General features: G+C 41.5%; 2 protein-coding genes and 1 long non-coding RNA gene across 8 annotated transcripts in view; 2 read left to right on the top strand and 1 right to left on the bottom strand.

Annotated features, from left to right (window-relative positions):
• The first annotated feature begins 30,436 nt into the window (after nucleotides 1-30,436).
• On the top strand, nucleotides 30,437-63,203 carry LOC133364288 (uncharacterized). 2 transcript variants are annotated; one of them, XR_009757906.1, is made up of 4 exons: nucleotides 30,437-30,526; nucleotides 55,683-55,776; nucleotides 57,056-57,137; nucleotides 62,911-63,203. It is a non-coding gene; the product is annotated as an uncharacterized LOC133364288 (long non-coding RNA). The 2 variants fall into 2 exon arrangements; XR_009757905.1 differs by lacking the exon at nucleotides 55,683-55,776 and having other exon boundaries at nucleotides 30,438-30,526.
• Nucleotides 63,204-73,719: 10,516 nt separating this feature from the next.
• On the bottom strand, nucleotides 73,720-113,679 carry GASK1B (golgi associated kinase 1B). The gene is made up of 5 exons (XM_061584404.1): nucleotides 113,348-113,679; nucleotides 111,274-112,585; nucleotides 93,505-93,719; nucleotides 80,154-80,380; nucleotides 73,720-79,490 (listed from the first exon to the last, which is right to left on the bottom strand). The coding sequence occupies exons 2-5, from the start codon at nucleotides 112,241-112,243 to the stop codon at nucleotides 79,283-79,285; spliced, it is 1,620 nt and encodes a 539-aa protein (XP_061440388.1). The 5' UTR covers nucleotides 112,244-112,585; nucleotides 113,348-113,679; the 3' UTR covers nucleotides 73,720-79,282.
• Nucleotides 113,680-125,740: 12,061 nt separating this feature from the next.
• TMEM144 (transmembrane protein 144) overlaps nucleotides 125,741-144,179 on the top strand; it is a 23,238-nt gene continuing 4,799 nt past the window's right edge. The window contains exons 1-10 of one of the 5 annotated variants that reach the window (XM_061584400.1): nucleotides 125,742-126,018; nucleotides 127,347-127,531; nucleotides 127,891-128,091; nucleotides 133,694-133,816; nucleotides 134,720-134,819; nucleotides 135,904-135,984; nucleotides 136,378-136,459; nucleotides 137,631-137,716; nucleotides 138,346-138,464; nucleotides 142,030-142,149. In XM_061584400.1, the coding sequence (XP_061440384.1) occupies nucleotides 127,953-128,091; nucleotides 133,694-133,816; nucleotides 134,720-134,819; nucleotides 135,904-135,984; nucleotides 136,378-136,459; nucleotides 137,631-137,716; nucleotides 138,346-138,464; nucleotides 142,030-142,149 (850 nt within the window). In that variant the 5' untranslated portion in view covers nucleotides 125,742-126,018; nucleotides 127,347-127,531; nucleotides 127,891-127,952. The other 4 variants (XM_061584402.1, XM_061584397.1, XM_061584401.1 and 1 more) reach the window with 4 other exon arrangements.

The following is a 144,179-nucleotide window of genomic DNA, read 5'->3' as shown; positions in this document are numbered from 1 at the left end:
AAACACAATTTGGGTTGGTCTTTCACAGGCCAATCCACTTCCTGTGTAGCTTGGAAGAATTTGGTAACATGTGCCTCTGAGCATATGGTGAGTGGTGGCAACACCTGCTATCTCCAAAGATGGAGAATTACATTTTTGTATGTTTGCTGGTGTTCTTACTTTGTTTCTTTCATGTGTTACCGTTTCTACAGAGAATCTAATCTAGATATTTCTCTCATTATTCATCACAGAAATCTGTGTCAAATTTATTTTTATTAATTTCAAAGGCTTTTTACTGGCCAATGTCATATGATGAGACAGCCTGTTGTGTTTCAAACTGGAGGTTATGCTCTATTTCTATTTCGGGCGCATAACAGTGCAGTTTGATGAAACTGCAGTTTGATATAAAATCAGACTGATTACAATATCTTGCTGCTTAAGCAATGACTCTAGCTGTTGGGAAAGAAGACTTGGCCTGCCCAAGATGCATGTTTTCAGCCTGCTATGCTTAAACTATGCCATTTAAGGAAAGGTGGGCATGGTGAATTAAAAACATAGAGCACACCTAGAATATGGCTAGAATATATTTCCCCCCCCCACTGTTTTATCTTGTGCAAACTGAGACACTTCTCATGTCCATTGGAAACTATTCTGCAGAACAGTCAGTGCCATTATTCCACAATTGTTTTTGGAGCTTTTTTTTAGTGTTGCAAAGTGTTCCTGTACTTCACATATTGACAGTAACAGAAGCAAAAGAAAATGATTTACTATAGGAAACGTCACTAAAATTGCAAAGTAAATCAAACATATTTAAAGTGACTATCTGAACTACATCAACTGTTTTAATATTGTTGCTTCCTCCCTGCTAAAACAAGACCAGCACAGCACGTCTTGTTTCTGTTATTTGGGCTGATTGCCTCAAGATTAGTATGTATATATGTTGTGAATTAATTAAATGTAAGATAAACATATTTTTCTACTTTTTCTCTGCATAAAATGCAGCTATTTCTTACCAGACCATCTTTGGTATAATACTGTACACTCTTATTTGTAATTTTCCTGAGACTTTTATAAGTTCATTGTGCAGTCACACTGGTAGGATGCTGTGCAAAAAAATAAGGGGGGGAGCCAAGTTATAATTAGCTACTTCCTGTGCCTCATGTCCTTTTTGGAAGTAATGCCAATAGCAACTCTCTCTTGAGGTGTGGAACAAAAAGAGCAGAAATTACTTTTCTTTAGACAAATAATTCTGCATTAAAATCACCAATTCAAGGGCATATCTGTTCAGAATTTTGGGGTGGATTAGCTTTTTGATATATTATTGGATGTTTTTTGATGTTAGATTAATTGATAATTATGTTTTGATTGTCTATTGTAATTTCATATGTTGTTGTAAGTTGCCTAGAGTGTCCGATAACTCGGACAGATAGGCAACTAACAAATAAAATTTTATTATTATTATTATTACATGTCTGAAAGCCAGATTTCCATCTTTATTGTCAACATTTTTGATCCTCTTGCTAGATAAGTTTTTTTTTAAAAAAATTCATTACTTTTTAAAAACTGCTGTCTTCAGAATGGCATATAAGTTGCACTTATTTTGGATGGATGTGTTCAACCCATTCCCAATATGCTTAAATGGCATAACACTGGCCAGACCTTTTGATTGTTCTAGCTAAATATGGAGTTTTGCTGACCTTATTGCATGATGCATGTGAGTAATTTCACAGGAGCAAAGCAAGGCTTTGATCAACCTAAATAGTTTTTGCCTCTGTGAAATTACCCACACACATCATACAATAAGATCAGCACAATTCCATATTTAGCAAGAGGGATCAGTGTAAAAGTGTATTTTGCATATGTGCACCCCCATAAACGTGAGTAGCAACCAAATGAAAAATAACAAATGGACTAATAGATTATTCCAAGTGAGCAATTTCTCTGCAAAACTCAAATGATTAACAATCTGACATATTCATTGTGTACACCACCTCTTTCTGTATGTCATGGGGCCCTCCTCAACTCAGCACTAAGCTTTCATTTGGCACAAGAACACATGGGGATCCATGCATCTAACCATGCTTGTGCTGTCAACTCCCGAGGCCTGCCTAGCTCCTCTAAGTATTCCTTCCTTCAACTTGGTGAACTACCACTCATGATCTACTTCACTCACGCTCTTGCTCACAGTAGGACGGACCTGTCATTGCTTATCTTCTAGCAGAAGAAGCTACAGATTGTTTCCATGGACCCACCACTGAAACTTCTACCCTCCAAAGAGCCCCATAAAACAGTTTTTGAGAATCTAATGCAGGAGTGCTGAATTACAGCTCCCATCAGCCCTAGCAAGCATGACCAATAGCCAGAGATGAGTCTTGTAGTTCAGTAACATGTGGAGGGCCAGTTAGACTTTGTTGAATGCATACAGTGAATATGTACGGCAGAAATCTGCCACAGGTAGCCCTGTGCTGTATTTATCCAGAGCAAATTTTGAAGGGGTACGGAGTAGAATGCCAATATTTTTTTAGCTGAAAGAGATGCATGGCTTCCACTTAGCTGGATTATATTAATTAAAAACTGGCTAAATAATGTTATACCAAAATAAAGAAGTAAATAAAACCTGATACAAGCAAACAGATACCAGCTGTGTGTATGTGTGTGTATATATATATATATATATATATATATATATATTCCCATCCTTTCAAAGTTTCCTGTCAATTGCTTTCAAATTACAAAATGCCCAGAAAGGCATCTCTTAGTATTTTTATTCAGAAAACAGCACAGAGCAGGTTTGCATGAGATATAAACACCCTTTTATTCTTGTGATGTGGTACTGTAAGCACCATATCTCAAGCTATCCTATTTCTCTGAAGGAAAAGTAGCCTACTTACATCTGATTATTTCTCCAAACTAGAACACAAAAACAATTTTCAAAAACCTAGGAGCAAAGACTTTCAAGACTGGATAGCACTTTTTTCTGTGAGAGAAGGGTACAGTCCTCCTGATGATCCCATGGGCAAACAAGTGGGAGCACAATTAGTTGTGGGTAGGAGCCAGGAGTGATTTATTAGTGTTTCTGGAAACAATCTGGCCTTGCAATTATTGCATGCTAGGCTTCAGCCCACATGTAACAAAGGAACCTCACACTTCAAAAATAATCTGAAACTAGCAAATTATTTCTAAATGTCTGATATGGAGAGGTGGAAAGGATGCTGGTGGCACATGAGATGGAGGGGATGCAGATTGACTGTCAAGCCAGGCAGCGTTCAGACTGAGCAGCCCAAGGGAGACTACAGATGTGAAGGGTTGGTACCTGGCAGTGCATGCCTTTGGGTGGATGGATAACATTTTCATACAGCTGATCCTGGCCTATTTGATTTAACTCTAGGCCATATCACTGTGGATGCCATGCCATCCACCCAAACACAAATCAGCATGCATGAAATACTTACCACTATATACTTTTAGGCGCCAGGTAAAAATGTTTCTTTTTACCCAGGCTTTTGGTCCTAATTTTGAGGGTTTTAGATGCTTGTGGCCTCTCTTCACTGGATGGGATGTGTTATACCTGCCTTTTATATGTATGAATATGTTTTTAGATTTTTTTTTTTTTGATTTTATACTGTTTTACATTTTTGTACTACTTTTTCAAAGCTTCTGATATCAGCAAGGCCGGCACCCTTGCCAGTGAATGCACAGAGTCGAGGCCTCTTGCTTTCTCCCTTCCTCTATGTCTGCATAGAGTCCTTGTATGTTGAATGTTAGTTCCCCTAAGCTCACAGGTTATCAACAGTAGTCATCTAGTGTAGGTGGAGAATAAAAGAGACCCCACTCAAGAATTATTGAGTCTTGGGAGGTACCAGAAATTTTCTATTTGGGAGTCAGACTTCAGATAGCAGAGCACTCTTTATATGCTATTTATTCATATCTTGCACATTACAGCTTATAAAATGCATTCTAGGTGGCCTCAGTCATCATTGCAGAAACAGAAACATAGAAATACATATCAGCATGAAAGAAGTTGCTGGATATCCATTTAACATCAAAGTAAAAGATCCTAAAGGCACATCTTAGTTAAAACAAGTTACAATAGATGAAGGACTGAGTTAAACTCTTAAGTCATATTATAGAGCCAAAGTTACAAAGTACATGGAAATACATGTCATAATACATCACCCATTGGATGTCATGGATGGAATAGATGGATGGTTTTCCTGCTTTCTTCAACCCTCCCCCCCACTCCAGCAACTTGTTTTAAAGGGGCCTTGCCTTGCCGATATCACTGCTTTGGGTGACTTTCTATTGCTTTGGTTACTGCATTGTCTGTTGAACCTTAATTACTGTACTCAGGCTCCACACAGGTGCTGAGAACTCAACCAGTTTCCTCACAGGGTTCAGTATAACTCCTAAGGCTAGGCTCTGAGCAGAGACCTGCAGCAAGGTCTCTACTGGGCCAAGGAGAAGAGGGAAAGAGGGATTCTGCATTGTAATTAAGGGAACAGTGCACGGTTAATTCACTGTGACTGATTACAAGCTACATTGGTTGTTGTAAGATAACAGACAGAAGGTCATGAAAAGAACTGTGAAGTCTGGGAAGCCACCATAATTTTAGTGAAGGAATTGTCACTAGCATGCCTCATCTTGTAGCAACATTACAAGAGGTGAAGTGCCTTGTCTCTGCTAAGCAAAACCCAAACTGAAGATAAGAAATTGTTGTTGTTATGTGCCTTCAAGTCGACTACGACTTATGGAGACCCTATGAATCAGCGATCTCTGGGAAATGGGAAGCCCAAAACATGGAGAAGGAAATGGACCACCACCCATTCCCGTTTCTTTGTATCCAATAAAAGGAAAGGCTTGGGAGTGGAGAACGCATAACTTGTTTAGTTACCGTGGGAAACACTGTTATACAATGAACTTCTAATCTAATTTCTCACAGCTTTTATAAAAATAGAAAAGGAACAAAGGAATTTCAGTTTAATCTGTCATGAAATAATGTTCTTTTTTAAACTCCTTGACTATATTTTTATGCTGTAACCTCTGTTCAATAATCTTTAATAGATTATTGAAATTGGCTGCCTATATCCAACGATATTATTTTGCCAGCTATATTATTTAATATAAGAAGCTGCCTTACACTGTTAGAACCATTGTCCATCTGGACGATGTCCATGGGAAAACATCCCTCCAGAAGTTTTAAACCACAACTCCCATCATCCATGACTATTAGCCATGCTGTTTGGGGCTGATGGGAGTTGCAGTTCAACACATCTGGAGGGTACCACGTTGGCTACTTCTGATATAGCCCATTAATGGCAATAGCAATAGCAATGGCTTTGCTTTAAATCCTGTTCCTGCATTTATTTAAATAGTTGTTTGACTCTGGGTCCTCTCTCAGGCAAAGCAAGCAATCTAACACTGAGCCATTACCACACTCAGCTTCTCTGTATAATCACTTAAGGACTTGTTTACTTATCCCAAGGCACTAATCCATCACTTTGAAGAATATGCCCTCATAGTCAAAGCTTTAATTCAACAGTACATTAAGGTGAGTGAAATGTGAGAGAAGGGTTTCTGAAAGGTAGTTGGAGTTGGGTAGGTATCACAATTCACACCCAAAGCACTCAGTGGTCTGGAGGTAACTTGGAACTGAGTGGGCAAAGAGCACAACTCAAGTCCTCTTCAGGTATTATAAATACAGAGAAGTTACCCATGAGGTTTTTTATGGGCAGTAAGGATAAGTGTGCTATCTCTGTCCCTTTGTCCTTGTTTTCATTGCCTTTCAGTTCATGGAAGGCAACTGTCTGCAGCAGGGAGCTCCATGGAGGCTCCCTATGTATTTACTAACCCTGCTTTTCCACAGTTACACAACATAAGTTAGAACATGATGAAAAGGAGGGGGGAATAAAGCTTGCACACTCATCCCATTGCTCCCCTGTTTTTATAACACCCAAAGAGGGCCTAAGTAAGATCGACTATATATATATTTTGGAAAGTTGTTTCTCTCTTTGTTCATTATGCATTTGGACACCTCTTAAGATATTGGAACCAAATTTTGCAGGATGACTCCTGAGATCAAGGAGACAGTTTGCATCCGTGTTTGGATACAGTTGGATGCCCGTTTGAATCAAGATGGCAGACTGAACCTTTAAAAATTGCACTGATTTTAACCACTGATTTCAAACTATACTGATTGTTTTTGGTTTCTTAGAATTCCCAAGCAATGTTGGACACTTTCTGCTAGTATCCTATTTAATAACAACAATAATAAATACATTATTATTATTTTGAACTAATTCTCCTTATTTAGGCAAACAGCCCCACCCAAACACAAGAAGGGGGTATCAGCAAATTAATTAAAGGTTTTCAAAGTACAAAAAATGTTAGAAAAAAATAGGAGGGGGGACACCAAAAGAGCCTGGTGAGGACTGAGTAGGGTTGCCAGGTTTATGGCCTGAGACTGATCCTGTATCTTTAGGAGAAGAGAAAGTCAGCCAAGTGCAGGTGTTCTTGCCACAAGATGGAATTTTCCCTTCCCCCTGCACGACTTTTAAAGATACAGAAGACCTCTTGGTTTCAAGGCCCGGCCTCCAAGAAGTCTTCTGTATCTTTAAAAGTTGTGCAGGGGAAAGGGAGAATTCCACCTTATGGTTTTTCTCATTACAGTGTAGCAAGAACACCTGCACTTGACTGACTTTCTCTTCTCCTAAAGATACAGGATCAGTCTCAGGCCATGAACCTGGCAATCCTAAGACTGAGGCTGTTCAGTGGCCACAGAAGCTGGGGAGGGGGACCGGCTCAATGAAATGGAATGTCCTGGAAGACCACATGGTTGGGTGGGTGGAATCCTGAACTGGAGCACTCCACACTGCAACATTTTAATTACAGCTCCCCCCATGTCACCTTGCCTACATTAGAAAAATTAAAAGGTAGTAAATCAGAATACCTTCTGAAACAAAGCTCATGAGCTACTTCTTAAACTGTCTCTTGAACCAGGCAAAATAATTATATAGCAAGATATGGAGTGCATTATTTAGCAGTGACAGGGATGCCACCCCATTTGCCATAACTGCAGTACCTAAAACCCACCTCTGTCAGTACTTAAAAGATGAGAAGTCTTTGATCAAGAAGGTCCTGGAAATTTTGTGACAGGATGCCTTACCATAAACAGAAATAGGCCTAGACCATAAGAGAAGACTTGAAGAATAGGAGAGTTGGAATATCGAACCAAAGGGTAACACCAAACCTTTCCACAATCCATCAGAGACATTCTGACTACCCAGGCAGTATGCCAATGGCAGGAATGGGGAGCCTGTGGCCGTTCAGATTTACTAGACTACTGCTTCCATCATTCCTGACCATTAGCCATACTGGCTGAGGCTGATGGGGGCTGGAGTCCAACAATATCTGGAAGGTCACAGGTCTCCTACACTGGTCTAGAGAGTCAAAGGGAGTTAGGGACTTCTTGTGATTAAAGAGAGGCACTGACCTAGATTGAGGTATGGTTGATTAGGAAGCAGTATTTTTTATCAATCTGAACTATAGTCTTTCCCCCTGATAGACCTATCTAGACTAGGGATGGAGAAGAATATCCACTAAATCGGACTTATTACCGGATTTTAATTGACAGTTTGTTGTCTTTTTGGACCAGCACTGATTTCTTGCGGCAGGCTGTGCCTGTAATCGGCAAGGCTTTTTTCGTGAATTCCTCCCCCTGATTTTATGTAATTATCTTCATAATTACAGTCACTATTATCCATTAACTTCCTTGGATTTAAATAAGCATTTATGTTAAAAATGATGTAATTTTTTTCACCACTAAAAAAAGAAAACAAAAGATCGAATCAGCAAGTGCAAAAGCAATCAGAATACAAGCGGATTGGAACTAGACAGCAAACCCCATCCCTAGTTTGGACCCATCTCTCTAAGAAGACAAAGGTGTTACATTTAATATTCCATTTTAAAGAATCACAAAATGATGGCAATTATATTTGTCTTCTGTTTGAGGCTGGATGTGCCTCTGAATCAGTTGAAACTCCTGTTGCAATTTGAAATTATCAGCCTAAATTATATCAGAAATGTAACTAACTTTATCCTCAGGACTCAACTTATGTAGCATTCATCTAGCGCTATAGCAGAATCTCTAGACTTCAGATAGAAACTAGTTTGAGAACAATTGCTGGCTGCATTTAGCTACTCATAAAGCTACCACCTACGAGTGATGAGTCATTGAGTGGCTTCTAAGCTGCTTTTGTAACAGCTAAAAAAAAAAAGTGAATGTACCGAGGGCTTGTATTTTATTCTGTTTGCCTGAACAAAAACTGGTCAGGATGATGCTGTTCTCTTTGCACCTAGAGACATTTACTGGCATGCATCAATGGATTGATGCTGGATAGCATGCTGATCATGCAATTGAGGCCACATCTGCACCCTACATTTAAAGCACTATTATACCACTTTAAACAGTCATGCTTCCCCCAAACAATCCTCGGAACTATAGTTTGTAAATGGTGCTGAGAATTGTTAGGAAACCCGTATTCCCCTCACAGAGCTACAGGTCCCCCAAATGACTTAACAATCAGTCCCTCCTCCCAGGAGATTCTGGGAACTGGAGCTCTGTGAGGGGAGTAAGGGTCTCCTAACAACTCTCAGCATCCTTCACAAACTACAGTTCTCAGAATTATTTGGGAGAAGCCATTAAAGTGATATAATAGTGCTTTAAATGTAGGGTGCAGATGGGGCCTACGTTTGGAGGCCAGAAGTACTGGCCTTTGCTGACATGTTTCAGGTCTCACATCATCTTCCATCACATTTTGTCAACAGATCATGATTTTGGTTTATTTTCTACCCGCCAGTAGCTGTACAGACACTCATCACAAGATGTGGCTTCTCCACATGCAGCATGTACCCAACTCCTCATGTTCTTCAGCAAGTGACCTCAAGCAACAATAAACCTCCAGGGTCACTCCTAGACTCTCTGAGCACCTTGCTATAACATCTGGCTTAACATCTTTTTAACGCTGCTCTGTACTCAGCAGCTCTACTTCACTTTGCTTCTGTTCATCTGCCTACATAATCTAAGCTAAAACTGCATGTTCCTTTCAATTTTTTTAAACAGACTTACTAAACTAACACCCACACTTCCTTTTCTCTCAGTTCTCCTTAGCCAACAGCATTCCTTGCCATCATAACTGCTGGTCAAGGACAGTTCGTTGGCACTAGGGTTGCCAGGCTCAGGGCCTGAGAATAATTCTGTATCTTTAAGAGAAGAGAAAATCCAGCCAAGTGCAGGTTTTCTTGCAACAGTGTAGTGGGGAAAACCACAAGGTGGAATTCTGCCTTCCCCCTGCACAACTTTTAAAGATACAGAAGGCCTCTTGGTTGCCAGGGCCAGTCTCCAAGAGGTCTTCTGTATCTTTAAAAGTTGTGCAGCGGGAAGGGAGAATTTCACCTTGTGGTTTTTCCCATTACAGTGTTGCAAAAACACCTGCACTTGGCTGAATTTTCTCTTCTCTTAAAGATACAGGATCATTCTCAGGCCTTGAGCCTGGCAAGCCTAGTTGGCACACTTCCTTGTATTATCTCACCCACTCTTCTTATTCTAGGCCTTACTGTAGAAAAGAGTTCACTCTAAACTAACAAGCTTTTATCTGCTGATGATTCACTAGAAAAGACAATAATGCTAGAAAAAACAGAAGGGAGTAGAGAAAGAGGAAGGCCAAACAAGAGATGGATTGATTCCATAAAGGAAGCCACAGACCTGAATTTACAAGATCTGACCAGGGTGGCTTATAACAGACGCTATTGGAAGTCGCTGATTCATAGGGTCACCATAAGTCATAATTGACTTGAAGGCACATAACAACAACAAAAACTTCCTTCCATTTTGCTTTCCGCCCTTGAAGCTTCTCAGATTTCCCTGCTCTGGAAACTTCTGTCTGTAAATAAGGTTAGTAGCCTAGCAACACCAAGTGAATAATACATCTTCCCTGCCGAGTAACACAGATGCATAATCAAATCATCCCTTTCTATTATTTGAAGCAGTAACATTCTCTTTCAGGTACACTGTGCACATTTACCCACACCTTCCTGACAGGAAGGAATGGCATAGGTGATGCCTTTCATTTTGTGTGCTCAATTGCAGTTTTCTGAAAAGTTTCAGACAAGTTTTGAACCAGCACAGCACAAGGGTAGCCAGACAGATCCTCAAAGTATTTAAGTTCCAGGGCTTTCAGGCGGCCTCCTGGATTCCCTTTTGCTTCATAACTGTAATGGCCTGTGCCCTTCTTGTCTATTTTATTTTATTTATTTATTATCATTATTTTTACCCCACCCTTTTTCCAAAACTGGAACTCACGGCGGCTTCCAGATAAAAGCACATATATAATTAAAAACATACAAAAGTCTAGATTAAAATCAAATTAAACAATTTACAGTATTAAAACCATTCATACATGCAGTTAAAATAATTCAAACTCAGTTTCAAATAATACAATTAGACAATAGCAATGCAGCACCCTTCAAGTCCTGTCTTTAACAGCTTTCAGTTCCAAAGGCTTGTTGAAATAAAAAAGTCTTTGCTTGCTGATGGAAGGACTGCAAGGAGGGGGCCATTCTTGCTTCCCTAGGAAGGGAGTTCCAAAGCCTCGTGGCAGCCACCGAAAAGGCCCTATCTCGCGTCCCCACTAGTCGTGCTTGTGAGGACGTAGGTATTGAGAGAAGGGCCTCTCCTGAGGATCTCAGGGCCCAGGCAGGCTCATATAGGGAGATATGGTCTGACAGATAGCCTGGACCTAAGCCATATAGGGGTTTATAGGTCATCACCAGCACTTTGAATTGTGTCCGGAAACAGACTGGCAACCAGTGGAGCTTTTGTAACAGAGGAGTCGTATGGTCCCTGTAAGCAGCCCCAGTTAACATTCTGGCTGCAGCACATTGCACCAACTGAAGTTTCCGAACAGTCTTCAGAGGCAGCCCCATGTAGAGCGCATTACAGTAATCTAAATGGGATGTAACTAAGGCATGTGTCACTGTGGCCAGATCAGACGGCTCAAGGAACGGGCGCAGTTGGCGCACTAATCTTAATTGTGCAAAAGCACTCCTGGCCACCGCAGAAACCTGGGCCTCCAAATTTAAAGCTGAGTCCAAGAGCACACCCAAACCGCGAACCTGCGTCTTCAGGGGGAGTGTAACCCCATCCAGCACAGGCTGAATCCCTATTCCCTGATTTGCCTTTCGACTGACCAAGAGCACCTCTGTCTTGTCTGGATTAAGCTTCAATTTGTTCGCCCTCATCCAGTCCACCACTGATGACAGTCACCGGTTTAAAACCAAGACAGCTTCCTTGGAGTTAGGTGGAAAGGAGAAGTAGAGTTGGGTGTCATCAGCATACTGATGGCACCGAACCCCAAACCCCCGGACAACCTCTCCCAGTGGTTTCATGTAGATGTTAAATAGTATGGGGGACAAAACTGAGCCCTGAGGACCTCACAGGCCAACGGCCAATTCGAACAGGAATCCCCCAGCACCACTTTCTGGGTTCATCCCTCCAGGAAGGAACGGAGCCACTGTAAAACAGTGCCCCCAAGTCCCATCCCAGCAAGGCGGCCCAGAAGGATACCATGGTCGATGGTATCGACAGCCGCTGAGAGGTCCAGCAGAACCAACAGGGACACACTCCCCCTGTCCAGTTCTCTGCGTAGGTCGTCCACCAAGGCGACCAAAGCCGTCTCCATCCTATAACCAGGCCTGAAACCAGACTGAAATGGATCTAGATACTCCATTTCATCCAGGAATCCCTGGAGCTGGGAGGCCACCACACGCTCTGTTACTTTGCCCAAAAATGGGATATTGAACACTGGCCGATAATTATCCATTATGGAGGGATCCAGGGAGGGCTTTTTCAACAAAGGCCTTACAACTGCCTCCTTTAGGCACACTGGAACTCTGCCTTGCTGTAAGGAGGCATTGATCACTCCCTTCACCCACTCAGCCAGTCTCTCTCTGGCACTTTTAATGAGTCAGGAAGGGCAGGGGTATAGAAGACATGTGGTGGCTCTCACCTCTCCAAGGATCCTGTCCACATCCTCGGGCTGTACAAATTGAGAAGAATCCATTATTATTGGACAGGCAGGAGCCATAGTTACATCCACTGAGACTGTATCTATAGCATCCAAGTCGGAACAAATCTGAGTGATTTTATCTGTAAAGTGTCGTGCAAATTCTTGGCAGTGGTCTGTTGAACGGTCTATATTATCGCTACGGGGGCCAAGATGTAAAAGACCTCTGACCACTCGAAACAGCTCCACTGGACAGCTCCCCGCAGACACAATAGTGGCAGAAAAGAATGCTTTCTTTGCTGCCCGTACTGCCACGGAGTAGGCCTTCAAATAGGCTCTAGCCCGTGTTTGATCAGACTCGCTCCGACTCTTCCGCTAACGTCGCTCTAGTCTCCGTCTCACACTAGCACAGCATGTATTCCCAAGACAACAACTGCTGCATCCAAACAATTGGGAAAACAGAGATCAAGGCACTGGAAAGATATCAATCAAACCTCTTGCTGGTGGCCACATCTCTACATGTAAGATGGTTACCTATGTGCAACTCATATGCAATCTCTAAATGGTGATAGAGGGTGCTTCCAGACTGTCACTGTTTTGCAGGAGGGATTCAAATACGTACCATAAAAGTAGGCTTGCACAATTAAAGTGGGTTAAAGCACTCTATCACCCTAGCTCAACAAATCCAGTTTTAAAAAGAAGCTGACTTTGCTGTTTGGAAAGTAACAGGGAAATTCATTGAAAAATGTAGAATGAAGAAATGACTAACGGGAAGACATACAAACACATCATAAGCAAATCAGGATAAATGTTCATTGTCATATAGCCTCCCCATTAACAAATCAAACAAATGCTCAATAAAGGCTGGATATAATCTAACCTCTGCATATGTTTTCTGCAAGCAAATCAGGATGACTGCTCAATAAATAAGTTGTCTGAAGGAGTCCATACTTCAAGGAGTCCATACTTCAAATCTTTATTGAGATTTTTAGGGAAGCACATCTCATGATCTTAGGGCAGGTAACAAAAAAACCCCACATACTGACAATCCAGGTTTGCAATTAGCCACTTAACTGCTCACCTATAGCAAGCTAAAACTACATCCAGGTGAACAGGTGAGTGGGGATAGGACCACATGCCCAACATCTACTTTTGGCTGCACTAAAAAGGCTGCATGTATGCTCTCCCATATGCTGTTGGTTCTGTAAGGTTAGAAGGTAGGCAAAGACAGCCCCGTGGAGAGCTTCCACAGTGCAGACATGTGTAAATGCAAGGCAGCAACAAGGTATCCACATGCCAGCCCTTTATTTTTTTAATCCTGTCCAGACCACTCCTCAGAGTTATATGATCGGGAAGAGGAGGAGGCCAAAGTAAGCAGAACAGGGCAATCGCACCTTGAATAATCACTTGCAAGGCTGACTTGATCCAGGTCAACAAATGCCAGCTATCAAAACCTTTGAGGAAGGTACAGCACTGTAGTTCAGTGCTGGAGCAACTGCTTTGATTGCAGAAGGTTCCAGGTTCAAGGCCCGGCATCTCCAGGTAGGGCTGGGAGAGATCTCTATTTGAAACCCTGGAGAGCCACTGCCAGTCAGTGTAGACAGCACTGAGGTAGATGTGTTACAGGTGTACCTGTGAATCCCCTAATGTGTAATACCCTCTGGAGGTCCAAAACTGCACCCCGAGAACATAGCAGGATCTTTTGCTGGAAATAAAACCCTCATGCTGCTCTTACGTGTGTATGAATTCACCCACAATCCCAAGAAAACACACAGAAAGGGAAAACAAAGATTGGCTTATTGACAGAGGAAAGAGGAGAAAATATACAATAAAAATGTGAGCAGCTTCTCACTTAACACAGCCATTCATTCCTTAAATTTAAAGAGCCTAAGAGAAACCCCTGTCCCAAATTACTTCCAAGTTTGCATACATTCACACCAGAGAAAGAAACAGGGCGCATGGTCAGGGTAAAGAATTATAGGCTTGGTGAATCTCTCTCTCTCTCTCTCCTCCAACTTATCGCCATGTGACCACGCACATCATTCTTATCCCTTTCCTTGCCCAGGGTCCCAAGCTGCATGTTGAGATGATCTTAGGGAGCGAGGTGAAGAATGTGGAAGTTGTTGGAGCCCCGAGTGGTGCTAGTGACTCCCCAAAATCTTAACCTTAAATATACTTTGAGCTTACATTGAACTGAATGTAAATTGGGAGGGGGTATGCGGATGAGCGACTGAGCACCTGAAACAATTTCCTACATCCTATTTGTCAATCTGTATAAAGTTAAAGCTTTACCTGTGTTGAGCCCCAGCTCTCCCTCGAAGGGCAGGGAGGGGGAAGGCATGAGTTGCAGGCGCCTCAACTGCCCGAAGGTGCGGAAGAACCAGCTGTTGTTGTGTCCACTCCAGACCTTGAGGCAGAGCGTGATTTAGTCACCCTGCCAATTCCCACGGATGACCCAGCCCCCCTTGGGGACAACGCTCAGCCTTCAAGCACCCCCACAGAGTTGTTAGGGGAGGATTCCGAGAGAGCAGTAACTCCTCCTTCACCAAGCCGTGAATTAGCAGTAACTTTCCCGTCGACTCGCAGTAACTTAGAGACGCCTGACACTTCCCAGCCCTCTACTTCCTTGTCTGTTGATAAGGACCCTGTTTCGTCAGATGAGCCCATGGAGGCTCACCGCCCCTCACCACGCTCCCGACGGCGGGAAAAGTGTACTGGGTAGAGGGTGGAGGTGCGAAGGAGTGAAAGATTGCACTCCAAGACTTTCCCTATATAAGTCTGCGGCGTTTGGGGGGGGCATTGAGTCAACTTTCCTTTTACGTCGCAGAGCATGACTAGAGAATAATTAGGGATTTCTAGTGAGTTATTGTAGGGTTTTCTATGAAGCGCACTTCTTTTGATGTTTCTGTTACTTTAATAAAACAAGATTTAATTGCACCCATGTCTCAGTTTCATGGTTCCAACTCTGGATGGGACAACCTGTAGTCTCCGGAATAATTTTATAAGTATAAATTAAAGCAACTTCCTATCTTGTGTAAGTTTTGTTGATCTAAGCTCTACCTCAGACATGGACTATTGTTTAGTTGAAAGGATTATTCCTGGGCAAACCTGGAATTTGGAACCTTCCTTATTACTTGTTAACATGGTTAATACCTGCCTTCCTGAAGTCAGCAAGCGAGCCAGTTCTGACCATCCTGTAACGTGAGGTCAATTTGAGGGCTGTATCCCAGAAGTCTGTACTCTTCAGGTTCTCATGCCTTGATCCATTAATATAAACCATAAAATAAAAACACCATTTTATGCATGCTTCCTTACAGATGTACCAATGGCAACTCAGTATAAGGCAATTTTCTGTTTTAGTCTGGCAAACCTCCAGAAAAATGAAATCCGTTACTTATGGTTTTTGCCCTTCTATATTAAAATTCTCAGCATGGCTTACTATAATACCAAAAAATTACAGCTTGAATCCTCACTGAAGCTTTCCCCACACAGGGCTTTCATTCCCCAGTCTGTCCTACACAGCTTCATTCCTGTTTGGATTTTCTGTGGTCTGAGAACATTGTTATGATGACAGATGCTTTTCACACACTCTACAAAATTATACTGTTTCTCTCTTGTGTGTACTCTTTTATGTTCTGTAAGCAGGGAACTACTACTGGAACTTTTTCCATATGCCGGATGTTTATGTCTTCTCTCCTGTGGAAGTTCTCTGGTGCATTATCAAATGTGTCTTCTTGCTGAAACTTTTGCCATAATTGGAGTGTTTACATGGTTCTTCTCATTTACTGATTTTTTTCTTATTTTGCATAGTATGGCTCCTACTGTCTAACTGTAAGAATAAATTATTCCATCGTCACATTAAAAATATAGTGAAGAGCATAACTAAGCCTCCCAAATCTTTTGTATGCGGAAGTATTCTAGAAGTGTGCTGATACTATGCAGAAGTATCATTAGAAGCAAAACATTTAATCATATTTATTATGGTAAACATATGTATGTAATTCAGTCATGTAAACCCTTCTAAGTTTGACTGACAGCAGTGTTTAAAAGTGTTTAACTTGGTTGGATTGCACCCTAAGGTGGTCTCTTACACATCACTGCAGCACTGAAAGAGCGATCAAAATATGGAAAAAAAGCATAGAATTTGCATATGCTAATTTATATGTATAGTTGCTAATTTAAACATAGGGGAATACTTTGGAACAGATTAAATAATTTAAGTACCTAGGCTTAATTTTCAAGACAATCTCTCGTGGAACTTTCAATGCAAATATGCACTTCAATCTGCAAATTGTAGTGTTCAGCAGTTCTTGATTTTTATTATCCTTAAAGTGGCTGTAGTATTCCTCTAGCTCTCAGGGTTTTGAAATGCAAGTCACTGGCTCAGTTATTACATGGTATTCCTATATTCCCTGAGCTGACCAACTCTGCTCTGGAAAAAGCTTTGGCAATTTCCTGTGTTGTATTCTGGGGGTACCTAATTGTGCAGGATATGCAGTCATGTGTTTGGAAACCTGTATAGGATTCGTAGGAACCAGAGTGTGGGTCCAGACACTACAAATTTGATTATATCTTCATTTTTGTGCATCAGTATCTAGGTTTGTATCCCTTACATTAACCAATTCATATTCTAACAATTGGTTCCATATAATTTTACATAAAATTAGCTCAATGGGTGTTTCATTTAAATCTAATGCCTGAGCAACATCAAGCTTTCAAAGTTTTGACCCAATGATTATACAACATTGAAAGACAAAATCTATTATCTCTGGCTAATAGAACTTGCTCCCACCTGACCTGTGGGATTCTGGCCAGTGTACTTTACCGTCCTGTCAATTTCTGTTAAGAATATACAAGCTTATGGACAGATTTTTGAAAATTCCATTTCCATATATATATATATATATATATATATATATATTCAGTACACATAAAATTTTAAAAGGCCCCCAAACAAATTCTGAATTTTTTTGAGGCCCCTGCAGATTGTGAGGCCCTAAACTGTAGCCTGTTTAGCTTATGCCTAAATCTGGCACTGCCTTCCTCTAAGGCTGAGAGGCAGTGACTGGCCCAAGGTCACCCAGTGAGCTTCATGGCTGTGTGGAGATTTGAACCCTGGTCTCCCAGGTCATAGTCCAGCACTCTAACCATGACACCACACTGGCTCTCATAGGTATGACTATAGACTATAGATTTTTCACATATGGGCTGGGATAATACAATTTGAGTACTGTAAGATGGTGCACAGTAACCACTGAAGCATGTATGGGGGTCTGTTAGAGGAAGCAGTGGTGGTGGCAGTAGAGACATCATGTGGTTTCAACAACCCTGCCTGGGAGGGGGCAGTGTTAGGGGTCCATAATTGGCATTGTGCCAAGCCTTCCCCCCAAAAGTCTAGCACATGATCTGTTTCTGGTTTAGCATCTAGAAGCTAGAACACATTTTGCTATTGCTGTGTCTAATTTACTGTCTCAAACTAGACAGTAAATATAATAGATTGGGAGATTAAATGTTGGGTATTGGCTAAAATAACTTAGTGAATTAAGGACTGAGGAAAAAAGGAAGGACAGTTAGAGGCAATACGATAGGTAGGTAAGTAGGTAGGTTGAGGAACTCAGTTTTAAGGAATATGAAATTGGATTAGGAAATGATTTATTATAATCTATTAAAGGCTGTACAAGACTGTTGCATATTGATTCTTGTATGGATGTTGCTTTGTTATAATTCTTTTTTATTATTTAAGTGTGATTCTGCGAAAGCCCATTAAATGTGGTGCTGGGGTCCTGCTTCTGGGCATCCCATAGGCATCTGGTTGACCACTGGAAGAACAGGATGTTGGACTAGGTGAATCCATTGGCCTGATCAAGCAGGGCTTTTATGTCTTTTCTGACAGGCAGGATACATTGCAGGGCTTGGGCAGGGTTTGCTCCCTTCCCTCTCTGAGCTTCCCCTTTCTTTTCTTTCTTTATTCCATCTGTGCCTTCCTCCTTCTGCTGTTGACTCTCTTCCTCTTTCCTGGAAGAGGGGACATATTTCATGCCCAACTGCTTTGGCAGCTCTCTCTGCAGCCCTTCATACTCCTCCTCCCAGTGGGCTCCAGCAACACAGCTTCAGTGGATGAGGTAACTCCTTCTCAGCAAAATGGATGGCTGGCAGGTGTCAACTCTAGGGTCATGCTACCCTGGTATATGTTGGGTGGTCCTGCAGCTAAGCATGAGGTGGGGATAGCAGCCATCTGGCCACAAAATGAATTGATTGTCTTAAGTCTAGCCAGTGAACTTTGCTTTATTTATTTTATTTATTATTTGATTTATATCCCGCACTTCCTCCCAGCAGGAGCCCAGAGCGGCAAACAGAAGCGCTTAAAACACTTTAAAACATCGTAAAAACAGACCTTAAAATACATTAAAACAAAACAACGTTAAAAACATTTTTTTAAAAAAAGCTTTAAAAACATTTTAAAAATTAACAAGGAATTCTAACACAGATGCAGACTGGGATAGGTCTCAACTTAAAAGGCTTGTTGAAAGAGGGAAGCTTTGTAGAATGAACTCCAACACCAAGCACAGGGAGAATAAAATACATAGCTAACAAGATGCCAAACTGTGTGAGGTACCTGCAGAAACAACACAGTGTCTTTTAAGTAATAGTAGCAGTAGTGTTGTTTTTTCTGTTTGCTGTCCTGGGCTCCTTTGGGAGGAAGGGTAGGAGAGAAATTTAGGGTTGTATCCAATGAAGTTGTCTCATTCATGCAAGGACTTGCACAATCCTACCTCCCCTTCCTCTCCCCCTCCCTCATGTCCCCCCACATCTGCTCTGGAGGGTCAGCGGGCAACCCAGAAGCGATTTGAGGGTACATAGGAGGGGGTAGAGACGGGGAAATTCCACTGTGTACGTGGATGTCCTTAACATAAAAATATAAAAAGAGTCTGCTGGATTAAGCCAGTGGTCCATCTAGTCCAGCATCCTATTCTCACAGTGGCCAGCCAGGTGTCTATGGGAAGCCCACAAGCAGCTCCTGAGCGCAAGAGCACCCTCCCCTCCCACAGTTTCTAGCAACTGGTATTCGGAAGAAGGCTGCCTCCGTCCATGAAGACAGAGCATGGTTCGCCTTAGCCTCTCTTTATTTGTCTAATCCTCTTTTGAAGCTATCCAAGTCCTTGTGCAAACAGGATGACTTCATTGGACCCAATCCTGAACAAACAAGCTTGTTTCTGATGTTCGTATTTTTGACACACACACCCAAAGCCATGCTTGTATCTGACTCTCTTGCAAACATTATGCTTCATTTCGTTGAGTTATTTAACAAGTCCGAGTGCATTCAGTGCACATTGGTTCAATCCGTTTTGTTTCTTCTCTTCGCTTAATGCCAGGCTAGTGCATATTAGTATCTTCCTTCTAATTTCAGGCCAGAGAAGTAGAACATAGATCTTTGCCATAAGTAACTGCATTATATTTTGTCATCCTTTATTAAACAAAGCTTTCTACTACACATAAGACAGCATGCCAAATATAATTGCCAAAGAGTCAAGGAGATAAGGGAAACTTCGGCATTGCTTCACAGGAGCATCTTACCTACTTTTCCATTGATTGAAGTGTACCTAAAACTGTTTGGGGCACAGTTTCTTCTTTTACCATCATTGCTTTGAAATGAATCATGCATGCCTTCTCAGCCTATGATCCGTCTCTCAGCAATACAGATTTATGTATGAGATCATGGTAGGCAGAACACAAACACTATGCAAGTTGCCATGATTCACATTACCAGCAGGAGTATATTTGAGGGCACAGATTGCCAGAGGATCCCATATAGTTTGTGTAGATTGTTCTAATCTGGAGGTTACATTCCAGTGCCCTTGCTGCACTGCCTCTTGAAAAAAGTAGATGGCTCCTTTTTCACTGAAATAGCCCACTCAGTCCCCCCAGTTTCCTTCATGCAGGGACAAAGCAACATTGCCTTTTAGCCATCTCTTAAGAGCAAATCCACTCATGGAAACACACATCATGGATAATGGCTTAGATGAGAGGGACACTAATGAGAACCGAGAACTATGGCAGGAAAGCCACAGCAGTGGCAGCTCCTTGCCCAGTGACAAGAGCATCTTCAGGCTTTCAAATCTCCAAGACTGAGGAGGAAACGAGATGGCTCTGAGAAGGCGAGGAATGATGAAGAGAACAATTCTGGAGAGAACAGATTCAACACAAACTCTAGATTATGGCTTGAAGTATAAGGAGGACTCTCGTGATGCTCTGAAGCACAGGATGAGACACTTGAGATATAAAACTCAGATAGCAGAACAAAACTAAATACAAGGTGAAGCGGGATCTGGCACTCTAGGTGACAGAGTATGGTATAGATTTTCTGATAAAGGAAAAAAATTGGAGAGAAGGTTTGGGAAGGCTGACATTTATTTATTAAAAATATTTCTATCCCACCCTTCTACCCTATAATAGGGCACTCAGGGCAGCTTACAAAAATAAAATCAGACATGTACATAATAAAATTGTAAGCAGTAAAATCACAATAGAATATACAATACGAATAGAAATACAGTAGAATCTGATTGTGCTATCAAAAAAAACCCACCAAAAAATTCCACAAGTAAAGATAGATATTAATTGGGTCCCTCCTCATGGACACAGAGACTGAGTAACATGCTGTGATTATAAATCAGAGCTGCAGTCTCCGATTCTCAATTCTCAGTGCTAAGGTGGGTGGAATTTAGCAGGTGTTTAGTTCAATAACATCCTCCCCCAACATACTTTTTTTTTGCACAGAATGAAAAGCGTTCAAGAAAAATGAAAACATTTGACAAAAAGAAATTGTATGAATTCCAATTTGTAAACAAGCCAGTATGTTTGCAAAGTTACTTACTACACCTACTCAGGCTACGTAAAAGCTTTGAAATGGAAGCAAAAAACTAGGCTTAAAATGAATGATGATGAAGTGCCCTTGTCTATTAATGGGGTGCATCCCCCACTATCTTTATTATCACAGATATTTGCTATTTTCTGGAATGTTTTCTCAGCACTGTTGTTCTTCAGTACTGCAGCACCCTCTAGTGCTAGCAACTCAGTGCTGTGGCTTCCATTATCTAAGAACATCGAAAGAAAAGGCACCATTTTGCACTGCAAAAGAAAGCCAGAAGGGAAAGGCAGAGAACTTTGTGACAATTTTCTTTGCTTTCCATTAAATCTTTTCTTCTGGACTGCAGAGTGCCAAATCTTCTGGTTTCCTTGCAAGAAATAAAGGTCAAAAAACAGGGGGGAAATGTGTTACAGATGTTAAACTTTTAAGACTGTGAGAAGATGTTTACCATTTACTTTCCTAAACAAAAAACCAGGGAGTACTGACAAAACACTGCAGAGGTGCATGAAAAGATAGGTCTTCACTCCAGAGCAGCAGAACCTGCCACTCACCGGAGGTGCAGCAACAGCAGCCACTGAACTCATGCACCAGCCTGTCTAGTCTGGAAAGGCAAAGTGCTTTTGAGCCTTTAAGGCCTCCTGTGCCTTTAATTAGAACATTCTTCCTTTGCATTTCATTGCTTCCTGATAAACACAGATGGGGGGAAACAGCAGTGAATGTCCCTTACATATCCTCTCTTAATTCCCATAATAGTTCCATTCCTAGAGAGAGGGGGGAAGAGAGGCTTCAATTAGTCATTTCCTCTCATTTTTTTCTTAGCAAAGTAGCATTACTTCACAATTAGTAATGGATGAAAAATTAGGGAGGGGGAAAGCAGTAATTAAAGCCACACTCTATAGGAACTGGCATCAGGGCAATTAATAGGCTGTTCATGACTAAGGCTATATACCTAACCTTACTTACCTGGGAGAAGGCCCCATTCAGTTCAGTAGGGCTTACTTCTGAGTAGACATGGCTATGATTGTGCCCTACCAATGAAAAGGCTGAACCTACAAAAAGGGGAAAAATTAATTAATATTGCTGCAAATCTTGATGAATGGGACTTGGAATTAACTGTGCTATGGTCCACGGACTATTGCATTAAATATTATTCTATTCAAGCTAAACATTATTGGTGCATTTTGATCATTATGGTGTATTAAATGGTTATGTAGATCCTCCATTTTAATTCTACTTCCAGCTAATTGTAGAAATGCAATGCCTCAACAGGATTTAAGGGACTCTAGTGTAGAAACAGCCTCCGACAATAGGACCATGTGGAGTTAGCAAACTAGGCCAGCTTGAAATTTGGGACATAAAAAAATGAACAATATTGGCTTTTAAAAAGCTGTATATGGATGGCTGCAGATGGGGGCTTAGTACTGCAAACAGGACATTCAGATATTGCAAATGGATCTTGGCAGCTTATTGGATTTTCCATGGAAAGGGCAAATCTGTATTAAATTGAAGAGGAGGGCATACAGGCTGATGTGTTGAACACTGCAACAAACGCTTCCATTAGCAGCACTGATCCCACAATGAACATCCCTCTGGAAGCCCCCCAAGTCTAGAAGGTCCACACTGACTTCACCACTGCTGTGAGAGGGAATAATAGTTTCAACAGCGGCTTGTTTTCTTTTCTAATCCAGATGCTCACAGATATTAAGGTTCAAACGACCCATGTCATGCATTACTAAATGCACATGGGAAGAGCAGGATTTCATGGACATGCCACACCACTAAATATCAATGCACCCACCAGCCACACCCCTGCCAATTACACTTTTAGCAAAAGTGTGAAGAGTTCCTACCGACATACAGATGCATTTGAACAAGTCTTTCCCCCATGCAAGCAGGAATTCTAATTGCTCCCATACAGCAGCCCTCCACCTGTATATCCATATACATGTAGAACCCTATCATACTTCTGCTAAACACACAGCTAGCGGATGGGGTGCCCATGAGGTATATACATAGCCATGCAGGGGTGCATGTCAGCATGCAGGAGGTTTGGCTATGTCAGAAGGCAGAGCTGGGGTCCCAATCCCGGGGAGCTGGATCCCGGAGAGTTGGGAGAAGAGTATTCGGATGGATGGCAGAGGGAAGGGGGAGGAACTTCCCCCCTTTGGAGCGAAGACGAAACAGAGGAACTGCCAGTGATAAGGTCGCTTAGCAACGGGGAGCCTGAGCCCTCCCTGGACATTCTCACGCCTCCCCCTCTTTCAGGCTCAGAGCAAGAGGGGGAAGAGGGAGGGCTGCTCACAGCAGAAAAGCGGGGAGGCAGTTTACCATCAGCCCCTCCCCTATCCCCCATCCTGGAATCAGAAACTTCAGAAGAGGAGGGGGTGATGCTTCCCCCCTCACCGCACACACGCAGACAGCTGAAAAGACAGGAGAGAAGGGGGGAAGGCGGGCAGTACCTGAGGGGCAGTTAAGGAGGAACGAAAGATTGCGCGCCCGTTTGGCCCCTTCTTAAAGAACAGGCGGGAAGAAGTCCCTTGCTCTGTCAACTTTCTCCCAATGCCGCAGGACCTGTATCCCTGTATTGATTCATGAGAAAACGCAGTCTTTGTTTGGACATTACCCTAATAAAACACGAATTAACTACAATCGTTGGTCTGGTTCCTGAGTCACATCCTGGGCCTGACAGGCTAGTAGGAGTGATTCAACTCCTCCTTCACATGTTCATTGAATGCCTGACAGGACATGCCCATCACGATGCAGGAACAGAAAGGGAAGATCCACACCATACATTTCTGGGTGGGAACTGTAGTTTGTTAAAGGTGCTGAGAACTGTATATCTGTGAGGGGGGAAATGTGTGTTGAATGCTCTTTAGAAGTATGGTGCGGATCTGCCCTAAGGAAAAAGACATCTTAATCAGATGCAGAACAGGAAATGGGGTACTTCAGCAGCTTGACCCAATATAATTCATGCTAGAAATGTGATGAGAACATCACAGGCAATTATGATTTTACCATTCTGTATTCAGTTCTCCACGTTATTCTCTGGATCCTGTCACAGCTCTTCCTGTGCTGAAATGTCTTCCACTGAGATCAATGGGAACTTCAGAAGAAGAAAAATACTTGCCTTTGGCAGCATTGCATCTGAAGTGTTGGCAGTATTATGTCTGATTTTCTGTTTTTTAAAAAAAGCATATTTTTCTTCCTCATGACTGTTTTCATCCAGGGAAGTAAAACGTTATTCAATACCTGCAAATAGCATAGTATTAGTCATTACGTTTACAAATCTATTCAATTTTTAAATGGAGGAAGAAGACAACATACAGAGCAATCCTAATGCATGGATCTGCTTGCTAGAAGGGGCAAGGATGGGCAGAAGTGTCCCTCCACCAGCCAAGAGGCATTGCACCAGTGGGAAGGCTCCTCTGCCCCTACCTGTAACCTGCAGAAAGTTCTGCAGGCATAAATCTACTGCTGGCTGTAGCCATGCAAAAAGGGTGCTGCAGGGACATGGATGAGACAGAGACAACCTAGGATCCACTGGATCCCAAGTCCTTTGTTTACCGTACAAACTACAGCAACAGAGAGTTGATGTTGTTAATTTCCTCCACTGAAATCAATGGAAAATAAGGATGGGTAAGAATTTTTATATAGTTCACATTTTAAACAGAATCTATCAAATCTGAACTTTCCAAATCAGTATAAGAACCGAAACACAGCCACCCTTAGAAATTTGCATTTATTAGAATTTGTGATGCAGTTCGCCAACTAAATAATATTTACAAAAATGCATATACGAGGGGAAAGTGTGCATAAAAATGTATGAGTGAAAATAACATGCAAAAATGCATTAGATAATGAGAAGTGGCTTGCAAAAAATGAGTACCTCTTTAAAACTGCTTACAAAAATGTGTTTATTTGGAGAAATTCACACTAAAATGCTGGAGAATTTTCATGAGGATTTTGTTTTTTAAAAAAATGTGAATTACTGCAGAAAGGGGGAGAATTGAATTTAAGATTGGAAAAATGAGAAGACTGAAATTGACAGATCTTTCCATCCCTAGTGGAGAGGAAATTAAACAACAAAGAACAAGAAAAACCATCTTCCCTGTTGTTAAGATTAACTACCATCTGGGGTTTAGATGATGCATTCCAACTGTAGACAATCTAAAGCCCAGAAGCTTCTGACCTCTTCCTTGCAGCCTCATCAGCGAAGGAAGTGTGTGAGCCTGGCAGGAACTTACACTTCCTTTCCCACAGAACCATAAAAAGTGCAGGAGCATCTCTTTTATATCTGCAAGCACTCTGGGTAAAACAATATCAGGTGGTACAACCTAATAACCAGCATGAGCAGCATAGAATAATTCAAAAAATGATGTATAAAACCAAGCTAAAAATCATTTGTTCGCAGGACTGGGAAAATAAAAATAGTTTTGCCAAAAAGTATTACACACCAGACAAACCTTACTGAGAAAGGGATTCCATTATTGGGATGTCATTCATGTGTCCTCGCTAGTTCATAGAATACCACATCCATTTAATAGCACCTTTAAAAATTCAACCTTTTCTGCAATTAAGTCAGCGAGAAAAACCAAGCTCTCCCTCTCTTCGAAAGGCTGTATGATAAAGGTGCTCAAGTTCTGTCTTTTAATGAGTCTCCCTTTCACTACTGACTATCTGGGCTGTAGTTATCTGAGGTCTCGAGGGGGATCTTAGACTCCTTACCTTTTGGAGAGCAGTGTCCCAGCTGGGTCCCTATGTCTCCTGCGCCCTACAAGCCAATCAGAATGAAAGGAGAGCATGTTGGCCACCAAGAAAAATCTTCTAATTTGCTCCCTTATCCTTTCCTGCTGATTGGAGCCAATCAGAGTGAAAGGAGGTGAGCCAACCACTGAGAAGACTCCTCTCAATAGCTAACACACTCCCCTTTCATGTTGATTGACTCCTATGGATATCTGTTGTTGTGGAAAAGGTGCTTGCAGGAAGGACTGAGGAGTGTGGAGACAACAGACAGCAAACAAGTGAAAGAGTGGCATAACTATAATGAAGGGACCCTGCACTTGTGAATTAGCTATTACACTCCTGACTACATCATCCATATATAGCTATATATTTGCTTTTTGTGCATATATACATGTAATAGATAGAAACAACCAAAAAATTTTGCAACACCAGGTGGCAGCAGACTTCTTAGAAGGATGATCCAGATATATGGCCTAAATTAAAGATTGTTTCAGCTGTAGTGTCTCTATGGGACTTTGACAGTTCAGCTGTTGTAGACTTTCTGCCAGAAAGAACAGAGACCTTTCCAGTTCTGTGCTTAGGGAGCTGCAAATTAAAGATCTGCCAATTGTGTTCAGTATAGTCACAGATACTTCCTTTATTTCTTGTAACAATGATTAAACACCATGCACTAATATCATATAGCCAGGGTTAAGTAAAGGGCTTAATTCTGCAATGCCAGCCATGGTTACTAGAGACTTATTTGCAAGTAAACATGCATAGGACTGCATTGTAAGATAGATTGGTACATATATAGCAACCTACTTTTTTAAATAATATCCTATATGCATAATGCCCCAATACATTTTTCCATTTGTCAGGAAGCATGTACAAGAGTATCTCTGTCAAAGTACCCCAGGTCCAACCCCCTAACCCCAGGGCAATTGTCCCTGGGCAGGCACTCCCCATGCCTCCCCTTACCAGGGAGGAGTTACATCCAATGCCAACTCTGTAAAGTAGGTAGACAGTCACCACCTCTTAACCTGGTCTCCTACTCTGAGTCAAGGGGAATTCAGAGCACCATTAGACTGGCAGAGATTCCCAAGAGCAAGAGCCAAATGTTCTACTCACTGCTCTGGAGCCTTCAGCCAAACCCAAACCAGTCAGTAGCTTTGTAGTCAAGGTACTGGTTTCAGAGCCACAGCCCCAAGTAACATACACCAAGTAATATAAAGTAGTTTATTAAATATAATAAAAGTGCATATAAAATAACAGCATACAAATTCCTTTAAACCCAAATGCCCTTAAACAGGACTAGGCATAATCAACATCTATACAGAATACAGTGGGAGGTTCACACAGACATAACAAAACTTACCTGGAAAAATGGAAATAGACTGCCTTCAAGTCAATCCCGACTTATGGTGACCCTATGAATAAGGTTTTCATGGTAAGCAGTATTCAGAGATGGTTTACCATTGCCTTTCTCTGAGACAGTGACAGGCCCAAGGTCACCCAGTGAGCTTCATGGCTGTGTGAGGATTCAAACTCTGGTCTCCCAGGTCGTAGTCCAGCACCTTAACCGCTACACCACACTAGCTAAAACTAAATACTTACAAGAAAGTATAAGAACTAGTCCCCACTTGGCTTCTTATACCACTAAACATCACATAGGTAAGTCAAGATGGAATAGAACAGGACAACTAACTGAACGGTAGACCCTCTTTTTATGGGAATTTGCCCAGCAACAGCGAGAGGGCCAATCGGCCAATCATAACACCTCTTGATAATGGAGTAGCCTAAAAGTTCACCACAAGGGCAGGCCTATTAATTTATGGCTACTGAGGTCTCCTGACCTTGGTGCCAGGCAGTGTAGAGAAGGTTCAGCTGCTTCCCTATTAGAACAACAAGCTGCACCTGGATGGTATGAGACACCCTAATTTTTCCCAGCTCAGATCATCCCAGAAACCTATGCAAAATATTCCCCACAATTCCTTCTGGTCGAGCCATCTTACTTTGGCCACCCTTAGCTATTCTTGACAATTTCTACATGTAATCTTCCCAATAGAACTAATGCTTGTATTTTTTACTAAAGCAGAAGATTTATTTCAAGCTATCAGCCTCCCATGTAGCAATGAATGAGAAGTTAACCAAGAATGGAAAGCCAGATGCTTCCCTAAAGATTTGTATCTTTTTAATGTAGGTAGTAATTTAGAACATATATCCTGCAGTCCTTCATTGCTCCATTTCTTACACAGCTTGAACATGCTGGGTTCATTTGTCAAAGGACTTTTTTTCATGTATCCAATAGTAAAAATGACCAGTCGTGTTTGGACACATCAAAGTTGCTCAGTCTTCCAGATTCCAAATCCAGTAATTATTGAGGAGGAGGGTAATGTTTTTAATTTACTTCACAGAGTTGCAAAACTGGCCTGAGAATACTTATATAACAAGCCACCAGATTCCACAAGTAAAGAAATAAGACAACTGGAAGGACCTTGCCAATTCTTCAACGCACTATGTAGTCACAGCGTATGCAAAGCCAATCAGTTGTATACACCATCATGGACTGAATTCAACTTCTGGCATGCCACCACAAAGCATGTTAAGGCTGCAATCCTATACATGCTTACCTGTGAGTAAGCCCTATTAAACGTCATGAAACTTACTTCTGAGTAAACATGCACAGGCTTGTCCTGCAAATGGGGGCTGAGCAGTCATTTCCCAAAAGCTGGAAATGGCACATTGCTCCTAGTAAACATGATGACCAACTCAGCATAGGCCTGGATAGTCAGATACTGTTTTATTACTGCTGACACCATGCAGTAAACAACTTAGGCCCCAAATATCTGAAATACTTTCTCCTTCCCTACAGAACCTCTCAGGTATTAAGATTAGCAGATGGGACCCTCTTAGCAGTTCCACAGCTCTCAGAAGCTTGGGATGTGGCGGCCTGGGACAGCGCATTCTCTCTGGCAGCCCCTAATTTATGGAACGCCCCCCCCCACAAGGTATGTCTGGCAACTTCACTGAACAGTTTTGGGCAAAGGCAAGTGCCTTTTTACCCTAGCCTTTGACACCTGAGATGTATATTTTTAGGACCCACCCTATTTCTGTGATTTTTGTGGTTTTGAGTTGTTTTAAGTTGTTTTTAAGGTTGTATTTTAAATAGCTGTAACCTGTCCTGGGACTTCAGGCCGGAGGGCAGGTAATAAATTAAAATAATAATAATATGAGAGTAGATAAATTACACCAGGGATGGGGAACCTGTGGCCCTCTATATTGAACTCCAACTCCCAACAGCCCCACCCAGCATGGCCAATGGTCAGAGGTGATGGGATTTGGAGCCCAACAATATCTAGAATTACACAGATTTTCTATCCCTGGTTTACACAGTAGCCAGGATTGGTTCTAAGTGAGAAATAATTTCACCCCCTATGGAGCCAAATGAACATCCTTCCTTACAATCTGTACTCACTGGAGGCAGATGTCTTATCTCTCTTCATGGCAGATGGATGTATCTGAAAAACCAGAGGAACCCATGTAGCAGGTATGAGTGACTTCGTAGCTTCAGCCTACTATGTGCAGGAGAAAGCATACCAGCCTTTTAAAGGTAAATCACTGCATCAAAAGCACAGGCTATGTGCTATAAAGCATCTTAGGGCACTTCTAGTCACTATTTTCAGGTTGGATTCAATCATATACTGACAAATTCAGGTTGTACAATTAGAGCTGATTTGGAGCTCTTGTGCAAGAAACCCACTTCTCCAAAAAATCAGACTTTTTGCAATAAGAAAAGTAAGGGTGAAATGCACTGGAAAGTATAGGATAACACTTGCTTTGATGCATCATCTATCCTCCCCACAAAGATGCTCATTAAATAGCCAACATAATCTAATCTCCCTGCAAACAAATCAGGATAAATATTCAATAAACAGGTTGCCTGGATGCCCCCTTAGTCACTACATTAACAATAATCAGGGATATCCAACTTTTCTGAATTAATCATCACTCATAGTTTTCAGGATCTGCAAAAACTTTAGTAGAAGGTGGCAGGGTAACTGCTTATAACCTGATCTGCAAAATATTTTGGGCTAGTCTTGGTTGATGGAACTACTGTACAGGTCTTTCTAAATTCAGCTTTAAGCATATGTCTGGAAACAACTGTATATTGTGAATGAAGCATACCTATATTTGTCCAAGAAGATAATGACATTAATAATATCTTCCAGGTTCCAGTGTCATCTGATGTGCAGTTGATGGGAACACGGTACATGGCCTTTTCATTGGTGGCACCCAAACTGCAGAACTTCTTACTGGCTGGCTCCCTCTTTTGGTGGCTCTAGGTGCCAGCTGAAAATAACCTTGTCATACCTTTTAGAATGGAATTTTGGGATTATTTAATATCTTTAATGTTTTATTGGCTGATGCTGGGTTTTTATTTTGTTATATGGTTTTTATTGTTCATTGATAAACAATATGAAGTTGTTAGCTGCCATCGGTGTCCCATTTTGGTGGGATATAAATATTTCAATAAAAAAAGATGAAGCCATGGATATTCTTCTAGTCCACTTTTTTCTTTATTAGTGCAGACTTAGGTCATCATAATTCTAAAAAAACGGACAGATTTGTCCAATATCAGTCTCAGTGGTTGTTAGTGGAAAGAGTAAGACAGTCCAAACACAAACTGTCTCCATTAGACCTGGACATCTGGAAAGTCTACTCAAGCATGAGGGCAAAAGGGGCCTTCAAGGATGTGTTTCTGGGTAAATAAATCCCAGTGTCCCTCATCAGAAATTTGCAGACAGGAAGCCATTCATGGGAAAGAGTGGACACAGATGTTCCTTCAGAAAAATACTGTCTCCAGCAAAGACCCAGAGCAGGAGATGTGGCAACAGTGAGTACATAATGAGCATTGTTATATCACTTCAATATTATTTTATGCTGTGTATTCCTACCAGTGTTTTACTATCCTAACTATTATCCCTAAGGTATTATGGATGAGAAGCTATGTGCATTTTTCGAGTTAATGTTGAAGCCTTCTTTCTAGCTATTAATGGCCTCTATCAGCACTAGGTGATAGAGATCCCATTTTGTGCATGCACACACACACGTCCACACACACACATCATCATCATCAAACTTGTTTATTACCTACATTTGACCTAGATGAGTCTCCAAGGCACCTTACACCAAGAACTAAAACATCATAAAGCAGTATAATAAAAATAACAAATATCAGCATAGGAAGCTGCCTTATACTGAGTCAGACCAATGGCCCACCTAGCTCAGTATTGTCTACACTGACTGGCAGCAGTTCTCCAGGGTTTCAGGCAGGAGTCTCTGCTAGCTCTACTTGGAGATGCCAGGGACCGTCTGCATCCAAAGCAGATGCTGTATCACTGAGTGATGGCCCTTCGCCACTAGCTAAAAACCCCCCGCAAATCTACCTCTATACAAATTAATGAACTACAAAATCAGCATTACCCTGTTAAGATCCTTTGCAACAAAACCTTCAATCTAAAAGTAACATAGGAGAAGGAAGCTGAGCTTCCCTTGGTGTTGCCACTAGGGATGGAGAAGGAATCCATTTACACAGATTTATATGTAGATTTTGGTGGTTCTGACCCCTTCAGGCTTTGGTCACATCAGGCTGTCTCTTGCACTTATGTCTGAGCTGCTCATTCATCATTGGTTTTTTAAAAGGAGGGCAGACCTATATGACGACTAAGCAGGGAAGGGCTGCTTGCCACTCTCAGTGTTTTGCCTGCATCAGTCTGATATGCATTTCTGGGTGTGATTGCTGCCTGCCTGCAGGGAAGAGGATTTTCTGGCTGATTGCTGTATGTGGCATTGTTTGCTTGATGGCTGCGTGAATACAGCTGGGGTATGCGTGCGGTCTCAAGCCTACCCTTACTATAAGAACAAACTCTGCCATGGGTAGTGGAGTCATCCCCAAAGGGAAACACACCAAGGGAATCCTCCCCTTTGGGTCATCAATTTGGGGAGATATTGAGGTAAGGATGCCCCCTGCCAGTCAGGAAAAGGAACACTGTAAGCCAGACACTATAGGATGCAAGCTGGTGACCTTTATCCAGGGTGAGAGCCTGGAGAAAGAGAATATAGTTAACCATGGAGTTTAAGACTAAGATACCTTAAATATTGTCTCCAGTATACAGTCTGCTCAACCCTTGCAGTCAGCTTGAGAGGCTCTTCTATATATCTCACAACCAACTAGTGGGAACAAGGAACAGGGTCTTCTCTAAAGCAGCACTCAGACTGTTGGACTCCCTGCCCTGCAAAATTTGCTTTCCTTTATTCCTTATTTCTTCCCATTTTCAGCTGCATTCAGGTAATGATATAAACATGGCAAAACTGAAAAATTCCCACCAGGAGTTAAAACGAGAAGTCTGAACAAAAAGCTCACAACATTGTATCATCAGAGTTTACAATTTAAAGGCCTTTACTTTATGTAAAGGAAAAGGTTATGTAAAGGAAAAGGTTATGGAAAAGGTTCAGAAGAGGGCAACCAGAATGATCAAGGGGATGGAGCGACTCCCTTACGAGGAAAGGTTGTAGCATTTGGGGCTTTTTAGTTTAGAGAAAAGGCGGGTCAGAGGAGACATGATAGAAGTGTATAAAATTATGCATGGCATTGAGAAAGTGGATAGAGAAAAGTTCTTCTCCCTCTCTCATAATACTAGAACTCGTGGACATTCAAAGAAGCTGAATGTTGGAAGATTCAGGACAGACAAAAGGAAGTACTTCTTTGCTCAGCGCATAGTTAAACTATGGAATTTGCTCCCACAAGATGCAGTAATGGCCACCAGCTTGGATGGCTTTAAAAGAAGATTAGACCAATTCATGGAGGACAGGGCTATCAATGGCTACTAGCCATGACGGCTGTGCTCTGCCACCCTAGTCAGAGGCAGCATGCTTCTGAAAACCAGTTGCCAGAAGCCTCAGGAGCAGAGAGTGTTCTTGCACTCGGGTCCTGCTTGCGGGCTTCCCCCAGGCACCTGGTTGGCCACTGTGAGAACAGGATGCTGGACTAGATGGGCCACTGGCCTGATCCAGCAGGCTCTTCTTATGTTCTTATGTTCTTATGTGGCAAACAGTACATAATGAGGCATAATGATAGCAATAATATTTCCTTCGGAGGAATGTGACTCTGAAGATAAGTGCAGTTTCCTCTTCCTTTGCTTTTATATATTGGCTGCTTATTAGCCTCGTAGCCTGGTAATTCTTATAAGCATTGCAGACCATGTCTATTTTTATTAGGAAATGGCTGGCTGGAAAATAGTCTGCATATGGGCATTGCACCATTTATTTTCCTTTCCTGGATAAGAACTGCAGAGTGACATTTCCTGTTTAGCACTGGAAAAATCACCAGCAAGCATGTTGCCCACTTGGGTCGTAATAACTGCTAGGAAAATGTATTTAAGATAAAATTGCAAGAATTCTCCACATTAAGAAGCAGGCATGCAAAGCAAAGTGATCACTTCAGAAAATAGTGAGTCTGTCTTTTTTAAAACATCAATAAAAATCAATGTCATCTACAGATCATATTGGCTGACAGTCACTTGTTTCTTCTTACTTTACCAAACTGCTTGTTTCCCAAGTACATTTGAAGGCCCGAACAGAGTCAATGCATGTACAACTTGTGCATGCCTTTTGCAGGGTCCCCACCACAAACAGAAAGCCTGCCTATGCACATACAACTTTTCAGCAAGTACAATCATCCTTATTCTTCTTTTATTTATGCATTGCTTTCCATCCAGCATCTCGAAGTAATTTACATTATAATAACATAAATAAAACAGTTACATATATAAAACAATTAAAGCAATTGCATATATAAGAACAATCATAAAAATTATAAACATAACAACAGCATTAAACAGCAACAGCATATACATAAAATCAATTCATAGCCAAGGCAGGTACCAAATGGGATAAAGAGTTTAGAAGACTTGTTGACAGAGGCGTTAGCAAAGTCACTTACATAATACAGACAGAGTACAGAGAGGAAAGTCCTGACAACACATTACTGAGCAAACTGAACAAAACCAGTGTATAATTTGAGGGCAAAGGAACAGAGGGGTTTTCTATTTCTTAATTCAGGTCTTATACATACTATAGCAGGAAGACATACAACTAAATAGACATAGGAAAACTCCCTCAGAACTAAACAGCCAATCAGAGGACTTGTTACCTCAGTGAATATCACCCCACTCTGCTTGGTAGTTAAGCAACACCTCCACCTGTCCCCCTCTTGGCTAGGTGACTTAAACATTAACAGAATTAACCCTTAAGTTACGAACTGAAGCAGGCACCAAAAAGACAACAGGGAAGATGCCTGTCTGATATTCAGTGGGAGGGAGTTCCAAAGGGTAAATGCTGCCATACTAAAGGCTTAATTCCAGCATGGTATCTGCAGGACGTCCTCTGCTGCACAATGCAGTAATCAGTTGGGTATGTAGAGGATGAGGCAATTGTGGTCCCAAGCTGTATAGGCTGCAGGGGTGGCGAACCTTTGGCACTCCAGATGTTGCTGAACCACAACTCCCATCATCCCTGCCATGGGCCATGCTTTCTGGGGATGATGGGAATTGTAGTTCAGCAACATCTGGAGTGCCACAGGTTTGCCACCCCTGGATAGGGTTTTGTGCACCTTGACCCTAGCCCAATAGCTAACTAGAAACCAGTGCAATTATTTCAGCAGTGGTATAATATGGTGATGATACCCTGCCCCAGTAAACAGCTGCATTTTGCACTAGCTGCAGCTTCTGGATCAGCCTCAAGGGCAGCCCAACATAGAGTACATTGCAGTAATCCAGTCTAGAGGTTACCAGCCCATGGACAACAGTAGACAGGGTATCCTGATCTAGAAACAGCTATAGCTGCCTTACAAAAACTGGTAAAAGGCACTCCTAGACACCAATTTCAGATGGTTAGTTCCAGGAGTTTCTATGCTAGCCACCTTTAAATTTTGCTTTATTCCAGAACAATTTTTTTTAAAAGACAGATCAGTCATGCCAATTCTCATGGTCCTGTGCTTCCCCTGTTCCTTTCTTCAAAATTTTGAAAAGAAATGAGGGTTTTTTTAAAATTAGGTTTGCAGTACTAGATATGAGTGGGTAGCATTAGGTAGGCACGGGCTGGCAGCACCATGGAGGTAGTATGCACATTGGGACATGAAATTTGGTAACATGGTAGCTCCTATAGAGGAGGTTAACCCTGCCATATTTTCAGGTATTTAGCTCCAAGGGATTTCATGTTAACTACCTTTAAAATTTGCCTTTTCCAAAAAAAAATTTTTTTAAGACCCTGTCATATAGAGGGCAGGTTGCCAACAGCTGTAGTGAGTGAGGGAAACATCAAAAATACTGTTTAATATATATATAATTCACTGTAGTTAGAAGGAAATCATCATCATCTCAGAATACTGGCTAATAGGACTGTGCACTGTATTTGTACAAATCACAAATAACAAACTATATAGAGCTTATTAGGGCCTATTTGTATCCTGTACAGATCAGGTTGAAACAGCTACAAATCTCTGTAGAGCAAATTGGCTAGTCCTAAATTGATTTGTAGAGATTTGCACAAATATGTAGCTGAAAACAGTTTCTAATGAACCCAGACAAGGTGTCTCTGAAATGAAGCAATTACAACAGTGTATAAGGATTACACAAGCGGGGAGAGAGAGGGAGGAAGGCTAGAATGCTATCACCCCACCTAGCACTCTGCAATCACAGTGTTAGAAGAGATTAAGTCTTAAAATGCAGAGATGAAGTTCTGTCTCTTAGAAATATTTGGTGGGGTTGTGCTCAACTTGTGTATGCTTTCTGTTCTTTTTCAATCAATCCTAGTCCTATCCTTGTTTTCATTTTTTTTAAGTTTGTGTTTTTTTATTCGATTCTGATTGCTAAGAATTATTATTAAATCTTGTGGGCCTATTTAGCCACGGCTTCCTGAATTCAGTATTATTATTATTATCATCATCATCATCATCCAGTTGCTACACACAAACAATAAGAAGCAGCCAGCTTGTAGGGTTACACATTATCATCATCATCATCATAATCACCTGCACATGATACAAATTGGGCCAAATCAGCCCTCTTTGGTTTGTTTTTTGTGATTTGTACAAATACAGTGCACAGCCCTACCAGTAAGCAGCAGTAAAGTAACAACCGGTCAAGTGAGCAGCAGTGTCCCACCACACTGTCCACAGTTGGCTGCATGGGAATCCATTGTCCATATGGTTGGATGTTGTAAAAGTTGTAATCAGACAAAAATCTAGAATAGAGGGGTGAGAAGAGAAGCCCAGAGACTTATTTTTCCCAGGATTTGAGTATATCAGTTGCAGTACTGCGGTGGAGAATGAAAACAGCTGTCAGCCTGATGACTGGGGCAACCAGAAATAAATGGAAGAATCCTGTTGTTCTAGAAAAAATGACAGACTCCAGGTGTTCCTGCAAGTAGAAGCTGAACAGAGAAGGTCAGCAGGATGCCACCAAGAAAGCACAAATAACATTTTGAAAAAGAGTTACAGATTTTTTTAAAAAATGTTTACCGTGTACTATAACCTCTCAGCAGCCTGCAAAGGTATATCCACAATGCAATCAGAGGGCTTTCAGAATTAAGACAAGCTGTACAAATAATTCATTATTATGCAGCATCTGTTTGGAAACCCACAGTGTAATCTTTTGTAAGAGACGCACAGAGTTACTTGTGCAGCTCCACTTGTCTTACTGTTTCTTTGTGCAAGGATTTCTGTTATGTGGACAAATCATTTTAAGGCTGCAGGGGAGGGACAAAAGAAGCAAATCCTTAGATTTTTTGTAAAGTCTTACACTGATGCTACTGGCTGCAAAAGAAATCAATACTTTCTCCCATATTACCCCCACACCATTGTGGGCCAAACATAGTGCATGATTTCAATTGTGAAATGCATCCACTTTTGATTTTATTCTGCTCTGATGTCTTGGTGAATGAAGTGGTGCTGTTGGTTTTTCTTATGATGTTTGTCCTGAGTTGTCTCTATTCTCACCTTGGTGTCTAATGCTCATACAATCTCCATCCTGAAAATGCTATCCACAGCTCGTAGAAGCAGAGCCTTCTCCGGCCATTGCTCATACCTCCTTGTAGTTGGCGTACTCTGTTTTCACATTAAGGTGCGCAACAGGAAAGGAGGGTGTGTTAGGACTAGGGATGGACAAATCTATCAATTTCAGTTTCTCTCAGTTTCTCATTTTTCTTTTTTTTATCATTAATTTTTATTCAAAGTTTCAAAAAACAAAACAAAAAAAACAAATTAATAACTAATACAATAAAATAAAATGTTGACTTCCGATTTGTCGCAGATCAGTTATAGGTCTATAGTATATAACAAACCTGTCTCTTAATATATTACAAAATCACTTTCCTCCAGTAGTTATCTTAATTAATCATCAAATCTCATTAACATCACTTTATTCTTTCCGCAAAAAGTCAAAGAGAGGTTTCCAGTCCTTGAGAAATATATCCATCGATTTTTCTCCAAATAAACATGTCGATTAATCCATCTCATCAAGTCTGCTAGGTCCAGTAGTTTCAATAGCCATTCTGCCATTATCAGTGTTAATTCCATCTTCCATCTTCCATCCTTGCATCCATAATAATCTTGCTGTCATAGTCATAGTCATATAATAAGAGTCTGATGGGAATTTCCTTCCTCACAAATATTTCCTTGCCATCAATTCTGAATGTGTTACTGAAATGTTGTTGTAAAGTCATATCACTGTTCCTCTTTTTTACGAAATGCACTAGCACATCTCTTGAGAGTTTTTCCATTGTCACATATCTGGAATTAATTCTATAGATTTTCTCTATTTCAAGCTCCATCACATCATTCCAGTCCAGAAATTTTTTTGAAACATTGATAGCTTTATCTCTGATATCTTCATCAATTTCTTCAGGAACAACGCTGAATTCCAAACAGTAATCTTTATCTCTAAGGTCCATAAACTCCAAATCTTTTTCCAGTTCCACATTTGATATATCTGTTCCAATCTCCAGTACTTGCATCTTCCCTTTAATTTTTCTTTCTTCTTCTATTGCTTGTCTAATTGTCTTTGATCTCATCAACCTCCTCTCTCATAAAATCCCCTATTTCTTTCAGCTCCTGCTTCATTTTGCCAAATTCAATTTTCATCTCTTGTTTGCCATGTCTCAGTTTTTGTTTCGTTATCTCAATCTCATCCATTATTTTCTGAAACATATTTACTTCCAGGGTCTCAGCCACTTTCTTAATTGTCATTTTTAAAACCAAGAAGAAGAAAAACCCTTCAATTTCCAATATAGCACTATTCCCAAGCAAAGAGCAATTTATTTCTTTTTCCAGCAACAAAGGAGTTAATATTCCAAACCTGATGACATCATAATGTAGACAGCACAAACTGCCTTATCTCTTATGTGTCCAAGAATGCAAAACAAATTTAGTTCACAGCATCCAAATAATTAGTGGCATAAAGAACAAGCAGATTCGTCAAAATGAAGTAGACCAGAAAAAATAGTCCCAGACACATAATACTCAAAAGTTCATATAAATCAAAAATTTTCTCCTCAGATTAGATATCTCTCATCCGTTTGTATCTTTATAATGCTCAATCCCAGGCCAGCTTTTTGCAATAAAAACAAAGATAAGCTATTTCAATTTCCTTCTGCCTTAATTCCGTGTATAAAAGAGAAAAGTTATAACTCACCCAGGGATTCTTTACTGCTGATTCTTTTAACAAATCTCTTTTACTGCAGCAATTTAAGCCAAATGATAAGGATAGACAGAAGAATGCTTGCCTGTTAGAATCTGTTTTTCTTTGAAGAAAAGAAAAAGTCTCGCTTAATCAGTTTGAGCTTGCTTGAAATTCCCTGGCTCCGTCCGACATTGCTGGCTGGTCCTTTGTTCATAGGCGATCCTAATGAATTCAAGTCCCCCAACAAACACAACGAAGCTTGTGGATGATCTCTTCGTTTCTCCCTTGCCTGGGAGAAAGTTTTTACCAGTCAAAAAAAACCTTTTGACTGGTTTTAAAACTGAAAAAGCTTCCTCTGAGACGAGAGCTCGTCTCAGAGGCAGGCACAAGCGAAGCAATCCTTCCCGGAAGTCTCAGTTTCTCATTTTTCCACTCTTATTCCTACAAATTTTCACATCAGTCTAAATATTAAAAATATCCTCATGAAAATTAATCAGTGTTTTAATGCTGATTTCTCTTCTCTTTTCTTCAATTTGGCTTAATATCCTTTTTTTGCAAAGCAATTTTACCTAATATAATCCATTTTTGTATGTTATTTTTACAAATATCTGCATTTTTATGCACGTTTCACCCTAGTATATGTATTTTTGTATGCATTGCTTGGCTGGAGAACTGTGTTGCAGAATTTGGAGAAGTATGAATTTTGAAGGATGGCTGTGTTTCAGTTCACATACTGTTTCAGAAAGAGTGGATTGGGTAGCTTTGCCTTTAAATGCTAACTGAGTTGAGCTTCCCTCCCATGCCTAGTCAAGTCTAAATAGCTTGCATCTGGGAGGAAAATGTTGCCAAATATTATACTGTACAGAAGTGAGAAGAAGAGCCAAGCTGTGGCTGACTAGCACTGCAAGGAGAAAACCTCTTCACTCTTTTGCAATGCAGTCCTGGCCTCCTGGAGGCAGCTGCTGGAGAGAGTTAGGATGCAGCAGAGGAGAACCTCTGCTAGCCTTCACCAGTACAGGGGCACTGTCACAGCAGATTGCCTTGCTGCATGCAGCCAGGCATGAAGCTACTACCAGTGGTTCTCCCATCTACAGTAGCCTCCAGAAAGCATCACAGAGCAGCATGCCAAGAGCAAAGCCCCGTGGATTCCTCAGATGGCTTCAGCTGTGCCAGCCTGGAGCTGGTGCAGCAAAATACAAATTAAAAGCCACCTTCCATTCTGGCCAGCACAAGCCAACAGGGCTTCAGATTCAGCCGTTCCACCCCAGTGTTCCACCCCACTGCTCCCTGATCAGAGTTTAGAATAGTGCTGCCCATCTCCCTCTGAATATAACCAGGAGCTGGGTACATTAAGAATACCTCCTCAGCCCTTTCTGTTTTCAAATGGCAGCTCATTTGACTTGAGGCCACTTGAGCTTCTCTGATCTCTTTGGCTCTTTCCTAATCTCTATAAATGATCTCTATAAAATGGGGAAAGAAGGGGCTGCTGGCAGGAGGGTCAGCAATCCTTCCTGCTTATTAGAGCTCTTTGCCCATGTCTTTAAAAAACTTGTAGAGTCTGTTGGTTTTCTTAGTCTACCATGCCTCTCCCTGATCTGCCTAGTCTGTGTCTCTTCCCTACCTTTAGCTTTTAACCTAGCTGGCTGCCTGATTCTGGGAAGAACATGTCCTACAGCAAAACATTGAAAGACCAAGATGGGGAACAAAGCCTAAGTCATTGGCATGGGAGAAGAGCTAAGTTTGTTGGTGCTCCAGACTTGTTGGAAGATTACTCCTTAATAAGAGCTAAATGTGCACATATGTAGAGGAGCAATAATCCATTACAGTATTTAAACACCAAGAAATATCCTATTTAAAATGACAAAAACTGTTGTGCATTTCTGAAGCGGTCTGGGTGGGTTGGATTTTCATTTCTTAATTAATGGTTTTTATGGGCTCTATCCAGTTAGATGCCCATTATAGCTGCACAGCCAACAACAATGGTGCTGGCTGGAAAGGGCTTCATCTGGTTTCATCATAGGAAGCTGCCTTACACCGAGTCACATTGTTTGTCCATCTAGCTCCACATATTGTCTAGCAAACTGACAGCAATAGCCTTCCAGGGACTCAGCGCTATAAGCAAATTATATTGCAATGGTGTGATGGTAATTATAGCAGGGCACTTAAACAGTGGCAATGAAGAATTCCCCCTCCCAGTTTCCTGGCATTTTATTGTTGTCCCACAGTAACCCTGACAGTTCAGGCTGTGACAAAGAAAGAGAGATGGTGGAGGGGGGGATTGCGCACCTTTCTTATGTATTGTGTCTCAAAAACTGCACAAATTGTTTTCTTCTTTGTTCATTCTCTCTCTCTCCTTTCTCAAATGGGAAATGCTAAACCGAACTACAGCACAACATAATTTGTTCTTCTGGGATTTTCTGATAGCAGAAAGCTACAGCTTTCACATGTCATGATATTTCTTGGCAGAATTGATGGGGAGCTGATTTTCTTCATTTTTCTCAGATGTCTTGCACCACTCTTTTTACTCTTCTCTCTTCTACTTGCGTTGCCAGAATGGGGATTAGGTGTGGAACAAATGGCTCCTGATACCTCTTCATCATAGGTGTTGAAGTTTGGATAGAAGACTTTAAATTCACTTCCATAGACTGAGACGTGAATGCTGCTAAAACTATGGCACATTGACTAACCCTATATGTGATAAATGATATGTAAATGTATCAGTGTGCCACTCAATGAACAGAATATTAGGTTGAGTACTGGATGAAAAAAAAATGGAAATAGACTGCCTTCAAGTCGATCCCGACTTATGATGACCCTATGAATAGGGTTTTCATGGTAAGAGGTATTCAGAGGTGGTTTACCATTGCCTTTCTCTGAGGCTGAGAGGCATGTTCATACAAATTAATTTCAGTGGGACTTATTCCTTATTTATTTATTTATTTATTTATTAAATTTCTATACCGCCCCATAGCCGAAGCTCTCTGGGCGGTTCACAACACTAAAACATCAATATACAATATACAATAAGCCACAAAGAAAACAATTTAACACACCAAACTACAAAAACACTAGCATACTAAAATACTGAAGTGTGAGAATATTAAAATGTTAAAAAGTTACAATATTAGCTGTTAAAATGTTAAAATGTTAAAATGCCTGGGAGAAGAGGACGGTTTTAACTTGGCGCCGAAAGGATAGTAATGTTGGCACCAGGCGTACCTCGACAGGGAGATCGTTCCACAGTTTGGGGGCCACCACTGAGAAGGCCCTTTTTCTCGTTGCCATCCTCCGAGCTTCCCTCTGAGTAGGCACACGGAGGAGGGCCTTCGATGTTGAACGAAGTGTACGGGTAGGTTCATATTCCTAAGTGTGCATAACCTTAGAATCTTGTTTAAAGGTTAGCTGATGAAGCAAGTTCTTTCAATTATTATACAAATGAAGAAGAGAGTTGAAATGTTAAGTCTTCATTGAAAGGTTAGCTAAAAAATCCATACCAAAATTAAAAGGAAACTAGCAGAAAATTGCTCCAGTGTAACTGAACAGACACCTTATATAGGAGAGAAGTAGAGAGCAGACAGCCTGTACCCATTTGATTCCCCCCCCTTCCTTCCTTTCTGAATGCAGTCCTTATTCTGGATACATCTCTTGTATATGATTTCATCACTATAAAGTGTTGTTATATTCTTTTATGTGAGCCAACCTGTTATGAGTGTTTAGATAAGAAATATAGTGCCATGCTGTGGTACAGAAGATCACAGTGAATTATCATCATGTCTTCTCTGGGAATACGATGCCATGTATTTTAATAAGTAAACAGATATTCAAACAGCCCTACCTAACAAATCGCATTTGATTCCATTCCCTTGGAAACATGGGTCAATGCACATGCATGGCCTAAAGTACTCATTTCTGAGAAATACACATTTTTCTCCCCAAAAGATTCCCTCAAATATACATATCTCATGTGAGTTCTGCTCATTAGTCTGTCTGTTTTCAGATTTATGAATCCTTGTTACGAGTAACAGATGTGTCCTGCTACATAAGGCAAAATTAGATGTGATGAATTGCAGTGGAATGAGCATTCTTTATGTGGAATGTTATAAAGAAAAGAGTGTTCCATAATCGTATGGGATAAAGAATGTGACCTCTGTGTGAAAATGGCCCACCCTTTTATAAATAGGGCTCTATGTGTGGAACTGTCAGCTATACAAACCCTTACATATGTTAGAGGAAAAGGAGGAATAACAAAAGAATTACAGAATTTCCACAGACGTTTAAATGCATTTCCCTATTAAATATGGGCAAATCAGAGGTGAAGCTACAACCATTGCATTGTTTTCTGATTTGTTCTGCCATGGCCCATTACTGGCCCTTTTGACCCAATGATACCTTGCTGCCCTCTGACATTTTGGCCATCCATTTCTTAAAAAGTTTCTGGTGCAGTTTCTGCACCCAGTTCAGTATGTCAAGGAATGTGATCAATGAAATTGGGTCTCACATAAAATGAAAAACAAAATCAATTGTAGGTAATGTGCTAGTCAAGTGTATAAAATCCTAATTGCCTGGAAGGGCGGGGCCCTGTCTCTCTCCAGCTACAAAAGCAGCAACTGCTGAAGGGGCCAGAGACCGTGTGTGTGTATGTGTGCGTGAACCTGCTGCTCGGGATGTCTATAGACTACTGGGGTTTTGTTTAGTATTATATGTTATATTTTACTCTATGTTATATTTTAGTCTATGTACGCCGCCTAGAGTGGCCGTTAATTCGGCCAGATAGGCGGCCTAGAAATAAAATTTTATTATTATTATTATTATTATTATTATTAATGTATCAGGAAACGGAGAATGTGAATTTGAGGTGGTATTAGCTGAACTGAAACAAATGTGTAGAATAAGAAAGTTCACAGTAGACGCAGTCCAAATCCTGCCCCAGGGATGCAGGGAACAAAATGCTCTGTGTCCAAATGAGGAATAGCCTACACATATGGAGTTCCACATGTTGGGGAAGGGCTGTAATTCAGTGCAAGAGCATCTGCCTTACATGCAGAAGGTCGTAGGCTCAATCCTTGACATCTCCAGCTAGGGCTGGGAGATAATCCTGCTTGAAATCTTGGAGAGCCACTGCCAGACAGTGAAGACAATAATGAGCTAGATGGATCTGCGTTTTACACGAGATTGATACCGTTTCGCATGTCCTATTTTACTGTAAATTTTATGATTGTCTCAGAAACGATCTTTTATCTCCTATTCTTTTATCCTTTCCAGGTCGGTCTAAAAATACACTTTTAACTGTTCTTCTTCAGGGCTCCGATGAATCTGTTACCTTATGTGTAGGCAAATTTTTAACTCAGGCCATGCAGATAAGGAAGAACTTGGTTAAGCCTAAGTCCTGATTTTATGCATTGTTGCTGTTATGTTTTATTGTATGTATGTTTTATTCGTTCGATTGCGGAGGTCTGTGGACTATGCAATAAAGAATTTGATGAGCTAGATGGATCAAAGGTCTAACACAGCTTTCTGTGTCCCTATGTACATCGTAGCTGTTGACTCATAACTACTGTCTTGGCTTACTGCAAATTTTCAAGCAAAGACTTTCTGCTTTCATATCCATGGTCTAGTGTCCCATGGCAAGGACTGATGAGCTGATTAAAACTGAATCATGCCAAGACTGGAAATCAATATGGCAGGTCTTGTCACCTTGAGAAGTTAAAATTTCCATACTTCATGAATTCCAGTCTTTAATTCTGATTCTGAGATCAGGATGTTTTTGAAGCCCTTATTGCATGTAGATAGGCCAGGTTCAGAAATCGTTCCCAGCTTCAGGTTTATGAACCCATGGTTTATGAAGCTGCAATTCAGCCATTGTGCTGGTGGTTAAGGACATTTTTCACAACCTGCTTCTGGGATCAGACCCTCAGACATTTTGACATCCTAATTAGAGAGATGCACTGCTGGATTCTTTGCGATATTACAGACAGTTCTGGGGTTCACCTCTCAGAATACATGCTCATGTCATCCAAGAGTTGTACTGCTGCATCCTCTTCAACATTACAAGGGATTTTGGGACACACATCTTGGACAGCATGCTATCACTGTCACACTTCAAACATTTGTCTCCAAGTGATTGGTTGGGTTGCATGAAAACTGTGAATCTTCCTTTCAGACTCAGAATCTTAACCTGCCATGACTTCTGAATCAACCAGACACTGACTCAGAGGCTGCAGAGACACCTGCTAAGGAGCTAGACCAACTTCAGGGCTCTGAAGCAGCTGCATGAGATCAGGAGACCACTGTGCATAATACTGTTAGACACAAGCTCCCAGAAGATTCTCGTGTGCCACCAGGGCCTGTAGGGCCAGAGCCAGGACCATCATGGGTTCCTTCCCCAGTGCTTCCTACAATACCTCACCAGACCAGGAACACAGGGTGTGCACTAGACTGGAGGCTATGGAATGTAGGAGGAATGCCTGTTTTCAGGCTAGCCTTTCTCAACTAGTAGGCCACCAGAAGTTGTTGGACCACAACTCCCATCAGCCTCAGCCAGCATTGCCAATGGACAGGAAAGATGGGAATTGTGGTCCAACAACATCTGGTGGCCCACTAGTTGGGAAAGGCTGGTCTAGACCCTTAAACATTGAAGGTCTCCACAAGGGGGTGGAGCACAGAAGAGGTAGTCTGGAGGCAGAGGCTTAAAAGGCCACAGTCTGCTCTCACCCTCTGTAGGAGCAAGCTACTCGCTTAGAGCTATCTGTGGTCTTGCAATTTCTGACATGCCTGGCTGCCTTCTTTGTGGGATCTGGCATCAGACCAGAATACAACATAACCGATGTCTGTAGTTTTATCATCACTGGCCTAAGTAGATGATGACACTCTATAAGGGCCTTATCTTGAACAATGTTTGGAGGCTTTTACAGGAGTGGATTGCTTAGAAAACATCACACCAGTGTTTAGAGATCCTTCATGGCCTCCCATTTGATTTCTAGGTACCATTCAAGTTTCCATAAAATCATAAATATCTTTGCTTACAAATATAAACATAGATCAGAACCAAAAATTAAAACAATCCTAATAACAAAACAAAATAAACAGAAGTTAAAGCATATTTACCTGCAAAGATTATTAGAGTTAAAAGTGCAGCTGTAAATGTCCCCCCTGCAAAAAACACACACCCTCAATTATACTACTTTCACTTTTTCCCCTGCTGTTTGAAGCAGTTGTTTTCTCGCTGCTGCTGTTTCAGCACCATCACCTACCCCTTCACAGCTGTCCTCCTTCCCAGCTAGTCCTCCTGTATCAGACTGAAGACTGACACAGGGTTACCCTGTTAATCCAGACTGGTGCAGGTGATATTGTTTAAACACAAAGCCATAGCTGAATGATGATATTGGAACACCACATAGCCAATCAGAATTTAATATTATGAATCCAATTTGGAGTGAGGGCAATGCATTGCCCTCACTCTTAATGTGTGTTGAGGAGAGAGAGATAATGTGAATTTTTCTTCCCTATTCACATCAATACACATGCCAAAAAACCCTGAAATGATAAGCATATTTCATGGGCCGAGGAGGAGGAAAATTCAAGAAATCCATACTCATACACGCACCCCTTGACATTTTTAGTTACCGGTATACATTATCTGTATCTGCTTACATTCCCTAAGATCAACTGAGAATGCCATCAGAAGTATGCCATCAATGTACCACCTTTGTGCATGTAGCCATATTTTGCATATTTTGCATTTTTAGTCTAGTTTAATGGATGTATTCTATATGTACTTCTTCTTCAAGGTATCATACTGAATCTTTGGATCAGTGCAGGCTAGATATGTAATCCTCTGCTGCATTCTGTGAAGCCCTCAGTAGTTCAGGACAGGTTGGTGTATTCCTGTACATCTTAGCACAATATTGAGTCATTCACATAGGGCCTATGAAATAAATAAAAAGAGAACTGAATACCCTGTGTCATAGGGTGTTCAATTCACTTCTCAATTCTTTCCTTGCACCACTAATATTTTATTTGCTTCTTGTTTTCTCATTTAATAATAATTATTTTAATAGTTCTGGCTTTGGGTTTAATCTTTAAACACCTACAGTGACACCTACACCTGTGTTTGCTAATTGGGCAACAGTGCAATTTCTTTACTGAAATTGGCAGTTTGTAAGGAAAAATGATTTCTCTTTCCCAGCAAGCAAGCAGAATTAGTCTCAACTCCATTGTTTTGCTGTGGTGTGCTAACCACTTAGATAAGAATAGGTCAGGAGATCAGAGTTTTCAGGAAAATCACTTTAGGTTTACTATTAGAAAACATATCATAGTCATAACAGATATTACTTTGTAGAACATAATATCAGTACCAAATTATGACATGCCCATTAGATGATTTTAGAAACAGATATCTGTCAAATCAGAAGAATCTTGAATCACTGCATGGGAAATCTGTTGTCATGATTTCTCTTACCCACAGGACCTAGACTGCTTTCCTTCTTACCTTTCCTCTCTGCTATACCATGTTGTTCTTTCACAAATTGTTTCCATCCACCTTCAAATAACACAGGTCAAACACTTCTTTTGATTGTGTGCTGCTAACAGGCTCCTGGAAGAGTCATCACTCTAAAAGTCCAGTCCTAAAAAGCTAGGGAGGCAGCCATCAGTTAACCCCAGCAATGTTGCAAGCCAAGATACTGGGTAAGCTAAAGGAACTGAATCCAGATGTGAAGTCTTGTCACTTAGAAAGGACCAGGAGGCTTATCAGTTCAGTCTCCTTGAGCACTCAGGTTTTCAGTCTTGGACTTTTCCTGGATATGCCTGAATATCCGTGTTTCACAGCAGTGAACTGGATGGGGCTTTCTACCAATTCAGCATTGTAAGAATTTTAGTCTTTTCCTTCAGTTTTAGACTGATGGTCTTCCAGAAAAATGGAATCATGCTAGGCGTGATGTACAACTCCCTAAACAGTGTGGGAACTGTCCATCATGATCTCCAATATTATAGTGCCAAGGCTGGTCCTACCATTACGGACAGTGAGGAACTGCCTCAAGTGACATATGCAGGGCAGGGCGAATTGGCAGCTCATCTCCCTAGGGTTCCCCATCCTCCTGAGCCTGTGCTCAGGTGGCATAAATGCTTGTTGGTTCCTGGGCTGGGCTGGCTGACTGACTAGCTGTCACATCATCACATTCTCCCAGACAGCACCACTGGGAAAAGCCCCTGACTGAGCTAGCAGGCATACAAGTACCCAGCCCAGCCCACATACTCCTGCACGCATCACAGAGATAAGGAGAGTTTTGTTAAGGCATCTTCCTTAAATAAAATAACTTCCTAGCCAATGCCAATATGAGACCTGAAAGGCCAAGCTGAACTGGGGATTTCATTACTGCTTTCATGGTGGTAATGCAATAGATGATTTCAATAGTGGATCGTAGGATGGGGTGGCAGTGCACACTTGACCTGTTTAGTCATGTTGCTGCTGCTTACTGGGAGGTAGAGAGAGAGACAGCAGCAAGGTGGGTACAGTGCAAACACACTGGCAGGAGCCCCAGTTTGGCTCTGCTGGTGCATTTGCACTGCAACTGCAGAAGTCAGGTGAGAGCTGCTCCCACACACACTATCTGTTACTGGATTATTTGCCTTATTATATGCTCTGCCCATTTAATTGGGAGGTCAGATCTAAATTTTCAGTGTCAGTTCTGCATCAAATTATTCATATATCCCTGTTCAGTTACTCTACTTTTTAGGAAATATGATTTAAGCAGTTATAAAGGGTGTTGCCTCTTTATCCTTTGGAACCAATTACCCTGGTGGCACTGGTAGAAGAGATTTACAGTCGATCAGGCTTAAGCCAATGGGCATGAACATGGCTAATAGTCCTGGACTGTGGCTTCTGTGTCAAGCTTTATAATTCATAGCCCGGGGTTATGATACTTAAACCTGAATTCTATTTTATTAATATATCCTACCCATGGCATATTAGATTTTTTTTGTATTGACTTTTTTGTGTTATTGTATTGCTGTGACCAAATTATAAAAGCCAATAACAGCATACTGTGATGATATATTTTATATACAGTGCCGTGAAACAGTATTTCCCCGTCTGATTTTCTGCATGGTTGCATATTTTTGGCACTGAATGTTATCAGATCTTGAACCAAACCTAATATTAGGGAAAAGGAAACCTGAGTGAACAAAAAACATAAAATTTTGATACTTATTTCATTTATTTTGAATGAATCTTTATTGCTCAGAGCCGTAGGCTACCACAATTAAACACATTTTCTAAGGAAAATAGAAAATACATATTAAAATACAAGTCATATTTCAACAAAACATAGTTAAAGAACAATACATTTCAAATAAAATTTCCTCTCCCGAGCGAAGATACCCTGACTCACCCCATGTCTTAGTGTATAAATACTACAGTCATAATAGCACTGGGGCACATCCCACTCACTCCACAAGGTGTTTTTAGTATCTAACTCTTACTTTCTCCCCAGCTAGAGCACATTATGCCACCTGAGTGGTTAAATAAATATATCATTGCCTGCCAGCAGAACACATATCTGGTCTAGGGGAGGTCTATTTGACAAGGAGCAAGGGATGTAGGAAAGAAATTTTAACCTTGGGGATTTATATAGGGGGCAGCTTAGTAAATACAGTAATGTATAATGTCCTCACTTCACCAGATTGACAGATACAAACTCTTTGTTGGGTTGGAATGTTAGAAAACCTCCCATCTAGAAAAGCAGAGGGAATAGTCTGAAGTCGTAAAGCCACGAATGATTTTCTCAGAGGAGCCACTATTAGAAATGTGAAGTATTGCTCCATGCCAAATGTTGTTTTATATAGTGGGTACCAAATAGAATATGACATTTGGGTAACTGAATAAAGATTAAAATAAAGATGGATTCTTTCTTTTAACTCTAGCAGAAGAGAAGGTAGGTAAAACTTCTGTGTTGATCCCATAAGCAGACAGAGTAGATTTAACAGAATTTACCCAGTAGCTTTGGGTTGGAGTTTGCAGTTGTTCTAGAAAGCATTTCTTTGGCAGGTGCAAATCATTCATACAAGCCAACTTCAGCCAATACAAGGCAAGTGAAGCATGAGGACAGGATTCTATAGAATATAGCCCTGTTTCTGCCCTCAAAAGAAATGCAGGTGTACTTTGAGGGACAGCTAACAGGAATCTCATGAAGTAATTCTGCACTACCTCAAGGGTAGAGACATTTGTATACCCCCAAAGCTCTGCACCATACAGCAGTTGTGGGACTATCTTCTTCCGAAACACCTCAACTGCAGGTGCAACCAAGCTCCCCCCTTGGATCTTAGAGAAACGCATCAAAGATTGTATAGAATGGGAGGATTTCAGTTTAACTGTATCCAGATGTAACTTCCATGAAAGTTGGGCAACTCCAAGTCCCAAGGATCTGAAATTACATTGTTGTTCAATGGGTTTATCATCCAACTTCCAAACATGGGGTTTTTTCTTCCTCCCAAAAACCACCACTTTTGTTTTGGCATGATTGATAAATAGATGCTGCTTTGAACAAAACGTACTCAGACTTCTTAATAACCTTTGCATCCCAATTAATGTAATGTAGTGGAAATTGGCACACAAGAGGACAGAGAGCTTGGCATCTAAAACTGAAACTGGAAAATATTATGTATGTATTTTATTTTATTTTTGTAAGCCGCCCTGAGTGTCCTATTACAGGGTAGAAGGGGCGAATAGAAATATTTTAAATAAAATAAATAAATAAATAAAATATTCTGAACCACTCAAATCATGAGCAATGCCATTGATATAAAAATTAAAAAGGAAGCTCACAAGGCAATTTCCCCTAAACCATGCTCACCTGCCCATCAGCCAACATCAGTAGTGACATCACCTGATGGGCAACAGGACATAGTTTAATCCTGCATTGTCTGCATGATCCTGTTCCCAGTTGAGAATAAGATCATGTAGCCCAGCCAAATCAACAGGATTTAATCTCTGCACATCAGATGAGTGGGATTAAAGCTCTGTGCAAAAGCACCCTCTGAAGTAGCTCTCGCGTGTGAGTTTCTTTAAAGAGACTTTCAGAAAGGCTTTAAGACAGCTCTGGTCTTAAAGCCTTTTGCAAGTCCCCCCCCCTTGAAACCCTCTTAAAACCTTGATCTCAGAAACTTAAAAGGGAAGTGCAGGGAGACTTTTTCTCTCTCCCTTCCCCTATAAACCCCCAATATCAGAGACTTAAAAGGGAAGCACAAGGGATTTTGACAGGTGGGTGGCCCCACCCACCAGCCAATCATGTGATATCATAATGATATCATGCAATTGACAGATGGTAGGCCCCACCCACCTGTAAAATTTGTCCCACTAGGCAGATCATTAGATGTTTCAGAATATTCTGACTTTTCTGCCAGCCTTATATTGTAAAAATAACTGATTCCAGCAGTTATTAAACTGTCTGCCAAAAAACCCACAGCTGCATAATTTTTAAGGAACTTTATTTATTGTAGATTAAGGTTCCAAATGTGGGGAGGGGACTTGCAAAAGGCTGTAAGACCAGAGCTGTCTTAAAGCCTTTCCGAAAGTCTCTTTGAAGAAGCTCACGCATGAGAGCTACTTCAGAGGGTGCTTTTGCACAGGGCTTTAATCCCACTCATCTGCAGGGATTAAATCCTGTTGATTTGGCAGGGCTACACAATTTTATTCCCTACTGGGAACAGGATCATGCAGCCAATGCAGGATTAAATTATGTCCTCCTGCCCATCAGGTGATGTCACTACTGATGTCAGCTGATGGGCAAGTGAGTATGGTTTAGGGAAAATGGCCTCGTGGGCCAAATTGGACTCCCTAGGGGCTATGATTGGACCCCTTGGGGGACAGAGACAGGACATTCTGCTCTAAAATATGCCAGCTTTAAACTGAAAGATAACCGTCACTGCAAAAATACGGAGCTCTATGTGTCAAGAATGCCTGATTTGAAAGGTTAAAAACTATAATGGTTTTGAGGCAAGGAATTGCGGAGGGAAACATTTTGCCTGAAGTGGGGCCTCTGAGAGGCCATGAGATTGGAGTTCTCACAGCTGAAGCTAGTTAATTAGGCTACAAGCAAGAGCACCTGCTTATCAGACTGGTACTTCAAGGCCAATTGGCCTGGGAAGGTTGGTGAGTGCGTAAATGTTAGGCACGCAAAACTCCAGAAGGTTTCATCATCAAAAAGCCCCCTGATTGGCTAATTAATTCCTGGCTGTTGCTGGGCATTTTCTCATAAGAATAGGATTCAGACCATAGCCTTTGTTCCCCAATGTTCCTTATGGTTCTCCAGTGGTTTCTGGTGTCACCTGTGTTGGGGTTCCATAGTACATCAGCTATCCAGGCTTTGCATCTCTGGGGAGATGTGGAACCATGGGGTGGTTGGCTGTTTATCTCTATTGTAAGTATAGACTAGGCTAGACAATTTTGTTATTTTTGTTTATGACTGTAACTCTCTCTGTATTTTATCTGGCCCTCAGGGGTGTGGGTTTTAAGGAATCATTTTACTGCCATATCTTTGTGCACTTATATTTTTATTCTAGTAAAGCTACTTCTTATTTACTAGTGTGTGTTCACAGCAGGGGAGATTTGGCTCTGAGTCCCGCACCTTGGCCATTTAACTAGAGACTACTGGATATTTGGGTATTTTGCCTAAAGTCTCCAGGACAAGGAGTGTGCCTTTGCCTCTTGTCTTTGGAATCCTTGGCAGGTCTTTTTCTGGCACTTTGGGTTTCCCCTTGTTCCAGAGTGGGTGACCAGAATTAAGGGGTGGTAGAAGTCTATCTACCTTGCAAGGTTGTTGTTGGTTTACTCAGCCTTGATAAGGGATGCACAGGTTATGCCTGGCCAGGATCAATTGCCCTGGGTTTGGGAATTGAGTCCTGGGACTGAACTGGCAGCAGTTCATGACAATATGGATGGCCACCAACTTTTCAAACGCAAACTACAGAATAATGACTTTACAAAAGTGAGATCTTACTTAGAAGTTGATCTCCTTTTTAGACATATTTTAGTAGACCCTGCATCAGTCTGATAGCCCACTGAGATCAATAAATTATCTAAGAAGAAACATTTTATTTTATTTATTATTTGATTTATATCCTGCCCTTCCTCCCAGCAGGAGCCCAGGGTGGCAAACAGACATGCTAAGAACACTTTAAAATATCATAAAAAGACCTTAAAATACATTAAAACAAAACAACATTAAAAACATTTTTAAAAAGGTTTAAAAATATTTTTTTTTTAAAAAAAGGTTTAAAAAATATTATTAAAGAAAACATATTAAAAGCAATTCTAACACAGACGCAGACCGGGATGCCACTCAGTCCAGTATGCTTGGCAATGCTTTGTTGCAGACCCAGTGGAAACAGATAAAAGAATGTAGCACTTGTACAGACAAATGTTAACCTGGCAAAATATGAAACAATATTTGAGGGGTGCGTTCTAAAATGAGTAAGAAAGCCAGTAACTGCAGATCAGACCAACACAACAGATGTTTCTTTCATCTTCCCATTAAGAGATTTGGAAGCACCATCCATAGTATAAAGCTTTCTCTTTTACTCTAAATAAAGAACAAAGAGAGAAAGACCTCAATGGATGACTGAAGAAACTATTAAAATGGTTAAAGAGAGAAGCAAAGCAAAAGCAAAAGGAGACAGAAACACAGTTAGAACCCCAAATGCAACAATACAGAGACTAGTACGTAGGGACAAAGAGAACTATTACAATGGTTATTGTATAGAAATAGAAGAGGACAACAAAAAGGGTAGAACAAGAGCCCTATTCCAAAAGATAAGAGAAATGAAAAGGAAATTTAAACCAAGAGTAGGGATGTTGAATAATAAACAGAGGAACACACTGATTGACCTAGGAAGATGGAAGCATTACACTGAAGAATTCTATAAAAGAGATGCTAGGATGACAGATTCATTCACGGAGGAACTGTATGATAAAGAACCAGAAATTTTAGAATGTGAGGTGAAAGCTGCTCTTAAAATTCTTGGAAGAAACAAATCACCAGGAATAGATGGCATACCAATAGAGTTGCTACAAGCAACTGAGACTGAATCTGTCCAAATTTTGATAAAAATTTGTCAACAAATATGGAAAACTAAACAATGGCCCACAGACTGGAAGCGTTCAACATACATCCCAATTCCAAAGAAGAGGGATCCCAGAGAATGCAGTATTTATCGAACTATTGCCTTAATATCCCATGCAAGCAAAGAAATGCTCAAGATCCTACAACAAACCATATATGGAATGAGAAATGCCAGATGTCCAAGCTGGATTTAGAAAGAGAAGAGTCATCAGAGATCATATCGCAAACATACCTTAGATAATTGAATGGACCAAGGAATTTCAGAATGAAATCACCCTGTGCTTTATAGATTACAGCAAAGCCTTTGATTGTGTAAGTCATGAAAAACTATGGAATGCTTTAAAAGTAATGGGGGTGCCACATCATCTAATTGTCCTGATGCGCAACCTATATTCTGGACAAGAGGCTACTGTAAGGACAGAATATGGAGAAACTGATTGGTTACCAATCGGAAAGGGTGTGAGACAGGGATGCATTTTATCACCCTACTTGTTTAATATATGCACAGAACCTATAGTACAGAAAGCAGGATTGGACCAAGATGAAGGAGGTATGAAAATTGGAGGGAGAAATATCAATAATTTAAGATATGCAGACAATACCATACTACTAACAGAAACCAGTAATGATTTGAAACGAATGCTGTTGAAAGTTAAAGACGAAAGCACAAAAGCAAGACTATAGCTGAACGTCAAGAAGACTAAAGTAGTGACAACAGAAGATTTATGTAACTTTAAGGTTCAAACCTAGGACATTGAACTTGTCAAGGATTATACCTTGGCACAGTCATTAACCAAAATGGAGACAATAGTCAGGAAATCAGAAGAAGGCTAGGACTGGGGAGGGCAGCTATGAGAGAACCAAAAAGGTCCTCAAAAGCAATGATGTATCACTGAACACCAAAGTCAGGATCATTCAGAACATGGTATTCCCAATCTCTATGTATGGATGTGAAAATTGAACAGTGAAAAAGGCAGATAAGAGAAAAATCAACTCATTTGAAATCTGATGTTGGAGTAGAGCTTTGCGCATACCATGGACCACGAAAAAGACAAATAATTGGGTGTTAGAACAAATTAAACCAGAACTATCACTAGAAGCTAAAATGATGAAACTGAGGTTATCAAAATTTGGACACATCATGAGAAAACATGATTCACTAGAAAAGACAATAATGCTGAGAAAAACAGAAGGGAATAGAAAAAGAGGAAGGCCAAACAAGAGATGGATTGATTCCATAAAGGAAGCCACAGAACTTACAAGATCTGAACAGGGTGGCTCATGACAGATGCTATTGGAGGTCACTGATTTATAGGGTCGCCATAAATCGTAATCAACTTGAAGGCACATAATAAAAAAACTCAAGTAAGTGCTAATTTCATATTTCACATTTATATAGTAACTATATACTGTAGAGCTTTTAAAGCTGAAAGTGCTTCACATACATTATCTCAGTCATTGTAACAACCTTGTAAGGTAGGTAAATATTGTGATCCCAGTAGGGCAGAATGCGAGTGGAGTAGGTATGGGGGGAAAATATTTCTGTTTGCATTTTAATGGAAACCCACCAAATTCACACTTCCTGAGCCAATGTGCAAACTGTCAAACACTTCAAAATTTGTAGTGTAGTTTTTCCAACCAAATTATGCATACCAAAAAGGGCATATTGGAAGAAAGCATGCACAATAGTGCATAATGAAATTATGTACAAAAATGCACAATGTTTTATAACTGATGTGTTTGCTGCCTTGGACTCCTTTAGGAGGAAGGAGAGGATATAAATTTAATAAATAAATAATATGATGGAAAACTGCTTGTAAAAATGTGTGTGTAAGGTGAAATGGACTCAGAATGCATATGAATTCTCATGACTTTTTTTAAAAAAATTGCAAACTGATGTGAAAATGGGAAGAGCTGAATGCAAGATCAGAAAAATGAGAAACGGAGAGAAACCAAAATTGACAGATTGGTCCATCCATAAGGTGGGGCTGAGAAAGTCACCTGGTGAGTCCATGGCTGAGATGAAATTTGTACCAGGGAGCTCCTCTCTCAGATCTCATTCTCATAAAGTGCCATCCTACGCATGTCAATTCAGAAACAAGTTCCAATGAGCCCAGTGAGACTTCCTCTCAGGTAAATATATGTAATATTGCAGTCTTCGCAAATACAGTACATAATGATATTTTTATCTTTACAGAATATGTCCTGGGCTGAAGCATAGCCTAACACTTCTATTCTGAAAACACAGAATAGGGAAGATGGAGACTGGGAAGTGGGTTGGAAGTATGGAGGTAAATTTAACTCCTGGGTTTGGGTGAATAAGCATAGAAACATTCCCTGAACCTAATCACAATCTTGCCACATGTTCACCGTTTGTCTGAGCGACTCCAAATCAGGCTACATTGGCAAGTCTCCTATTGGGAAAGACTGCAATTGGTTTTGACAATGTGACTATCTCTAGCAAAACCACATTCTCAGAATCCAAACATCCCAGGGAAAAAAATAAAGAAACAAAGAGAGGTAGCACCCTCGTCCCTGGAGACTATTCCCTTTGGGTTCTCCCTTTTGGGGCCGGCCCGCCACTCAACAACAGTAGGTTTTCTCTAGCACCCAGGAGCACTGATTGAAACCAAGTGTTATTGGCTTGCCCCTGGGGCTGTTGCTGCTGAATTATGAACTGGATTTGGCTGCAGATGAAAAGTTACCTGCTCAGCCAGTAAAGGCTTCTAGGAGCCAAAGAGGGCAGATGGGAAAAAAATCCCCCCACTCCTCTCCCTCTCACCAGCAGAGAGCAACCCAGTTGGGTTGGATATTTCCTTGGACAAAGAGACAGAAGGGGATCCCACTGGTGGAAGGAAGGAGATATGTTTCTCCCTCCCCCTCCATCCCTCGCCACGTCCCACACTGTGCTGGATTCTTCAGTCCTCTGGAACAGTGCTGGGAAGTGATGCTAGGGGCTGCAGTGAGAGGAAGAAATCAGCAGTTCCCTCCCCTCTCCACAGGCAGAAGTGAAGTCTGGATTCAACCCATATAATATACATTGTGACCGTTGCACATATTATTTATTTGCCTGTATAGCTTCAATGATGTAATAGTCATACAAAACATTCCTCCTATTTTAATAGCTGAAATGCCCATAATGGGCATCGTGCACTCTCATTGTGAGATCATCATAAGATTTTGTGTTGCTGGCTCCAGCTTTCTGTCCTCAGGAGAACAACTAGGAGTAATTGCTTTCTCACTGAAATGAGTTAGGTTCATTCCTTGCTGAGTTATTTGTTCCCTTGCTGTTAAATCTTGGGAAGTAACCAGCAGTAGCCTCATGAGAACAGAAATAGCTAATTGGAAATAATGTACTGTACAACATGTACAGGAAATTCGTGAGACACATAATGGGATTTTAGTGTAAAAATAGGAAGTACTGTCTTGTTGCAAGCTGGGAATTTATCTTTTCTGAATAGTGGCCAAAAAAAAAGACAATCTTTACATTACCATCGCTACCAAAACCAATTAACACCCTGCCTTTTGTCCTGCCAGAGCAGAATCTAATGGAACATTATCTATTTTCAGATGCTTGTTTGGTTAAGAAAATGACCTCTACTATTCAGAAGTGGTAGAGCATGGGCTCATGCTCAGAATATCCAGCAACAATGTAAGTTCAATGAAAGAGACCCCTTTCTCCTTATCTTCAGAGCTGGCAGCCAATGTTTGCTGCTGTGTAGACTGAAGCTTTCTGTAAACAATGCATGTGCAGCAAAGGCTTTTACAGAAGAAGGAAAGGGCCCACATTCAGGACCGGCCCTATCATTAAGCAAACTGAGGCAATTGCCTCAGGTGGCAGATGTGTGGCAGTTTTGTGCCCCCAGGTCCACCACTTGACTCCACTGGCCTGGCCGGCCTATCCACTGCTCAGCCATGCTGTGAGGCCCTCTACCTCCTCCCTCCCTGCCTTGCTCTTAGAAGGGCCAAGGGGATCCTTCCTCAGAGCAAAGCATCTGTGATGGTTAGTTTGCATCAGTGGGTAAAAATGATGCCTAAAACTGGGAGGGGAAGTTTAAAGTTACTGCAGCTTTAAACCTTGCTGCCGCCCCCTAATTTTAAGCATCATTTTTAGCCACAACAAACCAGAACAGTGCCACAGGCACTCTCATAGCCATAGAGTTCTATGGGAACTATCACAGAACTTCCAGGTTTATTAGCTTCTGACTTTTATCTGACAATTTTTAACATGTGTCAATTTTTGTTGTTATTGGCTTTATTGTTTGGTTATGCTGTGAGTTGCCTCAGGCATTTTAATGGAAAAGCCATGGATTTAAATACTTTTAATAAATAAATAGATAGATAAATAAATAAAAACAGACAAAGTGAACTGCTGCAATCAAGGACATGGCTGAAAGGGATCGAAATCAGCTGCTTACTCCATATTCTGGGATTACATATTCTGGGCATGGGGCAGGTTTAGTAGGAGACCCTGCTGTCTTACCTCGGTCTAGTAGATAGCAGGGCAATCCAGAAAGAGAGAGCCTTAAGGCAAAGCTGAGCTCAAGCATGGTGAGGCAGTCCCAAAGTGGGCAATAGTCCAATAGCAGGATCATGAGGGAAAGCTGAGCAGATCAAACGTAAGCAGGATTCCAAGAGCAAGGTATTAGCAGGGTCAGTAGCACAGGATCAAGCAAGGTCAGCCACAAGAATAAGAAGTTGGATTGCACAGAGCTAAAACCTATGGGGTTCCAACAACTAACAGTCTTCATCTGAAGGTTTGTGTAGCCTGCACACCCAGATCCAGATGCAACTTATTAGGCCAGCCCACAAGATCCTCTGTTTCTGGAAATGCCTCTTACTCTGGACGAGCCTGTTTTTTCTGGGCCTTGAGGCATGCAATCCATTGATAGATGGAAGCTTGCATATGCATTTTCTGGCACCAATGTTCCATGGAGCTGAGAGCCACTTTGACCTTCCCTCTGATTCTGCAGGCAAAGGAGCTGCCACAGGTCTCTCCAGGTCCTCTGCTGCCTGATATGCTGAAGTGTCTGGGGTAGTACTGGAGTTAGGGGCCCCATTCAAACTTCAAGTCATTGGGGATTTCATTGGAGGAGGAGGAGTCATCCTGGGTTAGGCCTGGGTCGGGCACAAAACCTTCATTATGTGGGCCCTTCCACAACATACACTCCACCTGTCATAATGACAGCCATTTTGCTAGTTTTAAATAATGATAATATATGTACAAATTAAACCACTTGCTTCCCTTCACCTTAACTGTCACCCTCGAATGGATGTGGACTCACCCTTGCATGCCAGTCTCTGCTGCCAACATGTGGTGGTAGCATGAGGGCAGCATGCATGCACAAACCTTCAGTGGGTTTGTTTGGTAGGCAGGACTATTTAAATGAAGTTTTCCCTGTATATACATTAGAGATTCTTCCAATATGTGAATGCCTACAATGTCCTGCACCTTCTTTCTCCCATTATATCTACTCGCCTAAGCTCAGCTGTGCTCAGAGAGAGAGTTATATGTAATTCTTTGACAATGTCTCACATATGCAAACTTTAAATTACACATTCTTTGGTAGCCTTTGAGCATGAGCAAAGATGTGACTTAATTTCCTATTTTTCCAGTCTCATGAACGTTACAGTGTTTCTATTCATTAGCACTCACACACAAAAATCCCCTTTATAAAGTGCAGGAAGGAAACAATGATTGGTTGTGAACTAAGTTCATTCACCATGGAAACAGGATGAAGAAACAAATAATGATTTGAGATGGGACATTTTCCTGTGTCCCCCCCCACACATTTATATATTGTGCAAATTTATTTCAGTTCTGTCAACTATTGTGGATAATGGCTCAAATGTAGGGAAGTTAGCTATGCTTAAGTCCCATCTAAATTAATAGGACAATTTATGTCCTATTGATTTCAATGGGACTAAAGTGTAACTTTCTTGGGATTGGGGCCAATGTGTTCTTATTTTGTTTCATTTATAATATGATTCTTGTAATGACCATGATCATTGGAACTGTAAATATCTTCTAATATATATGCTCTAAATGTCATTACAGTGCAGTTTGCTTGGCCACAGACAGGTGGCGCTGCAAACTACAGCAAGAAGCAGAAGATGGGCAGCCCATTCAAGTCATGAAGGGAACGCCAGAAGAGGCAGCAGCAGCTTTTGCACCTGCCAATCTCAGGGCTCCTGGCCCCGGGATCCAGATCTGGAGACTGGCCAGTGCCATTACTGGCTGCCTTCCTACTTCCCAGCTGGCCTGGGACTCTGCTGTTTCTAGTGGCAGCATGAAGACTCAGGCCAGGAGGAGCAGCAAGGGGAGGAGGAAGACACCCAGAAGTGGTGGCCAGCTGGCCTGGTCATCTTCTGCCACTGATTACAATGAAAAGTCACCCTGGCATGAAGAGCAGTGAGAGGAAGAGGTAGGCGCTCAGAAGCAGTGGCCAGCCTGCCTGGTGATCTACTACCAGCAGCACCAATTAGGATGAAAAGGCAGCCTGGATAAGAGGGGGCAGCAGTAGAGGATCCCTGGGCCAGCTGGCCATTGCTTCTTGCCTCCTTCCCACACTCTTTATCCTGCTTGGCTGTGGCAGCGACAGCATGAGGTAGAAAGGGGAAAGTCTAAGAGGTTAGTATGGGGAGGGAGTGGGAGTTGGTGGGGTCTGAGGAGGGTGGGGAGTAGGGGTTTGGCAAGGGGTGAGAATCAGTGTGGTTGGCAAGTGAAGTGAGCAGAAGCACAGCCCCTAGTTGGTACATATTCATATTAGCAATTCACTTGGCATGAGGTAAGTTGCATCAGTGTTTTTTATTATAGCTATATTTCTTACTAACCCGTATTATGTCCTAGGTTCAGCTAGTGCAGCCTTGCCCAGCCTGGTGCCCTCCACTTCTTTGGGACTTCAGCTCCTATCAGCCCCAGCCAGCATGACCAATCGTTAAGGATGATGGGATGAAGTATAGTCCAAATACCTGGAGGGCACCAGGTTGGAGAAGGCTGCACTAGTGTGTCATCAAAAGCATATTGCATCCAATCAGCTTCTATACATGGAATGGAGGGAGTGCCATTTGGCCCTTTGTCTCAGGTAGCAAAATGTCTCAGGCTGGCCCTGATTCCATACACAGTTCAGGCATCCTTGCTTGGAACAAATTTATTCAAAACCACATTTTGCTGCTATGGCAGTCTCATTAAAAAATAATAGGTTAGGAAGTGGAACCCATACAGAATGCTACACTCTGCAGCCAAATGGACAAAAAAAAGTGGTGGTAGTGGTGAGACAAAAATCATCCAAAAATCTGACTCTATGAAATATGAATGGATTATCAATAGTATCTTTCCCAGAAGATACAATACTGCCTATGATTTCTTGCAACTAAGCCCAGCCTATAGAAGGCATAAATGCTGGCCAAGATTTATTTATTTATTTATTTGTTGAATTTCTATACCGCCCGACTAGCATAGCTCTCTGGGCGGTGTACAACAGAGGAATATAAATATACACAATAAAATCCAATAATTCGGTGCAAGGAACATGTATGTAGGCATCCACAAATCTAAAATCAGTTAAACATATTTAAAAGACTAAAATAGACTAAAATGCCTGAGAAAAGAGGAAGGTTTTAACTTGGCGCCGAAAAGATAACAACGTCGGGGCCAAGCGCACCTCATCGGGAGACTATTGCACAGTTTGGGGGCCACCACTGAGAAGGTCCTAGTTCTTGTTATTTCTACCCCCCTAAGCCCTTAGGAAATAATGTGACAAACAAGTGAATAAAAAAGGGCTGAATTTCAGAATATGCTCTAGAACGTTCTAAAATAAATGTCTATTGCTTCTGAAAGATTGGCCTGCTCATAGCATACTGTTGTTGCAACACGCATATATAAGGGAAAATAGAGAGTAGTCTGAAATGGCTGCCACACAGCTGTGGAATTCTATCCTTTGAAGACTTGTAAAGGCACAAATCTGGACATTTCTTGGAAGCAGTGTAAAACTTAACAAATAAACTTATTTTTTATGGCATAAGCTGAGACAATAAAGGGCAGTGTTTCAAAACAATTAAGCTTTAGATCTTTAATAGTATCTAATTAGATCTAAAATCTAATTATTATTTTTCTGGGAAAATACCCTCTGTGTGTGTGTGTTTCAGTGATTTTTTGATGCTGTGTAAGTTTGAGTGAATACTTTTAAGGAGGTTAAGATAAAACTTACAAGTTAGCATAATGTGCTCCCATTGCAAATTAGGCACATGTCTGAAGCCCACAAATAACTATTTGCCATCATGGAGATCAGCGGAAGGTTGGGGCAACCTTTATAAAGGTCTAACTCATTACCTTTGGGGAAGGGCCATAGCTCAGTGGTAGAGCATCTGCCTTGCATGCAGAAGGTCCCAGGTTCAATCCCTGGCATCTCCAGTCAGAGTAGACAGTATAGCGCTAGATGGACTGATGGACTGATTCAGGTTCCTATGTACCACCTTGACCCAATATCCTTCATTCCCTCTGGTGCCTCATTCCATGCCTGAGTGTCAGAGACAAACTCCCCTCCCCTCATACAATCCTCAGGGAGCAACATTGCACATAGAAAAGTAACAGACCAGAGAGAAAACTAAGCTGGAACCCTTTTCCCTATTATCTAGGTTTCTATGAGCAGGGAGTTTTAACATGTGGTATCTTTCACAACTTGAATGCACCACATGTAGCTCAGAACTAGTTGGTCAGAATCAAATATCACATTTTAAACTGCCACTTTCATGTTTTGGTAGGTTTTTAAAAAACAAATAGAGAAATAATTGGCATGTTTCATTATCTAGTATCTATTTTGGAAAGTTGCTTGGTTGCTATGCATAATGGTTCCTGAGATCAAGGAGCAGATGTTCTTTAGGGCGGGAAAGGACAGTCTCCAACACCTCTCTTGCTCACCTCCTGGTAGACCTTGCCTGCCCATATCAAAGATACCAGCAGCAAAAACCAGCTAGAGAGGAAGAGTATCGCTGAACACTGGGCAGCTGAACTTTCTGGCCCATAGGTATAAAAATCAGGACACTGCCACCCTATTCACCAAGAAGCAAACTCCTGCAGCTGCTCTTTGGTTTGTGTCCCATGTGGTATGATATGCTTCCTGGAAGATAAGCAACCTCCCAGTGACCCTAGGTCTCTTAGAAGAAATGTTTTTCTTCTTATCTGTATGACTTAGTAGGACAGAGAAGAGTTGTGTGGTGGTGTCGGCAATGATTTGCTGAAACTCTTAAAATATAGATGAGCATTGGTGCAGGGATCATGGTTTCTGAGTAATACTGGGTTCTGAGAAATACTGGGGGGGTCTTCTCTTACCAAGAAAGTAAAGAATGGGAAGAAGTTCATTTGGTCTAATATGTTTCTGAACCAATATAGTAACTACCGTTCTTTGCTGTTCAAATTATTTCAGAACACAAGGAGAAGTATTAGTAAGTTCACCAAAGATGCTTGAAAGATCTATTTGCAACGACTTCCGGGAAGGGTGACTTAGCCTGTGCCTGCTTTTGAGACGGGCTCCTGCCTCAAAAGAAGCTTATTCAGATATATCAGTCAGTTTTTTCTTTTTTTTTTGACTGATTAAACTTCTCCCGGGTAGGGAGAAACGAAGAGATTAACCTCAAAGCCTATTTTTGTTGGGACGACCAGATCTCATTAATTTATGGGACGAGGTCCAGCCGACGAAGGTGGGACGGATTTTTAACAGCAAGCTCTATCTGTTAAAGCGAACGTTCATCTTATCTTCTAAGAGAGAACGCACTAACAGGCAAGCACCCTTCTTTCTATATTTTTCTTTTACTTGACTTAAATTGTTGCTGTTTAAAAGAGATTTGCCAGATTGATCGGTTTTTGACATCTCACTGGGGAGCCGTAACTTCTCTCTGCTACGCACTAATTAATAGCTTATCTCTGTTTTTGTTGCAAAAAGCTGTCCTGGATTTGCATTCTAAAGATATACACAGAAGAGGGATTTCTATTCCAGATTTTTATTTTGAAAAGTATTATACTGTTTTGAGACTGCTCTCTTTTTGGTCTATTTTATTTTGACGAGTCTGTTTCTTGACGATTGCCATTAATTGTTTCGATCCTGGGAACTGCATTTTGTTTACTTAACTATTGGAGAGATAAGGCTGTCTGCTCTGTTTATACTGTGATGTCACCAAGTTTGGAGTATTAACCCAATTGTTGCTGAAATAAGAAGTGGTTTTCCTATATTTTTCTTTTAAAATGGCAATTAAGAAAGTGGCTGAGAATCTGGAAATAACTATGTTTCAGAAAATAATGGATGAGATTGAGATAACGAAAATTGAATTGAGTAAAATGAAGCAGGAGATTAAAGATATAAGGGTCCCTGTGAGAGAGGTGACCCTGGAAGGGGTCCCTGTGAGAGAGGAGACCCCGGAGATTGGAACAGGGGTCCCTGTGAGAGAGGAGACCCTGGAGACTGGAATAGGGGTCCCTGTGAGAGAGGAGATCCCGGAGATTGGAACAAACGTGGAACAGGAACAAGATTTGGAGTCTATGGACTTTAGAAATAAAATCTATTGTTTGGAACTCAATGTTATCTCTGAAGAAATTAATGAAGATTCTAGAGATAAAGTTATCAATGGCATGGATTATCTTCTGGACTGGAATGATGTGATGGAGCCCAATATAGAGAAAATCTATGGAATTAACTGCAGCCATGTGACAATGGAAAAACTTTTAAGAGATGACCCAGTGTATTTTGAAAAAAAGAACAGAGATATGATTTTACAGCAGTATTTCAGCAACCTATTCAGAAAGGATGGCAAGAAAATATTTGGGATAGAGGTAATTCCCATCAGACTCTTACTATATGACTATGGCTTTGACAGCAAGATTATTATGGAATACTGATAATGGAAGATTGGATATTGAAATTACTGGACTTAACAAGACTACTGAAGATGGAAGATGGAAAATGGAACTAATAGAGATAATAGAACAATGGCTACTGAAATTACTGAACCTAACAGATTCTGATGTGATAGATTAATTGAAATGTTTATTTTGACTATGGTTATGACAATAAGATTATCATAATTAGTAATGAGATGGATTAATCGATATGCTTATCTGGAAAAAAAAATTGATAGATATATTTCTTAAAGAATTGAAACCTCTCTTTGACTTTTTGTGGAAAGAATAAAGTAATGTTTATGAGATTTGATGATTAAGTAAGATAACTACTGGAGGAAAGTGATTTTATAATATGACTTAAGAGACAGGATTGTTATATATTATAGACTTATAACTGATTTGATCTTTGACAAATGGGAAGTCAATATTTTACTCTTTATTTTTTATTTTTGTTTTTTTTTTTTCTTTTTTTTTCTTTTTGTTTAACTATTTTTGATTTTGTTTTTTGTCTTTGAATGTTTTATGATTTTGTTTTGTATGTTTTATGAAAATCTGAATAAAAATTATTGAAAAAAAAAAAAGAAAGATCTATTTGCAACATAGGATTTCGCGTTCAAGTTTGAATATAGACAAGTTGTTTATCGAGCATTCATGATGTTATGTTTACACACAACTTGTGCAGAAGTTAAGCAAAGTTGCCTGTTTATTGAGCAATCACCGTCTGCACAGAGGTTATACAACAATTTGAATTAGTGGTTGTTATCCCGCACTGTCAGTGAAATTTTCCTTCACTTTCCTTTACTTTTCTTATTGGACTTTTTGCTGCTAGAAAAGTGATGGAAGAGCACTAGATTTACAGGTGTTGCTAATCTTTTTGGGCTAGTGGGCACCTTTGAAAATGACTACCTAGAGAAGAGGCATAATGGCTGCCTTGGGCCACATTCACACTGTCCATTTATTCCACTATTTAACTTTAAACAGTCTTGGTTTCCCCCAAAGAATCCTGGGAAGTGTAGTTTGTGAAGGGTGTTGAAAGTTGCTAGGAGATCCCTATTCTCCTCAGAGAGCTACAATTCCCCAAGTGGTTTAACAGTGAGTTCTCCTTACCAGAGAATTCTGGGAATTGCAGGTCTGTAAGGGGAATATGACTTTCCTAACAACTCTCAACACGCTTCACAAACTACACTTCCCAGGATTCTTTGGAGAAAACCATGACTGTTTAAAGTGTAATAATAGTGGAATAAATGGACAGTGTGAATGTGGCCTTAGGACATGGCATAACACAAAATATCTGCCACATTTAAAAATGCAAAAAGAGACAGGACCACAAAATGGTGTGGGCATGCCCCAAATCAGCTTCCTATCAATGGGAACAAAGACACCTACATCCAGTGCTGGGGGGGGGTAAAAAAATTAGGTGCCAATATTCGCATCTTGATAAAAGTGCTTTGTATGCTGGCACACAATGGTTGCCATGGGCAGCAAACAAAGGTGAGAAGAAAAAAGTGGAAAGCATCCAATGAAAAGAAACGGAAAAAAAGGGGTGCAACCCCAGAATGCTATAGATGGAATTTAAGGAAATCTTTATTGTGTATTCTTTGTCAAATGCCCAACGCGTTTCAGCCCACAGGGGCTTTCATCAGGGGATTATGATACTCAAAACTCTATATGCGCCAAAGAGGTAAACTTTCAATACTGCATCAGTCAAACAAATTTTATAATCATATATAAGATTTATTTATTTATAAAATTTGTTTGACTGATGGAGTATTGAAAGTTTACCTCTTTGGCGCATATAGAGTTTTGAGTATCATAATCCCCTGATGAAAGCTCCTGTGGGCTGAAACGCATTGGGCATTTGACAAAGAATACACAATAAAGATTTCCTTAAATTCCATCTACAGCATTCTGGGGTTGCACCCCTTTTTCTCAGCAAACAAAGGTGCCAGTACTCTGTACTGCTGAGTACCATCATGCAAAAAAAACCCCTGCCTACATCAGCTATTGCTTCACTAATTCACAGAGAGAAGCTCTTTGCACCTCTCCTCTGTTCAGAACAGAAGAAAGAGTGGGTGTCCAGTCCTGGCATCTAATTAAAAGTGAGAATGTTTAAGGGTGTGTGTTCAGTGTAGAAGAGGACGAGTCAGGTCAAACAGGGACAGAACAGGAAGAACAAGCAGTCTTACACACACTATAGTTTTTTGGGGGGGGACTATTTTCTGAGACCTTTCATGGGCGCCATAGGAGGTACTGGTGGGCACATTGGCACACACAGGTACTGCGCTGGTGACTCGTGTGCTAGAAACTGCAAGGTTATAGCTAAATTTGTGTAAACAAGCAGCCCACCTGGAGGCACCAATGTATATTCTCAAAATAAAACAAAGAAGAGTACTCTGCTTGTAAGGGGCTTTAAACTCCCTTCTTTGCCCTTGTTTGGCACTTATTATTATTTATTACATTTGTATACCGCCCCATAGCCGAAGCTCTCTGGGCAGTTTACAACAATTAAAAACATTAAAAACAAATATACCATACATTTAAAAACACTAAAAAAAAACAATTTAAAAAATACATCAGCACTTTGGCCCACATGAACTGCCTTCATCATCTTAGTTGGTGCTTGTGTATCTGACTTTAAGCACAGTGCTCAGTTACTGCTGAGTACATTTAATGGGTCAAATATTCTTGAACTCGAGCAATAATTTCCAAATACTAAAAAAAATATTTTTTTTGTTACGAGTAATGTCATATGAGCAAGCATTTCCACAAAAGAACAATTGGAGTTGCATGTCCTTATGAAATCTCCAAATATATCGATAATGTCCATATGGCAAAGCAGGGATGCTGAACTAATGGCCCTCACAATGTTCTTGGACTCTACCTCCCATCAGTCCAAGCCAACATGAGCAACAGCCAGGGATAATGGGAACTATAGATCAGTAACATCTGGAGGATCACAGATTCTCTGTCCCTGTTACAGGGAGTAAAAAGGAGAGGTAGGACCGAGATGTGTTCCTGATAGACAATTTGGACCTTGCTTTCCTTGATGTGATTTCATTATACAACAATGCTGTGAAATGATGTGTGGAGAGATCTGAATCCAACCAAAACCAGTAGTTTGGAGAAGTGATTTTTTTTATTTTGTATACTGTTTTTCAAAATATTTTTAAACCTTTGTGGGAAATACCTTGTCATTTCATGACATTTCATTATTTTTAAATAGCTTGTTTATAAATAAATTAAGACGTATTTCTTGTGGATTGCAGTGATTGTATTCCTTATTTCCTCTGATTGAATTTGCTAGAAATCCAAGTCCAAGATTTACTTTTAGGTCCCTGATATTTTTAGTGTTATGGGTTTGTGCTTCCTTTTGCAGAAAACAGGAAATTCATCATCTTTTTCTTTCTTTTTTTATTCCTGAAGTGTTGTGTCTTTTTTCTGCTATTTAGGGTCCGAGAGGGCCTAAGGCCTAAGAGGCTTGCTCTATTTTTCAACATTCCCAGATTAAGAAGGCTTCAGCTAGAAACCAGCTCTCACCATCTGTCAGACAGTTCTCACACTTCATACAATTGCCTTTAACACTGGCGTACTTTCTTCTGTGTTTGTTAGGAATTGCTGCCAAATCTGGATATGTTTCACATGAGGCGTCAAAGAATATAACTGATCAGGCATGCTTGTATTGCTTAGATAGCCTTCAAGGAATGCCAGATTCATTCCTGATGGGAAAATATCATTCCTCAGATGATGCTAATACAACACAATTGCAGCACAAAAGTCCCACAAGGAAAAGCAGGAGAAGGGGGACCACTGGTCTTGCTTTGCATGCAGAAGTTCATAGGTTCATAGAGATGGCATCTCTACTTAAAAGGATCAGGAGGGAGGGGATGTAAAGGACCCCCTAGTTAGGAGCCACTGCTAATCAGAGTATTCAGTACTGAGTTAGATGGACAAAGTACAAGGCAGATTCCTTAAACACCTTGTGAATGAGAGAACAATTTTGTGGACTATCAGTTATCCTATGGCAAAGCAGCTGATGCCTGTTACATCCAACAAGGGAAGAATCTCAATAATTCACAGTAGTTACATGGAAGGGGAAGGCTTCCTATCCATCACTACCCTCACCTCCAGACTATGGCTCCCTCCAGTTGGTTATTCTGGGGACTGTCTCCATATAGATGGGCCCCATAGCAATTGCAGCAGCAACAATCCTGCTCATCAAGTCCATAAATCTTCCTTCCTGTCTGTCCAGCAGAGGGTAGCCAGCATGGTGCCGTTCAGATGTTGCTGAACTCGAGTCACATCATCCCTGACCATTGGTTGTGCAGCTGGGGCTGATGGAAGCTAGAGTCCAACAACGTGTGGAGAGCACACACCACATTGGCTAACCCTGGTCCAGTGGAATATTTATGAATCTCCTGAAACAACTTTATTGTATCTTCTTTCATGCATTTTATTTAAAAGCATCAATAAACCTCTTTTAATATTTTAAAAACCCCTCAGCAATGTACAGTATAAAAAACAAATAGCATCATTAAAACAAAATAAAATGGAAAACCAATAAAACCCCATAAAAGCATATAAAACAAACAAAACAGGGATTCAGGGGATTCAGACACATAAAACAGGATCCAATCATATAAGATGGGAAATTGGGCAAAAATATGTCTTTAGTAGACATCTGAACTAACTGATGGTTGCGGCTTCACGTGTGGCAGAGGGGAGGCCTTTCCATAATGTAGGGCCAATTGCATAAAATGCCCATGTTGGGGTCAATATCTTATAGCACTCTGGAGCATGCAGTGCCACAAGCAGAATTTCCCCAGACGATCTAACTTATCCTACATGTCTATATAGGGGCAGCAGGCAGTCTTTCAGGTAACCTGGTCTTATACTTCAAGTTAGTCTGTACATTTATAGGACAAGTGGCCTGCTGCACATTCTAACTGGCTAAAAATACTGCAGACATTTCCTCTGTTCAAGCAATTGAAAGCTATGCAATTATAAGCCAGTGGAAGGAATAAGGGTTGCATGTTGTTGTTAAGATTGGTAGAGATTAAAAGGCAAACCTTTATCTGAGCATATGAACCTGAACACTACATAACACGCCAAACCACTGGACATCAGAAAAAGGGAAGGCATGACGGCAAAGAGAGGTTGGGGAGGTGGGACTGATGGGTGGGGAGGAAATAAGGGATTGTACAGTTTTATTGTAATAATGTGAAAACTCTAATAAATTATACATAAAAAAGATTGGGAGGGGGTTTGGACAAGAGGAGGTTAATGGGACCATTAGTGCTGCTGAAGGCTCCCTTAATCGTCCTGGCAAAGTTGGCAAGTGTGCCATTTGTTAAGGAAACAACAGGTGATGTGCCGCCCAGAGAAGTGAGATGAGTGGAACAATATTCACTTGTGACACCTCTGATGAGTTCTTTACAAGGGCAAATAACATTCTCATGCCATGTGAAGTCTTTAGTCTTTTATTTAGCTTATAGATAAATATGTTCCCTCGATGGGCACTAATGATTAGATGAGAAGGGGGGGTTCAACAAAAATTTTGTTTGTTGCTGATGGTTACTAGCCTTAGGGATCTGCGACATCACCAGCCGTTGGAGCTCAGATCAGTGTGTGCACTCAGAAAGACTTGAACTAAAGCTGGCCAAGAAAACAGAAAATAGGATTGCTAATACATTGTCTTTGGAAGGGACTGAAGCTGCTCTCAAGACCAGCTCCATCTCAGAGCTTGCCCACTCCTCATAATCAACTCATATATTTGTAAATGGTTATAATTAAAATGCCAGGAATCCCCAACACCCATTTTCAGACTCCCTGGAGCTTATTTCACAGGGAAATTTGAAAGCTTAAAAAAATAGGTATTTGTGTACATTTCTGACATAACATTTCTTTTAGACATTAAAGTTCTGTGGCCTGCCCCACTCCCTTATGTGATCAATACTCCTTCATTTTTTTAAAAAACAACAACTTACAAATCATAAGTTGGCACTCTGAACTGACAATCTAGAAAAGCATTATTTGACTGTAAATTCATCCCAAAGCCAGATTCTGGAATGATAACTCTGTCCATACTTATGAATGCAAACACATTTTCTGTTCACACAGATATAAAAAAGGAAGATGTTGGCACATTGTGGAGAGTAACAGCTGCCTTCATCTTGTCATATTTCCTTTTTCTGTAAAAAGAAAAGAAAAAGACACCCTCTCTTGTTCCATGCTGAAATACCAGCAGCTGTTCTATAAAGTAGAACTAAAGATCTGTTGGCAGACAGGATTTGTTCCTTTCAAGAAAGTCTACAATTTAGAGCAGCTTTAATATATATATTTCTGTGGAAGGAAATTCCTTTTTTTTAAATAGGTTATATAGATATATAATATGTGCTTATATCTGACTTGAAACACACCATGCAGTAAACCCAAAGGGTGACCTGTTTTACTAAATTACTTATGGCTTCCATCTATTTGAAATGTGTATCTTCTCAACAATGTTTCATTTCTGCAAATTATTTTTCATGCCCCTCTTGTGACTTCTGGTGTACTGGTAGCATTGTTGTTTGACTATCTTCCATCATTGGTCATGCTGACTGAGACTGATGGCGGAAGGCTACAGGTTAGCAAACCCTGATTTAGAAGATAGTTTGGGCAGAAGCATCTCTGAGTGCTAAGAAACTGGACTTCTCTACCTTCCCCAGCTGTTTCAGTGAGAATAAGGCAGAGCTTGGAAAAGTTACTTTTTTGAACTACAACTCCCATCAGCCCAATCCAGGGGCCATGCTGGCTGGGGCTGATGGGAGTTGCAGTTCAAAAAAGTAACTTTTCCAAGCTCTGGAATAAGGGAGCAATCCAAACCCAAGATCTGCCAGGATGAGTGGTGTTTGGAATGGGTGATAAACATGGCTCAGCCAGGGTTATGCCAGCTTAAGTCTCATATCTTGGCTCAGCTGGAGATACACTGGCGTAAGTCCTCCACCCTGCCATAGCTGGCTGAGCTGAGGTTGGGGAAAGTTCCAGAAAAGGAGGGATTCTGGGAAAGTAGCAACAGCGTGGCAGGCTGGATGGGAGCTACCCCCATTCCAAGTTCAGGCCAGCTCAATCAAGTGACCTAGCAACCCACTGGAAATTATACTGGCAAAAAGGGTAGTGTAAGTCAAAATTTATTTTAAAGACTTGTTTTCCTTCTGCTAGGCTCAGACCAGCCAGCAATAGCTCCACTTCTGAACTGAGTTTGGAATAGTTCTCCCCTCACAGAGCTACAAATCTCAGAGTGGTTTAACAATCAATCTCTCTTTCCAGGGAATTTTGGGAACTGAGAGGAGGGAAATAGGGGTCTTCTAACAACTCGCAGCACCCTTAACAAACTACAGTTCTCAGTATTCTTTGGGGGAAGCCATGACTGTTTAACATGGTATGATTCATACTGCTTTCAGTAGTGCAGATGGGGCCTTAAAAATAGCACCTTACCCTTTTCTAAAATAATCACCAACATGCTAAAAGGGAGAAACTAATCTCTTAAATGCATGCCTACATAATTAAACTCCATAAGAAAAAGTGGACCAGTTGATCCTATGAGTGATTCCCCTGTTGGTAGAGTCATTCATGTGTAACCATTACCATGCACAGGACCAGGCATTTTGACAAGTGGTAAGAAAATGTGCCCACACGTACTGAAACCTTGTATGTGTCGGTAAGTGCTTATGACAGGCCACCACATACAGCCACTCAAGCAGCCACCCCAGGCCCAGATGACTGTGTAAAGAATCCCTAACTACAGTAAAGATAGCACTAACATCACTGGCTTTTAGGGTTGCCAGATTCAGGGCCTGATCCTGATCCTGTATCTTTAGGAGAAGAGAAGGTCAGCCATGTGCCGGTGTTCTTGCAACACTGTAATGGGAAAAACCACAAGGTGGAATTCTCCCTTCTCCCAATACAGGATCAGTCTCAGGCCCTGAACCTGGCAACCCTACTGACATTCAGAGATGATTTTTGATCATACACACATGGCATTGTTACAGTCTGGTCAAGATCTGTTTTTATAAAATGGTGCAGGTTCAGATTTAGTAAGGAAAGAGGAAACCACAGCACCGTTTTAAAAGCACAGGGCACTTGGCTGTTAATGGAAAGTAGACACAAGAGGCTTGCGTTTGAAAAGGCTTCAGCTAACTGGACTGTTTAGTTACACAGCTGCTCGTAGCAGATGTTATCCTTTCTGTTGGGAAAAATCATTCTTCATTGATCCTGGTGGCTGGCCAGTTGTGGGGAAATAAAGAAGGCCCTAGTGAATCTTAAGAGCCAAACTGGTATATTCTTGGACTTTTTAATGTCAGAAAACTAACATGTTTTTCTAGTGAAAAACTAGCATATTGGAGAAATGTTCTGTCCTAGTCTTCTCCAGACACATTAGCATTCTATGTCCAAGGACCTTTTCTTATTCAGAGAAGCATTTAAACATGTGACCTCATAGGAGAGAAGGCATCATTTTCCATTTTGCCCTATGTTCATTGCAACACTGTTTCCATTCCACTGCAATGCATCTTCCACCAAAAATGACGTTATGTCTGCTGTAAAGAAATCACATAACTTACATAGATTACATAATTAATTGTGTAAATTATGTAGGTTAGATTGTCATTACATTATTCCACCTCATTCATTTCAGTGTGCAAAGGAAACACAATGCAAATAGGGTGGAGGGAGAAACATAATTATGTATAGTTTGCAGACTGAAAGCAATAACTACAGGAAATACCTATTATATTAGCTGGATTAATTTCCAATCCAGACATGGGATGAATAAGCAAATATTGGCAATTTCCTCTCCCATTATTGTTTTCTGACATTCCTACCTCCTGGCCAGAGCTGGCCCTATCATTAGGCACAGCGAGCCAGCCATTTCAGGCAGTTGATTTGGGGTGTCACAAAGGGCCAAAAATATAATTGTATATTTACTGCCAAGGAGGGAGGGGAAGAGGGGCTGAGGGATTTTTTTTCCCCTCAGGTGCCAAAATAACTTGACTGGTTATGCACCTTGAAAAGTGTGTATGTGTGTGTGTGTTGTGTATTGTGTGTTTGGCTTTGTTTCAGGCAGCAAATTCTCTTTGGCCAGCCCTGCTCCCCACTTGCTTAATGAAATGGTACATTCCCGGGAGTATGACATGTACCTGAGCATCAGTCAGGTTTATGTTGTTGATTTCCACCTCAAATACACAATGTATTAAACAAGTTTAGGTTTGAATTGAAATATGCTTGAAATAGCAAACACTGTAAAACCAAAAGGATATCTTTATTGGCAACTATTACAAGTCAAATGAGTAAAAACAGTTTCATAATCTAGCTTGAGTTGTTTTTCTAGCAAATATATTCACATTTTAAAATAAATTAGTGGCCTGTGGTTTTCAATAGAGTTAATACAATTACTTCAAAGCATCCAATTACATACACACACACTTTAGTCAAAAAAATTTGGGAGATACGGTTATTAGTTATTGTTTTATTTTCCAAGACAACAGCAGAGACTTTTTAACGAAAAATATATATTTCTAAAACCCCAAAATATATTTAACATTGACAGTGCAAGTGCAATAAGCTAACACTGCAAAAATATACATAAATTCAAAGCACAAACAGAGATGGAATCTTCAACTGTGAAGCAAACAAAGTTGTTAACCGCTCTTCCCACAGTACCCTGCATTAATACTATAGTTATTTTTTGCTAATACTCCAAATGCAGTTTTGTTTGGTTTTTTACTTTCACTATATAAATTCAACAAATACTTTCTTATAGCTTTCGACTCGTTTCAGCAGAAGAGCAGAGTTGCCTATCATCAATGCATTTTGTCATTAAAGTAAAAAAATTCCAGTAGTAGCTTTGTTTCTATTTAATTCTATTGGGTCTGGTGGTCTAACACAGCATCTACCTATACACATCAGATAATCACATATTTTAAAAGGACAGTGTACATTCATGCCAGGTTTTATGTGTACTGTTGACCACAAAGAAAAGTGCCAGAATGTGCAGAGTTTGTAACTGCTGGCTTGATGGTAATTGGTGGTGTGTGCCAGTCCAGAGATAAATAGGGACTATTCTCGATTGACTATCAGTGCCTATCAACTCAACTGGGTAGATTCCTTGTGGGCATGGGGGAATGAACACAAGTCTCTCCACTGCACACAAAGATTCCCATTTACTTCTAGCATCATGTATGCAAAAAGCATTTATATACAAATCTCTGTCAAATTGGACGGTGAAGACACGCACAGAGAAGTTCCATGCTGAGCTCTAAATTGAAACATTTCTATTTAATGTAAAGAAAATATGCACACAGTTGTGTAAATAGATGGGTACTCGAAGGAACATCTGAACGGAGCTATTTTATCATGTGCAACAAAAGGAGAACAGAGAGAAGTGGATTCCTTAGTGTGCAAACAAACCAGCAAACATTCTCAGATTTTATAATTATGAAAATATTTTTTCATAATCTCAGCAGGCCTTTTCAACTTAAAAAGTTGGCATTTTACCCAGGATTTTTTTTTACACATGCTCATTTTTCCCACACCAAGATCCTGGATTCCTTGCTACTCTCATCCCTTCAGACTAGTCTGGAATGTGAAGATATGTCTGATCCCATATGCCCATAAATGGAAAGTAGCCTGGTACAGATTATTATAAAATAATTATAAAATAAGTGACCGAAACAAGTGAAAACTGCTCCAGATTTGTCTGAAAGGCTTTGTGTCCAAGTTCATTTTGTCCTGTTTCTCAGGATGGAATAAAGGTCTGCTGCTGTTCTAAAATCAAACAGATTAATTTAGCTGTCACCCTTGCACCAGCAGTTAAGGTGAGCAGAAAATTTTTTAACAGCATATAAATGCCTATGGAGAGTGCTTGTTTGGCACAAGCCACTGCTAGGGAAATGGGCACTCAAAACAAAGAACTGGATTTATGGATATGAAAAGGGCCATTTTCTTTCAGGGACAAATATAGGCCGTGTTTACATAAGCTATGCAGTCATTTAGGTTCAGTGCAATCGTCACAAGTGTGTATAATTAGATACAGGAGTTAGTACAATCTCTCACACACAGAAAGATAAAGGAAAAAAGCTACTTTGGAGCACTGTTATGACCCTGGGGATTTGGTTTTATGCCTTCTGTTGACACATTTAATTCCCTTTTCATGCAAGCATTTCCACCAATTAGAGCTGAATCATCAAAATGAAAGTACTTCCAAGAGTGAATAAGGGACACCCACATGGGCTTATCCAAACGAAGTGGGATAATCCACGGTTTCCATATTCGGTTTGTCATCTGATAGTCCTCACTTTGCCTTTTAGTTCGCTCTTTCCCAATTAAAAAAAACACTTTTTTGCACCCGCACCCGCAGCGGTAGGACCGCTACATTCTTTTCGCTTTTTCCAAGATCCGCCTCTAAAGCCTCCCCCTATCAACCAATTGGTCAGCAAAAAAATGATGTATGCTCCTCTCCCCCTTTGCAACAAAGCACAATATGGCTGTAAAAGAGTTCTTGCCACGGAACGAAAGGGAGAAGGAGGGGGGTGGTCAGTTTCAGCCTGCCTCCGGAAAGCTTTGTCAATTTCATTCTACTTGCTGGGTTTTTTGCTTCAAATCATTTTGCCACGGGAAGGAAAAGGGGAAGGGGGGGGTGACACGTTTCTTGCTTTTTTGGAGAAATAAGTGCAATTGCCAGCATGTGTATCTCCTTAAATATCCATAAAGGCAGAAAAGCATACATTCGTTTAAGCGTAATATGGCAAATACAAACAAGAAAGGGGCTGCTGGTCAGTTTCACACCTGCCTCAGGAAAGGTTTATCAATTTCATTCTACCTGCATACATTCCATGTCACCCCCCCTCCTTCTCCCTTTCCTTCCTGCAGCGAAATGATTTGAAAGAAAAACCCCAGCCAATAGAATGAAATTGACAAAGCTTTCTGGAGGCAGGTGTGAAACCAACCAGCAGCCCCTTTCTCGCTTGCTGTGTGTTGCAGATCTCACCCAGAGCAGCCGCCCAGTTTTCAAGCTAGCAAAAAATAAAATGCATCTGCGCAGTAGTGGCAGACCCCCCCCCCAACACCCCACCATTGCGATGATTGGTTCAATTTTCCCGGGCTTATTCTCGCACATGCGCAAAAGTGCAGATACGTGATAGGCTGGAATGAGGAGAAGGGGCAAGGCGAAATGCCCAAGAACCGCCCATCAGCAGTAAAGTCCACCATATTGCATCCTAGCTCCTGAAGGCACAGTGGATGAATCCCGATTTTAAACAGCAAATCGCATTCTTGCCAGTATTGCAAGGAGCAGATTTAACCCGTGAAAATGCGTAACAGCGTGAGACGTCATTTGGACGACCGAAAAATAATGAACACACATAGCGGGCGTTTCACGCATTTTGCAGTCGTCTGGATAAGCCCTAAGATTCTGTATTAGAGCCTGAAATGGTATCTGTAGACCGCAGGCTTAAGCTTGTTAAGTAGTCATTATTCCCATTCCCTATGACATACTCTCATCAAACTATAAATGTCAGGATTCTTAGGTGGGCCACTTGTGTAGGTTTTGAATTCACAAGGATATCAAGAAACCACAACACACATGCTTTAAGTCAAGGTTCCATACTAATAGCAATATTGATATTCATGTCCCTTTTCAGTTTGTTTTTATCAGTGTTCTTTAGAATGTGTTAATTGGAAGGAATGTTTTCAAACCACATTTTATAATATTGCAGAATACTCAGAGCAAGGTAAAATTAAAGTTACAATCACCAGTATTTTGCATAATGAAAACCTAGTTTCATTGGTTAAATAGCTGAACAAAGGTAGAATGGTGACCTACAAGTTAGATTTGAAAACTACAATATCACAGCATTGATGCAAGAAATAATCTACATCAATGGTTCCCAAACGTTTTCCCCACAGACCACTTGATAATTGCTGAGGGTCTTGGCAGGATGACTTAATGATTTTTCTGCCTCTTGTAGCAATTGTGTGCTGTGCTAGATGCTGAATGATTTTAATTGTATTTTTATTACTTTTATTTCTTACAGATTGTATTCTATTGTATTACAGTTTGAATTCTGTAGGATTTAGTTTGTAATGCAATATAAGAAATAAAAGCACTAAAAATACAATTAAAATCAATAAGAATATTTAATGTGATGGATGTGCCATCTCCTGTCCTTAACCACAAATCCACAGATATACCACAGACCACAGTTTGAGAACCTCTGATCTAAATGTCCATTTTTAATAAACCATCTGAAATGAATGGCACTTGTGGCAGTGAAGCCTCTGATACTGACTGGCTGTGAGCTGGGGTGATACAGCAGGTTGTTCAAGTTGCTCAGGGAGCAACATAGTATGCAGTCCAGTTTCTGTGAGGGAAGGAAACTTGTACATTTGGGTGGAAATAAAACCTCACACACAGGCAGAGGCTGAAGACTGGGTTAGGAGGTAGCAAAGGTAATGGACAAGGAGCACAGAAACAAGAAGGCTGAATGATGGCTACAGAGTAGACAATGGATTGAAAAGAAAAACCCTAAAGAAAGGATTGGTGGAAAATGGGGCTTAAGAAAAAGAGTAGAAGAAAACTGAGGCAAGAAGGGACTAATCAAGAAAGAGGTTTTTAAGATACCTCAAAGAACTTAAAGATAAGAGTGGGGAACCTTTGTGACTGTCCAGGTGTTGGTGGACTACAACTCTCATCATCCATGACATTTGGCCATGCTGGCTTGGGCTGATGGAAGTCCAACATCTGGAGGGCCATAGGTTCCCCGCTGAAAGTGGGAAAGGTTTGTCCGTTGAAGGGGAAACTATGCTATGGAAACTCATTCCGTAATATAATTTTACGTAATATAGTAGCCACAAAAGGGAGGGAGCTGCTGGGGGGAGCATAAAGTTGCTAGGTCAAAGGTCTACACTCTGACAGATGAATTCTGCCAGTTGTGATATCTACTGGCATTGCAATATTGTGACATGACAACCCTAATGGAACAATGAGGACCAAGAAGCAGTGAGCAATGGTGGAGCTGAATTTCACATATTGATATGAACTAACCAATCATTTCTTTGGCTGCAGGCTTCTAGTTTTCTGCAGAATTTTTGAACAATTATTAACAGATTGTAGAAAAGTTCTAAACAAAACTACAAAAGCAAATATGTAATAATTCCATGAAATAGCTGCTTAGTCGTCTGGATGGCATATATACTTATAAATTATTTAACTAAATATTAAGAATCATACTTCTAATTACAGTGAATTTGGTCTTTTTACTAAACAATACTAGACACATACAAAAATATCAACAGTAGTTGAGGTCTGCCATCTTTTGTTGAAACAAATCATTGAAAAATCCTTGTATAAATGTTTTCCGTAAGCAAGTCTTTGCAGTGATCCTAACAACCACTTATTTCAGAACAGTCCCATTGAAATAAGTAGTCTAAGAGCTGCAACTTTTGTCATATGTTTAGGGTTTTTTTCTGAAGTGAACAACATATTCCTCCTATCAAAACCAAATAAATGATGAAAATTCTGCTATGTACTCTTGCTTTCCGAAGTGGAAACAAACCAATGGATATATGTATGTCTTTATAAAGAAAATAATTTGGCATGCTTACATCCCAGATTACATTTACAGAATATTGATTTTAAAATGTTTTATCATTTGTTTACATGTGCTTTGCAAATTAAAAGTATTATCAACAAGTTTCACATCAGGTGTGTTTGCGTGAGTTTCTTATTTAATGTATAAAGAGCTTTCATTAAAACTAAGCTGTTTACTCATTCATCCATTCACAAAACAATCCTATGCATGTTTACTTACAAGTAAGTTCCACTGTGTGCAGTGGGGCTTACTCACACATAAGTGCGTAGGATTGCAACCTCATTCATTCATTGGCAGTACTTTTGCCCCATGGGCATTAATGTAAGTAAGAAGAATTTTAGCCCTTCGTTCTATCACATCAATTAATTTATCAATGCCTTGACGACCACCTTGGCTTTCCCAAAAGAAATTGTCAATGAACAATGACTGAAGAAGTTTTTCTCGCAAACGCTGGCTTTTCAGCACAGAGATGGCAGATTCAGGGAACCTGTAAGTGAACAAACAAATGAGTCAGCTTTGGTATTTCACACACCCATTTTTTGTTGGTGGTGGTTTAACTCCCTATTTTTACACATCACTCTTTCACTTGTAGTAGTGAAACTATTACTGTAAGTGAAAGAGGAAAGGTGAGGTCAGTCTCTCCAGAACAGGTAAGTCAGATGAGAAGTGACAAGCAGGTAGCAAGTCTAGTGAGACCATTGAAAGGCTTGCAGATTGAAGAAGCAGAGTTGGAGCAAGCAGAAGCAGAGCAATGAGTAATATTTGTAAAGTACATTTATATACAAGAAGTTTGATATGGAGAAGAAAGGGCAGTGACTAATCATAGTAGAGAGGGATACATCAAAGTAAAGAGCTACCACAGCTACTGGGAGACTTATAGTTTTCCAACTAACAAAAGCCCCCTTCACACATTATTCACAAGGTCTCCATGGATAGAAGGGAGAGTAAGACCACATGGCTGAACTTGCTCCCAATGTTCCTACAGCTCCCTAGCCTTGTTGCCCGATGCCAATGCATAATCGCAAGGTCTGCTGTTACTTGATGCCAATCCAAGGCCAGACAGAGAGAGCTGGAGGACTGTGTTTGGCCTCTGGGCCAGAGACTCCCCACCCTTGTCCTATACACATTGCCAGTATATCATAAAACTTACTCGTTTATGCCTTGTAATAGTTTGAAATCTAGATTGTCTTCACTTCTGTCAAAGTAACCTTTATTGTCTATAAAAACCAAATGCCTTGGGTCATCCTTTCTCTGGATAATGTGTGTTAAATCAATGTTATCCTGGTCATCACAATTCATACTCAATCCTTTCTGTACACAGGAATCCTCTTTGCGTGGTTTGAACCCACAGCAGTTCTTGTCCAAGCGATGGTAGATCTGAAAATGAATGCCGGTAGATTATCACAATGAAACATACAGTCACATGAAAACATCTACCAGGTTTATGGGATGCCACCAAAGCACATGTGAACATGAGCCATCACAACTGTTCAGCTGTTTTAGAAATAAGTTAAAATCCTTAGTCATGTTCATTTTAATTCGTAAAGAGCTGGTGTAGTCTTGTGATTAACAACATGATCTACAAGCTGGATGTTTCTGGTCCAAATCTCAGTTCAGCTATGAACTCCCTAGGTTAGGCAAGTCATGCCCTTTTAGCTTCAGACCCTATTTCCCTACATGTAAATAAAATATTGGAAAGATAACTGGGATATGTCTTAATGGATGACCTATGCTGGGAACTGGACAAGGGGAGTGTGTACCTGTTGGTTCTGCTGGACCTCTCAGCAGCTTTTGATATCATCGACCATGTTATCCTTCTGGGCTACCTCAATGGGATGGGAGCACTGTTTTACAGTGGCTCTGTTCCTTCTGGAAGGGCAAGCCCAGAAGGTGGAGCTGGAATTCTGTTCAACTCCTTGGCCGTTGGCCTGTGGAGTCACTCAGGATTTCGTTCTGTCCCTCATGCTATCTAACATATACATGAAACCACTGAAAGAGATAGTCCAGAGCTATTGGGTCAGGGGCCATCGGTATGCTGATGACAATTGGATTATTGTAATGTGCTCTGTGTGGGGCTGCCTTTGAAGAATGTTCTGAAACTTCAGCTAGTCCAAATAATTGTTATCTGGGGCTGGTTACAGGGAGCACATGACTTCCTTATTTCAACAGCTCCACTGGCTACCGATCTGTTTCTGAGCACAATTCGAAGTGCTGGTTATGACCTTGAAAGACCTATACAGCTCAGATCCAGGCTATCTGAAGGAACATGTCTTCCACATGAGTCTGTCCAAGCCCTGAGATCGTTGGGGGAGGCCTTTCCCTTGGTTCCGCCACCCTGACAGGCACGTCCAGTGGGAACATACAAAAGAGCCTTCTTGGTGGCTGCTCCAAGGCTCTGGAACGCCTTTCCTAGGGAGGTTAGGCAGCTCCTTCCTTGCTGTTCTTCCATCACTGTTGTTCTTCACTTTTCTTCACTGTTTTTCAGTGAAGATTTTTCTGTTCCAACAGGCTTTTGGGAACTGACTGCAAGGACTATTAAACAAGGTGCTGTTTTTACTTATTTGTATTTTGTGCTTTTTTAAATCGCTATGTTTTAAATTGTTTTAATTTTATAGTTAGTTTAATTACACTTTAATTATAACTTCTGAATGTTTTATTTATATGTTTTTAACAGTATTTGTTTTAATTTTTGTAAGCCGCCTTCAGTCCCAGTTCTGGGAAAAAGGCGGGATATAAATGAAGAAAATAAGAAGACAATAACAAAGATGACAAAGAAGAAGAACACTTGGGGATGCAGAGGAAAAATGTTTTATTAATTATTAGTCTTAAGTAAATACTAGGCAATGAAAGTCCCATAGGCCATGTCAGGCCCACCAAGGAATCTTTCAGCCCATAGTGCCATCATATGGTGATCCCATGTAAGACATTTATTTGTTCTGGGCCTGGGGAAGGGAGGGAGGTCCTTAAGGTCTTATCTTACCAAGCTCTGAATTACAGTATTTCAGCATATATAGTTCAGTGATGATATGCATGCATGCAGTCCCCAACATTAACCAGTTCTTGGTTAACAGGATTGGAAAGACTACTGCGTTCGCAGGCCGGGCCGGGCTGTTGTTGTTGGGCCAGGACGTGGACGCTGCTGTTGCCCTGTCTCTGTGTCGCCGCCGTTGCCGCCGCTGTCATCGTCGCCGCCGTCGCTGCGGCCTCGGCCCCGGATCCTGGCTGCGGCCGCCGTGTTGGACTGGGTGTGGCTGCTGTTGCGGTCTGCGGCCGGGGTGTAGCAGGCAGGTTTGGACCGCTGCTACAAGTGGAGGCGTGGGCATGGCGGTTGCTGATGCCCTGCCCCTGTCGTTGCAGGCGCTGTCGTCGCCGTCGTCGTCGGTGTGGCCGCGGCCGCCGGGACATCGTGTAACGCCGCGGCTCTGGATTCGGACTTCTGCCACCGCTGCTGCGCTGGGTGCGGCTGCTGCTGAAACCTGCTACCAAGGCGTTGCTGGCCGGGCCTGTGCTGCTGCTGTTCTGTCAGGGCGCGGGTCTGTTGCGGTCGCAGCCAACATCTGCTTTCGTCTGCTGTTTGCCAGGTGCAGTCGTCGTTGTTGCTACCATTGCCACCATTGTTGTGTTGCTGCTGTTGACGCCCTGGGTGCAGATGCTGCTATTGCTACTGCTGCAACTCCGGTTGCTGCCATCATCTGGCCTTTTACCATCTTGGCCAAGCTGGACGGTTGCTGTTTCTGTCTGTGGAGCGTTTAACTCTTGTGTTATTGTTCTATTTATGGTTTGTGTGTAGTATGAATGGAGTCTGAGTGGTTATGACTGGTGTAAGCTTGAATTATTGTACTTAATTTATGCATTGTTTGAGGGTGAATGAAATTGAATGAACATTGAGTACGTGATTGTGAATTTTATATATTTTCACTATGTGCCTGGGAGAGAGGACCTTGCTCCGAACAGGGGGACTTTCAGGGGCCTCAATTAATGTAGTGACGGGTAATGGGAGGTATGGTGTTGTGAGGAGGACAGGCCAGATAAGGGGAACTCGTCACAGACAAGTTGTGCCTGTGCCTTGTTCCAGTCCTCCCCACACCCGCAGGAATGTTGGTTGTCCTATCAGCCAGCCCTCGGTTCTCCAAGTGTTGCTTTTAAATGCCAGGTCGGTATCTAATAAGATCTCCCTCGTCCACGATTTAATTGTTGACGAGGGTGCCGACCTGGCATGTGTAACCGAGACCTGGGTGGGTGATCAGAGAGGAGTTGCTCTTTCCCAGCTTTGCCCACCTGGCTATTCGGTTCAACACTGTGGTAGATCTGAGGGTCGGGGAGGTGGAGGTGCTGCTCAACAGCTTCCCTAACTGAGCTGACTGAGATAGTCTCGGAGGTATTGTTGAGGTCTCCCAGACTATTAGTACTGGGAGACTTCAACATCCATGCCGAGACTGCTCTAACTGGGGCAGCTCAGGACTTCATGGCCTCCATGGCAACCATGGGGCTGTCTCAATTTGTTACTGGCCCAACGCATGTGTCAGGGCACACTATTGATTTGATCTTCGCCACTGGACACGGAGATGGTGATCTGGAGGTGGGGAGTCTTTCAACGACCCCATTGTCATGGACAGATCACCGCTTGCTGAAGTTTAGGCTTACAGCATCCCTTTCCCTCCGCAAGGGTGGGGGACCTATTAAGTTGGTCCGACCTTGGAGACTAATGGATCCACAGGGTTTCCAAAGGGCTCTGGGGTATTTTCCGGCTGAGAAGACTGGCGCTCCTGTCAAAGCCCTGGTTGAACTATGGAACACCAAAATGACCCAGGCCATGGACACGATCGCTCCTGCGCGCCCTCTCCCTTGCAGAGCTCATGCAGCTCCATGGTATACCCCGGAGCTGAGAGCGATGAAGCAAGAGAGGAGGAGGCTCGAGTGCAGATGGAGGCGGACTCCCGACAGATGCAATCATGCCTTGGTAACTGCTTCCACTAAACGGTATACAGAAGCAGTGAGGGCAGCAAAAAAGCGATATTTTGCTGCCACTATTAAATCATCTCTCAACCGCCCAGCGGAGCTTTTTAAAGTTGTCCGAGGGCTTCTTCATCCTAGCCCTCCGGATATCTTAGAACCATCTCAAACCCGCTGTAATGAGTTTGCTGGGCACTTCCAAGATAAAATCTCATGCATCCGCCGGGACTTAGACTCCAACATTATGGCAGTTGTACCTAATGTGGTATCCGGAGCACGGTCTTGTCCTCACTTATTGGATGAATTTCAGTTGGTACAGCTTGAGGACGTTGACAAGGTACTTGGACTGGTGCGTGCAACCACTTCCGTACTGGATCCTTGCCCCTCTTGGCTAGTGAAAGCTGCCAGGGTTGGAACTGCCAGCTGGGCCAGGGAAGTGATAAATGCCTCCTTGAGAGAGGGAGTGGTCCCCTGCTGTCTGAAGGAGGCAGTGGTGAGACCACTCCTGAAGAAACCTTCCTTGGACCCAGATAATCTGAACAACTACAGACCGGTTGCGAACATCCCATTTTTGGGCAAGGTTCTAGAGCGTGTGGTTGCCAACCAGCTCCAGGTACTCTTGGATGAAACCGATTATCTTGATCCATTTCAATCCGGTTTTAGGCCCGGTTTCAGCACTGAAACAGCCTTGGTCGCCCTGTATGATGACCTATGTCGGGAGAGGGATGGGGGGAGTGTAACCCTGTTGATTCTACTTGACCTCTCAGCTGCTTTTGATACCATCGACCATGGTATCCTTCTGGAGAGACTCACAGAATTGGGAGTTGGAGGTACCGCTTGGCGGTGGTTCCGCTCCTACTTGGTGGATCGTCTCCAGAAGGTAGGGCTTGGGGAACATTACTCGATGCCCTGGACTCTCCATTGTGGAGTCCCGCATGGATTGGTCCTGTCCCCTATGCTCTTTAACATCTATATGAAGCCACTGGGAGCAGTCATCAGGAGTTCTGGAGTGCGTTGTCACCAGTATGCTGATGACACGCAACTCTGTTTCTCCTTTTCATCTTCTTCAGGTGAGGCTGTTAATGTGCTGAACCGTTGCCTAGCTGCGATAATGGACTGGATGAGAGCTAACAAACTGAAGCTCAATCCTGACAAGACTGAGACGCTGTTGGTGGGCGCCTTCTCGACCCAGGTGGTGGATGTTCAACCTGTTCTGGATGGGGTTACACTCCCCCTGAAGGAACAGGTTCGTAGCTTGGGGGTCTTTTTCGATCAATTTCTGTCGCTTGAGGCTCAGGTGGCCTCGGTGGCACGGAATGCGTTCTACCATCTTCGGCTGGTAGCCCAGCTACGCCCCTATCTGGATAGTGATGACTTCGCCTCAGTCGTTCATGCTCTGGTAACCTCGAGATTGGACTACTGCAATGCACTCTATGTGGGGCTGCCTTTGAAGACAATTCGGAAACTACAGCTAGTGCAAAACGCAGCGGCCAGACTGCTGACGAGGACCAGACGGTCCGCACATATAACACCTGTTCTGGCGCGTTTGCACTGGCTACCTATTTGTTTCCGGGCTAGATTCAAAGTGCTAGTTTTGACTTATAAAGCCTTACACGGTGCGGGACCACAATACCTTGCGGAACGCCTCTCCCGCTATGAACCTACCCGCTCACTATGTTCAACATCTAAGGCCCTCCCCCGAGTCCCATCCCATAGGGAAGCTCGGAGGGTTGTTACTAGATCCAGGGCCTTTTCAGTGGTGGCCCCCGAATTATGGAACAGTCTCCCCGATGAGGTGTGCCTGGCGCCTACTCTTCTATCTTTTCAGCGCCAGGTTAAAACCTTTTTATTCTCCCAGGCATTTTAATCTTTAATGTTTAATGTTTATTGTTAAATTAATTTTATATCAAGTGGTTAAATGCTCAAGTTGTATGTTTTTAGTGATTTTACCTGATTTTTTTTTTTTTTCAATAATTTTTATTCAGATTTTCATAAAACATACAAGACAAAATCATAAAACATTCAAAGACAAAAAACAAAATCAAAAATAGTTAAACAAAAAGAAAAAAAGAAAAGAAGAAAAAAAAAAAAATAAAGAGTAAAATATTGACTTCCCATTTGTCAAAGATCAAATCAGTTATAAGTCTATAATATATAGCAATCCTGTCTCTTAAGTCATATTATAAAATCACTTTCCTCCAGTAGTTATCTTACTTAATCATCAAATCTCATAAACATTACTTTATTCTTTCCACAAAAAGTCAAAGAGAGGTTTCAATTCTTTAAGAAATATATCTATCAATTTTTTTTTCCAGATAAGCATATCGATTAATCCATCTCATTACTAATTATGATAATCTTATTGTCATAACCATAGTCAAAATAAACATTTCAATTAATCCATCACATCAGAATCTGTTAGGTTCAGTAATTTCAGTAGCCATTGTTCTATTATCTCTATTAGTTCCATTTTCCATCTTCCATCTTCAGTAGTCTTGTTAAGTCCAGTAATTTCAATATCCAATCTTCCATTATCAGTATTCCATAATAATCTTGCTGTCAAAGCCATAGTCATATAATAAGAGTCTGATGGGAATTACCTCTATCCCAAATATTTTCTTGCCATCCATTCTGAATAAGTTGCTGAAATACTGCTGTAAAATCATATCTCTGTTCTTTTTTTCAAAATACACTGGGTCATCTCTTAAAAGTTTTTCCATTGTCACATGGCTGCAGTTAATTCCATAGATTTTCTCTATATTGGGCTCCATCACATCATTCCAGTCCAGAAGATAATCCATGCCATTGATAACTTTATCTCTAGAATCTTCATTAATTTCTTCAGAGATAACATTGAGTTCCAAACAATAGATTTTATTTCTAAAGTCCATAGACTCCAAATCTTGTTCCTGTTCCACGTTTGTTCCAATCTCCGGGATCTCCTCTCTCACAGGGACCCCTATTCCAGTCTCCAGGGTCTCCTCTCTCACAGGGACCCCTATTCCAATCTCCGGGGTCTCCTCTCTCACAGGGACCCCTTCCAGGGTCACCTCTCTCACAGGGACCCTTATATCTTTAATCTCCTGCTTCATTTTACTCAATTCAATTTTCGTTATCTCAATCTCATTCATTATTCTCTGAAACATAGTTATTTCCAGATTCTCAGCCACTTTCTTAATTGCCATTTTAAAAGAAAAATATAGGAAAACCACTTCTTATTTCAGCAACAATTGGGTTAATACTCCAAACTTGGTGACATCACAGTATAAACAGAGCAGACAGCCTTATCTCTCCAATAGTTAAGTAAACAAAATGCAGTTCCCAGGATCGAAGCAATTAATGGCAATCGTCAAGAAACAGATTCGTCAAAATAAAATAGACCAAAAAGAGAGTAGTCTCAAAACAGTATAATATTTTTCAAAATAAAAATCTGGAATAGAAATCCCTCTTCTGTGTGTATCTTTAGAATGCAAATCCAGGACAGCTTTTTGCAACAAAAACAGAGATAAGCTATTAATTAGTGCGTAGCAGAGAGAAGTTACGGCTCCCCAGTGAGATGTCAAAAACCGATCAATCTGGCAAATCTCTTTTAAACAGCAACAATTTAAGTCAAGTAAAAGAAAAATATAGAAAGAAGGGTGCTTGCCTGTTAGTGCGTTCTCTCTTAGAAGATAAGATGAACGTTCGCTTTAACAGATAGAGCTTGCTGTTGAAAATCCGTCCCACCTTCGTCGGCTGGACCTCGTCCCATAAATTAATGAGATCTGGTCGTCCCAACAAAAATAGGCTTTGAGGTTAATCTCTTCGTTTCTCCCTACCCGGGAGAAGTTTAATCAGTCAAAAAAAAAAGAAAAAACTGACTGATATATCTGAATAAGCTTCTTTTGAGGCAGGAGCCCGTCTCAAAAGCAGGCACAGGCTAAGTCACCCTTCCCGGAAGTCCTTATGTCTGATTTTACCTGATTTTTATGTTACTGTATTGTATTTTATTCCTTGCTGTGAACCGCCCAGAGAGCCATTGGCTAAGGGCGGTATAGAAATGGAATGAAATAAATAAATAAATAAAATAATACTCCCTGACTCCCTGTGGGGTTGCTAACGCAGCCTGAGAATAGTGAGTCTCATATACCATTTATCTGACCCTGTAGAGGGGCTGTTTCACATGTTACAGGGGAAAAAATTGACCAGATTTTTCTTAACATCTGAAAGGAAGACATGTGTATGCAAATATATGGAAAACTAGCACTTGACAACTGCATAGAGTTGTGACATACATACGTCTAGCACATATGCATGTAGCCTGCTTCAAAAATATTTGCTGGAGTATATTTGGCTCAGCTTTTATAATATATGGCATATTGTCTATTATGTTTATAGTGATGTATTCTTTATTTAGTATGATAGATACTCTGTGTGCGCGCACATTTTTCGCATGCTCTTGTTTCTTATTTTCATGCCTTCCTGGAAAGGATCTGTTTGTTTTGTTTGTTTACATTTTCAAAAACATACTGGGCCCAATCCAGCCACTCATTTACAGCTAGGTGCTTGCAACTCCCTCATGAAAAAAGCTGTCCATTTGTGGGAGGGCTATTAAAGGGGGAAAGGAATTTGGTGGCAAGGCATTCCCACGCACAAGAGTATGTGGGAGAAAGTGAGGAGGATGTGAAGGGAGATTGGATCATGTCTGCAAGTGGTGCTGTATTATTAGTAATAGTACCATCTGACAGAACAGCAATTTACCATCCTGAAACGTTGCATTTTTGTGACGTTAATTTCCTCTAAATCAATCCAAAGCTTCCTTAAATTTTGGTCTCAGATTTTGGGTGAATAGAGTTCTCTTGAAGAAGGTATGTTAAAGTCAGCATGTACTCTTCACCAGAAATAAATCCACGTTCTGCATTCCTGCCTCCCTGTCCTTTAATCTTGCCATAGCTACTTCACCTTCCTTGCCAATGATTTCCAGCTACTATTTCGGAATAATGATGATGGTGTCATGCTAAGCTGCAGCATTTACACTAGAGGCCTTAAATTTCAAAGTTAATGGGTGCTTAAACATGGTTCCCCAGAGAGGAGGCTATTTACTATAGACTCCATTACAGACAGAAATATTAACGATTCCACATGAACGTATTGAGGCTGCTACAGTCTCCGTTGCTATTCCTGTATGGCTGTTACTATGTTTAGGATCGGTACAATAAATACCATGGCTTTATATTGGGTGCCAGGGATGACATACTAAAGAGAGTACTGAGCATTATTAGATGTGATGATCTATTTTTAGATAAGAAATTAATGTTCTGTAATAACCAATCTATGGCATACACTCACATATACATTTTACTTATTTGTACTGCATACTTGCTGTTAAAAAAACCTGCTACAGACATTTATAGGCATTCAATGGTTTCTGCAATTTACAAGTGTACAGAAAGCTAAAATTGTATTAGAAATCAAAGGGCAACATATAGAGGAGCAAGAGCTGCTTTTAGAAGTAGGTGCAAAGTGAGAATAGTCTGTAGTCCAGGTTCGAGGGAAGCCTTGAGCAAAGTGCCTTCTGGTGAACCCCATTCTCCACTGTTGTGCCCCAAGAGGCTTACCTGGTAGTGGCAATAGATAAGAACTTTCCGAGCACTGCCAAATGGCTGGGTCTAGCTACTATTTTATTTTCCCACAGTGTCCTAGAGGAAGGGCTATAGCTCAGTGGCAGAGCAACTGCTCTGCATGCAGAAGGTCCCAGGTCCACTCCCCAACATCTCCAAGTAGGGCTAGAAGAGACCCCTGCCTGAAACCCTGGACAGCCACTGCCAGTCAGCGTAGATAATACTGAGCTAGATGAACCAACTGTCTGACTCAATATAAGGCAGCTTTCTATGTGGTACATTGAAATGACAGCCAGACCCATCCACTGATGCTGCTCTAAAACGTAATGGGGGCTTAGGCCAGGCATCAGCAGTGGATCATGCCAGGGCACTGGGACCCAGTAGCTGCCCAGCAGTACCAGTCATGATCACTAGACGTTACAGCCCACCAGAAATATCTCCTGGATTTCTGCCAATGAAATTGTTGAAGACTCCATATATAAAAACAGGACTCTAATCAACTGTTGTGCCCTGTCTTGCCAGTACTACATGCTTGGGACAGCACATTTTGTTCAAGGATCCCTAACCTGGCCTCTTTCAAGTTTCTCCCATTCACCAAACCACCTCCAAATCCTTATGCCCTCACTTTATTAGCTCAAAGACAGTAGGAGAGATCCTAAGGCTTGCATTGTATGCTATGTACTGAATCATGTAAGACTTATCCAAGAAACAATAATCAGTGTTTGGTCAACACTGTGGCTATCATCAACATTTGGTCTTTTCATCCTGGCATTGATAGTTGTTCGTTGGACTGGCCATCAACAAATCTAAATTTTTTGGCTTAACTAGTTTATTAGTTGGAGACTTCAGCCACAATCCAACATTCTACCAATGTCAATGTTTATTATTCATTATTCATTATCATGAATGTTTATTATTCATTATCATGAATTTGAAATGTTATAATGTTCATATTATCAACATGAATTATTTTTTCGGATTGTCATATTTAGGGATGGAATCCACCCATTATGGATTTGCTGCCAATCCACTCTGTGTCTGCCCACCCTTGCACCACAGATAAGGAGAGGGGCAGGCCAAACAGTACAGCAAAGGCCTCAGCAACAGCCTCCCTGACCAGAGCCAGACCACTGAGGAGGAACAAGAAGAGAAGGTGCCACGCCACAGGGCAAGCAAAAGGCTGCAGACTAGGATGGATGAAAATCATCTGGTTTTTAGCTGAGGCTAAAATGCTGGAGTATTTTTAAATTAAGAGATGAAGTTCTCATAATGTTGTGCCAGACATGTGTTATTTGACATTTTTAAAACCACAAGGAATTATGTGGGTCCTGGTAAAACTATGAACTTTTGAAATTGTCAAGCTCTAGACCATTTCATAATGATGTGCTTGAATTACCAGAACTGTGACCTTACAAAACATTGCCTTTGCAACTTCCTGCCTAGTTCAGGAACACATGGGCTTTGGAGTTCTTCGGAGTACTAACTTGACATGAATTGACCAGAATTTACTCACAATTATTGTAAAGTAAGTGAAGGCCGAAGAAATGTCAACTATTTGCTGTCTAGGTGAACATTCTGGGGCCCAGTAATAGTTGTCATAAAAATGTAGGAAGGAAGCCAGGACATAAATCACATGGTCTTCGATGTCTCTATACTAATGCCCAGAGTATGGGAAACAAACAGGACAAACCTGAACTCTTAATACAGGAGAGTAAATATGACTTGATAGGTAGAACTGAAACTTGGTAGGATGACTTCCGTCACTGGAATACAGCAATTGAAGGATATAAATTGTTCAAAAACAACAGAAGGAATAGAAAGGGAGGCAGAGTTGTGCTATATGTTAAATATATATATCCCTGCAGAGAAATACAGGAGGATGAGCTTGGTAGCTCCACGAAGTGACCCTAATGAGTAAAGGAGTCCAAGATGGGTGGGAGTTTCTACAAGAGGAAATTCTAAATGGTAAATAATTCCATCAAGGAAAAAAGGGAGAAGACAGCAGAAGAAGCCAATGTGGCTTCACAGAAAGCTTAGAGATGACCTGAGAACAAAAAAGGACACATACAGGAAGTGGAAGGCCAGGCCACAAAGGAAGAGTACAGACAGATAGCATAGAATTGCAGGGATGGCATCAGGAAGTCTAAAGCTGAGAATGAGCTGAGGTTAGCAAGATATGCTAAAAGCAACAAAAAAACTGTCTTTTACTCCATAGTAAAAGACAGAGAAAAGAAATAGTGGTGGCAAAATGATAACAGATGACAAAGAAAAGGCAGAAGTGCTCATTTCCTACTTTGGCTCAGTCTTCTCCCAAAACTGGGTCTATGACCCTTCTGGGAAACATGAAGTTGAAGTGGCAGGATAGGAGCTTGAGACTGATAGATAAATAGTCAAGGAATACCTAATCACTTTGAACAAGTTCAAACTTCCAGGACCCAATTGACTACATCCTAAAGCATTGAAGGAGCTGGCTGAAGAACTCTGCGAACCACTGTCTATTATCTTTGTGAAATCATGGAGGATGAGTGAAGTGCCGGATGACTAGAGGAGGGCTAATGTTGTCCCTATCTTCAAAATGGGCAAAAAGGAGGAACCTGGGAACTACAGATCAGTCAGCTTGACATCAATCCCTGGGAAAATTCTGGAGCAGATTATAAAGTGGTCAGTCTGTAAGCCCCTTGAAAACAAGCCAACATGGATTTATCAAGAACAAATCCTGCCAAATGTGGGCTGGATGGAACAATTGTCAGGTGAATCCACAGTTGGCTGCAGAACTGTACTCAAAGAATGCTTATCAATGGTTCCTATTCAAACTGGGAGGAGATAACGAGCAGGGTATCGCAGGACTCGTTCCTGGGCCTAGTGCTCTTCAACATTTTTATTAATGACTTGGATGAGGAGGTGCAGGGAATGATTATCAAATCTGCAGATGATAAAAAATTGGGAGGGATAGCTAATATCTTGGAAGATAGAAACAAAATTCAAAGGGATTTTGATAGGCTGGAGCATAGGGCTGAAAACAACAGAATAAAATTTAACAGGGATAAGTGCAAAGTTCTACACCTAGCAAGAAGAAACCAAAAGCACAGTTGTAAGATGGGGATACTTGGCTCTGCAATTCTACATGTGAGAAGGATCTTGGAATTGTTGTTGATCTCAAGCTGAATATGAGCCAACAGTGTGATGTGGCTGTACAAAAGGCAAATGCTATTTTAAGCTGCATTAACAGACGTATAGTTTCCAAATTGCGTGAAGTATTGGTTCTCCTCTATTCAGCACTGGTTAGGCCTCATCTTGAGTACTGCATCCAGTTCTAGACACCACACTTTAAGAAGGATGCAGACAAACTGGAATGGGTTCAGAGGAGGGCAGCAAGGATGATCAGGGGACTAGAAACAAAGCCCTAAGAGGAGAGGCTGAAAGAACTGGGCATGTTTAGCCTTGAGAAGATTGAAGGAAGATATGATAGCACTTTTGAAAGGTTGCCACACAAAGGAGGGCCAGGTTCTCAATCATTCCAGAGTACAGGACACGGAATAATGGGCTCAAGTTACAGGAAGTCAGATTTCTTCTGGATATTGGGAAAAACTTCCTAACTGTTAGAGCGGTACAACAATGGAATTCATTACCTAGGGAGGTGGTGGGCTCTCCAACACTGGAGGCATTCACGATATAGCTGGACAGCCATCTGTCAGAAATGCTTTAATTTGGATTCCTGCGTTGAGCAGGGGGTTGGACTCAATGGCCTTATAGGCCCTTCCAACTCTACAGCTGTATGATTCTCTACCATGTAGGGACTTGACTTCTAGTTTCTGTAACAATTTTGCTTTGCTGAGGCTCCAAATGAAGCTTCCTTATCACTAGCATTTCTAATGCAAATAGTTTACCCAGTAAAATGTGTTGCTAAAATGCATCTTGTACACTGGCAATAAGCCCCCTTTGTCTTACCTGTAAAAGAAAATCTAGGAGTGCCATCTTGGACCATTCATAGTGATGAATATCTGTACATCCCCACTCTGCTTTGGGCACTCTGCCATTTTGCCAACACTTCTGCTTTAATTGTTGCTTGTAAGCCCCCCAGTTTAGCTTCAGAGAAGAATGTGTCTCATTGTCTGTCTGGGCCAAGGATGGATCCCAAAGAATAACAGGACATGGTTGATCATCTAAGGTGAAAGAAAAGAAAACAACTAAACACAACCATTTCATACTTAAGTGTTGCATTTTGCAACCCTTGCCCATGCTGTAGACATTGTCTAAAATCATAGTAGTTAACAACAGATGTTTATAATGAATCTGAAACCAGCAATGATTTTACTTCCTTTGGTTAATGTGGTCATACTCCACATGTAAAGAAAACAACCACAGTGAAGGAAGAACCCTGGACATTATAATTACCATCAATGTCTAAGAATTTACAGTTGCAAACTGCCTAAAACAACTCTGCTGCATGAAACGTTATATTAAATAGATTAGAAGTGGCTTGGCAGATCAGCATGTGATGTAAATCTCTGCAGCTCATTCAATTTCAGCAAAGCAATATTATGAGAGTGTCGTTATTAAATGATATATGCATGACCAAGCAGTGAATTCCATCTTCTACTAAACAGATTTATAGTATCATCTTTACCACTTTAGCTTTTTTTTAACAATGTATGATTTCCTAACTACAATATCTGAAAAGAGACAGGATGCATAAAATGTGTCTGGCTGTATTGCTCCCCCAAGGTAAACCCACCATGAAATTGTGCCGGCTATCCAAGGGAAAGCAGGGAAAATCTCGACACGCGGCATGCAGTACTTTCATGTAGTCTTGGTGCATGATGCATATGGTTATACAAGACATGTTTGAAAATGCTTTAAAATCTGCTTAACTATTTGTTTCACTCTACATATGGAAGCAGAGTTGACTATGGGCTAGTTTTCAAGGCCAAACTAAATATGGGAATGGCAGACATGCTTCTTTTCACATATAAATCAGGGGGTTTCTCAGAGCCAGACTAGACATAGTTTGTGGCATGGCCCCTAATCCTGAGGTCCCCCAGTGCTCAGATGAAGATGAGGTTCAGCCACTTTCCTCATGGCAAAACTTTCAGTAGCTCCTCCCATGCCTTCCTGGCCAGATGACACCAGTTTTGGACAGCATGGTGGAGTAGTGATGCTCACCTGACTTCCTGATAACTGAGTCTCTGCTGCTCCAGCCGGTGTGTATGCACTGTGCCAACCTCCCCCTCTCCTTCCCAGTATGGAGCAGTGACTCAGTTATCAGGAGGTCAGTTGATCACCACTAGCCCACAATGCCATCTACTACTGGCTCCCACCTTCCTTGGACTCATGTAACTCTCCAGCAGCTCCTCATCTCCTAGAGTCTAAGACTTAGATCGTGCAGATGCCAGAGGCACAGTATAACACAAAGGCCCTTTAAAGAACACCCCTGGCTCCTTTAAGGAGGTGGGGCTTAATGCAGAACAGGTCTTGCTTGCCTTTATAAGGCTTCAGATGGCTTCAGTGCACTGTTGAGGCAACATCCTTCCTAGCTCAGCTAGCAGAGCCCATAGGGAGCTCCAGGGTCCTGATTCTTGCTTAGAGAGACTTTGGCTTGCAAGAGCTTCTCTGGCTGGATTTATTTATTTATTTATTAGATTTATATCCCGCCCTTTCTCCCAACAGCAGCCCAGGGCAGCAAATTTAGCTGGCTTTAATCCTGACTACTCTGACCTTCCTGAAAGAGGCTTGGCTCAACTATATCTACCTACTTCCACTGTGAAGATGAATTTCCTAGCAAAACAGGATAGTTAAATCCTACATAAGTGTTTGTCTTGAAGAAATACACAGCTGGAGAAGCCTCAAGCTGGATTGGAGCTATGGTGTTAGGAGAGGGGGGCTTTAACGCTTTGTCATCCCAATTGGAACTGGACCACCACCACCCTGGGTTTGCACTTTCTTCCTATTGTGAATAGCAAGTATGACACTGAGGGGAGTCTGATTTGGCCCAGCCACATAGGACTAAGTTATGTGACAAACATCATGTCTAGTTTGGTTCCTCTTTTAAGTGTAAAATCAATGTGCAGGAGAGGGACATTGAGCCTTCCCACCCCTTACTTTGCCTTACATTCTCTCATGTGAGAATGAAAAGAAAATGAAATGAAATTTCTCTCACATGAAAGAGAGGTATGTGGCTCTTTCCTGTCCACTTCCACTATTGGGCCACACCCACACCAGACATTTATTTCACATTAAACAGCCATGGCTTTCCCAAAGAATCCTGGGAAGTGTAGTTTGTGAAGGGTGCTGAGAATTGTTAAGAGACTATTATTCACCTCACAGAGCGCTAATTCCCAGAATTCTCTGGGAGGAGGGGCTGACTGTTAAACCACTCTTGCCATTAGAGCTCTGTCAGAAGAACAGGAGTCTCCTAACAACACTCAGTACCCTTCACAAACTACACCTCCCAGGACTTTTGGGGGGAAGCCATGGCTGTTTAATGTGGAACAAATGTCTGGTGTGGATGTGGCCTTGAAAGTAAAAAAAGTGTTCGGACCAATGGACTATGAGGGAGGCAAGGTGTGAGAGGAGAGGTTCAGCAAACTTCTCCCCATTTTCCTATTAGTCTCACCCACAAACATCCACTTTATATGTGACCAGAACAGGGAATAATTCCTCCATACAGAAAAAAAAACCCTACACAAATAAACGTAGGCATGTGGGAGGAGGCTAGGCTAGAACCCTTCTCCCTTTACATCTGATTTCCAGGAAGGATGTATGTGTATGGAGGAGCATTCTGTCATATTTACTCACACCTGCTGTCTGAAGAGGTTCAAAGAAGGCACAGACCCTTGTTTATTCATTTTTATTATTGCACTGATATGCTAGCTTTCCTCTAAGGAGCTTGAGGTGGAGTACATGGTTCTCTCCTTCCACTTTTTATCTTCACAACACCCCGGTGAGGTAAGTTAGGCTGAGAGGCAGTGACTGGCCTGAGGTCACCCTGTGAGCTTCATGGCTGAGTTTGAACCTTGGTCGCCCAGGTCCTAGTCTAACGCTCTAACCATGCCACCACACTGTCATGGGGTGACATGCAGAAATGCAACTTTCTCATTGATGTATCTTCATGCCATAATGAGCAGAGCCTGCAGAATATCTGCATGCCAGTCGGGGGAGGAAGTGGCAACTTTCGGGCCAAAACAGATGTGAAAACATTTGCTACCCATGGATTCCCTGATTTAGCTATGAAACAGAGGTGGAGGCAGCCTATTTTCATCTCTAATATTGAGTGCACATGGGATGGGAGCAAAATCCACTCCCTCTCCCTATCTTAATTCCCATGTTCTGCAGCTTTAAGAATTTACACCCAGCTGGCTCACTTCTTGGTGCAGATACTGGGCTTTTATGGGGGGGGGGGGTGAGATGAAAGCAGTGGAATGTAGGGAAGTGGAAGAGAGCTTTGTACTGTCCCCTATGTGCTCAATTTCGTGACAAACGTAGATCCCCAAACCAGTGACTGTGCCTTTAGTCACTCACAGATCATGGTGCTTTCCCCCCGCAAATCAAAGCAGTACATGACTTCCTTATTCTTATCCTCCACACATTTGCCCATTCTTATTTTACAAAAGTATGCTCCTCATGCAGACCCCTTCCTGTTTTCCTTTTTACTTGTTTCCTCCCACGGGTTCATGATGAAGGGGGTGGGGGAGGACAGACAGACAAAAAAATTATTTTTAACAAATAGGAAAACTTGCCGTTTGGAAAACAAAATGGAGCTAAGGTGATGCACAGGAAATGTGCATGATTCACAGGAAACAGACGTCGCAAACATCAATCAACCCACACCATGTTATCCTCAAGGTGCTCTACCCAAACAGACTCCAGTGAAATGAACAACTCTTGTCCAAAGAAGCACAGGGAGAGCAAAGCTGGAAGCCATTTAGTGTCACATTGTAATATAAACAGAAGGAACCATGGGGGGAAAGTGTTCTGACGCCCCCACACACACACCCTGATGGAAGTCAACAGCCACACTGCACATACATTTCCTACTGATTAAGTCACATCCACATTACCGGATCCCTCAAGCAAACAGCTGGAATGAAGAAGGAATCCCATCAACAGAAACAGGTCACATAATTCTTTAGTTAAGTGATCCAAAAGCTCACATAGCAGATCGACCATAGCACTCTGACTAGGGGGAAATGTCCCCTGCATAAAAGAATGTCAAATATATTCAGCTGGACCATGAGCTAGAAGCAAAATCCATAAAGCCCTGTACACACACACACACGTCCTCCCAGCAAGCAGTCTCCACCAGCAGCCAACCACACTGTAGCTGGTGAATGGTAAAGAAGAGACAGATCAGTTCCCTGCTCTTTTTGGGGTGCCCCAGGATTGGGAAGAAAGAGGCAGAGCTAATTTTGCAGCCATGGGAATGCTTGCTCTGCCTGGAACCTGGGAGCTCTAGCCCAACCCCCAACATCCCAGCTCTTTGACACCCCATTTCAGTTAGAGAAGCTGTGCAGCATGTTCATCCCATGGAGCTTGCAAGAGCCTAGGAAGCTGCCTTATACCAAGTCAGACCATTGGTCCATCTAGCTCAGTATTGTCCACACCAACCACCTGGCAGTGACTCTCCAGGGCTTCACACAGGCTTCTTTCCCAGTCCTACCTGGACAGATAGGGATTGAAGCTGGGACCTTCTCCATGTAAAGCTCTACCACTTGTCCTATTGGTAGCTGAGCAAGAAGGGAAATAACAAGATGGAGATAACAAGAGAGAGGGGGGAGGGAAGGAGAGATGGCAATGCAGAGCCAGTAGCAGAACCACTAGCTTGGAGAGAAATACTGCACTGATGAAAGACCAGCTATGTTTCTTTAACTTGGTTTCCATCCCCATAGCAACTTAGTGCCTCGCCTACACTAATGTACCCTACAGACTTCCTAATGAAAGAATTGCAGTTTTGTTGTATTCTGCTACATAGGCAGCACAAGTTAGGAAAAAATGACTTTAGAGAACTCCTGTCTGGGTTTCCCCGGCTAAGGGAGTTAATTGTTCTCTTCCCCAAGTCATGTTCTCTTCTGTAAGTTTAGTCACTGATTCTTCAAACACAAGAGTTATTAAACACAGATTATAAAATCTCCAAAGAATTCAAAAGTAAAGCTGCTCTCAGAAGGTCCATGCATGCATATGTAAAAGGATGGTAATGCATCTGTCAGATTTTGGAAGCAGCATTAGCAAAGGAAAAAGGCAAGAGGAATCTAAAAGTACTTGCCAAGATCCCATAGAGTTGTTGCCACAGACATTTCCATTGCAAGACTGTAACAATTGCCATGCTTGATCAAACAAAAAGCTCACTGAGTCCAGGTAAAGTATCCACCACATGCCCTTGCTAAGTTCACAGGGAGGGCCTAACAGTAAAGTGTAACTGCAGCTGACAAACACTGTCTTCAAAAATGATTTCTTTGGTAATACTATCACCTCTGAATACCGCTTACCATGAAAACCCTATTCATAGGGTCGCTATAAGTCGGAATCGACTTGAAGGCAATCCTTTTCCATTTCACTATTCAAGAGTGCAAGAGCCTGGCCTTCCTTTGCATCTGGACACCAGATAAGAAACTGCAGCTAAGAAAGTCACTGATACAGGCAACCAAGCTTCTCCTAGGAAATCAATTCTGGGCTCGCAATATGTGAAAGGTGGGGCATGAATCAAGGCCTGCCATATCCAGTTTTCTAGTCACTGCAGAGTTTAATACCACTTGAAGGACAAATATGAACCACTGAGATGTTAGCATCGGTATTCTGCAGAAGGAAAGGGGAAATTCTGGGAAGTTCAAAACAAAGAGCATAGGAAACCAGTCATAGAAAGGAAGTCTCCCGACAGAAGAGACGTGAATATAATGAGGAATTATATTGTTATGAGCATGGGGGTTGGGATGGATGATTCCTGTGGGTTCCCTTCCCAGCCTCTGATTTGGAATCCTATGCCTTGGGGGCTGGCTCTGCTAGCCAGATGAATCTCCTTTGTTAACCAGATTGGCCAGGTAAGATAATGGGCCTATCATTTGCCCAGCAATGGTGAATGGGCCAGGAAGACCCTTTTGTCATTGAAACTCTTCAGAAGAGCATCCCCCCCCCTTACTGGAGCACAGAAGAGGCTTGTAGTTTTTGAGTTTTGTCTTAAGAATGCTTGGAAACTGAAGGAGGCAGAGAGACTGGCTCTCTGCACCATGGCATTTGGGGTGCCTCCTGCAACCCAGATGGAAAAGCTGGATATTGGACTGCTGATGCCTTGAACCCCCTACATCTTAAGTTCAGGTTGGAATGTGTGTAAATAAATAAACCATATTTCATAAAGACACCCCAGTCTGCGCTGACCTTCTTCCCAAAGGAAACCAAACCCTGGAGGAACGCAGGGACCCCGGAAATCTCACTGCTCGGAGATTGGGGAGGAGCGCAACAATATCATAAACCAGGCCTGCGCAACTTGAGCCCCACCAATTGCACACAGCCTACTATCCATAGATTGTGAAGGTTTATCAAAATCCTGACAGGTTACAATTAGGGATGGGGGAGAAATTCGATTCAGATCACTTTTATAGGTGAGCCCATGTAATTTGTACTTTCAAAACAATACATGAACACAAACACACTCATCCTTCAAAATCTGTACTTCTTTGAATCTTGCAATGCCAAGTAATGTGCATAAAATGCATATGTTAGTGAAAACAGGATACAAAAATGCATTATAAAAGGGAAAATTGCTTTGCAAAAAATGTAAATTAGGCAAAATTGAAATTCACACTAAAATGCTGCTAAATTTTCATAAGGATTTGGTTATTTTTAAAAAAATCAAAAACTGATGTGGAAATATGGAGAACTGAACTTGAGTGGGAAAAACAAAAAGAGAAACAGACAGATTCATCCACCCCTAGTCATAACACAAAACTAGCAGAGCCCCCATCCCCAACATTTTGCTTCCTAATGCCAGTTAAAATTCATAGCACCCAAAAATTGTCACGTTATTTTGGTACCTGAGGCAGGAAATCCCATAAGCATCTCTCTCACTCCCTGGCAGTTAAAAAAAATAAACAATAATATATCAAATAACTAACCCTTTAATATATTAAATAACTACCTTTTACTTTCATGACAACCAAATCAGCTGTCTGAGGTGCCTGGCTCAGTCTGCTCAATAGGAAGGCAGACCCTGGTGCACAGGCCTATTGCAGATGCATCAGTCTGCAAAGATTATATTTGTCTTATTTATCTCTATGCCATCTTATTTTAAAACCATTACATAATTTATAGGATCTCTCTGCCATCTCTGCTATCTTTTCGGTGCCTTTTGAAGACTTTCCTCTTTCAACAAGCCTTTTAAGTTCAGGCATATCCCAGTCTGCATCTCTGTTAGAATTGCTTGTTAATGTGTTTTTTTAATAATGTCTTTAACCCTTTTTTTAAAGATGTTTTTAAAGCTTTTTAAAAAAAATGTTTCTCACGTTGTTTTGTTTTAATGTATTTTATAAGGTCTGTTTTTATGATGTTTTAAAGTGTTTTTAGCGCTTTTGTTTGCCGCCCTGGGCTCCTGCTGGGAGGAAGGGCGGGATACAAATCAAATAATAAATAAATAAAATAAAAATAATTTGGATGGAGGGGAAAATAATCTTTTTCTATTTGTTTATTAATGCCAAGACATGTGGGAAGGAATAAATAACATATATGACATAGATTGTACTGTCTCATAAACAAACAAAAACATAAGAGCCCCGCTGGATCAGGCCAAAGGCCTTTTTAATTCACCATCCTGTTCTCACAATGGCCAACCAAATGCCTATAGGAAGCCCAGAAGCAGGACCTGAGCAAAACAGTACTCTCCCCTCCTTTTGTTTCCAGCAACTGGTATTCAGAAGCATACTACTTCCAACAGGGGAGGGAGAACATACCCATCCTCCTATCCTCCAATGATCTGTCTAATCTTGTAAAGCCATCCAAGTTGGTGCCATCCCTACATCCTGTGGGAGCAAATTCCATTGTTCAACTGCGTGCTGTTTGTGTGAAGAAGAACTTGCTTTTGTCTGTTCTGAATCAACTTCATTGGATAACCTTGGCATCTAGCATTGTGTGTGAGAGAGAGAAACGTCTCCCTATCCACTTTCTCCACTCCATGCATAACTTTCTACACCTCTAACATTTCCCACCATACTCACTTTTTTCTAAACTAAAAACAAACAAATTATGCTGTAACAGTGGTAGCTAACATGGTGCCCTCCAGATGTTATTGGACTCCAACATCCATCCATCCCAGTCAACATGACCACTGGTCTGTCATAATGGGCAATGGAGTCCAACAGCATCTACAGGGCACTGCATTGGCTGCCCCAGTTGTAACCTTTCCCCACAGGAGTGTTGTTTCAGCCCCTTGGTCATTCGGTAGCCCTTTTTTGAACCTTTTCTAGCTCTAAAACATCCTTTTTGAGGTGAAGTGACCAGAACTATACACACAGTATTCCAGTACATTTTTATCTACCACAATATCCCTTTGGCCTCTAGCCATTTTGTTAAATACTAAGATATGAGAGCAAACTGTGAACAGAAACAGCTGAACCTGATCAAGGGCATGCAATAAAGCTAGATGCCTCAGCAAGGACACATTTTCTCCTTGTCCTTTACCCAAACATTAATCATATTGATAAGGTCCAATGTTAAGTGTGCAGAGAAAGAGCATCGTAAACACATTGCTTGCTGGCTGACACTTCTTTTTTAAAGGCGGCACTCTGACTAGGCTTATCAGCATGTGGAGATCACTAGAGTAATGTGGTAAATGGAATCAGTGGAGCTTCCCCTTCTGTCTATGCCAAGTTCCCAGCCTCTGCTGGCACAAGACTAATTACAGAATGAGCATAACACAATGAGGCTAAAAGTCAGTCAGATACCATTTCTTACTAAGTGTAATTCAGATGAAGGAAACTCCAAATACGAGCTCATTCTTTAGCTAATATTGTTTCATGAAATTACATTCATGTTGCTGTTCTGCCAGAAATAAGGGTTAAAATTCTGCTTCTGAGCAAACTGTGGAGGACTTGAATGGAGACAAAGATGTTTCTATGAGAGTTTTTAAGGTGTTCTGTTATCACTTGTCTAATAAGGCTTATTCACATGCTACCCTGAACACAGGTGCAAGCTGTCTCTGCACATGTACATGTGTTTGTGCAAAAGAGGTTATTGATTTGCGTAGCTCAGTTGTTACGTACCAAATGTACACTCATTGAACATTCCATGTCAATAACTGTCCAAGTACACAGCTCAACTACTGTGTACCCAGGTACACAAACTGTACGCTTGTTGAATATAACGTATGAACATTCCTACAGTTATCTCTCTTCACAAGTTCAAAAACCTGCAAAGCATATTTATCCAGAGACGATCACAAGGCAAGAGGAATTGGGGGGCCATACAAGGCAAGAGGAACTAGTGTGGCAACGCAGCTTCTGTCATAATACCTTCTAGTCTAAAAATAATAGGTTGGATCCAAACCTGCTCTTGAGCAAGTGGAAGGCACTCACTCATGGTGGCCCCTGATTTCTGCCACTCCCTCACACACTGCAAATCTCCCATGTGCTACATTCTATGCTGTCCCAAAGAGTCCCTCAACACTCTGGAATGGCTTTTCAGGGGCTTTAAATCTGCTTTAAATGTATGGTGTGTATGCAGCCTAACTATACTCATGTCTCAATGCTGCCTAAGAAACATGTTGACCATTGCAGTCGCTTGCCCTGTCTGTTGATAAACAGACCTTTGTCAAATGAACCCCATGCTGCGGACCACAGAGGTATAAATAATAAAATAATCTGTATGTCAGAAATGTGACAGCGTCTAGGGCATGCTTGCCATACAGTTTATTATTTGTTTTCATTTCTCCCACTTTTATTCCATTTTCCATCAAAATGGCCCTCAGGGTGACTTCCCTCACATTTACACACACACCATAATTCTTTTTCTCCCTTCTCTGATTATCCATTTCCCCCATGATTAAAATGTCCACCTTTATAGTGCAATCTTTCTTACCTTATGAATGAATGGCTCTGCTAAGTAACAGCAACAAACATCAGAGTATTGGCTAGACTGTTGGACTAGGATTGGAGAGAAGTGGGCTCAGATCCCTACTCAATCTGACACTCATTAGGTGACTTAAGGACAGCCACTATCTCTCAACCTACCTCACAGGGTTATTGTAAGGAGAACACCATGAGGGACTTGTACAACACCCTGAGCTCCTTGGAGACATGCCAGGATAAAAAATGTAAAATAAATAAAATGTTATGATTTTATATTTGGTCAGGCCTAGACCCAAAGAACTTTATAACTAGTTCTGTACACCTAAGGGAGCTTTGGACATTTTTATAACAACAAAAACAATCATTTTCCCCATGCCACATTGCAAAACTCTCTTTATAGAGAGGTTTGGGGACAGCCATTCAAACAAGTAACCAAATAAAATGTAAAACAAAAACAAAGACACAACCGGCTAGCCATACCCAAAGTCGGGTTACCATATTGCCCAGTTAAATGGGTTTTACCCAGATTCTAGCCACACTACGCAGTGTCTGCGTAGCTGATTAAGTGGTCTGGATTCTCTAGTCCTTGTGGATCCAGAGATCCAAGGCAAAATGTGGAGGCAGTTTTCTGCCCATTTTATGGGAAGTCAGCATATTCCCATCTTTCATTGTTCTTAGCCAGCGAGGGATACCACAGGTATCCTGAGAAATCAAGAATTTTAGTCTGCCTGCCTGCTGCATATGCATAATCTAGCAGTTTAGAAAACTGCACATGCTCACTTGATCAACACATGCAGCTCTATCCCTTATCCATAGACATTCTAGTTGAGTCAACCAGTAGCGTAGTGGCAAATTCAGAAGTGCAGGGTCCCCTAATAATAGTCACAGCAACGGCCCCTCCTCCCTTTTTTTACTGCTGGGTTGAGAATGAGATCCTTGTTAATGGTTTCTCCCACAACATGACTTCCCTAAGAGCCAATCTGCCTGAAAGGGCAGAATGTTAGCTACTGAAAAAAGAGTCTTTCTCAGTGGCTTACTCACCTCCTTTTACTCTGACTGGCTACAATCAGCAAGAAAGGACAAGGAAACATGTTGGAAGACTCTTGTTAGTGGTTAATACATTCTCCTTTCATGCTGATTAGCTTGTAGGATGCTGGAGACATAGGGACCCTGCTGGGACCCTGCTCCCCAAAAAAGAAAGGGGACACGCCCTGAAACCCTGAACAACTACACCCCTGGAGTCAGCAAGGAGAAGTAGCCTCCATCTCAATTGCCTCTTTGTCTCAGGGTATGTGTCTTAAATGGTGAATGCAATGGAGGGGTCTGCTTGCCATCATGTTGGATGGAATAAAGGAGTATGAATCTACCAAACTCTCCCTCCCCTGAACAATACAATATATAAAAGCAAACCTCTCTGCAGAAAAGGCTGTGCTACTAGCATTTACATTTTTTGGCCCTGCCCCGTTAAATGGTGTTTAGTCCCGAGTAAAATTGCGTTGGAATGCAGCCTCACTCACCCTGTTACCCGGCAGAGCCTTTGTTTAGCAATTCAGAAAAAGCTAAAAAGTGTTTTTTGATACATATCCTTCTTCAAAATGACTGGCAGGCATCTTCCCACCAAAGATTACCCTACTTCATTTCCTCCCCAGAAATGGATGGGCATGTGTATGTGTGTGTTTGCATGTTGACATATATACACACACACAACGGTTATAAATATATATAGTCAATGCAGTGGGGAGTTGGAAACTTCCCCCCTTAAGACCAATAGGAATGTCTCTTCCCCCTTAACACCAATAGGAATGGAACACCTGCCCTGCCTAATGCTAACACAGCTTGCCAGGTCTCTAGAATTCACTGCATTTTTAAAAATATTTTTAAAAAATAGGTGCCAGCAGTCAAGTCTCCATCAAGTTCCAGCCTTTATCATAAAGGCTGTGTTTCCGCTCTCAGTGTACTAAAGACACTTCTCACATGCTCAGACACTACTCTCTTTATAGATAAGATGATTGACTGAACTGATAATATTAAAATCTTTTATTTTTATTTATTTATGTATTATGTATTTATTGTATTTATATACCGCCCCATAGCAGAAGCTCTCTGGGCGGTTTACAGTAACTATTTTTATCTGTATTACAAGTTGTAGTGGTGTGTTCATTTCACATTTCCTAATTGTTGGTACAGACATCCTCTTGGTCACAATTTTGCTTTTAATTGATGCTTTGCTGGCTTTTTGTTTTATGCTGGATTTTTATACTGCTGCATTGACTTGTTTTATGTTTGTTTCGGTTTTGTGTTTATGTTTTTATATTGACTGTGTATTTTTGTTATGTTTATAAGCTACCCTGAGCTCCGTTTTTAATAGTGGGAGGGCAGGATATAAATCTTCTTAAATAAATATTCCATAGTGTTGGAAATAGAGTCTAGGCATTTAAGGCTGAAAATGTAAGGATTTTTTTTTAAGACTCCTCACATTTTCCCCCAGTTTTTGGTGGAAACTACTAGGCACAAAACCAAAACTGGACAATGCAACCACTAGTGCAGCCTTTCCCAACCAGTGTGCTTCCAGATGTTGTTGGACCACAACTCCCATCAGCCTCAGCCAGCATTGCCAATGGTCAGGAAAGATGGGAGTTGTGGTCCAACAACATCTGGAGGCACAATGGTTGGGAAAGGCTGCACTAGTATGTTTAATTTGCATAGTTAGCAAATAATTTGCATAATATGCAAATTAGCCTGAGCAGATTTGGGGAACTAGAATATGGCAACCCTAACCCAAAATAGATCTTTGAATCCGAGGCCTATTCTGCTCCAACTCACCACCAACCCCCAAGTATATGTACTGTATTGTAGGAACCATTTTTCTAATCTTTGCCTTTGTTTACAATCTAGCCTTAGCAAACAGATAGGTGAGGAATTGGATCTATGCACTTGCTGTAAGTTTGTCTCCCTCACCACTTCCTGATTTGTTCATCACCACCACCACCACCACTTCTTGGGATGAAGGCCCTTCATTTCACTGACATCACATGTGAGCTCAGGGACAAAAGCAGCAAGTTTACAACTGGCATTACTAATTATGCTTTGTTTGCTTTTCAGGTCAGAACTATGGAAGGCTTCCATCTCTTGTAGTCCTCGTGCCTTTATAAATCTTGATCTGTCAACAGTAATGAATCTTAGGGGGAAAGTTGTCAGGAGTCCGCTTTCCCTTCTAATAATGCGGGCATGTCACAGAACAATGTGAATTAATTCTGTGATGTAAAAAGGTTCACTGTTCATTTGGGCAACAGCAAACAAAGCTCATTTTGTTAGTCTGTCAAATGTGAAAAAGACTTCGGGCAAGAGAAGGGGGGAAGGGAGTGCAAGCTAAAGTTGTTTTATATGAGCTTGCTAAGTGCATCTCTGAAAAGGCTTTCACCAAATGAATGACAGTTTTGAGGAGCTTATTTTGTGAGATGTTAACATGGCAGCAAATTGGTCTTTATATATCATATCAGTGTTGAGACATGCTAAAAGGGAAATATCATGTAGAAATGTCAGTCTCCAATGTTGCATTTCAATCGACAGAGAAATTCACTTGGTGAAAATGTTTGCATAACCTCACCAGAAAATGCCTTTGCTGAATAAAAGTGCAGATCCCAAGAGTCCAGATAAGGATTCTCTCATGTACTTTGATTTTCTGGATTTTCACAAACTGATTTACATTTTAAAATGGATATATTCCTTTTCTGACACAGAGATGTGTGTGTGTCTAATATATCTGAGTGAACGAAACTCATTGACAGCCTGCACATACTCAGCAGGAAATCCCATTGATTCAGTGGGGGCTGAACGGATGGAGCACTGCCCCAACAACCTTAGTCTGCCCTCAACCAGTCCCCACCTGCCTGCCTTCTTGCTTACAACCAGTCCACGGGATGGCTTTGCATGTCAACTTCCCCCTCCTTAATCTCAGTGTTGCCCTTGTAGAACTGAGCAGGGAGAAGGTTGAGGGCAAGACTAGAATGAGGTGGCTCTGCCTGTATTGGTTCTGGCTCCATCTACTGTTGGCCTCCCTTCCTTCCACCCTACCAGTCCCAAAGAGCACCAGCCACTACTGCATTGAGTTCAATGGGGCTTAGTCTCAGGAAAGTAGTTATAGGGTTGCAGCTTCAGTTTGCTTCTAAGTATAGACACAATACACTGAGAGATTATCCTACACAAGTCTTATTAAAGAGATGAAAGCATTGGAAGAGCTCCCATTCATTTCAATGGGACTTGTGCCGGGTGGCTGATGCCCAAGGTAGCTATTGATGACTATAACTGGATGACTAAAATCCAGAACATTTCCGGGGAAAGCCATGTACTTTGGCTGTTCCACATTCCAATCTCATCTGAAGCTAAGAAACAGCCTGGCAAGAAATAACCAAAATGAAAACTGGCTATTGATTTTCTCCTACTCATCACCTAACAACAGCTGTCTACGTTTGGAACATCAGCAGTTACAGAGAACATGAGAAGGAGAAAAGAAGAAGGAGAAACCCTGACAATCTAAAACAACAATGCAGACGGGAAGCAACTATTCCTACAGTTAGGCTAAGAACAGTGTAAAAGGGACCTGCAGTTGCCCATGCTATGTGGCCATCTGTGTGACCATGCTGTCCAGGATTCGTAAAATGGATGACCTCATTCCTTCTGACAAGTCTGCAGCAATAAAGCCTCTCCCTAAAAATAACATATGCATAATGCACCTTCCACGCTCTGTAACCTGAATAGGTCTCGGAAGCAAGCAATGAAGCTCATTGTTACTTCTAGAATCTATTGACACTCTTGTAGGCTCTGCCACTGGGAAGCCTTACAAAATGTAGATAAACCAGAGACTGCTATTTTATCTGCTTCCTGCAGCCTGCTGCCATTGGCTTTTTATTTTATTTTTGCTTTACTATTCCTTTAACAGAAATGCATGCCAATAATAGATTTTGTATAAAATAATGACTACACTAGGAAGAAATCAGAACATAAATAGCAAACTATTTTAGCAGTGTAAAAACAGAGAGAGAGAGAGAAAGACCCTTTTTGGATTTTTTTCTGTCAGTTTCCTCATAATCTGTTAAAGTTAATTAAAAATCAGCCATGTTCACAGAGTACCTGTAATCCTATTACTGACCTTGCCCATACACTGACCTTCATCTTCTGCAGTTTAAAAATTAAAAAAATGCCTGGCTGATTTTTAATTAATTTAAAAAACTTTAGCATTGAACTCAATGATAAGGCTGGGCATGCTCAATAAGAATCAACTGTCAGTGTTCTAAAAGCCAGACTCACAGCTGCTGGGTTTGCCTAATCAGGGGGCCATACCCACACCAGACTTGATTTCACTTTAGATAGTCATGGCTTCTCCCAAATAATCCTGGAATGTGTACTTTGTGAAGGGAGCTGAGAGGAGACCCCTGTTCCACTGACAGAGCTCCAACGGCCAGAGTGGTTTAACTGTCAGCCGCTCTGATTGAAGCTCTGTGAGGGGAACAGGGCATCTCCTAGCAACTCTCAGCACCCTTCACTAGCAACAGTTCCCAGGATTCTTTGGTAGAAGCCATGACTCTCCAAAGTGAACTAAAGGCCTGGTGTGGATGTGGCCAGGGACAGCTTTGGTGTAAATTTGGGTGGGAGGCTACATGTGCCTGCTGTACAATGAAAAGGTGGGAGAAACGCTGAAAAACTATGATAATATTCACAATGTTTTCCTTTTGGAAAGGAAAGCGTCTTCCCCACTGCCCAGTGCCCGCCCACCCAATCTCCTCCTCTCCCTCTCCTCTCCCTCTCCCCTCCCTTCCCCCCTCCTCCTCCCCCATGGACAGTTTTAACTATCTTAGCACAGGAGTAAATCCCATTGAATTCAAAAAGCATGCAAATTATCAAACCTGCCTTTCCCCTCCTTCCCCTCTCCTCTTCCTTCCTCTTCCCTTCTTCCTCTCCTCCCCCCTCCCCTGCCCACACTCCAGGCCTCTCTTCCCATGGTTAGTTTTGCCTATTCTAAGCATGATTGCACAGGAGTAAATTCCACTGTACTCAATAAACATGCAAATTATCAAACCTGCCCTCCTCATCCTGCCTGCTCTCCTCCCCCTTCTCCCCTCCCCATCCCCTGTGGTCAGTTTCACCCATTCTAAGCATGATTGCAGGGGAGAAAATCCCACTGAACTCAAAAAGCATGCAAATGATCAATCCATTCTCAGCAAACTTGTACAGGATCCCATTTTTTACCTCCTGGACCAAAAAGCAGAGAAATTCACCATATGCTCAGGGGCACATATTACCAAATTCTTCCAAGCTACGCAGGAAGTGGATTGGACTGTGAAAGACGAACCCAAATTGTGTTTGCATTTTGACAAATTTGTAGGGCAGTCCAATATCTCAGACAGCAGGTCAGGTCTCCTGCTCCCCTGGTGCATTCACTAGAGCTGCCCAATTTCCCTGCTTTTAAAAGTTTGATAGAAATATCTGTTGGCTATAGGTACATTCTTAAACTGCAAGGGTTTTTGCCTATTAGTGAATTATATTATTATGACTGAAACTTTTTTCTAAGCCATCATTTAACACAACAGTGGCATAAACCAAATATTTATTTTGATCTCATTTTTCTCTCATTTCGAGATTTACAAAATGAAGCATGCATAATGTAAGCAATCTGTAAGTTCAATGCATAAAATATATGGCACATTTCTTTGTCACACTGAAAAATAAATAAGAGTGAAAAGCAAAGTCATTCATTTTTGTCATTGTTTGCATTCATGGGATTTTGCTATTTGTTTTTCTTTTGTTTTGTTTTCCCGTTTTTGTTACTTATTATTGATAGTAGCAGGCTAGATAAAAATGCCTGATTTTTTTCCAGTTTGGCTGTGGCAGAAAATCTCAGTACTATACACTGATGATAAAATAACTGCTGGTATAGGAGGAAATCTAGCTGAATGGGAAGGGAACAGAGTTTTATCATATTAACAGTTCCTCTGCTCACCTAAAACAGTTTGAAATAGATTGCCCAATGTATCTTAAATTAAGCTCTGGGCACAAACCACCATGCACTGCTGTTTCACAACCTCCATTAAATTCATGAATTTACTCGGAACCTTTCCAAAAGTCCCACAGAAATGAACAGAGATTGCACAGCTGTCAGGGACACCATCTCTGGCCCATAACATTTTCTAGGAGAAAAACAAAACAAAATCCCACAAGGGCCAACTGTCCAAAACCCTGACACGGTCCGCTACATCTGATGACAATTTCTAGGCTCTGCCTCACTGTTTTTCTTTTCATAACTTTATGCAACTTCCATAATGGATAATGAATCTAAATAAAATTGCCCATCCCCTCTGTTTTCCATGCATGCAAGCAAAATTGGAGCCTCTTCTCCACCCCTCTTCAGTCTTCCTAATTATGCATGAGATACCTGGAATATTTATGGATACTGGAAAGAGCATGTTTAGCTGGAAACCTCAAATCCTGTTAACATCTAAGAGATTTTCTGCTAATCTTGTGACTGCTCTGCAGAGTATTTACTTTACTTCTATTTCTGGCTATTGTGGAGAAACACACGTACCCAGGTAGGTGGGGTGGGGAGAATGCTCTATGTCCCTTGTGCGAATCCCCCTATACATTGTGTGGGTTCCTGTCCATTGTGTGAATTAATTACCTTGTACAAATCCTGATTTCCTGCTTATTGTAGGCAAGGTCCGCTTCAGCCCCAAGATCCTGTCCAAATGGAAGGCAAACACTTCACTCATGTCAAGAGGTCTCTTGATGAAGCCACAATGCCTTTGGCTGCAAACACCTCCTTTGACTGACCTGTTAACAGCAGCAGTCCTCCCAAAAACCAGAAGTACTCCATGCTGAGAAGGTGCCTCATGCATACTGTCTATTCTGGAATCTGCCAGAAGACGCATGCTTGAGATGTCTTCTTTGCTCAGCCAAGATGGTGGGCTCTCACTGTAAATCCTGATATTGCTCTCCTGAGCACCAGGCTGAACATTTACTCCTCTTACCAGAGATCTCCAATATCCCTTATCCTTTTTCAGTACTCCTTTTTCTTTGTGATCCTCCTGGGGGCCCCTTGCTTTCTCTGGGACGGCTTCTGCTCTCCTCTTGCCCATAGAATTACTAGTCCCATGAAGTGACTTGTGGATAAAGGTCTTCTCCTGGCCAGTGACAGCTATTGGGTTCTTGTTTTCATGGTGCAAAGGCACTACTTGCTTCTTCCTTCGCTTGGGCTTCACGGTGCCTCGGATGTTGGCAGGTTTGCTGCGCTTGGACCTCAGGGTGATATACACCACGTTGGGTGGTGCTGAAGTATCATTTGTTCCCACCTTGGGTCTTTCCAGGTCAGAAAGCAACAATGTCCCATCCAATGGGATTTCAAGGGAAAGAGTCTGGGCAGCATCCAGGAGATTCTGGGAATTTACTTTTACAGGTCTTACTCTGTGCTGTGGGATAACGTGACCTACTTGGCTGACAAGGAACCCCAGGTATATGACAAAGGCTGTGCCCAACAGCAAATTCCTTCTAGTCCTTGGGCATTTGCCACTCCAGAATCTCAGCAACTGGGGTGTACACAGAGAGCAAACAAACCAGTTTATAATTTGGCATGTCTGTTCCAGGAAGCTCATTTCTCCAATGAATCAACATGATGGATGTAGCTTAAGAATTCACTTGTTGCCAGCTAGCTGCTTAGGATGATGATACATACTTTTTCTAAATTACCAGACTTCTCTTTTTCCAGGGTATGTGTGTGTGTGGTATGTGTGTTACACACACTGGAAATGCCCAAGGAATGTGAATGTTCACTCGTAATGAATCTGAGAAGCTACCCCAACAAGCTGTTAAAATCTTATCGGCCACCACAGAGGGTGTGATTTTGTTTCAGAGAATGAATGGAGTCGGCTGTGTAAACACAGTTAACTGATTGACAGTAGGAAAAGTCTGGGAGTCCCTTCTGGGCTGCCGCACTGCTATAGAGGAAAGAATTACAAATACCATTTTATAGTCATCATCCAGAGTTATTTTTAAACTATGTAAATTTTTGTGCTTAAATGCTACAGCTAAGGATTATATATCCTTATATATGTATATATATAGACACACACACCAAAAGGGAAACAATATCCAAATGTTTCGTATTACCTATATAAAATTAATAGGAAACCATAAAAAGCCATCCCCCAAATGGTACAAAATGAATTTATTATCAAGAATAACTGAACATATAATAATATTTGTGAGCAGGAGCCATTATACTATTCAGTAAAGTCAGGATTTCTTCTCCCCATGCTAATGATTGGTTTTATAAAACATCTGCCCTAACATTTTTGCCTCCTATAATTATGCTCAAATGTTACAGTAACTAGGCAGAGACTACCCTAACCCAAACAGGCATGTTTACATTCTTACACAATTCTCTTTGGCCTAACTTGAGTTAAACATACCAGCCAACTATTAATGCGCTACCTGGCCTTGCAATAAAGATATATTGCTGTTAATTGTACACAGAAGCTGCATATCCAAACTTTGTGTATATACAGAAGTATGACAAATTCCTTGCTGCTATAGAAGATTGTCTGTGTGCTTTTCAGAGTCTACACACACAAATCCAAGGGCAACAGTTACATTGGCAATCATCACACATCTGTGAACATTTTCATTACATAAACACACACACCCTTGCATTGGAACAAGAAATTGCTTATGTGCATTTATAATAAAAATAATCTTACCTACACAGCTTGTCTCAGTCTTTGTCTAGTAAAACCTCTTTTAAAAACACAAAGCAAACCATGTTGGTCCATGCGAAAAAATCCAAAATCCACAGTTGGACAGTAGTTTTATTAGGACCTACCAAACTGTCACAAAATAGAGAGAAAGCTTTCTTTTTTCAGAGTCTTGGAACACACAATTAATTCATGAATCTAAGACTCATATCTTAGAGATTTCATTCCATGCTCTATAGACCTTCAGAATGTTCTGACTGTACAGGACAATTGTTTCAAAATAACTGCTACACACTTACACGAACTTTTTATTATTTTATTTTTTAAGCTATTTTAAATTCCGCATTGGAAAACCTCAGTGTGATGTCTTGTTTCCAAAAAGAACAGTCTTATAACTGTTTCTTTCTAACTCCTGGGGGCCCCCTAGTGTGTATCAACCAAAACTAGTTATGAAATGCCAGCCTCCTTACTGAAAAGAAACATTTGGGAGGTTTTATGGCAGCACACCTAAGCACATTTACTAGGGAATTCGTTCCATTGAATTAAATGAGGCTAGCTTTGATTCATTAATTATATAGGGCCATCAATGCTCCAAGAAGCTTGCAATCAAAAATGTTTCAAGCAGAAAGAGGCAAGAGAGAGGTGGAGTCAAGGGAACAATATGTGTTCAGTTACTTATAGTCAACCTTAAAGATGGGTAGCAAGGGATTAAGCCAGGGATGTGGTACCTCTGGTCCTACTCATGTTGTTGGACTCCAACTTCCAATCAGCTCCAGCCAGCAGGGTCAACTGTCAGGGATGGTGGGAATATAGTTCAGCAACATAGGAAGGGTCACATGTTCCCCATCTGTGGGTTAAACTGACATTGTCATAGACAAGATAAGTTTTGAGGAGGAATTTGGAGGAAAAGAAAGACAAGGCATCACATTGGTGTTTTATGAAGGAGTTCCAAGCATGATGGCAGCAAGGGAGAAAGGACAGCCTTAGTGAAGGCAGCTGGATGGTTGAGCGTTGGAGTGTAAGGAGCAATGGTGACAAGCAGAGGTGTATTGTGAGGGGCAAAAATAATGAAGGCAAGGTTTTAGCTGGATTCTTCTGAGAAGAGTTTTAGCTGGATTCTTCTGAGAATTCATAGTAAACCTGCACATGATCAGGCTTCCTAGATCACCCTGAGCAGATTAATTTGATTAATTTGAGGTGGATTAAGTGCTACTGAAAGAAGGAAAGCCATAATTTTATCATGCTCACAGCAGTTTGGAGCCCACAGAACTGCATCCTGGACACAGGACAATCACCATCCTTGACTGTCCTCATGCTCATTAGCGTGGCCAATGCTGAAGGCTGGTAGAGCTGGGCAATTACCAGGACCCAGACACATTAAAGGGCTCATTGACGGAGAGACAGTGCCGACATCTTAGCACTCAATGCCTATGATCTGGAAAGGTCCTACACTCTGCAGGAATCCTCTCTGACAATGTAAGGGAATCTGCGGCACTCTCTGTTGTATCCCCTGCTTCCTTCTATTTCATAAGCCATAAGTGGAACTCCTAAGTCATATTGCTCATTGTGCTGCCTATTGAACCTCAACAAGTAAACTGGAGCTCTACCCAATAACTTAACTGGTGGTTTAGTTACTTAGGCTGCAATCTAATACAGGCCTACTCAGAAGTAAGCTCCATTGGGTTCAGTGGGACTAACTCCCAGGTAAGTATGTATTGGATTGCAGCCTAATATGTATCTTTCTGGGCAGGGTTCCTAACACACACCTGCCTCAGGATTTCTCATAGTCAAAAGGATGAAAAGGGGAGAGCAGTCTGAAGGCTGAGATGGACATAAGGAAACAGTGCCCAGCTAATTCACTGTGCCTTAATACTAACACACCCACACAACCAAAAGGCTGGGGCCAATTCTGCTGGGGAGGCCAATGGAAATATTGGATTAAGTATCACAAAAGTAATATGAGCTGCACATTCATTCTCACTGGGGTGCAGTGGGAGGCTGCTGCCAGTCCTATCTACTGCTTTTAAGCCACAGGACCTTCTCTTTGCCACAGTACCATGCCTGGATCTCATTCAGTTCCAGGATTGTCTTTGTGTCCTCACTGTTTCTCTCCTCATGCCTGGGATACCAGATGGCATAACAGATCAAAGACTGCTGAAGCCGAATGTGAGTCGCTGCTGAGAAAGTAGAGACTGATCTCTTCCCTATGAGTCCAAGAAAACATGGAGCTGATTCTAACACATGAGCTTGGCCCCCTAGCTAATCATCCCATTCTAATAAAGGACGCTTCACTAATAAATGTGCTGAAGGCTACGTTAGGGCTGTTCAGATGAACCCCAACTGCACACTCAGTGAATGTGTAAGGGAGAATGGAACACTACTCAGTAGCCCACTCATGATGGTTAAGCACCCACTGATTGCTGGCTTTCCATAGGCATCTTGTTGGCCACTGTCAGAACAGGATGCTGGGCTAAATGGGCCATTGGCCTGATCCAGCAGGCTCTTCTCATGTCTGTATGTTCACTGGCCATGCTCCTCCATTAACCATACAGACAGTGTTAGTCTGAAAGCGCCTTGCACACATACAGCTCATGTGCAGGCTTCCCCTTCATGAATAGGAACTCTGGGCCAATGGTTCAAGGTCACAAGGGTTCTAGAACCCACACTCATACAGCCTTTTCAGATTCCATGGAAAGAATATAGAAAACTGCCTCATATGGTGTCAGACCATCCTCCATGTAGCTTAGTATTGCCTGCAACAACTGGCAGTGGCTCTCCAAGGCTTCAGGCAGGGGTCTTTACCCATCCTTCTCTGGGGACTCAACCAGAGACCTTTGGCTTGCAAAGCAGTTGCTCAAGCAGTAAGCTGCAACCTTGCCTGTGCTCCTGCTAGAGAGGTATGGCCAACAGGGGCATCTGCAACTGAGGCTCTCCCCTCACACATTAACTAAACCTGAAGGGGGAAGGATGTCTGAACAGCTCTATAGTCAAACTCTGAGGCACTTTAGCAGTTAAACCAGACTCTTCTTCCCTATGAACTAAACATGACAGGAGATATAAAAGAACATTTTTCAGCCTGACAGGATTAATGAGAACAAGCTAATGAGGTATATTAACAACCTTGCATTAATCTTCTTAGCATATTTTTAATATTCCTCCCTGCTTGTCAAAGTATTTTCTTTCCCAGTGAAGGATGCTCTAGAGGCTGCTTTAAAATATAGATGACAGAGCACTCCATGTACATCCAGTAGAGTAACCAGGTTTCTGGTACCATTCGCCTAAGTGGAGGAATTCACTTCTGACAAATACTATAAGCTTTCCCCACATATGAAGTTGAAATCGACTACTATGATTTTATGTTTAGAGGAACAACCAAGCTGCATGGACATTACTGATATTTAGTTAGCATTTTTGTAATCAGTTTGTTTTAGGTACACGTGAGTATCCATCTGTATCATACTTGCAAACTTGATCAGATTCTGAGGGCTTCCAGACCAGCACTATTTTTGGGTGGGATTCAATCACAATCAAACAGCAGCAAATTCAGGTTGTGCAATCAAAGCTGATTTGGAGCTCAAAAGCTGATTTGCACAAGAAATCCACTTCTCCAAAATAATTGACTTTTTTATATGAGGAAAATGATAGGAAAATGAACTGGAAAGTTCAAGATAACCCTTACTTGACATGTCGGCTGTGTACTCACTAACCTGTTTGTTGCACAAAAACGTAGTTTTTCCTCTATCCGGAATCATTCACGCTTGTCCTCAAGACACTGCTTTCAATCTATTATTATTATTGTTATTGTTATTTGATGTATATCCTGCCCTTCCTCCCAGCAGGAGCCCAGGGCGGCAACTCTAGATCCAGGCATCCACAAAGGGTGGGTGTGTTTTTTTGATAGGCATTTGAAAACCTGCCCCTTGGTTAGGTTATCCATGCCTTTTCATCCCTGCACATGTCCCAGGTGCACAAAAAAGGATGTTGGGATTGCAATCTTGGTATGTGCCCACCCACAATGTTATTGGGCAGGTATGGATATACCCCCCATTGCTGGGACAGTTTTCATCTATTTTCAAATGGACACACTGGGGGGTAACACAGAATCAATCTGCAATGAGTTTTTATTTTCGAAATAGAAACAGTTTCTCAAGAAGAACTTTTTAGGGGCAAAAAATATGCAATAGAGCTAGATTGTGTGTGGACTGCATAGAAAAAACAAGTATTCAGTCTCCATTGATTCTAGAATGAAACATTGTGTGTATGCAGCCTATCCTACCTCCTTTTCTTCACTTTTGAGCACTGCCTAAATCCGGGAAAGATTAATGGACTAAATTTCATGGACAAAAATTGATAGCTACAAGATTCTGTTGTTTTTGCTACTTTATTAGGTTATCTGTCTTGTCAACATGAGTCTGAACAGTGTTTCAGCAGAGCCACCAGAGGGCTGTCAAGGCATTCAATTATGATTTGGTTTTGGCTCTCACACACACCAAAACCACAATAAATCTGTTCAATCCAATAATGTTTACTTAGAAGTAAGTCCAATCAAATTTAATGGGGCTTACTGCCAAGTAAGTGGAGTTAGGATTGCTGCCTTATTGTTTAAGATCACAGTACTCTCCCAGTTTTTGCTGCAACTGACTAAATAATAATAATAATCACCTTCCACATATATATCTCAAGGCAATATACAAACTATAATAAAAACAACTAAAAATGTTAAAAACAACACAAAACCCAGTAGAATATGAATGTCTTCAATTGTTTCCAGACAGTGTAGATAGCCGGCGCCTGTCATATCTCAACAAGAATGCTGTTCCACAGAACAGGGGCAGTCACACAAACCCTGCTCCGAGTTACTGAGGAGTATTCGAACAAAACCCCAAATCTAATCCTACACCATCCAGGAGCCAGAGCAGCACTTCATTCATTCATTAATTCATCAATCCCAATAAAATCTTAAAAGGCCATCCTCACAAGAGAACATTCCTACATCATATACATATATGTATATATACATCATGTATACTACATCATATACTTGCTATGGAGGCTGCGACCATTAGGTCAAATGGACCACTACACTGCCAACTTCAGTCCGTTCTCAGCCAGCTGCTGCCTGCCTGCCTGCGTGCCTTCTTTCTTACAATCTGTTCCAAGGCTAGCGCTTCTTCCTCCTAAGTCTAGTTTTGTCATTGTACAACTCAGCAGAGAGGAGGTTAGGGATAAACTAGAATTGACTCTGCCTACCCTTGGCTCTGGCTCCACCTACTGTTGGACTCCCTGCCTTCTGTCCCAATGGGCACTAGCCACTACTGTTTACTTGTAAAATATCAATACAGATTCCCCTTTTCTTGTGTCAGGCAAGCCACAGCTGCTGAAAGTCCCTCTTCTGCACAACCATTAAAACTGCAGGACCCTTTTCCTCTTTTGCATCTGGGTCCCACTCCTCTGTGGTGGCTCTGCAGATGACTCAGTGTGGCCTTAAGTTGCTGAAACACAGAAATATAAGAACAGAGGAGACTACTGCCATGCATAAATACCAGGCTAGAAGTCTATATAACTTGCAGCTTGCTTGCTTCTTGCTAATCACCACCGCACACCTCCCAGTTTGCAATCCCAGGTAGGTAATACAGACGGGGGCTTATCAAGTTCCTGGTTGGCTGGGTTTGGCTTAGTGCAGCCTTTCCCAACTGGTGTGCCTCCAGATGTTGTTGGACCACAACTCCCATCAGCCTCAGCCATTGGCTGAGGCTGATGGGAGTTGTGGTCCAACAACATCTGGAGGCACACCAGTTGGGAAAGCCTGGTTAGTGTATCACAAATTGTTTCAAAATAACACAGAATGGGGTCAAATGCAGCAGTCTTTATTGATTTATTGATTCATGACCAGAATGGCTTGGATCCTAACCTCCCTTCCTGAATAGAAGAGAGCTTTCCTACCTCCACCTCTGAAGCCCCTGAAAATCTGTTCCTGAGATTAGGGGATCCTTAGCAATGGTGTGGAATGTGGTGCAGGGGGCTGCAAATGGAGGGAAGAGTTGGCAGAAATCACTCCTCACCACCACCCTTTCCATCAACAGAAAAACTTATGATTCAATCCATAGTGTTCAGTGACATTACACACACACACACATATGAACGTAATTGTGATTAACCAAACAGAGGTTTTTATTGTATTAACAAAACATTTCAGCTTCTGCCTTCATCAGCTGCTAACATAGCATAACATATATATATATACACAGCCCAATCGTATGCATGTTTACTAGGACATAAGTCCCACTGAATTCCATAGCATTTACTGCCAAGTAAGTGTGAGCACAGACTGCAGCCTAACAGCCCGATCCTATGCATTTTCACTCAACTTCAATAGGACCTACTGCTATGTTAGTATGTACTCTTACTTGGAAACAGGTCCCACAGAAATCAGTGTAATTTACCTCCAAGTAAACTTGATTAAGAGTATGTTGTGAAACATAGGCTTCTACAGCTTTATCAGTTATTTCAATCATAAGAAAAGAAACTGACACATTAACAGAAGTATGTTGAGTGGAATACAGTCCTTGTTTGGAAGTAAGGTGTTATTTATTTATTTATTTATTTATTCAATTTATATACCGCCCCATAGCCGAAGCTCTCTGGGCGGTTTACAACAGGTAAAAACATCTGACATACAATTAAAACCTCATATTAAGCAGTTTAAAAATAAGTTAAAAATATCAAGAATTAAAACATAATTAAACACACACTAAAATGCATATTAAATACTACTAAAATGCTGAAAATGCCTGGGAGAAGAGGAAGGTTTTTATCTGACGCTGAAAAGATAATGATGTTGGCGCCAGGCGTATCTCATCAGGAAGAATATTCCATAGTTCGGGGGCCACCACTGAGAAGGCCCTTTTTCTTGTTGTCACCTTCTGGGCTTCTTTCTGAGTAGGCACCCGGAAGAGGCCTTCGATGTTGAGCGCAGCGTGCGGGTAGGTTCATAGAAGGGTTGCCAATAATAGAAGGGCAATTCTAATTTATTGCAGGAAACCAAACGCTATCAAAGTTAAAAGACAAGACAGGCCAACTGTTAAAATCAAGTTTGAGTCAGCAGTACTGTCAAGAACGTCTGATAGTGCTTACAAGTAAGTCACCTGAAGCTGCAAACTGCAGTGCAAAATGCCAAGTTCTTCTGTATTGCAAGAATTTGACAGAGCAGGCCTATTCATGGGGAAAGGCCATAGCTCAGTGGCAGAGCAGAAAGTCCCAGGTTCAATCCCCAGCATCTCCAGGTAGGCCTGGGAATGCCCCTGCCTGAAACCCTGGAAAGTTGTTGCCAGTCAGTGTAGACAATACAAAGCTAGATGGACCAATGGTTTGACTCAGCTTCCAGTGTTACTATGTACTCAGAAATCAGTCCCACTGTGTTCAATTGAAGTTACTTCCAAGTAAATGGGTGCAGGATTATACCCATTGGATTATACACATTATACACTATATAAGTCTAGTATTCAATTGAATTTACTCCCAGGTAAATGGGTATAGGATTGCAGACTGACAATGCAATCCTATACAAGTCTTACCAGTAAGCCTTATTGAGTTCAATAGGATTTACTTCCAGGTAAGTATGTACAGGATTGCAGCTTCAGTTGGCAAAAGCTGAGCACATTTATACTGTGTGGAACTGCTTTATATCAATGGTTTTAAAACTATGTGCGGGAAACCATAATACCTAGGAAGCAGGGCTAGGCAAATGGTCTCCCAAGCGAGGAATGCTCCTTCATTTGTTCAAATTTTAAATATCGTATTTATTTATTATTTATATTTATTTATTAATTTATTAAATTTTTATACCGCCCCATAGCCGAAGCTCTCTGGGCGGTTCACAACATCAAAATATCAACATACAATTTAAAACCACACATTAATCAATTTAAAACATAACTCATTAAATTTCCAAATAAACCTGTACTAAACTAAAATATTGAAATACTAAAAATACTAAAATGCTAAATGCTACAATACTGAAATGCTAAAATGCTAAAATGCTAGAATGCCTGGGAGAAGAGGTAGGTCTTAACCTGGCGCCGAAAAGACAACAATGTTGGCGCCAGGCGTACCTCATCAGGGAGATTGTTCCATAATTCGGGGGCCACCACTGAGAAGGCCCTTTTTCTTGTTACCATCCTCCAGGCTTCCCTCTGCATAGGCACCCGGAGAAGGGCCTTCGATGTTGAGCGCAGTGTACGGGTAGGTTCATATCGGGAGAGGCGTTCCATCAAGTATCGTGGTCCCAAGCCGTGTAAGGCTTTATAGGTTAAAACCAGCACCTTGAATCGAGCCCGGAAACATATAGGCAGCCAATGCAAGCGGGCCAGAACCGGTGTTATATGTTCGGACCAGAGCTTGGAAAAGTTACTTTTTTGAACTACAACTCCCATCAGCCCCAGCCAGCATGGTCACTTGATTGGGCTGATGGGAGTTGTAGTTCAAAAAAGTAACTTTTCCAAGCTCTCGGACCACCTGGTCCGTGTTAACAATCTGGCCGCTGCATTTTGCACAAGCTGCAGTTTCCAAATCGTCTTCAAAGGCAGCCCCACGTAGAGCGCATTGCAGTAATCTAGTCTAGAGGTTACCAGAGCGTGGACAACTGAAGCAAGGTTGTCCCTGTCCATATAGGGGTGTAGCTGGGCCACCAACCGAAGTTGGTAGAAAGCACTCCGTGCCACCGAGGCTACTTGAGCCTCAAGTGACAGGGATGGTTCTAAAAGTACTCCCAAGCTACGAACCTGTTCCTTCAGGGGGAGTGCAACCCCATCCAGGACAGGTTGAGCATCCACCATCCATTTATTCATTTTCTACATTTGTAGCCCGTTTCATGACTTCGATGCATGATACACATGCATGATTCATTTCTTTATGAGACAAAATATTTGCATCATGAATCTATTCACTCTCACACTCACACCGTTTCTTGAATGGATACTAATGTAAAATATTTTCCTAAAAATTAACAAAAATTTATAAACTTTGTATAACCACAACAAATGTTAACACAATGCTGGCCACATAGATCAGTGTTGCCACCTTTACATATGAAGATGAACTGCTTGTACTGCTTGTTTCAGGATAGTTGAGGACATTTTACCAGATCTGTCTGTCTAGCTTTCATCTGACTATATGTACATACATTCACATGAAACAATGCCTTGCACATTTATTCACAGAACTATCAGTTTATGGATCTTTGCATGCCCCAGACATTATTGCACTGGACCTTAAAAATACCAGTGTTACCTTGCTCAGTGTTGGGGAAATTAGCCCTAATAAATTTCAATCTTATCTTGCTTGTATTACCTGCATTAGATGTATCACCAGTTCCAGTGGGATTCATTCGGCTTATGCAGACTTGTTCCTGTCTGTGGCTTGCAATGTACTGTTCATGCCTGTTCCTTACCATCATCTTACCAAACTCAGTGAGGGCCTACACTACAATTGCTTTCTCTAATTTACCACAATGGCACTTGTACTCACTGTTCAAAGCAAAGCCAAATCATACACACACAAAACACTTCCAGTCATTATTTTTAGGTGGGATTCATACCAACAACTTCAGGTCTCGCAGACATAGTGGATTGGGAGGTCTTGTGCAACAAACTTGCTTCCCCAAAATATCAGACTTTTTGTGATAAAGAAAGTGATGGGAAAATGAAATGAGAAAGTGTGGAATCACTTCCTTTGACACAATGTTATCTAGCCTCTCAAACAAATCAGGAGGAACGCTCAATAAACAGGTCATCAGGAAGCACCCATAGTCTCAGGTAGGAATGGAAAGATCAGTGAATTTTGGGTCTCTCAGTTTCCAACTTTTCTAATGTTAAATTCAGTTCTCTACATTTCTACAGCAATCTGTGAACTTTTTAAAAAAATATCATCATGAAAATTCTCCACCACTTTAGTGCAAACTTCTCCAAATAAACATTTTTGTATGCAGTTATGACAAAGGTACACATTTTTACAAGCCATTACTCATCACATCATGCCTTTTTGCATGTTATTTTCACTCATCTATTTATTTTATGCACACTTTCCCCTAATACATGCATTTTTGTAAATATTGTTTAGCTGGCGAACTGCATCCCAAAATTCTAATGAATTCTAATAAATTTCAGAGAATGGCTATGTTTTGATTTTCATATTGTTTTGGAAAGAGCGAATTTGATAGATTCTGCTTGAAATGCAAACTGAATCGAAATTCTCACCCATCCCTAGTCTCAGGGCACATGCAGAGTTCCAGCTGAACCAAGCTATTCACTCCCTAGAACTCCAAGCCTGAGGCTGAGGGCATCACCTGGATGGCCTGCCTATAGATCTGGTCCTGCTCAAAAGGTCTGAAAAGATTTGCAGTTTCCTGAAAGACAGTGCACTGTGCAGTGCAACAACGACAATGTGCCACTGCAGGTAAGCACTGGTTACACTCAGTTTATATGACAAGAGGACTAAGCCCTGCAGAGTTCCAACATCCACTTCATCAGATGTAGCCCAAATAATTCATAACAGTAATAAAACAGTCTGAAGGACTGAGAGAGTTGGCCAGGAATATAAATCTCCCAAGGAGTAATCACATTGCTTCCTCTGTCTTCAGTAAATGACACCCATGGCTAGAGCTAACTACTGCAAGGCTGACCAAAGAAAAACCCCGTTCATCATGATTCATCTATGTCTATTCCTCTGTAAGTGACGTTATTGGCTTCAGACTGTACCTCCTGCATTTCAAGGTCCTTTGGGGACCACTGTGTACATTTGTTTTGTCCATATCCTTGTGTGCATAGCCCAGACTTCTCCAATGTGGTGCCCTCCAGATGTTTTGGACTACAACTCTCATCAGCCACAGCACATCTTCTCGGCACCAAGCTGGGGAAGGCTGGTGTAGTGCTATATACATTCTTCATGCATTCCATGAATGTATGTGGGAGATGTGGCATCAAACAGTAGCAGAATCTGCCTTCAACCTACACACAGTCATGGCATCATCATCATCAATTAATGACCATACGAAGAGAAGCTGATCCTTACAGAGGGAAGAACTGGGAACTCTGCTTTTCAAATAGAGAAAGTTGTTAGTATGTATAGTGGAACACACCAGGACTCTCTCTACACGGATTTTAAATAACTTGTATTAATTGGGAGCAATGTCTGCTATGATACCACATCCCATCATATGCATTTACTGAATGTACAAAAAATGTGGGCACAAGGTGCTGTACTTCAGATAGATTGTCATTGTTGCTGATGTTAGCATGCCTCCATTCTTCCTAGTTGCTCATGGTGTAGTACTAATTCCCTGTTTTTTTACCCTAACAACAACCCAGGGAGGTAGGCTAGGCTGACCAGGTAAACTTCACTGTTGAGTAGGGATATGAACCTGAGCTCCCCTCCCCCTAGTTCTAGTCATACACTAACCACTATACACACAAGTGTAGTCTATCTTATTAGCTATCTGCCTGCTAACCTCCTGGTTCTGATGAAGGACTGTAGCTCAGTGGCAGAGCATCTGCCTGGCATGCTACAAGGTCCCAGGTTCAATCCCTGGTGTTTCCAGGTAGGGCTGGGAAAATCTCCTGCCTGAAAGCCTGGAGAGCAGTTGCGTCAGTGTAGGGCCAGCATTCTTCAACCTTGGGTCCCCAGGTGTTGTTGGACTACAACTCCCATCATCCCCAGCCACCTTAGCCAAAGATCAACAACATCTGAGCAGGGTCCCAACTGCTCCCTATGCATCCAACATCCTTTCCTGTTGATTGGAGTCAATCAAAGAGAAAGGTGAGTCAGCCACTGAGAAGACTCTTCACAGTAGCTAATACATGCCCCTCTTGTGCTGACTGGCTTCTATGGATGTCTGTTGTTGTGGGAGAAAGTGCACCAGGGAAGGAATGCAGTTACTCTGTGTCTTAGTATGACAACCAAGAACGGAAACTCAGCAAAGGAAGTTCCTTACCTTACAACAACTTAATACATTTGCCCATGTCAGTGCACAGAAGATAGTAGATTTAGGTGAAAGGCATCACATGGAGATCTGCACTGATAATTGAAATGCATCAGTAAGATAAAGTACTCTAAACAAAGTAAGAGACTAAATGCTCATTTTATTGTAAATCTTAATCTTAGCAGGCGTGTGGTCGTGCAGGGGCATAGCAGGACTATAATAAAGGAACCTTGCACTTCTGAATTTGCCACAACACTACTGCATAGGACTCTCCTTCAGGAACTTCTCTTCGTCCCCAGTAGGAGAAAAGTTACCGTGCCTCCTTAACAATGTTGTTGTGGCAAGACGACCTTAAATTAAACCAACGTCCCTCCTCTTCCCCTTTGCTCCTGCCCTCGTGATTTTGTTGGAGCACGCGCATGACATTAACTGCAGTTGACCCAGCAAAGGAAGGGAGCGTCGAATCAGGTTTAATCCTGTAGTTTCTCTGGCCGTTCCTTTTCGGTTCTCAGCTTACATAACACACAAACGTGGCCAGTCCCCAGACAAAATGTGTCCCAAAATGAACGTGCCTCCGCAAGTACGGGGGGGGGAAGGGGGAGGAGGTGGCTGGATCACATGAGTGCAGGGCGGAGTTCCTTGCTCCTATCCGCAGGTTGGCGTTGACAAGCAGAGCAGAAATCAGGATCAGCAGGAAAGCTTTGTAAGTAAATTCAGGAGCAGATCTGGATTTCTAGTAAGAGCAGCTGACGAACTTTCAGAGGGGAGCAAATGCTTGCAAAGCGCAAAGGAAGTGAATGTAGATTCCAGCAACCGAATTAGAAACAGATCAAAGCCAGCGTTTTTTTTACCCCTTGTTGAGTTGCAAAGCAAGCAAGCCTTAAAGCAGGGATGAGGAAGCTGCAGCTGAAATACAATCCCCATCATCCTTTACTATTGGCAGTGCTGGCTGGGGCTGATGGGAGTTGGAGTCCAACATTCACAAGGACGGCCACGGGTTCGTCATCCCTGCTTTAGAATTTGTGAATGGTATAATATCCGAAGAGACAATTCAGTGATCACAAGTGAGATCAAGGTTTGTGTAGTCAAGCAGAAAAAAGAAAAACCAGGTTTCCACAAATGCCAGTGTTATCAAGTTAAGGATTAAATAAACTTTCTAGTGTAAAAGTGAACAACCGTGGAACAAGTGTGCATGTGAACAGTTCTGCGGACTAACCCTTGCTCGTGCAATTAAGGAGGCTCTCACTGTGGTAGGCTTGAAAACTTGCTTTGTCAGGCTTACCCTCGTGCTGCTCAGGATTTCTGTTTTAATACTTTTCTTAACGTTTTATTGGATTTTTCTTGCATTTTTGATATTACCTTTTGGCATTTTGTTTGTGATTTTTGGGTTGTAATTTACATGAAGTCCTTAGAGATTTTGTTACCCTAAGCAGTATATAAGTTATGTTTACAAACAAGCAAGCCAGCCAGGGATGGCTTCCACTGTGCATTGTACACATTTATTATTTTGTTTTCTGTTCCACAGCCTGCAAAATGAAAAGATTGTATAGCTCTTTTCAGATGTTATAGGTAGGCATTAAAATGAAGGTGGGAGGAAATGGCATTGCAATAGGGGCCTTCTTCTGTCAAGGCCAGCTCCAGATTTGAGGCAGGTCCAGGCAAAATGTCCTATCATGGGCCCCCTCATCTATCAGAATCCATGGAAAGCTTACCTGGCTGCGCTTGGTGACTGGCGTAGCTATCCCTTAATTTCCCGGAATGGTTTTAAACTGGAGACACTGTGGGAATTTAACATGGTAGCTAGATACAGGAGTCTGACATACTCAGAATGCCAGCTCCCCATTTTTTAAAGAGGGCAAAGGGCAGGCATCAACAGTCGGCCTTACTAGGGCTTCGAACCTCTGGCAGCTGCCCAAGGATGCCAGGTCCTGACTCCACACCTTTCCTTCCCTGCACATTGTTATAAGATGTGTTGAAAGCAATCAAAAACCCTAAAATTATGTTCACAAGTGATGCCCACCACTTGTTTAGAAAAAGTGAAGGAGAAAGCCAATTGGACTCCAACATTGCCATGCCCATGGCTCTGGCCCACCATGTATTTGGCACAACATCTGAAAGAGGAGCCTCCGTGTCTGCTACTGTATGAACTGCACACAGTTGGAAACCCTGCATTTTTGAAGTTCCTGTTGGCGTACAAAGCCTGTGCTCATACCGCTGTAAGTGTGTAGGCACCCGCCATGATGCTTAATGCTTGAAATCAGGAGGGGGACTGCCTGGTGCATCAACACTGGGGACAGGGGGCAAAGACCCATTTCCCCTTCCGTTCATTGGATGTAAACAATATATGTTTGAAAATGTAGCCTTCCTAAATATCTTTGTTAGTTATAATTCTTATTTTTAAAAGCCTTGTTCTTATTATGAATTACTATGAAGAATATTAGAATTAGCCTTATTATACAATATCCACAGTAACATATTAGAAGTCATAATCATAAACGAATTCTAGGATGATGATTATTAGCGTGATTCTTGTGCCCATGTGTGTTCTTTGTTCTATTTACCTCTCTACTTCCAGAGCTGCCAAAAACAGGATCCAAGTAGCTCCTTAAGAAGTCAAGTCCAACTTGAAGTACCAAGATGGACAGCTGGCAAGGAAACACCAGCTCCGTCAGCAGCAATGTGACAGATCTAACCATTGGTTTCTCCTCTTCAGCAATAGCTGTCATCTTATTTGGAACAAACTTTGTACCAGTTAAGAAATTTGACACTGGTGACGGTAAATGTTTGTGCTATTGTGCTTTTCCGAAATATAATACATGCCATGAAATTTCCACATACTTTAAAAATGACTGTATTAGATAGTTGATAGAATCACAGAGTTGGAAGTCATCTAATCTAAGCCGCTTCTCAATGCCAGTACTACCTAGCTGCCATTAAAGAGCAAGCAAAGAACATTGTTATAAATGGGATTACATATTTGACTAATCCACTCAGCAATGTGAGTAGCTGACATTTTCTAGATGTTACACATCATATGAAGGGTCAGTGTAAACATTAGGAACCAAATGGCCTCTGCTTCTGTTTGCAGCAGACAGCATGCTTTTTTAAAACCCAACAAAGTATACTTTGAATGTTGCTTTTCAGTAACAATGTCTACACAGTCAAAGGCTTTGCTGTAATCTATAAAGCACAGGGTGATTTTCTTCTGAAATTCCTTGCTCCGTTCCATTATCCAACGTGTGTTTGCAATATGATCTCTGGTGCCTCTTCCCTTTCAAAATCCAGCTTGGACGTCTGGTATTTCTTGCTCCATGTATGGTAAGAGCCTTTGTTGTAGAATCTTGAGCATTACTTTACTTGCATGGGATATTAAGGCAATAGTTCGATAATTACTGCATTCCCTGGGATCCCCTTTCTTTGGAATTGGGATGTATATGGAACGCTTCCAGTCTGTGGGCCATTGTTTAGTTTTCCATATTTCTTGACAGATTTTTGTCAAAATTTGGACAGATTCAGGCTCAGTAGCTTGTAGCAATTCTATTGGCATGCCATCTGTTCCTGGTGATTTGTTTCTTCCAAGTATTTTAAGAGCAGGTTTCACCTCGCTTTCTAAAAGTTCTGGTTCTTCATCATACGGTTCTTCTGTGAATGAATCTGTCATCCTTGCATCTCTTTTATAGAGTTCTTCAGTGTATTGCTTCCATCTTCCTTTTATTTCATCTCGGTTAGTCAGTGTGTTCCTCTGTTGATTATTCAACATCCCTACTCTTGGTTTAAATTTCCCTTTCATTTCTCTAATCTTTTGGAACAGGGCTCTTTCTCTACCCTTTTTGTTGTCCTCTTCTATTTCTGTATAGTTACTACTGTAATAGTTCTCTTTGTCCCTACGTACTAGTCTCTGTATTGCATTTAGGGTTCTGACCATGTTTCTATCTCCTTTTGCTTTTGCTTTCCTTCTCTCTTTAACCATTTTAAGAGTTTAGTCATCCCTTGAGGTCTTTCTCTCTTTTTAACTAGAGGTATTGTCTTTTTGCATTCTTCCATGATAACGTCTCTGACTTCATTCCATAGTTCTTCTGGTTCTCTGTCAACTAATTTTAAAGCCTCAAACCTCTTCCTTATTTGATTTTTATATTCTTCTGGAATGTTATTTAAATTGTATTTTGGCATTATGATTGCTTTGTTGGTTTTCTTTAGCTTTACTCTGATTTTCGATATGACCAGTTCATCATCTGTACTGCAGTCTGCTCCTGGTCTTGTTTTCACAGAAAACATGGAACTTCTCCATCTTCTGCTACCAATTATATAATCAATTTGATTCCTATATTGACCATTTGGTGATGTCCATGTGTACAGTCGTCTTTTCGGTTGCTCAAAAACTGTGTTGGCAAGAAACAAATCATTGGGTTCACAGAATTCAATAAGTCTTTCTCCTGCTTCATTTCAGTCTCCTAGGCCCCATTTCCCCACAATTCCTAATTCTTCTACTTTTGCATTCCAATCCCCCATGATTATTAGCACATCTTGTTTTGGTGTGTGATCAATTTGTTCCTGTACTTCTGCATAAAATCTCTCCAATTCCTCTTCTTCTGTGTTTGCCGTCGGAGCATAGACTTGGATGATGGTTATGTTGATAGGTTTCCCATTTAATCTCATTGATATCACTCACTCAGACCTTGTGTTGTAGCTCCTAATTGCTCTTGCTACATCACTTCTCACTTCTCATTATTAAAGCAACCCCATTTCTTCTTAATTTCTCATTTCCTGCATAAAATATTTTGTAGTTGCCTGATTGGAAATGTCCCATTCCCGTCCATTTTAGTTCACTCACACCAAGTATTGTAATGTTGATGCGTTCCATTTCTTGCTTGACAATTTCTAACTTTCCCTGGTTCATGCTTCTCACATTCGATGTTCCTATTGTGTGCGTCGTACAACTCCGGACTCTCCTTTCGCATCTGTGCACATCAGCCTCTGGGCTTCCTTTCGGCTTTGACCCAGCTGCGTCACTAGTCACAGCGCTACTCGTAAATATAATTTTCTAGGTTAGATTCTCTGTAGAAATAGTAGTAACACAGAAAAGAAGCAAAGTAAGAGGAAGACGAAGCCGGCGGAGTTAATTTGACTAGTCTTTGCCCGCCTGGCTTCGTGGTTATACATCAACCTAGACTTGGCGATCCTGGAGGCGGGGTGGCAATAGTATATAGAGAGACTATCTCCCTAACTAGGATCCCCCTTTCATCTCCTCCTGGATTCGAAGTCCTTAGTCTAAAATCTGGCAACCAGGATAATTTGGTAATTTTATTGACCTACCGTTCTCCATGCTGCCCCACGTCCACATTGCAGGATCTATCGAATTCGATCCTGGAATTAATGTTGATGTCCCCCAAACTGTTAGTATTGGGTGACTTCAACATTCATGCTAATTCTTCTTTATATGGTGCGGCTCGAGAGTTTATGACAACTATGTCGACCTTAGGACTTCTTCAACTAATTAAGGAACCTACACATAGAGCTGGAAACACTCTTGATCTTGTTTTTTACACAGGATCAGATGAAGAGATCTTAGCAGTCTCTGACTTATCTATTCGTCCATTACCATGGACGGATCATTATTTAATTAAATTTAAAATTCCACCACTATTTACCCCTTCTACAGGAAAGAATCCCATTAAAATGATTCGTCCAAAAAGATTATTAAATCCAACAACTTTTTTATCTACTGCTGAAAAACTCCTAGTTCCTCGACCTAACGAGTCTATTGTTGATCTAGTAGATTTCTGGAACAATACAATGTCCAGAACTATAGATATTATTGCTCCGTTACGCCCTCTCACACACTCTCAATCTAAAGTTGCCCCATGGTTCTCTAAGGAGTTGGCTGATATGAAATGGACCTATAGGGACTTAGAACGCCGTTGGCTGAAGACACGGAGCCCCTGCGGCCATCTTCAGACAAAACATTTTCTGAAAGACTATATGTCATCTAGAATTACGGCTCAAAGAACCTTTTTCTCGGCCACCATTGCATCTGCTGATGGCCGACCAAAAGAACTCTTCCGGGTGGTTAAGAATTTACTTAACCAAGACCAGCATAAGCCGAATCCTGATCATTCTGCTTCTCGTTGCCAAGAACTAGCCACGTACTTTAGTACTAAAATTGCTCAGATCCGTTTCGACCTTGACACTAAGAATATTATAATTTCCAACCCCCTCCCTGCCACTCATGTCTGCGTTGCCACCTTAGACTCTTTTCACATCGTACATCCAGCAGATATAAATAACCTTTTGGAAGGGATGAGACCTACCACTTGTCTACTTGACCCTTGCCCTTCCTGGATTATAAAACAGTCCAGAAAGGGACTCGCAGTTTGGATCAGTGAGTTGATTAATGCCTCCCTCCAGCAAGGTCACCTTCCAGGAAGCTTAAAAGAAGCAATTGTTATTCCATTATTAAAAAAGCCTTCCTTGAACCCTTCCTGTTTAGACAGTTTTCGTCCTTTCTAACTTACCTTTTTTAAGTAAAATCATTGAGAGAGTTGTAGCCGCGCAACTCCAGAGTTTTCTGGAGCTGACGGATTACTTTGACTCATCTCAATCTGGTTTTAGGCCAGGTCATGGAACTGAGACTGTATTGGTGGCCTTAGTAGACGATCTTCGGAGAGAGCTAGACAAGGCGAATGTGTCCTTACTAGTTCTCCTCGATCTTTCTGCAGCGTTCGACACGATCGACCATAACATCCTCCTAGACTGCCTCTTCGAGATGGGCTTGCGAGGCACTGTTTTTCAGTGGCTCCGCTCGTTCTTGGAGGGCAGATCACAGAGAGTATTGCTTGGGAATTTTAGTTCTGATCCCTGGCCGTTATCATGTGGAGTTCCACAAGGCTCGGTGCTTTCACCGATGCTATTCAACATTTACATGAAACCGTAGGAGAGATCATCCGGAGGTTTGGAATTCGATTTCACCAATATGCTGATGATACCCAGCTTTATTTTTCCTTTCCTCCGGATACAAAATATGCCATCCTCCCATTAAACAATTGTCTAACAGCAGTAAAGACCTGGATGACGCAGAATAAACTTAAACTAAACCCAGATAAAACAGAGGTGCTGGTGGTTGGACATCAAACTAAGTTGGAAACAGGGAATGTTCCGATATTAGACGGAGTTGTACTCCCATTAAAGACTCAAGTCCGTAGTCTCAGTGTTCTCCTAGACTCGGCCTTCACTCTAGAGGCTCATGTTCTTGCAATCTCTAGAAGCGCTTTCGCCCGCCTGAAGCTAGTTCGCCAATTGCGTCCTTTTTTGGAGCTTTCTGACTTGACCATGGTTACCCATGCCTTGGTCACGTCTAAACTAGATTATTGTAACTCACTTTATTTAGGTCTTCCCCTTAGAATACTCCGCTAATTGAAATTGGTTCAGAGAGCAGCTGTTAGGATGCTAACTGGGGCGGACGTCCGAGCTCACACTACTCCGCTTCCAAAACAACTACACTGGCTTCCAATCTCCTATCGAGTTCAGTTTAAAATCCTGGTTTTAATGTTTAAAGCTCTATCGGGCTCAGGTCCTAGTTATCTATCAAATCGTTTGTCATTTTATGAACCGGCCCGTCCTTTAAGATCTTCTTTAGACCCTGGTCTTAATATTCCCTCCTTTTCCCAAATTCACCAGACGGGCATTAGGAATAAATTGTTCTCAGTGGGGGCACCAACTCTTTGGAATGCTCTTCTGCAGGAAATTCGTTCTTCCCCTTCTCTGTTTAGCTTCCGTCGCCAAGTTAAGACCTTTTTATTTCGGTTAGCTTTTGAATTGTAATGTGTGATATACTGTATATTTCTTATAATGTTTTATAACTTGTTTGGTATGTTATACTGTACTATGTTGTTTTATTATGCTATTGTTTGCCGCTTAGAATTCCTTGGAACTGAAGCGGGATATAAACGTTTTAAATAAATAAATAAATAAAAATAAATAAATAAATAAGACTAACAAACGTACAAAAATGTAATTCTCCATCTTTGGAGATGGCAGGTTTTGCTACCACTCACCATATCCTCAGAGGGACATATTACCAAATTCTTCCAAGTTATACAGGATGCGGATTGGACTGTGAAAGACCAACCCAAATTGTGTTTGCATTTTGACAAATTTGTTGGGCAGTCCAATATCAGAGAGGAGGTCAGGTCTCCTGCTCCCCTGGTGCATTCACTATAGCTGCCCAATTTCCCTGTTTTTTAAAGTTTGATGGAAATATCTGTTGGCTATAGGTACTTTCTTAAACCACAAGGTTTTTTGCCTATTAGTGAATATAGATTTAAACTAAACAAGAGCCTACAAATGTTGCTTAACTATTCTTGGATTTATTTGTGTTCTAGGAATGTTCTTCCAGTGGATTCTCTGTGCCGCTATCTGGATAGTTTCTTTAATCGTTAACCTTATTCAGAACAGCCCTAGATTTTGGCCTCTTGCTATGGTGGGGGGCTTTTTATGGGCTACAGGTAATGTTGCAGTAATACTTTTTTTCTTTCAGACTTTAATACCCACACACATTTGTGAATCTATATACAATTTGTAAATTGCAGGAGTATTGTAAAAGTATAATTGCTAAGGCCAAGACAGTTGTAACAGAGGTGGTGCAGATATTAGCCCTCTTCAAACATTCTCTCATCTTAAGTAAACATGAGAGGGGTGCATGGACATGTGTGTTAACTTTGCCCTTCCCACTTGACATTCTGATTGTCCTGCACAGGTTGAAGGGCAATATTCCTGTACTCGTGGAGACTTCCTGCACATTTTAGAACCCTGGAAAAATTCATGGAGGGCAACTGGGGAGAGTGAAGCTAGCCCACCCATCCCCATGCCCTCCCCACCCACCCCACCTGTTTATTTAACATGAGGAGAGAAAGCTTTTGTATTCTGTTATTTTTGTCTAACACCCTCTGCCATGTAAATCAGCATGTCTGGAATATTAAATGTTATTGCACAATGGAGGTGCATTAAAAACAATATCTCTCCAATGGTAGACTCTTCTAGTACTTGCAAGTTTTTGCTTTGTTTCTAACTATCATTTGTGGGTGTTCAGTGTATGTAGTGTTATCTTTTTTCCTGATTGATGTTTCATGTCTCTTTGCTTAATGGCAGGTATAACTCTACCTGCTTGGAAAAAGAGTGGCAAGTGTGGCATTAATCATTTCAGGAAAAACACTGGTTGGGCCCTGACAAATTGTAGATCCAATCTAGTGGGATTATTTTAGATTTGCTTATGTTGACTAGACCACAGTAGCTGTTGAAAGAACACAGTGAGGTTGCCGTGGGAGCACTAATTATCATTATTGTTAATAATACTATAGTAACATTATATTAATAATGTATTTTGCGTTTGTTCTTTCCATGTTGTGCAGGTAATATAACAGTGGTCCCCATTGTTAAAACCATTGGGTTAGGCCTTGGCCTCTTAATCTGGGCTTCTTTTAACTTGCTAACTGGCTGGGCAAGCTCAAGGTAAACATGCTGCATACTCAACCTTGACCTATGAGTCATCATTTGTATATTTGTGACATTTAATTTAAAAATCACCATTAGTAAGGCCAACGTCTTAGCAAAAGCATTTTTTTCTCCGTAACATACTTAGTTGTAATATATGATTCTGCTCACAGGATCAGACCCAGAACCATTGAAGTCATCTTGTAGGCAATTGCATCAGAACAGAAGTATCCATTTAAGAGGTTGTATACAGAAGTGCTGCTTTTCTTCTCATCCAGTTGACTTCCATTTTCACAAAAGAACTTCCCCCTCCTCTCCATTGCAGCCCCCTGCACACTCTCAAAATCTGCTTCAGAGGGTAGGGAGCCCTCTGGAGCAGATTTTGGAGGCACATGGAGTGAGGAGAGGAGAGAAAGGGGAAGTCCCTTTCTGCGAGTGGGAGTGGAACATCAACATTGCAAACAACCTGTTATATGGATACTTCCATCCTGATGTAATTGTCCCGTATTTATACACTCGCAAGATGCTTTATTTATTATTTGATTTATATCCAGCCCTTCCTCCCACCAGGAGCTCAGGGCTGTTTTCAAGAAGGTATTATGTGTGTGCCAAATATAATGTCAAAACGTGCGTTTACAGAAAAGTACTTTGGGTGAGCTCAACTTGAAATAAGGCCATATGGGAATAGGCTGGATTAAATGCTTCTACGGGTAATTAGGATACAATTTATGGTTGCTTTTATTTTCAAAGAGTTGTGAATTTTTTTCTAGTGTTCCAGATTTCCCTCAAATGCAGCTAAGTAAGAATTTTTCAATACAATGTTTTGATTGCTCAGATGGTACATGGGATCTAGATATCTTTGCTTGCAGGAATGTATTTATTTATATATTTTATGTCTAGCCTTTCAGCATACTGACTAGAACAAGTCAAACTGAAATATTGGGTGACTGGAAAAATTCAGTGTTCTTTGCCTAGCTATCATGCTATTGTGCTTGTGAGAGCCATGTGCAATATGTTTATGCAAACTAGATACCTTTCCCGGTCCTTTCTGTTTCATTTTGAAAACTTTTTAAAAATTGTTTTGTAACCTTCCGGTTCACAGGTTTGGTTGGTTTGGAATTGACCCAGAAGAAGTACCAAAACCAGTCTTAAATTACATCGGAGCTGGACTTTCAGTATTAAGGTAGTTTTTTAAAAAAACACATATTTTTCTTAATAACTATTATGTTAAAACACCAATAAGTGATTTGAATTTAAAAACAAGTGAAACAAAGTGAATCTTCAATCCTTTTGAGTCTGAAGATGAGCATATGTGTGTAAGGCTACAATCCTAACTATATATCCTGGGTAGGAAGCAAGTCCCCTTGCACAGTGGGATTTACTTCTGAGTAAATATGCATAGGATTGCACCATTTATGAAATTGTCGTGAGTATTAAAGGACAATGTCTTAGCAATTTATAAAAAGCAACAAAATAATGTAGGGAAGACACATGGTTAAAATATGTGCTGCATAAATCTTTATATGCATAAAATACTGCATCATCTTGACGTTGTTTGATAATGTGTCATTTGTAGCACCATCCTATTTCTTTTCATAAAAAGTGATGTTCAGAGCTCTTCGCCATCATCAGAAAGAACTCCTTTATTAAGAGAAAACGTAAGTTTCATTTTTGCCAATGTTATGCTTCTACACTGGGGAAAAATGCATTATTACGCAGAACTTATTCCACCCGCTTGCTTTCAGAGGTTTTGTAGTAGCCCCTATGAGGTCCCCCCCAGTTTCCTTTTGCCCTGCTCCACATGGGATTCTGCAAGGCTCAGTTCTCAGACTGTTCAGTGGATTATTTGAAGGGCACTGGACAAAGAAAAGACAGCAAAAACATTAGAAAATAGATCCAGTTTATCTCAAAGAAGAGAACTGGGTTAATAACAAAAACCAAAATGGAATCTAACATTTAAAATGTAAGACTGCTGTATTTTAAATGGTGGTATCCATTAAAACCACTGAATACCACCACTGTGGCATTAAAAGATATTAAATATATATTAAATAATAACAAAATAAGCCTCTGGAATATAAAGTTTGAAGCCACTTTCCATAACTCAAGAAATAGGTTGCAAAGGGAACACTCAAAAGGATAATGAAAAGTCTTATCAGGAAAAGTAGATGGAACAGTTCTCTGTTTTTGGGATCAACTCTATTCCAAAGACAGCAGTGCAGAGGCTGTTCAGCATATTTTGAATCACAAACCTAATTTCCACAAGATTAATACAATTCCTTCCAGCATAGCTGCAGTTGTGGTGTGTGTTGGGTGTGTGTGCATTGTTATAATATTAAACACAGCCATAGGGATGGAGAGGACTTAATGTACTCGCATCACATCAGTGTAGTTGGGCTAATCATAAGGGGGCAGTGAGGCTATTTCTTCAATTTTATTGGAGTCCATGCACAAAGATTAGATATTTCACATCTGTAAAGGATGTTGGAAAGAAGAGGGAGTACGGTTCTTTATGCCCACTAAGGTTAGGAAGCATTTAAATTACACAAAGATATATTAAGACAAAAGATCGGGATATAGTCCTCAGTGATGTTCAGTTATCAGTTAAAAAATTAAATAAATGGGGCAAGCTGGAGGAATCCTTTTCCTTGGACATCTTCAAAGAAAGTCTGCGTAGGTCCTGGTTGGGAATTACCAGGTATTGGGATACCAGCTACCACTTTGTCAGACATCCTTCCCTGTCCCCAAGTGAATTATCATACCTAGCAAAATCCAGGTTTGAATGTTTTCAGAAATCTTAGACTTCGTAGCTTTCATTTTCACCAACAGTCAATCAACACTTCTGAACACAGAGATGAAAACAGGAGTGATGTCTCATGGGTGGATAATCTTTCTCCATTTGGAAAAAGAATCATGTAAGTTCTCCAGTGCTTTCTGGTGATTTTCCTCTAGCCTACGTTGCTTCCTGTGTCATGAATTCTAGAGTCATACCCACACTATACGTTTCAAGCAAATAATACCATTTAAACAGTCATGGCTTCCCCCAAAGAATCCCGGGAACTGTAATTTGTTAAGGGCACTGAAAGTTATGAGGAGATTGCTATCCCCATCATAGAGCTACAGTTCTCAGAGTGGTTTAACAATCAATCCCTCATCCCAGGGAACTCTGGGCACTTTAGCTCTGTGAACAGAAAAGGCGGTCTCCTAACAACTCCTAACAACTCTCCCTTAACAAACTGCCGTTCCCAGGATTCTGTTCAAAGTGGTCATGACTGTTCAAAGTAGTATAATAGTGCTTTAAATATGTAGTGCGGATATGGTCTATGATTAGCTCCACAAGGCAGTACAGATGGCAAACTGTAATCAGTCTGTACCAGTGGTAAGGACTTCGACATCTCTTCCAAGACAGCAGTTTCTAGAAAACCATTAGCAATTCTCAGAAGGTTCCATGTTTTCTGCAACAGCACTGCAAACCAGCAATGAATGTTGTAATGCAAATCGTAACTGAGTTTGTAATATTGTTATCTTTCTTTTTTCCTGGAAGAGGTTGCTCCCTGGCTGTGGTAGCTGGAATATTGTACGGTTCCAGCTTTGTGCCTGTGCTTTACATCAAGGACCATGGCAGAAAGAATGGAACTACATATACAGGAGCAAGTCAGTTTGGTAAAGGCAGATTAATTCTTTTAAAATTAATCTATACCCACTGGGAGAGCCAGTGTGGCGTAGTGGTTAAGGTGTTGGACTATGACCTGCGAGACCAGGGTTTGAATCCCCACACAGCCTTGAAGCGCACTGGGTGACCTTGGGCCAGTCACTGCCTCTCAGCCTTATGAAAACCCTATACATAGGGTCGCCATAAGTCAGAATCAACTTGAAGGCAGTACATTTACATTTTTATACCCACTGGGAATTGTGCTCATTCATGGTGAGTGGAAGGGAAGGAGAAAGCCTCTCTCTATTATTATTGTTGATCATAAAAATGTATGAAGTCACCTCATAGCATAGATTCTCTAGGTCAGTGGTGAGGAAGTTCCAGTCTGCAGGCCTCATTTGACCCATGACATGGTTTGCTCTAAACCACACCCACCTGCTCGTAATCTGGTGCTGCCCTGGGCTCCTACTGGGAAAAAAGGTGGGATATAAATCAAATAAATAAATAAATAAAATGACATCAGATGCAAGACAAAGTTGCAATGCCAAATTCAAAAGGAAGAATTAGGAGCACACATAGGTCACATCCACACCATACATGTAAAGCTCATGGCTTCCTACAAAGTATCCTGGGAACTGTATTTTATCCCTCACAGAGCTACAATTCCCAGCACCCGTAAAAAACTACTATTCCCAGGATTCTTTGAGGGAAGCCATGTGTTTTAAATGTGTAGTGTGGATGTGACCTTAAGTGCACCGGGAGGGAGAGTTGGAGACTGTGATGCTGTGGGCCCGGGGCAGGCTGATGCCCAGGAGCCCAGTCATGCCTGGTGCCAACCCTGTACCTATAAACGTAGCAAATTGTTCATCAAAGCTTCGGAAAAGCTCAGAAGGCTTTATATGAATTCACTAATAGGCAAAAAAGCTTTCCGGTTTAAGAACGTACCTATAGCCAACAGATATTTCTATCAAACTTTAAAAAGCAGGGAAATTGGGCAGCTATAGTGAATGCACCAGGAGAACAGGAGACCTGATCTCCTCTCTGAGATATTGTACTGCCCTACAAATTTGTCAAAATGCAAACACAATTTGGGTTGGTCTTTCACAGTCCAATCCACTTCCTGTGTCACTTGGAAAAAATTGGTAATATGTGCTTCTGAGCATATGGTGAGTGGTGGCAACACCTGCAGTCAGCCCAAATAACAGAAACAAGACGTGCTGTGCTGATCTTGTTTTAGCAGAGAGGAAGCAATAATGTTAAAACAATTGATATAGTTCAGGTAGTCACTTTTGAATATTTTAACTTTTTAAAAGTTTGATAGAAATATCTGTTGGTTATAGGTACGTTCTTTAACTGCAACATTTTTTGCCTATTCGTGAATTTCTCTGCTTTTTAATCTGGGAGGTAAGAAATGGTAATCCGGGAGGTAACAAATCCTTTGCAAGTTTGCTGAGAATGGATTGATCATTTGCATGCTTATTGAGTTCAGTGGGATTTACTCCTCTGCAGTCATGTTTAGGATAGGTGAAACTGACCACAGGGGATGGGGAGGGGAGAAGGTCAATGGGAGCAGGCAGGAGGTGGAGGAGGAGGGCAGGTTTGATCATTTGCATGTTTATTGAGTTCAGTGGAATTTTCTCCTGTGCAATCATGGTTAGGATAGGTAAAACTGACCAGGCAGAGGGATGCCTGGAGTGGGCAGGGGAGAAGGAAGAGGGGAGTAGAGGAAGGAAGGAGGAGGAAGGGAGAGGGAAAGGAGGGAAAAGGCAGGACTGATCATTTGCATGCTTACTGAGTTCAGTGGGATTTACTCCTGTGCAATCATGTTTTAAAATGAAGTGGACTGCAAGTCGATTCCGACTTATGGCGACCCTATGAATGGGTTTTCGTGGTAAGCAATATTCAGAGGTGGTTTGCCATTGCCTTCCTCTGAGGCTGGGAGGCAGTAACTGGCCCAAGGTCACCCAATGAGCTTCATGGCTATGTGGGGATTCAAACCCTGGTCTCCCAGGTCGTAATCCTAGGATAGGTAAAATGGACCATGGGGGAGGAGGAGGGATTGGAAGGGGAGGGGGGGAGGGGAGGGGAGGGAAGGAGCAAGAGGGAGGGGATAGGAGGGAGGAGGAGGAGGGGAGGGCAGGTTTGATCATTTGCATGCATTTTGACTTCAATGCAATTTACTCCTGTGCAATCATGCTTAGGATAGCTGAAAGTGACCTGGGGAAGGGAAAGGGGGAAGGGGAGGGAAGGGGATTGGGTGGGTGGACACTGTGCAGAGGAGAAGCTCCCCTTTCCAAAAGGAAACCATTGTGAACAGTATCATTCTTTTTCAGGGTTTTCCCCACCTTTTAATTCTACAGAAGGCACATGTAGCCTCCCACCCAAATTTAAACCAAAGCTGTCCCTGGCCACTTCCACACCAGACCTTTCTTTCACTTTCACTTTTTTCACAGTCATGGCTTCTTCCAAAGAATCCTGGGAACTGTAGTTAGTGAAGGGTGCTGAGAGTTTCTAGGAGATGCCCTGTTCCCCTCACAGAGCTTCAATCAGAGCGGCTGACTGTTAAACCACTCTGGCCACTGGAGCTCTGTCAGGGGAATAGTAGTCTCCTCTCAGCACCACAAACTATTCCCAGAAGCCATGGCTGTGTCACGTGAAACAAAGGTCTGGTGTGGTGTGGCCCCCTGATTAGGCAAGCCCAGCAGCTGTGAGTCTGGCTTTTAGAACACTGACAGTTGGTTCTTACTGAGCATGCGCAACATTATCATTCAGTTCAATACTAAATTTCTTAAATTAATTAAAAATCAGCCATGCATTTTTTTAACTTTTAAACTGCAAAAGATGAAGGTCAGAGTATGGGGCAAGGTCAGTAATAGGATGACAGGTATTCTGTGAACATGGCTGATTTATTAAATTAAAAATCAGCCAGGCATTTTTGTAACTTTTAAACTGCAGAAGATGAAGGTCAGAGTATGGGGCAAGGTCAGTAATAGGATTACAGGTAATTCTTAATTAATTTCAACAGACTATGAGAACACTGACAGAAAAAAGTTCAGAAGGGGGTCTGGGTTTTTACACTTTGAACTCTTGATTCTCTCTGTCTGTTTTCTGTATCACCATGAAAATGTAGAGGGTTGTTAAGCAAGCATTTCTGAGTTCAGGACTATTAAGGTTTGTAAGGTTTTGTTTTGAAATGAGCTTGTGGAAAGCATCAGAATGGCATGAGAGGTATTTTCAGTTTAACACTGTGGAATGCGAAAAATCCATGCTGACTATAGTATACAGCCACTCTTGTGGCTGTATAATAAGTGTGCATATGCTGGGGGGTAAAGAAAGGCCAGGGAAGGAACTGGCAATCCCATCCCATGTATATGGTCTGCCTAGTAAAACGTCGCAAGACGTCACGCTAAGAGTCGGAAACGACTTGCACTACAAGTGTGGGAACACCTTTACCTTTAGGGTATGAGCAAGACCTTACCTGGAGTAACTGCATCTCTTTTAGAATATGGTTCAGCATCAATGTCAATTTTCTAAATACATGCTATATATATGGCTATGTTTCAATTCTTGTTTCAGATTTAGATTACGTCTTTGCCCACTTCAGTGGCATCTTCCTTTCAAGTACCATCTACTTTTTGATCTATTGTGCAGTAATGAAAAATAGACCTAAAGTTTTTCCTGAAGCCATCATCCCAGGTATAATTCTGAAGCACATATAACTTTCTATCAAATATACTTCATTCTGTTGCTATTAGACAAATGCACAGTGTGGTTGGAGTATACCAGTCTGACAATCTCTAGGTATCTTTGAGAGTGAAGAGACTGCTATCCTGCACAGAAGAGCCTCTTGAAACCAAAGGTATTTATTTGGGGGAGCTTTTAATGTCATGTAGTGTAAAAGTAGCCCCCTCCAAAAGCTTTTGCATTCTATCTCCCACCATCCTGATAGGAGCTGGATCCAACAGTATCTGGAGGGCACCACATTGGCTCCCCCAGAAACAGTGTGTTGTTCAATGTAAATACAAAAGGAGCATGTTACATGTGGAAGGATACCTCTGATCAGCTCATTCGACAAGGAACGTGCTCGCATTTTTAAAGATATGTACAGTTGCGCCTGCATGCAAGAAGAGGTTTTCTGCTGCAGAGTAAGCTCAGGCCACCATCACCACCTGAGCTCCTCAAAAAACACTAAAGCTGGTGTTGTATAATCGCCCTCAGAAATGTATCAGTGGTAATCTCTCTGGGGCAGATCACTTGCCTTTGTACGTGTCTCAGTCATAAACTGCCATCTCTACGTGTCCTTGAAGCTGAGCTGTGAAGGGCAACTAAAATAACTTTGTAATATATCTGCATGGTAACTGTCCATATGTATTGGTATGCTCTGGGCCCCAAGCTTTCCTGTTAGTTCAGAGGCACCCCACAGGCTGCAAGGAGCACGGCACTCGCCTTTGTATCTAAACCCAAGCATTCAGGTCCTAGTTTACGAGTCTCAGCATCTCACCAGTGCCAATTCCTCTTTAAGTTCAGATAGAAAATGTGCAGGGCTTTGGAAGGTAGGGCAGTGGCTTTAAGTTTGTGTATGTGTAACTTAACCATCCCCAGTGCCAGCACTCTCAGTTGTTTAGAAAAAAGAGCACTCTCCAACAGGGATATCGACCAGCCATGTGGATACTTTCCTGGACCTCAGGGTGGCTCAGAAAAAAATGATGAGAAAGTTTCCTCCCCCCCCCCCCAAATATCTTGGACTGTTTCTGAATTAACCTGAGGTGAGCTTGGGAGAGCTAACCCATTTCTGATATAGATATGGCCAGTCACATCCATTGACAGAGAACATAGGAAGTTGCCTTGTACTGAGTTCAACCATTGATCCATCTAGCTCAGCATTGCCTACACTGACTGGCAGCAACTCTCCAAAGTTTGAGGCAGGGGGCCAGAGATTGAACCTGGCACCTTTTGCATCTTTACCACTGAGCTACAGCCCTTCCCATAGTAGGAGGCCCCCGGTGATTCTGCCCTGTTGGATTACAGCTAGCACATTTTCAGTAACACGTTATCAGCTTAAATCCTCAGATTCCAACAGAACTGGATTGTAGAGTAGGCTGCTTTCTTTACCATCAAGCCATTTATCTAGAGTAGACTGCTTTTCTTATCAAGCCATTTACTCAGCCTATACCTGAGAGCCATTTCCTGTGTAAAAGTTCCCTGTGCTTTTGGACTGCACAGTGGGTGAAGGTTGGTAATTCTGTGTAAGACACCAAAGGGCTCTATCAAATGCACTCAGGGGAATACACTGAGTTCTGTTCTCAGTGTCTATGGTCAGGAAGGCCATGAATGTAGGATCCTGGTCTTTGTTAAAATAACTAAAACTGCTGTGTTAAGCTAGCTCCCAGGTGAATGTAGCGTGCAATACCTTTGCATAAGTAAATGGGTTTTTCCTCATTATATATTGTCTGCATAGTGTAAATCATATATACTAATAGCGAATTCATTCTCCAAGCGTGGCTAAGATACTGAGCTGCAAATCAGGAAGGGGAACTCAAAAACAGTCCAGTGAGGACTGAACATGGTCTGCGGCCACAGCTGGCTGACAGCTGGCTGTGTGTGTGCGTGCAGGGGAGGTAGAGTATCCTGAAAGGGGTCATAACTGGAACCCTGAACAGGAACACTCCATGCTGCAACAGTTTGTTGCAGGTCACACTTGTTTTGAATATATTACATAATATATA

The sequence above is a fragment of the Rhineura floridana genome, chromosome 9 (assembly GCF_030035675.1).
Source record: "Rhineura floridana isolate rRhiFlo1 chromosome 9, rRhiFlo1.hap2, whole genome shotgun sequence".
Lineage (NCBI taxonomy): Eukaryota > Metazoa > Chordata > Lepidosauria > Squamata > Rhineuridae > Rhineura > Rhineura floridana.
This window is presented reverse-complemented; position numbering and strand designations above follow the sequence as displayed.

Excerpts from the sequence above, each read along its gene's own strand:
- GASK1B (XM_061584404.1), bottom strand. The coding sequence starts at position 112,243 with ATGAGCTTCCTGGAACAGACATGCCAAATTATAAACTGGTTTGTTTGC. Across the intron at positions 80,381-93,504 it reads TCCTAGATTTTCTTTTACAG|ATCTACCATCGCTTGGACAA; the intron begins GTAAGACAAAGG and ends ATTCATTTTCAG. Across the intron at positions 79,491-80,153 it reads CTATTACAAGGCATAAACGA|GTTCCCTGAATCTGCCATCT; the intron begins GTAAGTTTTATG and ends GTTCACTTACAG.